Below are 144,179 nucleotides of genomic sequence, written 5' to 3' on the forward strand. Positions count from 1 at the left end.
TTTTTGTTATGTCCTCACATAACAGAAGGAGCTCTCTAACTTCTTCATATAAGACCACCACTACCAATCGTAAGAGCTCAACCCTCATGACCTACTCACTTTCCAAGGTCCTCACTTTCCAATACCATCATACTGGGGATTAGGTTTCAAAATATAAATTTTGGTGAGACATAAACATTCAGTCAATTGCAGATACTCAGAATAGCACAAGGTTTGTTTATCGAAACTGAGCTGTACTATGTTGGTCATAACAAACATGTAAGAAAGTAGTGAAGAAAGTTAATGGAAGAGATGTGAAGTCTGCTCGTAACCTATGAAGACCCTTTAATGACTTTATTTATTAGCATAAACATCTCCCTATTCTGAATAACATGAGTGACCATTACTTTTTTACCCTAGCTCTTCTTCATTTGTCTACTTCTTAATTAAAAAAATTCACATGAATGGCCCATTTTTCTTAAAACATCTAGTCAAAAACAAATTTTCATTTATATTATACCGCTCCAAAATCACCTGGAGCAAGCCCAAATTACATAAAAAGCCTCTCTATCAGTACCCTCCCCACAAAGTTTTTCATGACGCACCTTTCTCATATTACAGCAAGCTAATCAACTTTACTGTTGTTGACTACAGGTATACTGTTGCTGAATTTTGGCTAATGGGCTTTAACAAGATATCAGATCGCTTTCTATACTACTTTTAATTTCAATGGTTTTTGAGATACAGGTAGGTTTTGATGACACAGATACACGTTTTAGTGGTGATTTCTGAGATCACCCATCACCGAAGCATTGTACACTGTAAGCAATATGTACTCTTTATCACTTACAGCCCTCTCACCCTTCTGCCACTGAGTTCTGAAAGTCCATTTAATCTCCAGGATACTGGCTTTTCATTCCTGTTTACGTTTTGAGTGTCAGAAAAATGCTGAGTTTGTTACATACTTCATTCCCTTACTCCTACATGTCAAGCAGAAAGAAAGAATTGAAGACACTATTCTTTTCTTTCCTCTTGAAATTGTCCAAAATGCACCATTGACCATAATAAATCAATCTTAGTTGGAAGGGGAATTGGAAAAAATAGGTAGGAGATACAGGAAAACAGAAATGCTGTATTTTAATTAGACCAACAATGATTTATCCTTCAAGAAAGATAAGTTAATTTTTTGCAACTAGTTTTATTCGGTCAGAATCACTCCATTTAAAAAAAAATAAAACAACCGAACAATATAATTAAGAAATTAAAATACAAAAACTTCAACAGAATATTGCAAATTGAATTCTGTAATATGTGAAAAGATAACATATCATAAACATACACATATAATATACATAATTGCAAGGCTGGCTCAATAGTTGAAAAACAATCAATCTAACTCACAACATCACATGTTTAAAGTAGAAACAACAATGGTCAAACAATGATCAAATCAGTAGGTGAAAATTTGACTAAATGAAATACTCACTTATGATAAAAGAAAACTCCTGATAAAATTAGCTTACATAAAATCTAAAGTTAGCGTCATATATAGTGATAATGATGGAACACTTTTTGTCTTAGATTGGAAACAAGACAAGGATATTCAGTTTCAAAACTCTTAATGAACATTGTACTTTAAGTTCAAACTTGTACAATAAGTGACAAAAAGGTGGTATATAAAGGTATATATATATACACACACACATATATATACATATATACACATATATACATACACACACATATATACATACACACACACACATATAATATATATATAAAGTTGGAGCTAGGTGTAGTGGCTCATGCCTGTAATATCAGCTCTTTGGGAAGCTGAGATTGGTAGATTACTTGAGCCCAGGAATTTGATACTGGCATGCGCAACATGGTGAAACTTCATCTCTACAAAAAAAAAAAAAAAAAAGCAAAAATTAGCTGGGTGTTGTGGGGCACACATGTAGCCCCAGATATTTAGAAGGCTGAGGTGGAAAAATTGCTTGAGCTAAGGAGGCATTTCTCCTTTGTTTCTGTATAAAGACAGTACATTTGTGAATAAGTCCTCCCATTGAACAATGGAATAGAATAGAAAATGCAGAAACAGATTAACACAAATATAGTCATTTTATGTATATCTATAACAAGGAGCTACAGCAATTCAATTGGGAAAGAGGAGTATTTCAACAAACGGTTTGGGAAAAATTGGAGTTTCACATTTAGATAAACAAATTCAACATAAGATCACATTACCTGCATACAAAAATTAACACAAAGTGAATTTCAAATTAAAATGCAAACTGTAAAATTATAAAAATTTATAAAAGAAAACAAAATGTGACTTAAGTTTACACAAATTTCTAGAAATGAGATTACATTTATGATTTATAAAGAAAACATGATTACTAAAAGAATCTTGTGACATACGGAAGACTCCTTTAAAAGAAAGACAAGCTACCAATAATTAGGAGAACACTTGGAAACTTCATATCTGCAAAAAGAACATATATATATATATATATATATATATATATATATATATATATATATAGTATATGCAACGAAATCTTAAACTCCATATTAGAAAATCAGAGTGATGTCAGCAAGATGGCTGACTGGAAGCCTCTAGCACTTGTCACCCTCACAAAGAAAGCCAGAACAATGAAGAAACAACTATATTTTAATGAAAATAACTGAAGGAGAGTCCTGGAGTTTACCAGAAATGTATCAGAAAGCCTAGTAAGCACAGAAACTCTGGATGACCACATAAAGGAATGGGAGAGGGCACTGTCCACTAACCCATTTTGTAACTGGGATCAACTGGGAACCAGGAGGAACTTTTCCCTATGACAAGGAGTTAAGCAATAGGGCCTTTGTCAACTCCTTGGACACCAACAGACCCCACATTCAGGTTCCGTGCTGTCTTCACAGTCACTAAGCCCAGATGAAGGAGCTGCCTAAAGGCTAGAAAGCTGTGTTCCCCTAAGAGAAAAAGCCAACGCTAAGCCCTGACACCTGTAGCCCACAGAATGACTGTGCCATGCCATCTTGGAATGGAAACTATGGCTAGAGCCTGTCTTGCTCTAGGAGTGAGTAGCAATGGCCCTCTACCCCTGAGGCTAAGTTTTTGCCAAACCACAGCAGCCCAGTTTTCTGACATCCCCAAGCCTAGTTGTGAATAGTTGTTATACCTTTCTCTGTGGGACCAAGAGAAAATGGAGCCACTGCGCCCACCCTCTTTGCCTAGATGCTTGACCTACAGCTAAAGTAACACCCTATCTTTTGGGAATATAGTACCTTGGTCACTTAGGAAAGTCTTGTCTCCTCAGCCTAAACTGAAGTAGTGCCCTAAAAACCAGGAAGAGGTGCTTTGGCTACTCAAAGAGGTAACACATCCTAGTACCTAAGCTGAAGCTGTGGCCTACATTCCATGGAAATGGTGGCTGGGCCACCCAAAACAGTCGTCCTCCCGAGGTCTGAGATGAAGGGATACATTTTCCCTTGGTAATTGGTGGCTTGGTCAAACTGAGGAGCTTTATGTTTTAGAACTGAGCTAATGTAGTACCGTCTCCCAAGGCAATAGAGTAGTGGTTGACACAAGATGCCCTGTCTGACAGGCAAACAGACTCTAGTACCTCTCTTCTCTGGAGCTGGACTACAGTTTGAGCTTCAGAGGCATCCATTGCCTAAAAAGTAGAGTCATCACTGTGCTGTTTCCTCCTCCCCACAAGAACCCAAATGACAGCTGTACTCCACTATTCTGAGGTATAAAAGTAGATAGAGCAGACACATAAAAGAGGAAGAGAAAAGAATCAAACTTTAGCACTACAGAAAGCCACCAAACTACAACGATACAAAAAAGAGAGAAAATAATGAACAAAGGATAAACAAAACAAGAAAACAACCAAATGCCAGGAGTTAAGTACTTGTCTATCAATGATAACCTTAAATGTAAATAGATTAAATTCTTCACTTAATATGATATAGACTGGATGAAAAGATATAAAAAGTGACCCAAATATATGATGCCTACAAGAAACTCTTTTCACCTGTAAAGACGCACGTAGGCGACAAGTAAAAGAAAGTAAAAAGATATTTCATATAGATAAAAACCACAAAAGAGCAGAATTACCTATGGTTGTATCAGATAAAGTAGACTTCAAGTCAAAAACTACAAAAAGAGACAATGAAGATAATTATATAATGATAAAGGAATCAATTCAGAAAAAAGATATACTAATTATAAATATATATGCTAGACCAGAGGAAACAGATATATAAAAGAAATTTTAGATTTGAAGGGAGAGATAGATGTTAACCAAACAATAATTGGGGATTTCAATACCCCATTCTCAGCATTGAATAGATCATCTAGATGGAAAATCAACAAAGCAATATTGGATTTAAACTGCACTCTAGACCAAATAGATCTAACTCACATTTATAGGACATCGCATCCTTCAGCTGCAGAATGAAAATTATTTTTATTGTGCGTGAAACAGCTTACAGAATAAGCCACATTTTGGGCCACAAAATAAGTGTCAACAAATTTAAGAGAACTGAAATCATATCAAGTGTCCTTTCTGACCACATGAAATAAAACTAGAAATCAATAACTTGAAGAACCCTCAAAATTGTACAAGTACATGAAAATTAAAAAATATGCTCCTGAATAAGCAATGTGCTTCTTCAAAAAAGAAAGAAACATTAAAATAATATTGAAACAAAGAAACAAGAAAACAAGAACATAACATACCAAAATGAACTACAGCAAAACGAGTGGTAAGAGGTAAGTTTACAGCAATAAATAACTGTATCGAGAAAGTAGAAAGATTTTAAATAAACAACATAATAATGTTCTCAAGGAATTAGAAAATCAAGAACAAACTAAACTCAAAATCGCAAAAAGGAAAGAAATAACATAAATCAGTGCATAAATAAATAAAATTGAGACTAAATGAATAGAAATTATTTAAACAACAAAAAAGTTGGTTTTTTGAGAGAGAAAATCAACTATTCATTATCCAAAATTAATAAAAGAGAGAAGACACAAATAAATAAAATCAGAAATGGTCAAGGAGATGTCAAAACTGATACCACCGAAATACAAAGGATAATGAGAGTCCTTATAGATAACTATACACCAATAAATTCAGAAACCTAGAAAAAATGAGTAAATTCCTCAAAAAAAAAAAATGGCTTACTGAGATTGAACCAGAAAGAAATAAAAAAAAACCAGAACAGACCAATTACAAATTATGAGATTGAATATTTAAAAAACTTTCTACCATCAAAGAAAAGCCCAAGATTCAATGCTTTCATTGCAGAACTACACTAAACATTTAAAAAATATCAATTCTCAAGATCTTCCAAGTATGGAAAAAGAGGAATTTCCTCCAAACTCATTATATGAGGCTGGTTTTACTCTGATTCCCAAACCAGAGATGGACATAACAAAACAAAACAAACAACAAAAAAAAAACAAAAAAAAAAAAAAAAAACAAAACAAAACGAACAAACAAACAAAAAAATCTATAGGTCAATATCCCTGATTAATATAGATTCAGAAGTCCTCAACAGAATACTAGCAAACTGAATCCAGCAGCACATTTAAAAAGACCATTTATCATGATCAAGTGGAAATTATCCCAGTAATGCAAAATGGTTCAATATACCAAATCAATTAACATAATATATCAAACCAGCAGAATAAGTGGCAAAAATCAAAAATACAGGATCATCTCAATGGATACAGAAAAAGCAGTTGATAAAATTCAACATCACTTCATCATAAAAACTCTTAAGAAATTAGGTTTAGAGTGATCTCATTGTTCAGTTCCCACCTATGAGTGAGAACATGCGGTGTTTGGTTTTCTGTTCTTGTGATAGTTTGCTAAGAATGATAGTTTCCAGCTGCATCCATGTCCCTACAAAGGACGCAAACTCATCCTTTTTTATGGCTGCATAGTATTCCATGGTGTATATGTGCCACATTTTCTTAATCCAGTCTGTCACAGATGGACATTTGGGTTGATTCCAAGTCTTTGCTATTGTGAATAGTGCCGCGATAAACATACGTGTACATGTGTCTTTGTAGTAGAATAATTTATAATCCTTTGGGTATATACCCAGTAGTGGGATGGCTGGGTCATATGGTACATCTAGTTCTAGATCCTTGAGGAATTGCCATACTGTTTTCCATAATGGTTGAACTAGTTTACAATCCCACCAACAGTGTAAAAGTGTTCCTATTTCTCCACATCCTCTCCAACACCTGTTGTTTCCTGACTTCTTAATGATTGCCATTCTAACTGGTGTGAGATGGTATCTCATTGTGGTTTTGATTTGCATTTCTCTGATGGCGAGTGATGATGAGCATTTTTTCATGTGTCTGTTGGCTGTATGAATATCTTCTTTTGAGAAATGTCTGTTCATATCCTTTCCCCACTTTTTGATGGGGTTGTTTGTTTTTTTCTCGTATATTTGTTTGAGTTCTTTGTAGATTCTGGATATTAGCCCTTTGTCAGATGAGTAGGTTGCAAAAATTTTCTCCCATTCTGTAGGTTGCCTGTTCACTCTGATGGTAGTTTCTTTTGCTGTGCAAAAGCTCTTTAGTTTAATTAGATCCCATTTGTCAATTTTGGCTTTTGCTGCCGTTGCTTTTGGTGTTTTAGACATGAAGTCCTTGCCCATGCCTATGTCCTGAATGGTACTACCTAGATTTTCTTCTAGGGTTTTTATGGTATTAGGTCTAACATTTAAGTCTCTAATCCATCTTGAATTAATCTTCGTATAAGGGGTAAGGAAAGGATCCAGTTTCAGCTTTCTACTTATGGCTAGCCAATTTTCCCAGCACCATTTATTAAATAGGGAATCCTTTCCCCATTTCTTGTTTTTGTCAGGTTTGTCAAAGATCAGATGGCTGTAGATGTGCGGTATTATTTCTGAGGACTCTGTTCTGTTCCATTGGTCTATAGCTCTGTTTTGGTACCAGTACCATGCTGTTTTGGTTACTGTAGCCTTGTAGTATAGTTTGAAGTCAGGTAGCATGACGCCTCCAGCTTTGTCCTTTTGACTTAGGATTGTCTTGGCAATGCGGGCTCTTTTTTGGTTCCATATGAACTTTAAAGCAGTTTTTTCCAATTCTGTGAAGAAACTCATTGGTAGCTTGATGGGGATGGCATTGAATCTATAAATAACCTTGGGGAGTATGGCCATTTTCACGATATTGATTCTTCCTATCCATGAGCATGGTATGTTCTTCCATTTGTTTGTGTCCTCTTTGATTTCACTGAGCAGTGGTTTGTAGTTCTCCTTGAAGAGGTCCTTTACATCCCTTGTAAGCTGGATTCCTAGGTATTTTATTCTCTTTGAAGCAATTGTGAATGGAAGTTCATTCCTGATTTGGCTCTCTGCTTGTCTGTTGCTGGTGTATAAGAATGCTTGTGATTAATGAGATCACTTGGACTCGGGAAGGGGAACATCACGCACTGGGGCCTATCATGGGAAGGGGGGAGGGGGGAGGAGGGAGGGATTGCATTGGGGAGTTATACATGATATAAATGATGAATTGATGGGTGCTGACGAGTTGATGGGTGCAGCACACCAACATGGCATAAGTATACATATGTAACAAACCTGCACATTATGCACATGTACCCTAGAACTTAAAGCATAATAAAAAAAAAAAAAAAGAAAAAAAAAAAAGAAAATAAAAACAATATGTCATAAGATAAATACAGAAATGCACACCATAAATGAGTGAAGCTGAAGGACCAGTGGAACAGAGTCGTGTCTCTCAGTCATTCTGGTTAGCAAAAGCACTAGATGCTTGGAAATAAAAACTGATGATTGATACAGAATAGTAAAGATGGCATCGCATTGAGAAATACTACTGCAGTTTCTGATAATTATCTTAGCTATAAAACCTTTAGAAACGTGTCAGATTTAAAAATAATCCAAGGGAAGATGGCTTTACACATACTGAGGACAAATTAAATTTTCTTAGCCAACAGAAACTGGTCTGTCCTGGGAAGATCTGTGAAATATGGATTCAGTGAGGATTGCTTTCATGAAGTTGGTATGTCCTTTTAAACTGGAAAATCCTGGTAAATGATGGTGATGTTTCAAAAGCCAGACTGGAACTGAGGGGAGAGAATCCTGTGAATTTGAAAGGTCCTGCCAGTGGTGCTCACAAATAATGCTGTGGAGATGGTGACAGACCTCAGTTTTATAGGTGAGGTGAAAATTCAGTGGCTGAGATTCTAACAGTGTATGTTTCATGTAATAACAATAAAAACTAACTTTACAAACTGTAAAAAAAAAAAAAAAAAAAAAGAAAAGAAATTAGGTTTAGAAGAAATGTATCACAATGCAATAAAGGTCATATAGGACAAACTCACTGCCAATATCATGCTAAATGGGGAACAGTTGAAATCTTTTTCTGTAAAATCTAGAACAAGACAATGATGACTGCTTTTACCACATTTATTCAGTATAGTACTGGAAGTCCTAGCCAGAGCAATTAAGTAAGAAAAAGAAATAAAGGGCATTCAAATTAAAAAGAAGTAGTCAAATTGTTCCTATTTGTAGAAGACATGATCTCATATATAGAAAAATGTAAAAATTCCACACATACACACAAAAAAACTGTTAAGGCTGAAAAACAAATTCAGTAAAGTTGCAGGATACAAAGTAAGTATACAAAAATCAGTAGCATTTCTTACAGTAACAATGAAAAGAAATCAAGAAAACAATCCTATTTACAACATTTACACACATGCACACACACACACACACATGCACATACAACTTAGGAATAAATTTAACTGAGGTGAAAGATTGCTAGAAAAGAAAACAAGGTCATAAAACACTGATGAAAGAGGATGAGTTGAAAAGGACACAAAAAAAGAAAATATGTGTTATGTTCATGTATTGGAACAATTTATAATGTGAAAATAACCATATTACCAAACAGATTTAATGCAAACTCTGTCAAAATACCAATGCAGTTCTTCACAGAAATAGGAAAATCAAGCCTAAAATTTGAATGCAACCACAAAAGATGCTGAAGAGTCAAAGAAATACTGAGAAAAAAAGAACAAAGTTGGAAACATCACACTACTGGACTTCAAAACATACTACAAAGCTAGGTAACCAGAACAGCATCTACTGGCATATAAATAGATACATAGGTTAGAAAATGAATAGATAATCCAGAAATAAATCCATGTACTTATAGCCAAGTAATTTAACAACTGTGCCAAGAACATACATTGGAGAAAGGCAGTTTTTTCAATAAATGGTGCTGGGAACACTGGATATCTACATGTAGAAAAATGAAATTGATATATAAAATGATTTTATATGGGATTTTCCCTATCTCCCACCATATATAAGTCAACTCAAAATGGATTACATACTTAAATGTAAGACCCGAACTATGACACTACTAGAAATAAACACATGGGAAATATTTCAGGATATTGGTCTGTGCAAAGATTTTATGGAGAAGACCCTATAAACACAGGGAACAAAGCAAAAATAGGAAGGATTATATCAAACTTAAAAGTCTCTGCATAGTAAAAGAAACAACAGATTGAAGAGTCAACCTGCAGAAGGGGAGAAAATATTTGCAAACTTTCATTTAACAAGAGATTAACATTCAGAATATATAAGGAACACAAATGACTCAACAGCAAAATAACAAATAATATGATTAAAATATGGCCAAATGAACTAAATAGATACATCTCAAAAGAAAATATACAAATGACCAACAGGTATATAATAAATTCTCAACATCATTAATCATCATGGAAATGCAAATCATAATCACAATGAGATATCATTTTATCCCAGTTACAATGGCTATTATCAAAAAGAGTACAAAGAAACACACCACACACACACACACACACACACACACACACACAGCAGCAGCAGCAACCTACATACTGGCAAGAAAGTATAGAAAGGATAACTCATATGTTTTTGGTGGAAATGTAAATTAATACAGCCATTTTGGAAAACAGTATGGAGTTTCCAAAACACTAAACTAATATTAATACATGATTCAGCAATCCCACTACTGGGACTTCCAAAGGAAAGGAAATCAGTATGTTGAAGATATATCTGCACTCCCATGTTTTTTGCATCACTATCCACAAAAGCCAAGATATGAAATCAACCTATGTGTATGTCAGCAGCTGAATGGATAAAGAAAATGTGGTAAATAACTACAATGGAATACCATTTAACCATATAAAGAACAAAATTCTGTCATTCACAGCAACATGGATGAACTTAAAGAACATTATATTATGTAAAATAAACCAGGCAAAGGAAGATAAATACCACATGCTCTCATTCACATGTGGAAGCTAAAAAAATGGATCTCATACTAATAGAGATTAGAGTAGTGGTTATTAGCTGTGGGGAAAGGGAGAGTGAGGGGATAGCCAGAGGTTTGCTAAAGGATACAGAAGTATAGCTACATGGGAGAAATATGATCTTGTGTTCTATAGTACCATGGGTGACTGTAATAAACAATAATTTATTGTGTATTTTCCAATAACTCAGATAATGGATTCCAAACTTTGCCAACACAAATAAATGAAAAATATTTGAAGTGATGAGCATGCCAATTACTCCAGTTTCAACATTCACCTTCTATACATGCATTGAAATACCCCACAAATATATACAATTATTATGTCAATTTAAAATAATAATAAAAGTAAAAAGCATAACTCTCAAATTTAAGAAAACAATCCAATAAAATGTAGTCAAAATATTCAAATATAAACTTTACCAATAAAGATACATAGATAATAAAAAGCACATGAAAGGATATTCCACATTATAACCATTATAGACATGTAAATCAAAACCGTAATCACAAAGCACTATATGCTTACTACAGTGGCTAACACTGACAATATTAAATTCTATTAAGGATATGGAGCCACTGGAACTCACATATGTTCCTGGAGATTATGCAAAATATTAAATCACCCTGGAAAATTTAGGCAGCTGTTGTAATAAAGTTAGATATGTATCAGAAGTCCCACTTGTACTTGTTTATAGTAGAGAATAAAAACGTAAGTTCACACAAGCATCTCCACATGATGGTTCCTAATAGTTGTATTCATAATCACCAATAGTGGACAGAACTCGAATATCCTTCATCTGGTGAATTTAAAAACACATCTTAATGCATACATATAATTGAATGTTGCTACGTAATTAAAGGTAACAAACTGACACATACAACTTGAGTGAATCTCAAAGTATCATACTGAGTGAAATAAGCCAATCTCAGTTGGTTAAATGTTATATAATCACATGTACATGACATTCTGAAAAATCAATGCTATAGTGATTTAGAATGCATCATGGATCATAAGGAGCAAGAGGAGTTTGTGACTATAAAAAGATAAGAAAAAGAGTTTTGGAGTGATAAAGTTCTTCTATTGCATGATTGTGATCATGGGCATGTGAATCTATATGTGTGTTAAAGTTCATTGAATTTAATACAATAAAGACCACTCCAAACACCACATACACACACTCACCCACATAAACTCATTTGTGTGCCCACACAAGTTAACCTCTGAATGGGTGGAAGAAATTGTCACCAGTATTTCAGAGCTAAGGATCCAAAGACCAATAGTCTCACAGTTGAAATCTTCCGAATATCATATTCAGAAACAGAATGAAAGAAATTAAGTATGAACCGTAACAAAAATATAACTCAGAAATTATCTCAGGAAATGTTTTTCTAAGTGTTTTCAAGTGAACCACACTCCCACTTTACCTTATCTGCCTAACACAGCGTGTTGTGGTCCCTCTATAATGAATGCTAACTGTGTCTAGAACATCTATGGCTCTTTCAAAAAATTCTGGCACAAATCATGCAATCAAGCAAAGATATTCAGCCAATAACTAGGGGACATGCATATAAACAGAACTATTTTACTGATAAGCAGGAAAAATTAAACCATAAAATAGAATCAGATCTTTAGATTATATGTATATTAGAATTAGTGGTCAAAGACATTAAAACTACAATTAATATGTACAAGAACATAGAGAAATATGAGCAAAATTCCTAGCACAGTTGACCAAAAACAAAATAAAACAAAATTTCTCAAATCACAAATTGTCATTTCCAGGGAAAAAAAAAAAAATGCCACCATAGGCTCTGCTTTCTAGTGATATAAAGGAAAAATATTTGTGCAACTTTACTACCATACACTTTTCATTTTAGATATAACAGACAAATTCTTCAAAAATACAATTTATCAAAGATAATATAAGCAATATAAAATTGAGCTATTCTGATATCTATTAAAGAAATATAGTCTGTTATTTAAAAATAAACTGTGAGGCTTAGATGGCTTTACTTGTGAACATTTCTAAATATTTAAATAAGAACTGATTACAAGTCTGTTACTGTCTCCACCAGAGAATAGAAAATGAAGAAACATTTTCCAATCCTTTAGATGAATCTGTCAAAATGTGGGGTCAGATGATGACTTAAAAAGCATGCTGGTGATGGTGATGATGTTTCTGGATGCGAACAGTCTTTACACAGGTATTCTCAGATGGTTAAAAATCAGTGAGCTATGAGCAGTTTGATCCGTGTGTATGTTATTCAGTGAAAATATTAAGAAGGTAATCTGAAAAGCAGTAAGCCTCTCTACCACTTTTCCTGAGACTCGGTAGCATCCATAAACAAGTTAATTAAAGCTAAAGGAGGTAAGAGAAAGCCCGTTTTTTCTGTAGTATGTAGGTGGGCTCAGAGGATAGACTGACAGACAAAGATACAGAATGTCTCACTTTGTAATCATCTCTATAATAATAATAATAATAAAATTATTATGAAATGGAAAATATGAAGGTTGATGACAACATTTTGCAGCAGTGGAATGGAAGTAAGAAGAATGTGAAATCAAGGTATCAATGTATATTGGAAGTCAACATCTGCAGGCATCCCCGCTGTACTCAGACAAAAAATATGAAGTACTGCCAAAACCATTACAGACTATTGTGAAATGAAAAAGTGCATACACTCAGACTTTTCACATATGATTTGTATTGCTTAATAAAATTTGATCACAGGAAGAAATAAGGGGGTGACCACCAGCTAGCAACTATCTGATTCGGACAGCAGGGTTGACAACGTAACAATCTTTATGTTTTCTTTAGATTAGAATAGCCTAACTTACCCTCACACCCAATTCTTCTCTATTGCTTCTTAATCCACAGGTGAGTTAAAACCATTTCAAGAAAACAAACTGTAAAAGTTTATTTGAAATGAAAATTTATGCTTAGAATATATATTTAAAAATCCATTGAACATACATTTTGAAAAAAATGAGAGATAAATATTTAAATAGAGTGGGAGTCAAATACATGTTTGTTTATGTACGATGAATTTACATTTGACACAGTGTTTGTTCTAAACAACAAAAGAGAATATGGCCTTGCTAGACACTGAACATAAAATGAGAATCATGATCAGATCCTGGTCCAAATCTCAAGGAACTCATATTCTGGGAATTCCATTTGCAAATGCACAGTGGAAGAAAAACATATCTGCATAATTTGTACAGTTACTGCATCAAAATTTGTTTTCATTTATTTACATGACAAACTAAAATGTTTCTAATACATAATAGTTTAATTCGAGTGTTCCTAGTTGGTGGGTGACTCTGTTCCATGTAAATTTAAAGATGCAGTCTTCTTTAATTTTATGGCCCTGATTTTATCAAGGAAAAGATAATTTTCTATAGAAGAGGAAGAAAAGCTAATAGTTTTTGTCAGGGAGGAAGCATGACATACTCCCTGGAGCTCAGAAAATAAAAAGATGATACTGAGAAAGGAACATCATAAAAGACACAGAAAGTTTCACACGTGGATCAAATGTGGGAACAGAAGGTCTAAACATGAAACCCCATCTTGACTGTGGCTAATTTTCAGTGAATTCTCAATTCTCAAACAAAATTCAGAAAACGTATTCTACATTACTTCGAACTCATATAACACTCCTATCAAATATTTGTAGAAAAATATTAGAAAATGTAAAACTGTTGATAATATATTTAGTTATTTAAAATGAAACTAAATAATTTAACTAGGTTTTGGTTTGGCATTTCATGTTCAGTTAGCACTTTGGATAATCAAATTAAAATACCATTTAATTTTCATGAAAATACAATTATGCTTAGCTGTACTTTGATACTGAAATGGAACTTCTGTATTTCTAAGTTCATTATATTATGCTGGTCATCATTTGCCTCTTGTACAAACTTTCTTGTATAGGTATAGTGAAAGTGCTTGAGGAAACACCCCATTTAATCCATACAATCTTGTATTAGTCATAGTGAGCTATCTCCCTCCTACACTAGGCAGATGAGGTCTCTAAAATGGAGTAAGCAGGAATCAGAACTACACTTCAGCTAATGATCTCTTTCAGCATCCTAAAATAACAGATGGTCATCTACCACATAATGACATTTCAGTCAACAGTGAATTGTGTACAAATGGTGGTGCCATAAGATTATAATACAGTAATTTTACTCTAACTATTCTATGTTTAGATACACAAATACATTCAATTGTGTTACAATTGCCTGCATTTTTCACTACAGTTAACATTCTGTACAGGTTTGTAGCTTAAGAACAATAGGCCATACCATATGGCCTAGGTCTGTAGTAGGATGTAACATCTAGGTTTGTGCAAGTACACTCTATGACTCTTGTACAATTATGAAATTGCCTAAAACACATTTCTCAGTGATGTATTACTGTATTGCATAATGTACTACAAGGAAAGGGCTCAAGTGATCCCAAAAGTTCCCCTTTAGCATCATAATTAAGACTGGATAAAAGGATGATTTGTTGGACATGTCCTGTGATAATGGTAAGATAGAGCCTTTTATTCTCATTCAACATACATTGACATTATGTCTTCATGTAATGGAGGCAAAACAATAGATGATCTTTCCCATTTTCTATTTTATGTAATAACCATTATCATAGCCTCCAATAATCTTCATACCTTCCACAGTATGCCTTTGGGCTTCGCTATTCTTCATGGAAATCATGGTAGATTGAGGTCTAGGTTGAAGTAGAAAACTGCATTACTTGGTCACTCGCCATGGTTCTTAGTCACATCTATGGTCTTCACTTATAATATCTACTTAGATGTCCAGGAATATATAAACAGTTCCCCATTAACAGAAACAAAAATAAATATATTTTTCTTTATCTTAGATTATTATATTTTCTCTCTTCATAAGTGGCATTTTCAATAAGAATGCTAAAACAGCAAGGAAATAGTAATTTGTGCTTACTTTTGTTTATTTTTAAAATGCTTTTCATTCTGTTTCTTCCCTTGGCCAAATCTTCCTGGTTTGTGTTTGGATCTTGCAAATTGCTTCACAAAGTTATTTAAGAATTGTGCTAATTCATCCCAAGGATGACCAGAAAGAAATCCTTTTATCCTCAGGATAATCCTGATATCCACAATCCTGGTATCTTTCCACTCAGTCTCCTTTTTGGCCAAAAGTGTTCCATGAATCTTAAGAACAATCTTGCTGGTGATTTTTCAACAAGCTGTGCTAAGGTAAAGGGTTGATTTGTCAAAACCAGATATTACAGTAAAACTAGATATTACAGTAAATTTATAAATTATTCAAAGGATAAAGGAAAGAACCATGCGTAGATAAGATATTCCTTCTGGAACTTAAAGTTGTTGGAACACAACATCATGAGAAATAGCTGCTGCCAAGGTGCTTGTTTTTGCTACATCAAGTTATGAGGTTTGAACAATATATTCAGAAACACTATTTAAAATGTGCTTTTTTCCAGATTCGAGTATCCTCCTATTTTTACACTACTATAAAACAATGCAAAAAAGAAATGCATAGCTGTGATTACATTTATCCTCCATTCAACCAGTCCTCACAAATTCTATGCTCACTAAAAATAATCAACATAGGCAGCTTATATATAGCTTATTAATAATGTTCTATGAGGAGACACTTCTGCACATATTTCTGTGAATAAATATAATTATTCTGGACTGTTTTCTTATCAATTTAGTTAAGCTGGGAACTATGCTTTTCAAAATTTCTTCATCTGGTTAACTTAAGAAATGTTTTCATTCTACCTTAAAATAAGTTTTTGTTTCATTTTTATGAAAATTATAAAAGTATAAATTACATAAGAAAATATATAATTCTAAATGTTTACATTATTGAGAGCTTGAGAGGGGTAAAACTGTCATGTGGAAAAATGCCTATATAATAGGAATCTCAGAAAAAGTTATTCTGAGGAGCAAGTAGATATTTGGAACATAAGAGATAGGCTAGATAGATAGATAGATAGATAGATAGATAGATAGATAGATAGGATATATGTCTACCTTTATGCTTGATGGTCTAAGTCAAACTGATTTCAATATATCTTTTAAATTTATAAAACCAAGGTTCAATTTTTTACCACATAATTATATAGTAAGTGCAATAATGTGTAGAATGTTTACTGTAACTGAGGAAAATAATTCTAAATTATATTTGTCTTTATGTAAAATGTCATTAATTTAATTACATTTTCTTGAATTCAATCTAAAAATGAACATCACATCATAAATACAGAGTATAGAATTGAAATGAAAATGTGTAATTGGTATAAAGGATCTATAATCCCAATTATATTTATATTTGAAAGTCCCATAGTTGTGCATCTTAATTAGTAGATGATGTTTTGTGTTTTTTGTCAAATTACTAAATAATTAAGAGTAAAGCTTTTTAATAATAAAATAGTAGCAAAATATATCTAGAAATTGCTCTGAATGTTTTTCAGCATCCTACTAAATGAATTAATAGAGGATTTTCAAACAAATATCTTGGCTTTAGATTTAATTAACTAACACCTGAACTACAGCTGAACTGCAGTGTAGTACACAGTGTGAAGTAGAATTTTTAATGTAAAGGTTAATGACTTAATTAGCAACACTTAAATGTTTAATTCAAATAAATGCTCAACCAGTCGACTGTAAAGTTCAGCCATTTTTTTCCTTTTTACTTATTACTTTAAGAATTGTTTTTCTCATTGAAGTTTGATAAATGAGATAGCGCATAAGATTGGAGAAAGGGAACATAAGAATTTGATTGTGCTATTTGCATATGATGATTTAAAGTGTATGCTAAATTGAAAAATATTATACAATCTGATAATAATAAAAAACTCAAGCTCAAGTCAGCTTTTATAGCCATTGATTTGTTACATTTCATTCGGGCTACTTTTTACATCTGAAGAAATGCAAATCAACTGAATAATAAAAGATTCAGAAACTTTTTAATAAATTTATTTTTAAAATTAAAGTCTTGTAACTTAAAAGTCTATTTCTACTCCAGACTGGTTAATAAAGTATTACACCTCCTCTTAAAAAGGAAACAAGCATGTATACATACCAGGTACTTGCTGTCTTTATCTCTGTTATCTATTCATATTATTTACTTTAGAATTTAATATTCTAGCACTTAATTATTTACTATTAAACAATTTATCTGTCTAAATTTTAATTTTTATTTACTTTTATTATATTTTATTTTCAGCATAAGGATATGGAGAAATTCTATATTTTAAGAGATCATATCTACTTAATGTTTAAAGTAATTCTAGAAATAATATTATATATATTGTATACTAACAATAAGAAAATTATACTTGGAATTTATCTCATTATAATATTTTAAGGATATAAACCTTTCCATTCAAGTGGTAATAATAATAGCCTACATCTATATCTTGAGTATGAAATGGATCCCAATATCAGTTTAAATAAAATGTACATAATAATTTCAACTGGTGATGTAATCCAACATATTCCTGTCTTCCTGGTTGCTGCTTGTTTTATTTTTTTGTTTTTTTTTTTTTTTTTTTTTTTTTTGAGATGGAGTCTCACCCTGTCGCCCAGGCTGGAGTACAGTGGCGCGATCTCGGCTCACTGCAAGCTCCGCCTCCCGGGTTTACGCCATTCTCCTGCCTCAGCCTCCCGAGTAACTGGGACTACAGGCGCCCGCCACATCGCTTGGCTAGTTTTTTTGTATTTTTTTTAGTAGAGACGGAGTTTCACCGTGTTAGCCAGGATGGTCTCGATCTCCTGACCTCGTGATCCGCCCCTCTCGGCCTCCCAAAGTGCTGGGATTACAGGCTTGAGCCACCGCGCCCGGCCTCTGCTTGTTTTGATATCTTGATTTACCTCTGTCATTTCAGTGTTTGACTTATGAACCATACATTTCCCTTCTTAACTGTAAAAATCACACAATTTTCAATTGGAATGGATCCACATTAATTAGTTCTGTCTGCTTCAACTCACTGTATTTCTTTTATCTGCAAACGCTTCTTACATTTCTGGCTTAAACACAATTCGCTCATCAGCATTAAACACGTCGTCCATGATGCTACACTCAAAAAACAAAATTGCAGAATTATTCAGAGAAAACAAGCACTTGACTTCTTTTCAAAAATGTCCTCAATTATTTCTCAATTCAAAAGAGAAAATTGAAGTCACACTTCTGTTACTATAACATGGAAGCAGAATTTCAGAGAAGCCCTGAGACTTGGCTCAACCTTAATTACTTTTCAAATATGACATGAATAAGCTTTAAAGGAAAAGGCTCAACACTTCAAGTACATACTTTAATTAGGAATCGAGGGTTAAATTTACTGTCTGGGCTAACAGAGATTGAATTTAGTAACTTACATATAGCTGAAAGCAAGGTATAAGGTAATTTATTCTGAAGTACTTTAAAACATATTTTAAGTTTTGAAAATTATTCATTACTGTGTAAGTGTGATGATGATCAAAGAACTGTTCCATTTTAGGATTTTCATGTAGCCATAAATGTGAATTTGTTAAGATGGTTAAAGTTTCTAGCTTTTCAACATTAATTGAATTTCCATCCATAATTTGTATTTCTATTGTAACTTCAAATATATATGATAATTAATAAATACACGGCAATTTATTTGTTTCTTTCTTTCTTATATGATTTACTAGTTTTGATCCCTCACATAACAAGTAAGCGAAAAAACCCTTATCTGGTAACTTCCCTTTTAAATTTGCAACTCTCTTTTGAACTCTATAATGATTTTTGCGACTACTAATAATCTCAGAAATATTTTCTTGTGAATGATATTTTTTTTTCTTTTGCTCACTTAAGAGAATTCCGATTTTGCCTCGTTAGTTTGTTTCACATCTTTCTCTTTCAGATGGTTTCTCTTTACCACACAATTTTCTCAGATGCTGAAGCGTCACTATCTGGAGGAAAGGAAAGGGTGGATGTAGAGGTGTTAATCTAGAACAGGGTGGGACAAACTTATAGGAAGTTTGGAGGAGTATCTGGTGTGTCATCTGGGCTGCTCTGCTTCCTGAATGTATTCAGAAACTGACTCAGGTTTTTCCATGTCTTTGCTCCATGAATCTTGTGGATATGAATTGTATCCATGTTGTCAAAAAGGACTCACCATCGTCACATCTGGTTTGAGATGTAGGGCTGGCAGAAAATGGCAGTGGAAGGTGTGTAATCTCACTTTGAAGATATTACGCATAAGTTGCATATCTCACTTCTGCTCACATTTTCTTTGACAGAGTTTAGTCACATAGTTATATAGAGCTTTAAGAGTTTCTATTTGGCCATATGTGTCACTAAAAACTTGAGGAGATCGTTTGCAATGTTAAAAATAAAGAAAAATAGATTTTGGAAACAGTTAATATCTGCTGAAAAATCTATGGCTTCTGAGGTTTTATGCCACTCACCAAGACACAGTATCTTGATGAGTAGCATCTCATTGACCCTAGCTAATGGAGAATAAAAGATTATTGGCCCCCATTAAAATTATGTAGTTAGGGTGAAGCCCTGCTTTTCACTTTTACTTGGTATTCAGCAGTAAAGTATAAGTATGTAAATGGCATCCAGCTCAAAACAACAAATGCCCACTGCAATTACTTAGAGAAAGTTGTGAGGGCCTACATTTATTCCCATCCTAACCCTCCTACTCTCACCAGTAGCAATCATCATTGAAAAATTTGGTTAATATCCTTCCAGATCTTTTACCAAACATCTTATATCACAGTCTTCATTCAATACTTAATATTTCAACACAAATGCCTTCATATAACTGCTTTCCAATTAAAAACACTCATAATTTTGCCTTCTTTTATTTCTCATCTACTAGGTAAAATGAGAAGATGGTGGCTAGCAAGAACAAATGTGCACTGGCTAAAATTTATGCTAATACTGTCACTCCATAGCAATGTATTCCTAGCATTCAGCATGAATAGAAAGTGGAGTAACTGTGTTAAATGATCTCTTTAGCAGAGAGAGCAAAAACAATATTGCTTGTAGTATGAGAAATGCATGTTTTAAATGAATACTGAGGGCTTTTAGATTTTGTTTCCTTCATATCCCAAAGATTAAGTGTTCTAACTTACATGTTACATTGAGGACAAATTATTTCTTAAGAGATACAAAACTGCATGAAGCATTCTATTATAAACAAACTATAAAATATGTTCCTTATGTTTTCTGACTTGATATAATTATTCAGAAAGAGTCCACATTCTTATAGTGTTGTTTATTTTGATCAACAAGAATGTGAACAGATATTTTAGTGTTGAAATACTGGAGAAAAATGAATGTATAGTATTTAGCTTACTTTTGAAATTTAAATTTGACTCTTAATAATTCACAAATATGTTGCTTGAATAGCAATTCCAATTACAAATATATTTTATGTTTCAATCTTTCTCAAGGTAGATTCTTAAATATTTATTTCATTATTAATATTTGGTATAATTTTTTAAATAACCAACTCCAGATAACAAGGAACATTTGTATAAAACAATTATTTTTCCAAATGATCATTTTACACTAGCAATGCGAAAATAAGTTATGAAAGTAGAATGAATAAATAAAATAATAATTATTTAAAATGCAAATTTTTTTACCTTTTATGGTTTGTCCTGAAGAATATTTCCGATTTCAAATAAATGCACTAACATTGTTTTGTATGTTAAATGTTAATCAGTGCCAAATTATGAGCTACATCTTAAACATCGAATATTTTGTTCACCTGGAGGTTACTGGTCATAAAACTGAGAAAATCAGCTCATGTAAGTTACATTAATTATAACTCACAAACATTATTCTTTCTGCCAAGTTTATAATTGAGGCTGTTTATTTTCCAGGAAGTACAAGAGCAGCTGTGGGCTGTAACTGAGAATAGTCATCTCTACATTTTTCATTGTTGCTTGGTAATTGCCTAATTTTTTCTTTGATATTCCCTTATATAAGGATTCCAATTAAAACTGTGATGTTTTCATTCCATCCTTTATATTAATGCTATATTCACTGTTTTTGAATTTTTAACCCATGAACTCTCTGTTTTCTCCTATTTAATTCATAATAATCAAATGCATATTTTTTCTGACACAGCAAAGACATAACATTCTAATTAATATACAATGTGACTTTTTTGGCTTTAGAAGCAGAAATAAATGTAGACTTTAGTGTTGACAGATGATTGTTGTAATTATGACTATATAACAATTCATTTAGTTAAGCTAAAAAGCTATCTCGAGTTCTCTTTATATTTTTTCATTACCTCTAAAAATATTTTTGTAAGCATAGCATACAGGTATATGGAGAAGAAAAGGAGCACATTAAAAAAGTAGACTAACCCTTCCCCTTAAATACAGCAACCTTTCAAAAATAAATAGTTATTTGGAAGCCTTAATTCGTATTTTTAATAAAGAAGAACATCAATTTCATTTTCATTGTGTTATATAATTTCTTCTGTGGGCACTATTAAATCAGAGTTTTAAAGGTTTAAAAACATCCTAAATATCTCATCCAATTTGGCTAGTGTGATAATTGTTTGTTTTTCTGAGATTTGTCCATGAATGAGCTTCAAACTATATGCAGAATCTGTGTAAGACTTTGGTATATCTCTTTTGGAGAGTAGACATGTGAGTAAATTTTAGTCATTGAGAGGAAAACAGATTGCTTGTTGACTACAAATGTAGACTGTAGCAAAGGCAATGCTATTTGTTCACCGAATTTTGTTTTAATTTTCTTCTTTGGAATAAAAATGTGTATTTCCAGTTTTTCTTGCATTTATGTGGGTCCCAGAGCATACCTCTGACAAACAAAAAATGTAAGAAGGAAAGTGAAGTATTTGATTTAAATCCTAAATCCTAAAATCTCCTACATTGTTTTGCATTTTTGCTATGTGTGTGTGTGCTTTCCTTACTCTGTATATGATAAGCTTGTCATATATATGAATTAAAGGCTCGAGAAGAGTTAATTCTGGACTTTTCAATGTGGTAACCACATGCATCTACTGAGAACTTGAAATACACTCATTTCACTAGAGAAATTTAATTTTGAATTTTAATTAATTTAAACTTAAAGATCCACATGTGACTAACACCTACTGTATCAGACAACACCGTTTTAGAAGTTGATGGTGTTGAAGTCTGGCAGAAGTCAGGATCCGGTAATACTACATGGAATGTTACCCACTGAGTGCCATAATCAGACTTTGTTGAGAGAAATACATTTATAATTTGCTAACACAATGAAATGTTAGATTCTTTCTCCCCAGAGTAAACAGACTTAATCAACAAGACTACTAGAAGAGTAATAGTATGTTTATATTGGTTATCTTAGCATTTAGTCTACTGTCCAGCATATTTTCATAAATAAATGAATATTTTATATTTAATATACTGTGTAGATATTGAAGGACAGTTTCTTTAAAAATAATACATGGTCTTTTAGCTATTTAGCTTAATAGCTTAAAGCTATTTTAGCTCTTAGCATACATATGTATATATAATATATATGTGTGTATATATATCTGTATATTTTCCCAAATGTATATATATATAAAACACCTATTACAGTGAGAGTGACCCTTTGTATTTCAAAGATGATATATTAAAAAAATTAGCCTAATTTTCTTTTCATTTTGAATGTAGAGTTTTAGTGGTGAAGCTTAGTGTTAAGAGACATTTGTCACCTTTAGTAAGGAAATTCCATGTAACAAAACCAAACTAAATATTGTTTGGTGAGTTTTTCCTTCCCAATCAAATATTCCTTCCCTGCTGTTTGTCAGTGATTCACATATATGATTTGTTATTTTAGAAAGGTTAGGCAATTTGATTAATAGAATTTAAAGAGTGAAGGATTAAGGCATGTATTCATTTTCTGGGATAACTGACACCCATGAAGATGGGAGTCTGCCAGTTGGATGAGTGTCTTCCATAACACTGGTCCTTTCATATTAACAGTGAATTTAATGAGACAATAAACTACAACTAAGAGAATCTTTTTGTTCTGATGTTAGGTATTCCATGCCTGTGGTGGGCATGCAGACAGTGGAAAGGGCAATAGGTAGTCCTCAGGTAATCCCCAGGAACTTTTTCACCCTAACATTACTATTACTCTGACAATACCCTCTTTGAGGCACTGTGTTCCCATCATTTGATGAATACTTTTGCTTGGTTATTAGAACACAGGGTACACTCACTATGCCATGATCCAGAAATCTGGGTTATTCTAGAAATAGATCTTCAGCACATATACAGAAAAAAGTACAGAAATACAGAGAAGGCCTTTCACTGATAATTGCTCATTATCACTTTTCCAGAGAAATTCAGGCCCTATTCTGGGGGCTTTTCTTGAGGTATAATCTGATAAATAATTTATGAAGCAAAAATACAGTTCACAGTATTTATCTAATTCATTAATATTAGTATTATTCTTATAGTAAATAGGTCAATGCAATGGAATTTTCTATCTTTACAACTCACTCATATAATCCCAAAAGGAAATTAATAATAAAGCTTTATTTTATATACATTTAAAGGATTTTATATGTCTTATTTTTAGTTTTGCCCAAGTTGTTTTTATCTTTTCTTATGTATTTTATTTTTGTTTGCACCTAGTTGCTTTTGATTTTGAACACATATGGATTTTTGCTCCTATGTTTTTTATTCTCTCATTGTAAATTAGTTTACTTGGATGTAAGTGCTTTTATCCATAAAAAAGACAAAATAAGGGGCATTACAAAAGATAGTACCCATTAAAGACAGTTATTATAGAGAGAGAAAGAGAGAAACTATACTACACGCAAGTAAGTAGCTGGTAGGGAAAGGAACACGTTCCACTATAACAGAAGGGAAAAGGAAGATGGATACTAAGCAGGTAGCTCTGTGGGATTGGTGGAGGTTGATATGAAAACTGTGTAATCTGACTTCCATGTGCAAAGTGATCTGCTAAAAAAGGCAAAGCATGCAGACCAAACTAATAAAAAATACTGTACCCAAAACAGCATGGGAATACTTTAGACAACTAACAATATATGCTTAACTATTAATATTTAGTGTGTTGTAAGAGCCATGAAGCAGTCTTTCAAGCTTTGCAATCCTACAAATTTGACTATTTACACCCTCTCCTGCCAGTACCAAGAAGGCTACCCTTTACTGTGTTGGGTGCTAATGTCTAGGAAAAATGCCAAATTGAAGAATAATTAATGCCCCATTACAATGTATTTCTAGCTCAAATTGCACATTTGTATACTTTGAATAGAACAAGAGTTGCAGAATTTGTCTTCGTTCATGACAGACTGTATTATGGTCAAGAGACTTTTCTTTAGAAAAATAAGTAAGGTTTAAGCCTTTTATCACTGAGTTTATCAAAACAAATATAGCATTAGTTGCAGGCAAAAATCTATACAAATCAGTTTGATAAACTTAATTACCACTTTTTATAACACCTTAGAGCCACTTTGAAATAGAGTCCAAACACCATACAGTGAATAGTTGAATTTCCCCAAAAGGCACTGAGCCATTGATTTAATTGAACTTTTTCCAAACAAGAGAAGTTTCCATTTTTCTCAATCTCTTAAAATATAGAGAAGAGTAGAATTAAAACAAGTCCTTAGAGTCCTTCATTTCATCTCTTAAAGCCTAAAATTCTTTATATAACCGTCTACAGTATCATTAGGTAGACGATATAGTGGCTTTACATCATACTTCCTTTTCAGCTTAATCTTATTAAATTGCAAGATATTTTAATACATAAAGTGCCTGGCTTTTGAGAATATTGTCAGTGCTTTCACACTAATGTATTGCTACATAAACTTGTGTGTGGTCTGTTTGACCAGCTCTGCTGATAATTCATTATCTACATTAATTTCAGATTAGTTTGGTAAAACTAAACTGTACATATGTCAGTATTCATATTTTTTTCTGTTCCATTGGTCTATATCTCTGTTTTGGTACCACTACCATGCTGTTTTGGTTACTGTAGCCTTGTAGTACAGTTTGAAGTCAGGTAGTGTGATGCCGACAGCTTTGTTCTTTTGTCTTAGTATTGTCTTGGCAATGAGGGCTCTTTTTTGGTTCCATATGAAATTTAAAGTAGTTTTTTTTTTTTTTTTTTTTTTTCAATTCTGTGAAGAAAGTCATTGGTAGCTTAATGGGGATGGCATTGAATCTATAAATTACCTTGGGCAGTATGGCCATTTTCACGATATTCATTCTTCCTATCCATGAGCATGGACTGTTCTTCCATTTGTTTGTGTCCTCTTTTATTTCATTAAGCAGTGGTTCATATTTCTCCTTGAAGAGGTCCTTCACATCCCTTGTAAGTTGGATCCCTAGGTATTTTATTCTCTTTGAAGCAATTGTGAATGGGAGTTCATTCATGATTTGGCTCTCTGTTTCTCTGTTATTGGTGTGTAAGAATGCTAGTGAGTTTTGCACATTCATTTTGTATTCTGAGACTTTGCTGAAGTTGCTTATCAGCTTAGGGAGATTTTGTGCTGAGACGATGCAGTTTTCTAAACACACAATCATGTCATCTGCAAACAGGTACAATTTGACTTCCTCTTTTCCTAATTGAATACCCTTTCTTTCTTTCTCATGCCCAATCGCCCTGGCCAGAACTTCCAACACTATGTTGAATAGGAGTAATGAGATAGGGCATCCCTGTTTTGTGCCAGTTTTCAAGGGGAATACTTCCAGCTTTTGCCCATTCAGTATGATATTGGCTGTGGGTTTGTCATAAACAGCTCTTACTATTTTGAGATATGTTCCATCAATACCAAATTTATTGAGAGTTTTTATCATGAAGGGCTGTTGAATTTTGTCAAAGGCCTTTTCTGCATCTATTGAGATAATCATTTGGATTTTGTCTTTGGTTCTGTTTATATGTTGGACTACGTTTATTGATTTGCATATGTTGAACCAGCCTTGCATCCCAGGGATGAAGCCCACTTAATCATAGTGGATAATAGTGGATAAGCTTTTTAATGTGCTGCTGGATTCATTTTGCCAGTATGTTATTGAGGATTTTTGCATTGATACTCATCAGGAATATTGGTCTAAAACTCTCTTTTTCTGTTGTGTCTCTGCCCGGCTTTGGTATCAGGATGATGTTGGCCTTATAAAATGAGTTAGGGAGGATTCTCTCTTTTTCTATTGATTGGAATAATTTCAGAAGGAATGGTACCAGCTCCTCCTGTACCTCTGGCAGAATTCAACTGTGAATCTGTCTGGTCATGGACTTTTTTTTTGGTTGGTAGGCTATTAATTATTGCCTCAATTTCAGAGCCTGTTATTGGTCTATTCAGGGATCCAACTTCTTCCTGGTTTAGTCTTGGGAGAGTGAATGTGTCCAGGAATTTATCCATTTCTTCTAGGTTTTCTAGTTTATTTGTGTCGAGGTGTTTATAGTATTCCTTGATGGTAGTTTGTATTTCTGCGGGGTAGGTGGTGACATCCCCTTTATCATTTTTTTATTGCATCTATTTGATTCTTCTCTCTTTTTTTCTTTATTAGTCTTGCTAGCAGTCTATCAATTTTGTTGATCTTTTCAAAAAACCAGCTCCTGGATTCATTGATTTTTTGGAGGGTCTCTGTCTCCTTCAGTTTGGCTCTGATCTTAGTTATTTCTTGCCTTGTGCTAGCTTTTGAATGTGTTTGCTCTTGCTTCTCTCGTTCTTTTAATTGTGATGTTAGAGTGTCAATTTTAGATCTTTCCAGCTTTCTCTTGTGGTCATTGAGTGCTATAAATTTCCTTCTACACACTGCTTTAAATGTGTCCCAAAAATTCTGGTGTGTTGTATCGTTGTTCTCATTGGTTTCAAAGAATGTCTTTATTTCTGCTTTCATTTCGTTATGTACCCAGTAGTCATTCAGGAGCAGGTTGTTCAGTTTCCATGTAGTTGAGCAGTTTTGATTGAGTTTCTTAATCCTGAGTTCTAGTTTGATTGCACTGTGATCTTAGAGACAGTCTGTTATAATTTCTGTTCTTTTGCATTTGCTGAGGAGTGCTTTACTTCCAACTATGTGGTCAATTTTGGAATAAGTGTGGTGTGGTGCTGAGAAGAATGTATATTCTGTTGATTTGGGATGGAGAGTTCTGTAGATGTCTATTAGGTCTGCTTGGTGCAGAGTTGAGTTCAATTCCTGGATATTCTTGTTAACTTTCTGGGTTGTTGATCTGTCTAATGTTGACAGTGGGGTGTTACAGTCTCCCATTATTATTGTGTGGGACTCTAAGTCTCTTTGTAAGTCTCTAAGGACTTGCTTTATGAATCTAGGTCCTCCTGTATTGGGTGCCTATATATTTAGGATAGTTAGCTCTTCTTGTTGAATTGATCCCATTACCATTATGTAATGACCTTCTTTGTCTGTTTTGATCTTTCTTGGTCTAAAGTCTGTTTTATCAGAGACTAGAATTGCAACCCCTGCCTTTTTTTGTTTTCCATTTGCTTGGTAGATATTCCTCCATCCCTTTATTTTGAGCCTATGTGTGTCTCTGCGTGTGAGATGTGTCTCCTGGATACAGCAAATTGATGGGTCTTGACTCTTTATTCAATTTGCCAGCCTGTATCTTTTAATTGGAGCATTTAGCCCATTTACATTTAAGGTTAATATTGTTATGTGTGAAATTGATCCTGTCATTATGATGTTAACTGATTATTTTGCCCATTAATTGATGCAGTTTCTTCCTAGCATCGATGGTCTTTACACTTTGGCGTGTTTTTGCAGTGGCTGGTACCAGTTGTTCCTTTCCATGTTTAGTGCTTCCTTTAGGAGGTCTTGTAGGGCAGGCCTGGTGGTAACAAAATCTCTAAGCCTTTGCTTGTCTGTAAAGGATTTTATTTCTCCTTCACTTATGAAACTTAGTTTGGCAGGATATGAAATTCTGGGTTGAAAATTATTTTCTTTAAGAATGTTGAATGTTGGCCTCCACTCTCTTCTGGCTTCTAGAGTTTCTGCCAAGAGATCTGCTGTTAGTCTGATGGGCTTCCCTTTGTCGGTAACACGACCTTTCTCTCTGGCTGCCCTTAATCTTTTTTCCTTCATTTCAACTTTGGTGAATCTGACAATTAAGTGTCTTAGAGTTGTTCTTCTCGAGGAATATCTTTGTGGCATTCTCTTTATTTCCTGAGTTTGAATGTTGGCCTGCCTTGCTAGGTTGAGGAAGTTCTCCTGGATAATAACCTTCATAGTGTTTTACAGCTTGGTTCCATTCTCCCCATCACTTTCAGGTACACCAACCAGATATAGATTTGGTCTTTTCACATAGTCCCATATTTCTTGGAGGCTTTGTTCATTTCTTTTTACTCTTTTTTCTCTAAACTTTACTTCTTGCTTCATTTCATTCATTTGATCTTCAATCACTGATACCCTTTCTTCCAGTTGATTGAGTCAGTTACTGAAGCTTGTGCATTTGTCATGTGGTTCTCGTGTCATGGTTTTCATCTCTAGCAGTTCATTTATGGACTTCTCTGCATTGGTAATTCTAGACAGCCATTCATCAAATCTTTTTTCAAGGTTTTTAGTTTCTTTGCACTGGGTTCGTAATTCCTCCTTTAGCTCAGAGAAGTTTGATTGTCTGGAGTCTTCTTCTCTCAACTCGTCAAAGTCATTCTCTGTCCGGCATTGTTCCATTTTTGGAGAGGAGCTGCTTTCCTTTGGAGGGGGAGATGCGCTCTGATTTTTAGAATTTCCAGCTTTTCTGTACTGCTTTTTCCACATCTTTGTGGTTTTATCTACCTCTGGTCTTTCATGATGGTGATGTACAAATGGGGTTTTGGTGTGGGTGTCCTTTCTGTTTGTTAGTTTCCCTTCTAACAGTCAGGACCTTCAGCTGCAGGTCTATTGGAATTTGCCTGAGGTCCACTGCAGACCCTGTTTGCCTGGGTATCAGCAGCAGAGACTGCAGAAGAGTGACTATTGCTGAACAGCAAATGTTGCTGTCTGATTGTTCCTCTGGAAGTTTTGGCTCAGAGGTGTACTTGGCCTTGTGAGGTGTGAGTTGGGGATGTCTCCCAGTTGGGCTACTTGGGGGTCAGGGACCCACTTGAGCACACAATCTGTCCATTCTCAGATCTCAAACTCCATGCTGGGAAAACCACTACTGTCTTCAAAGCTGTCAGACAGGGACATTTACATCTGCAGAGGTTTCTGCTGCCTTTTGTTTGGCTATTCCCTGTCCCCAGAGGTGGAGTCTACAGAGGCAGGCAGGCCTCCTTGAGCTTCAGTGGGCTCCACCCAGTTCGAGCTTCCTGGCTGCTTTGTTTTCCTACTTAAGTCTCAGTAATGGTAGGTGCCCCTCCCCTAGCCTCACTGTCACCTTACAGTTAGATCTCAGACTGCTGTGCTAGCAATGAGGGAGGCTCCATGGGCGTGGGACCCTCTGAGCCGGGCGCAAGATATAATCTCCTGGTGTGCTGTTTGCTAAGACCCTTGGTAAAGCATAGTATTAGGGTGGGAGTGACCCGATTTTCCAGGTATTGTGTGTCAAGGTTTCCCTTGGCTAGGAAAGGGAATTCCCTTCCCACTTGGGCTTCCTGGGTGAGGCAATGCCTCACCCTGCTTTGGCTCTCACTCGTTGGGCTGCACCCACTGTCCTGCACCCACTGTCTGACACATCCCAGTGAGATGAACCCAATACCTCAGTTGGAAATACAGGAATCACCCATCTTCTGTGTTGCTCACGCTGGGAGCTGGAGGCTGGAGCTGTTCCTATTTGGCCTTCTTGGCATGGATCTCCCCTGCTGTTCTTATAGGTAGAACTTTAATGTCTGGAGAAGTCTATAGATTTATCTTTCTAGAGTCTCTGAAGCATCTTCCAATTGCAGTGGCAATCTGACAGGTTTGAATTCTCAGATCTTTATTATGGCTTTAAATATAAAATATTTAAAATGCTGTGTTCCAGCTCCAGTTCCATTACTATTCCATTACTAACCTCACTATTAGAATTCCTGAATGTTTTTTAAGGCCTAGTTCAAAAGCTTCTTCTTCCATGATACAGTCCCTGTCACTCTTCTTCCTCTACCTCTGTTCCCTCCATAGGATAATCCTTAATGTGCTAAATAAGCATAACATTTTTGGTACTTCTAATATTGCAGTACTTCAATTCTGCTTATTTTATTTTTTCTTTCTCCTTCCTCTTTTTCCTCCTCCTCCTCCTTCTCTTCTTCTTCTTTTTCTTCTTCTTCTGTAGTGTGTATTATAAATCAGACACTTTTCTAGATTTCTAGACATTAGGAGACAGTGCTCACATAATATGAAGAAAGGTTTAAGCCTGTTATACCTCTTGTTTACATTGCAGTTAATGATTATACAGTGATATTTGTGTTGCATCTTTTTCTACTTACTGGACTCCAGGCACATGATAAAAATGATATCATCATTAAAAGCAAGGAATATTTTATACTACACCAAAGGAATACAAATTATAATATTAGCAGTACCTCAGAAATTGTGAAATTCTATATAAATGAATCTCTATATCTCTATTGAGTTAGCACTGCCTTATGAACTTTCCCCTAGCCATTCTTTCCCTATTATAGGACAAAAAAACTCAGCCCAGATAGCTTGTGTAAACATTTTTATAATGTCATTGATACAAGATGCCCTCCCACCACTTAAAATTCAGTTCAGATATCATGACTGATCACGTTACACACATCAAAAAAAACAAAGATATTTATTAGTCACACAATGAGGCTTTCTGGATGGAGCAAGGCAAGGTCTCAAACAGGTCAGAAAGTAACATGGGAGAGATGAGAAAGGAAACTGGCTGGGGATGGAGGGTGTGGTGATTGTGATTAGGAGACAGGTCTGGAGGGACCATTCTTGCATACTTGCTGGGCTTACATAGTTTGAACTTCCTTTTGCTATTAGTGGAAAATATCTAAATTTTCTTAGCAGCTTGCTCTGATGTGGGGCAGAAGGGCAAATTAAAGTTTTGCAGTCTTGAAATCTCTGAGTAGTCGAACACAAAGTGAGGTCAGACTCTATTTCAGTAAACGTCATGATTTTTTCAAAAGATTTTAAGACCTCATTAACTTTTTTATACAACTACTCTTTCTATTTAATAGCCATAACAGCATAATGGCCATATTGTTTACTGGAAGGATAAGAATAATATTTGGCTCCATGTGTTTGACGACTTAATCCTCTAACAATGTCAGGAATATCAGGCAAAGTATTATAGGGAATATAAATTATTAATTCAGAGAAATGGTGTAAAAGGATTAAGAGAAATATGCTGTTCAAGAACATTTGACATTTAACACCTGTAACTGAGATAGTAGGAGGAGTGCATATGACAGAGAAAGAGACAGAAAAATTATAACATTATCTTGACTTTTGTAATAAAGTGTGATAATTGGAGAATCCAAAAAATAATTCCAAATATAGTTGTTTAAAGAAATAGTGAACAATTAATACATTGAGGCCTTTACTTTCATGAATTAATACAAATCATATTTTGTTCTTTTGGTTAGAGGTGAAGGAACCCAGGCTGGAGTGCAGTGGCGTGATCTTGGCTCACTGCAAGCTCTGCCTCCCAGGTTCACGCCATTCTCCTGCCTCAGCCTCCCAAGTAGTTAGGACTACAGGCTCCCACCACCACGCCAGGCTAATTTTTTTTTCTTTTTTTTTTTTTTTTTTTTTTTTTTTTTGTATTTTTAGTAGAGTCGGGATTTCACCATGTTAGCCAGGATGGTCTTGATCTCCTGACCTTATGATCCGCCCGCCTCGGCCTCCCAGAGTGCTGGGATTACAGGCATGAGCCACCGTACCTGGCTAGAACACAATTTTTCTATTGCTACGTTTTGTTTTGGTTTGGTTTGGTTTGGTTTGGTTTTTGTTTGTTTGTTTTTTTCCCAATGTTCATCAGACCCTGGTGAGAAAGGATGGAAAAACAAAAAAGATAGTGAAAGTTCTAGGCATGTTTTTCCCTTTTCTGGACTTTGTGATATATTCAAATTAGCAGTGTGTCAGGTAAATGTTTAACAAACATACTCCTCTCAAAAAATGCATAAAGGATCCAATTTTTTTGTATTTGCTTATTTCCCTGGTGTTAAGTACTTCCACCATTGTCAACCTCAAACTTCAAGCAACTAACAATATCTTTCTTTTCTTTTTTTTGAGACGGTGTCCCACTCTGTCGCCCCAACTGAAGTGCAATGAGGCACAATCTCAGCTCACTGCAACCTCTGCCTCTTGGGTTCAAGTTATTCTCCCGCCTCAGCCTGCCAAGTAGCTGGGATTACAGGCATGCACCACCATGCCCGGCTAATTTTTGTATCTTTAGTAGAGATGGGATTTCTCTATGTTGGCCAGGCTGGTCTTGAACTCCTGACCCTGTGATCTGCCTACCTCAGTCTCCCAAAGTGCTGGAATTACAGGTGTGAGCCACCTTGACTGGCCCAACAATATCTTTTAAATCATTAGGGATTAATACTTTGAGATGAAGGAGCTGACAGATATTTTCTGATACTCTGTTTTTGCATGGTATTTCTTCTCTGCCTACACACTCAGAGCTGTGAGACAGATAATGCTCTCCCGAGGACTCAGGGAAGGCACCAACAGGCAACAGTTGTGCAGTAATGGACAGTGTTCTCCTTGAGTAGAAGCCATATGAAAAGCCATCACGAGGATGGCGAAGCAGAAAAACACGAGCTGGCTTCCTCCTGATTGCCATAGAGATATAATCCTGTTGATTCACAGAAATATTTGAAGATAATGCAAGCAAACATTTTGATGGCCTGTGAGATCAAACTGAGGCTAAGACGGTATTATTATAATATCAATTTAGAATTCATGTGCTGGTGAGGGGTTGTTTTATAAACAAAAGCTACTGCTATTACTATTGACATTTTTTTTAATGGAATAGTTACTAAAATGCAGACAAAAATCAAACTTTAGATTGATTACAATTAACAATACACGTTCTTCAACCATGCATAATATTCATAGTACATATGGAAATTATTAATTCTTTAAATGTGAAGATTTAATATGATATTTGATTAAAACAGGATAGCATATGTTTATTTTTTATAATTTATTCTATGTAGGTAGTATGCTCATTATTTAAATAAAAGACCGGCAAATGTTATCAGCTGCAGGGAAATTTATCTCTGTTGTGCCATGAACTGTGTCAATTAGGGAGGCATTTTGCTCTGAGAAATAGAAAAAAATAATAAACAGTGGCTGAAATAATTAATGAGTGTGTTTATGTTTTACATGAAAAGATGTCTTTTGAGAGGTCTTTCATGTCCAGTATATGAGCATTTTTCATCTTCCTCTACCACCAACCTTTGGGCTTTAAACTGAACTTTGGGGCTACAATATCGCTTCTATACCATATGATATTGAAATAGTGAAAGAAAAATAGCAACAACAGAAAGTTCCGCTCCAGTTTCGTTTTTTTTTTTTCCTTTATTTTCTCTGTTCTCTCCTCTCCTTTCCTGTTTCTTTTCCTTCCCCTCCCTTCCGCTCCTCTTTCCTCCCTCCCTCGCTTCCTTCCTCCTTCCCTCCCTCCTTTCCTCCCTTTCTCCCTTCCTCCCTCATTCCATTTCTCCTTTCCTCTCTCCCTCCCTTCCTTTCCTGCCTCCCTCTCTTCCTCCTTTCCTTTCCTGCATCCCTCCCTTCTTTTCCCTCGCTTGCTTCCTTCCTTCCTTCCTTCCTTCTTACTTCGTTTCTTACTTCCCTTCTTCACTCTTTTTGTTTTTACTTTCATTTGGGAATGGGAAAGCATCCTCAAGAATTTCTACCATCTCCAAATCTGTCACTATAAAACAATCCTAATTTCAAAGGGAGGCTGGATGCTGAGTGTTTGTTTGCTTTCTAGCTGCTTTTTTTTTTTTTTTTTTTTTTTTTTTTTTTTTTTTTAATGAAATCTCTGTCGCCCACGCTGGATCCTGCCTCAGCCTCCCAAGTAGGTGGGACTACAGGCACATGCCACCACACCCGGCCAATTTTTGTATATATTTTTTAGTAGAGACGGGATTTCACCATATTGGCCAGGCTGGTCTCGAACTCCTGAGCTCGTGATCCGCCCGCCTCGGCCTCCCAAAGTAATGGGATTACAGGAGAGAACCACTGCTCCCAGACTGCTTTCTAGCTTCTATAGCAGAATCAGCAAGGGAGAAGGAGGTTGAAATAGTTGTGGAGGGAGTTAATTTGCAATATTTATTATGTAAATCTCTTATCAGTCATAGTTATATGCCCAGGTACTCGACTTCTATGTTTAATGCACAGAAACAAAGAGAAAGCAAAAATAGTGGAGCTGTAAACTGATTTAGCGAGGGCATTGTTGTCATCACCATCCAGCACTAAATGCTACAGATTGCTGTGCTTACACTTTGAAAGTTAGCTTGGTTGGTAACAGCCAGTGCTGCCACTGATGCCCAAGGATCACTGTCTCAATCTAAGGCATGAACTTTCTGGTAAAATAATTGATACGCAGGAAAAATATTGGGCAGCCAGACAAATTTGGCAAATGCCTACTACAAATTCTTTTGAGAATCTCATGAAATTCTTGTACTCTGTCAACAAAAAAAATGAAAAAATACTCATTCTCAACTTTTTTTGTTGTTGCTGTTGTTAAACATGGACATTTAGAACTTACTCTTGCAATCTCAGAGCAGTAGATCCATAAAAAACACACTCTAAGATACAGTTTTCTTAAACATTTACTGAGTAAATCGTCTGAAGCAACTCTAGTGAAAATATCCCTTGTCCTCCTTTTCTCTGGCACCTTGAAATTCTGGGAAGCATTCCTACTTTCTTTTCTCAAAAGATTTCTCAGATCAATTTGACTTCTTTTCCTGCCATTTTAGCACCTTAATCCCTCTATCCATTACAGATTAAACTCTTTTCTATAAGCTTTCTTGATTCATTGACCCTCCCACAACCCCACTATTTCAGTAATGTTCTTTTAAAAATTGTGGCTTATTCCTTTTATTCTTCACAAGACAAAGAAGTGGAGAGGAGGCAAAGATGAAACACTGCAATGCTCTAGCAAGAGATCAAAGAGATAGCATTCATGGAATTTTAAAAATCTATTGATCAGTGTGTGTACCTAGGTCAAGAGTTACTCAATTATAGGATAAGATAGTATTAAGATTTAAACATATTATATTATGCCATATTTTATGCACGCAAATCAATATATATAGTATGCATGTAAGATGTAAAATATATTAAAATGTACACCCATTAGCATACCACTCCATTTAAACCTGGAATATTAACGATAAATTTGCCAGCACCGGTGTGTTCCTCCATTTCCCATTTTCTTGCCTCTAGTTAAATGTGATTGTTTATCAAAAATTACCTTTCTATTGTAGTTTTATCATAAATTGCGTACGGTTTTATCAATGTATTCTTTATTTTGTTTGATTTTTAGCCTTTTACAAATGGCACCTTACTTTAGTCATCTAGAATTGACCATTCTCACACAGTATTGCATATTTTAGGCTCAATGACGTTGTTTTAGGTAACTGTTGTATATTCATACTTTCTGATGTATGATAATGCATTAAGAATATCTATGCCATTAATACAGTTATTCCTTATCTAATAAAAATTTGTTTATATGTATTCATTATTATAAGTAATACTTCTAAATACACTCTCATATATACCTTCTATATTTGCACAAAAATGTCTTTAAATTTTTGTTTGTTTTTTTTTTTGTTTTTGTTTTTGTTTTTGTTTTTGTTTTTGTTTGAGACAGAGTCTCGCTCTGCTGCCAGGCTGGAGTGCAGTGGCACGATCTCGGCCCACTGCAACCTCCACCTCCTGGGTTCAAGTGATTCTCCTGCCTCAGCTTCCTGAGTAGATGGGACTATAGAGGCATGCCACCACGCCAAGCTAATTTTTGTACTTTTAGTAGAGACGGGGTTTCACCGTGTTGGCCAGGATGATCTCTATCTCTTGACCTCATGATCCGCCTGCCTCAGTCTCCCAAAATGTTGGGATTACAGGTGTGAGCCACCTTGCCCAGTCATGTCTTTAAAATTAATTAATGACTATGGATTATCTTGTGCATAGGGTTTACATGTTTCCAACTTTATAAGATAATACAAAAATATTTTCCAAATTCTTTTATCAATTATACATTCCTGACAACATGCATATGTTTTTATTATTTCTTATCTATACCAACATTTGTTAATAACAAATTTCTTAAATTTGCCAATCTAGAGAGAATAACATTGTATCCAAATGTTTCCAACGTTTGCATATTTCCCAATACTTACAACATTTTAATAACTTGCCATTTCTTTTTCCTCCTCAATGCAGTATCAGTTTCTATCTTGTGACCACATTTTCCTGAGTTGAATTTCTATTACTGAAATATAGTTTTTGTATATTTTCTGTATTAATCTTTCACTAGTATGTTTTTTATATCTTCTTTCAAGTACTGTATTGTCTGTATATTACCAGTAGGAGTTACCTAATGCTAAACATTCAAAATTATTCACTTTTATCTTCTTGATGTATTTATTTGTGTATTTTTGCAGAAGTCCTTTTCATGAAACTGAGATGTAAATATATCCTCCTACAGTTTCTTCATCATATTTTAGCATTAAGCTCTTAGTTTACTGGCAATTGAATTTTTTGTGTCATGTAAACTGAGGATCCAAATTTATTTTTATTTCTTAAGGATATCTAAGCAATTGTTACCAAACAATCATTTTAGCTTTATAATATTATCACTATTACATAGCAATATTCACTGTATCTATTGGCCTCTTTTTTGGATTTCCATAATGACCCATACTTTACTGGGTAAATTCATGAAGTGACACCACAATTATAAATGCAGTAGTTTTATAATATATATTAATGGCTGCTAATGTTAGCCATGTCAACATATTATTCTTCTTCAAACTATTTTGGGGTTTTCATTTTTTCATTAAAATTTTAGAATTGTTTTCAGGAATATTCACACAGAGTTAACATTTTGCTTTGCACTGGATCTGTAAAATAATTTGGGAAATAATTAATGTATTTACAATATTGAGCTATCCCTGGTGAAACATTTGGCTAACTCTTATTGATTGTATCAATGAAGACAGAATACACACCTTGCATACTGTAATGTTAATAGGGTGGTTAAAGTAAGTTTTAAAACTTGGTATGTTTTTGTCGTTTCTTTCTACTTTAAGCAACATTTTTGCAAGAGAAATGTAAACAGTCTAAATCTATGCTGTCTGCAAATTGCAATGGATGCAGACAGAATCTTGCTAAAGCTGCTTATGGCCTGCCAGCTACTTTGATGGAGAATTTGGAGATTTGAAGACTTTTGGCATCATGTCACAAGATACAGCAGTTATAAGCTGTGACCCTAAATTGTGATTTTTATGAAAAAATAAATATTTGTTCCAAACTTGTATATACATCTTCTTTTATGAGTTTTCTGCCCTGTGGTGGGAGTCAGTGTGGAGAAAGTCAGCACAGGAAGGAGCTTAAGGTCCTACCCAGCTACTTGTTTCATATAGGCACAATAAAATGAAGAGACAGAGAGAGATAAATTGAGAACAGAGAAGGATACACGTATAATACAAAGCCCTCAAGCTTAAAAGCTACATATAGACAAGATCTGTAGTAACTTGTATATAGAAGTGACCAGTAGCGAATAGACTATATGTGTATATGTGTGTGTATATATATATATATATATAGTCTCTCTCCATATATAGAGAGAGAGTTGTACAATTGCAATTATACACATACTGTATATATATATAAGAGATTATACATATACCATTACAATTATATATACATACACACACACACACATATGGAATGGTCTCTCTCTATATATGAGATGAACTGTATTGCCAAGAGTTCTGTTGTTCAACTCTAAAATTACACATAAGAAATAGCCTAAAAATGTTGTATATTATCCACTGATGACTTATGTGTAGGATGCACAACTACTAGTAATGGGGAAGTTTACAGGTATTACCTTTTCAAACATTCAAACATTACTTCTTTTCATAATCTTTATTTTCTCTTTTAGGGTCTAGTATTGGCCAATTTTAAATGTTCTCATTCTATCCTCTATCCCCTATATTATTCACTGGCTCTTTTTATATTTAAATCTCTCTGTGCTTCATTTTAATTTGTCACTTAAATCTACCTTCTATTCACTATTAGTTTTTTAGTATGTTTAATGGGCCCTACATTTTTGGTGTCAGGACCTTAAAAATTAGTTTGTGTGTGTGTGTGTGTGTACATATGTATGTGTGTAAAATACTATCTATATAGCTTCCAAATACCATAGGCCACTATATAATCTTTTGTTCCTTGATAATTTTTTTGTGATACATTCTTTCTTGTCATATGTATTAGATAGAGAGTAATTTTGTGTTCTCTGTTTGTAATTACAATATCTTAAATATTTGAGGAACTAAACCTGAGGCTTTTTTGTAAATTTTAGCATCTAGAAAACAGTAATGAGATGATAATTTACTTTCAGTGTTTTCCTATGTTTTGCTTTTGCTCATTGCCTTCACGTTCCTGCTCTTATTTTGCTGCCCTGCTTGCCGTTGCATTTTATTTTTATTTTAGAAGTTGGCTAGAGAAGCTTACAACTCATTTAGCTATGCCTGTTGCAATTTATGTAGTGCACATTTGCATTTTAGTGTGATGACTCTTCAGAGAATCTGGTTCAACATACTTTCACCAATGGTGAATTGTTTCCTGCCTAATCATATTATAAGCCACACAAACTGATTCATCTAAATTATTTCACATGATTTACTATAAAATTCAGATCGTATGTGTACATGGAACACCTACTATGTTGTCATAATCTCTGCTTGATGTTAATTATACAAAACTGATTTAAAAAGCTGTCCCAGAATTTTTTTAATTGGTTATTCATTTAGTTATGCAAGATTCATTAGTTCTGGAGATTGAAAGTACAACAGAGTGACTATAGTTTGCAATTTTTCATTGTATACTTGAAATTTACTAAGAGGGGTAGACCTTCAGTGTTCTCACCTCAAAAAAAAAAAAAAGAAAGAAAGAAAAATAAAATGGTAACTATCTGAGGTGATGAATATATTAATTAGTTTGAATGTGGTCATTTCATAATGTATATGTATATCAATTATCCAATTGTGCACTTTAAATATATACCAGTTTTAATTGTCAAATGTACCTTAATAAAATTTTAAAAATGAAAGGTAACCCAGTATGTCTAAGATTTAAGTTTCACCTGGAATGACAAATATGAAATCAATCAACTAATATAATACAACATGAAATAATAAGATAAAATAAAAGACTGTTCAAATGGTGATTGCTTTAGTATTTTCTGTTGTTTATGACTAAAAATATTGTTATGTGATGTTTAAACAAGACACAATAGAAGTACAAGTAAAAGCGAACTTATATCTCCCCGTAGAAGTAAGGAAAGCTTCACAGAAAGATGTAGTACAGATTAAGGGAAAAATGAGAAAATTAATTAACTTGAAAAATCATTTAGGAATAAGTGGGCATATCAGGTTTCACAGGAAAAAGAAGTCAAGCACTGAAATATTTCTGTTTTATTATGTCATCATTGGGCAATTAGTAAAGAATTTGAATTGCCCATAAATTACCAATAAATAGTGCCATGAATAATGGTAATCTAAAAGAGAGTTAGTGAGGCCCATAAAAGCAGATGAAAGCATCTGAAAGCAGATAATGAATTTGTAAGTAGTGAGATGAGGATGAAAATATGGGAACAGAAAATTAATAATTACATTTTAATTGGGGAAGGCATCTAGAAGGATTTCTAGTTCAGAGTCTGGGCAAGTGAATAAAGAGGGGTATTATTGATCAAGATGAAAAATAAAGGAGAAAGAGAAGCAGATATTTAAAGATTTTTTGTTCAGATTAAGTTAGAAGTGATCAACAACATTCAGGAGATGATATTTGCTGTTTAACTGAATATAGAAAAATACTGTTTCACATAAAGTGAGAGAAAATGTGATGGACATTATTGATTTTTATTTTTTTTTTTTTACATGGACTTTATTTGGAGACTTTTAAAAACACAAAGCAAAAATATACGAGAATCTTAAGCAATCTAGTACTTATGGGCAGGCAAACAGTATAAAACCCTACAGAGAAAAATTACAACGATAGGATGATGTGCTTTCTTAGCCTTTGTGCAGTATTTGTTATACTGTGTATTTTCATACTCTGAAAGTGACTAGATTAATTTTAGATAAATGTTTGTTACCCAAACATGGATCTTTTCTCAAGTTGCCAAATTGTGTACATGTACACCACTGCTGTGTTGAAAAAGATGTTTTATCATGCTATTTTAAGAAATTGTTTCATTGTGCTGAAAATTAACCAAGTAGTCTTTTGAACATTAAAGCAAAGCCTATGCTTTGCCTCCGGATTTTGAAAAAGAGATACAAATTTCTTAATGTTCTCAGTTTTGATTGCCACTCTGTTGATCATTACTTCCCCTCCTCTCCTGCTTCTCCTAATTGTGCTCTTACTGAAATGCCTCATAGTCATGAATACTATTATGTTTGCAATCCTTGTATTTGATAAAAATCTAGTCATATTTTCTCTTTCTCTTCTTTTTAGGACATATGTTATACATAGTAAGCTTCTTGGTTCCCCAATTCTAAAGCCACATAATTTGTTGTCTCTTAGCAACAGACTAGAGAGTCTACAAGATGCATTTATTTATATGCTTGATTTCTGAACAGTAGACAAACTACATATCATTCAAGGAATGTCTTAAAGTATTTTCTATAGTTGACAGGACTATTTAAATGGCAAAATTAAAAGGCTTCATAGATATCACTTAGCTTATTTTTGGAAAATCTCAAAATATTTAATTATTCTTGTTATGAAAATAGGTTAAGGGTTGAAACCACTCATGTCACCAAAATTTTTTAAATAAATGTAAAAAGTACAGATGAATGATTAAGACTTAAGTTAGCAGGAGTGCTGGCTAAATGTTACATGTAAGACAAAGGTGAATAAAGTTTTTTTTTAAAGGAATAGTCCCTGATCATTAAGTTCATCTTTAGAAATCTAAAGATTTCTAAATCTTTAGGTTTAGAAATTCTAAATCTAAATCATCTTTAAAAAATTCTTGCATGTCTAAGAACTTCCCTGATTCATTTTAAATAAAAGATGAACTTTCATTCACTTTCAGTAGAAACTCACTAACTAGAACATCTATACAAACATATAACTCTAAACTCTGGAACTTACTTAACAATAACTATTATTGTTTTCCACAAGATCAAGACTGCTTTAGTTTAGAAGTTTGTAATGGGAAAAGAACAGGGGCTGTGAGGGGTGTATTTTGTCCTGTGTTCACTCTCACAAATCTCCAACAATTTAGCTGCTTAAAACAACACAAATTTATCATCTTAACGTTCTTGAGGCCTAAGTCTAATGGTGCTAAATCAAGTTGTCTGTAGGATGGTTCTTTCTGAAAGCTCTGAGGGGAGAATACATTTCCTCATGTCTTTCTGCTTTTCACTGACCACCTGTACTCCTTGGCTTGTAGCCATTTCCTCCATATTCAAATTGCATCACTTCAGTCTCCACATCAGTTATTACACTGCCCTCTCCTCTGACTTTGACTCCTACTGCATCCCCTTATAAAGCCCATAGAGATTATATCTAGCCTTCTGAGATAACCTGGGATAACCCCTCCTTCTCAAGATCATTAATTTAAACACACTTGTAAAATCTATTTTGCCATTTAAGGTCGTATTTACAGGTTCCAGGGATTAGGACATGGACGTATATGGAGGACAATTACTCAAGCCCATAGCTGATTTGGTCTCTATTTGTCTTCCTTGTATTTATATTCTCTCAAGGGAATTTTTACTTACAAAATCTTCCTTTTTATTTCTGTATATTTGTTTTTATATGTTTGATACCATGTAGGAGTCCTAGATCTGTGAAAATGGCTTTTATAGTCTTTGAAAATACTACATGTAAACATTTTCTGGTGCACTTTCAATTCTCACAAATGGTTTATTTTGGTACCTAGTTTCATACACATTTTATTATTTATTTCAAATAAAAACCTAGAGAAAGAACATTTCAGGCACAGAGAAAGGTATGTTCCAAAACTATGTGGCATGTATAAGCCTGATGGTTTGGGGGAAGAAAAAGAAGTTTGTTGGGACTAGATTAGGGTTGCTGGATAAAAAACAAGACACCTAATTAAATTTGAATTCTAGATTTAAATAATGTTTTAGTCAAGTATACCCCAACTACTGTCTAAGGCATACTTACACTTTTAAAGGTTTTGTTTTGTTTTGTTTTAAAATTAAATCAAGCTGCATGGTTATTGTTTTCCCCTTTTTGATAAATCTGGAAACCCTAGCCTAGCTTATGGTTGATAACCACGTGTACAGTTGGTGATGTTACATAAGAAGTCAAGATTGTTCATTCAGGTCAAAAAAAAAAAATGGTTGTATATTTTCTACATGCAATTCAAAACTATTGGAATATTTTAAGCATTAAAATTATAGATATGATCTTATTTTTTTTTTCCAGGATGGTCACATTGGTGTCTTGGTGGTGGATAGATTATTATAGGATATGCTTGGAAGCAAGAAGTCAGTATAAGTAGCTGCCTGACTATTTTGGTGAGAGATGTTGGTGACTTGGATCTAGGAGGTGACAAAAAAGAGCAAAGGATCATCAATAGGGAGACAAGAGCTCTAACTCAATTGGGAGCAAGGTGGTACTTCAGAAGATAATTGAATAACTTAGGTTCAAATATGATAGATAGAAGATTGGGGAAAGTTTCCCAAACATCAAAGTTGAATATGTTGAGCAGTGAGCAGAAACCTTTTATACTATAAAAAGCAACCCTAGAGAAAGGGTAAGTTTCTTATCTTTAGTAAGGAAGTAGCAATAAGAAGGAAATAAAGTTTTGGTATCTGAAATATTTAATAGTCTACAAAACAGTTATAAGAGTGTTAGCATACTTCTTCAAGAAGATTCTATTTTTCAGTTATTACAAATATGCCAGGGAATATATTGTATTTTCCTAAATCATAAGCAAATTTCTAGAAGCCAACTGTTTAAACTTTAGCACCATTTTACAATAGAAGTATGGGTTTTTGCTTCATTTTTACTAGTTTTTTCTTTCCTTCAACAGATTTTAGCAGCAAATATGCTACTAATTAAAAAAAATTGTAACATATTAGGTAGACTTAATGTAAATGTAAAATATTGATGCCTATGAAGAGTATTATTAGAGAAAACAAACAAACAAAAATGGCCTATCTTGGAGCTCATGCAGCATCTAATGCATGTACCACTTTTCATACTTCTCTGAATGTAATTTCTTGCAATATTGCCTGTTGTCAGTAATTAGAACAGCAAATTCTCTTTTCCAGCAAAGGTAGTCCTGCAACATTTGTAATTTTACAAGTATTGCTGCATTGCTGGTGAATCAAGAATTATTCATCAGTAAGAACAATTTCTTTCATTTTTCTTCTCATCATGGTAATCTCCCTGTAGTTACTTTCTTCCCTCTAAATTACCTGAACATAATGATTTTAGTATAAACTTCAGGAAAGACTTGCATTCAGTAGATGATTTTTATAAATAGAATTACATATATAAAAGATTTCGTAGTATTGGCTACGATTAATATTTTTAGAAAATCATTGGTTAGACACAAAATTCACACACAAGATAGTTTTATTTCCACTCCATAACAGTATGAATGGAATGGAAATAAAAATTAAAAAGTAAAATAAAACAAAGTAAACAAATATTTTATAATCACACGTATCTACTCACTAGATAATGTCACTTTGAAAAAGAGATATAGAAATCAGGTAATAATGTTGGATATGTCATAAAATAAATGATTAATAGCATAAACTGTAGTGCCTAGAACATTCACTTTTTTAAACAAAATCCTAATTTAAAATATTTGTCTTACACGGACACAATGGCTCACACAGGTAATCCCAGCACTTTGGGAGGCCTAGGCAGGAGTATTGCTTGAATCCTAGAGTTCAAGACCAGCCTAGGCAACATAGAGAGACCCTATCTCTACAAAAATAAAAATTTAAAAAAAATTAAGTCAGATATGGTGGCACATGCCTGTGGTCCCAGCTACTCAGGAAGCTGAGATGAGAGGATTGCTTGAGCCCAGTAGGTGGCGGCTGCAGTGAGCTCTGATTGTGCCACTGTATTCCAGCCTGGGTGACAGCAAGACCCTGTCTCTAACAAATAAAAAATAAATAAATAATTTAAAAATGCTCTTATTTTTTCAAAGGGTTAAGGTTACCTGGAGTTAGCAAATATGTTGCTTTATGCTTAATAATGACATTATAATAACATATATCTCACATATTTCATTAGGATAGTAACTCCCTAGAGCAAGTTACTGAGTAAACAAAAAGAATTTCAAACTTCATAATCATTTTTAGTAAGAATTGTCCTATTTTTAACTACTAATAGTACATCAAGTGATTTGTTTTGTCAACATTATCTTTTGTCATTTAAAAAAAACAGCAACATAACTTATCTTTGTGAATTTAATAATAAAATATCTCAATAGGTTTTCAATATACATTTCTTTAAGAATATTTTTGAGAATAATCAATTCTTATATTTAAATATACATATTTTCTTCAAAAATGTATTCTTTTTCTTAGAATATTTTATTATTGTAATATGTTATCAATTATTAATTTTTCTTTAATTTTAAAATGATGTATATCCTTTGATGATTATATAGCATTCATTGAGAATATTTTATCAAGTTTCTTATTTGACCTTTAATTTTGTTTTATTTATTTATATTGGCTTGGGCTTGTTTTGACATACTGTTTATGTTCAAATTGTCTAGTTTTTGTGTGTGTGTGTAAAAACATCTGTTATTTGTGTTTTGAACATTTTTCCTCAGTTAAAAATTTAATTTTTGTTTTCCCAATGACTTAATTTTTAACATTATCTCACTATTATGACTTGAGTGCTTTACATGTTCCTCTTGTATAAAAGAATTATAATGAATGCATATATAATTTTACATTCAAATAATGTGTAACCAAACATTTCAAATGTTCAGATTAATATTAAAAATTAATTTTGTTTTAATACTTGCATTTAGTTATAGTTATTTAATATGGTTAATATGATTATAAAATATAATCATTGAATACATAATATCAGATTGCTATAATACTTATTTAAATCTCATTTATGTTGCCTGATTAATAGACTTATTAAAAGCTGAAGTCAGCAAGTTAGAAAAAAATAATAGCATCCTTAATTTTTAAAAATGAGTTTTATGTTATATAACTTAAAGTCTTTCTGGTATCTAGCTAAGCATTCAACTGAGAAAAAGTGTGTGCTGCCCTCACATTTCTTGCCATCACATTCTTTGTAAAGATCACCCTGGGTCACTGTGACCAAAAGCCACAATTTTTTTCTTCTAACTGATCTTATTTACACATCTGTTATTTATAATGACTGCCCAAATTAATTTCATGTTAAGCTATAATATAAAATGTTACACTGTATTTATTCAGAATCTATTCTTTGTCTTATCAGACTGTATTTAACTCTCACAACAGAGTAACTATTATTCTTATTTTACAGAGGACAAAAGTGACTCTCAGAAAATTTAATGAATTCAGCTGGTAAATAACAGGGTAAAATCTCATTCTAGATCTTTACATCATGTACCTTTTGACTACCAGTTCACTAGATCTTATGAATTTCATTGCATCAAGTGTTTAATATAAAAAAGCCGTCTAGATGTTGACTATCACGTAAACAACGAACTCTGTCCATTCTCACTGAATCTTAACAGTTTCAAAATCTCCCAAAATGATATGATTCTAACATATAATTTCAGCTCTTTAGATAGATTTAATTTCTAAATAATATTATCATAAAAATATCTCCCTCTGTTATGTATTCAACTGACATAAGAGAATTGATGAAGAGGTGAGGCTAGCCTTCTGAGACTTGTTAATTGCATATCAACCAAAAATACACTCATGTCTAGCAATATCAATAAACAGGATGATTTATTAAGATGTAAGGATTCAGGAGGAGAAGAATAATGAATATGTCTTTTTGTGTGGAATCAACATATTTTTATGTTATTGGCTAAAATAAAGTAATAAACACATCAATAGATTTCAATATATATTATTTAAGACTACTCTCTGGGTAATTAATATCACTGCATTTTTAGCATAAAATCTATTGATAAAAAGAAAGTGCAATTTTTCTGTATATACCAAACGTGCAAATGGAAAATGAGGATACTAAAAGTCCACTGACAAGAGATAGGCATATAGAGTTAATGAACTGTGGTCCCTACAATCCATCAGTTATCACATAGCTGCTATCTAGAGATAAAATCAATACAAGTGCTTTCAGATACACAGAACTGCTTCATTGAGAACTCTAACCTCAGTATGTCATCACACAGGTATTTAAACATCATGCAAGATGTAGAAAAGCTTCAAGTAGTTTTGAACTTGTATGACTAAAGATTTATATCTTTTATAGATTTGTTTTCTACTAGCTCTAGAACACAATTTGAAATATATCACTCCATCAGCTATTCTTCTCAGAATACTTGTGAATACACTATAGCCAGAAATTTTGCTATGTTATATCAGCTAGTTAAATGAATTCCCTAACTTAGAGAAGATATGAAAAAATGTGTAACTTCCAGAGTACAGATAAGCTTCCAATCCAGTATCTATTGATAAGTTATATGATTTTCAGATTTCCAATTAAACCATATTAAGATATTTCCTTTTAAATAATGTGATTTTCTGCATCAATACTCCCCAAAAACAACAATCTAAAAGTTACAGATGGTCTTAGAATAAATTTAAATTGAAATTTTAGTTCTAAACTAATCTTTATTTATTTATTTATTTTTGGTTCAATGTGCTTGGAGTAAAGATTATTGTATAAATCTCACACATAATTTCTAGGACAGCAAATGGGACTGCTTTTTGAAGAAACAGACTTCTGAACATTAAATTGGACAGAGAGAGCTTTATTTCAGTGTTCACTGGAATTTAGATATTTCACCAAAATTATATTTCACAAAATTCCACCAAGATTAATAGTAGGAAATAAATATTTTTGTAGTTAATTCAAAATTGGTTTTGTACCAAAAGAAAACAGAGAGGCTCAGAAAGAAAAGAATTACACAACAGATGATAAAGGTAATGTGTCTATAATTTTTTATAACTAAAATTTTCTGTGTTTCCTCATGGTATCTAAATCATGTCATAATATTAATACATTCACTGTGGGTAATGTTAGGAGCTGTATACAAAGGCTGTACCTCACAAACACAATCAGTTCCCCTATTTGGCCAATTTAACCTCAAATATATATTTTATTTAATCCTTATAGCTTAGCAAACTAGGTAACAAGGTAGTATTATCACTGTGTTGTAGCATAAACAGAAGACTATAGAGGCAGTCTCCAAACTTTTGGCTCCAGAGACAAGTTTTGTGGAAGAGAATTTCTCCACGGACGTCAGCGAGCAGAGGTTGGTTTCAGATGAAACTGTTTCACCTCAGATCATCAGGCATTAGATTCTTATAAGGCATGGACAACCTAGATCCCCTGCATGCACAGTTCACAGTAGGGTTCATGCTCCTATGAGAATGTAATGCTACCACTGATTTGACAGGAGGCAGAGCTCAGGCGGTAACGCTTGCTCCAGCCACTCACCTCCTGCTGTCTGGCATGGTTCCTAAAAGAGCAAGGACTTTTAGTGGTCTGTGGCCCAGGGGTTGGGGACCCTTGAACTAGAAAATTAATCTGATCAAATGAACGCAATTAAATATTCAGAAAAACATTATAACAATAATCTCTATTTTTTTATCTTATTCTCATTTTATTTTATTACTATATATATATATATATATATATATATATATTTTTTTTTTTTTTTTTTTTTTTTTTTTTTTTTTTGAGATGGAGTCTCGCTCTGTCGCCCAGGCTAGAGTGCAGTGGCCGGATCTCAGCTCACTGCAAGCTCCGCCTCCCGGGTTTACGCCATTCTCCTGCCTCAGCCTCCCGAGTAGCTGGGACTACAGGCGCCTGCCACCTCGCCCGGCTAGTTTTTCCTTGTATTTTTTAGTAGAGACGGGGTTTCACCGTGTTAGCCAGGATGGTCTCGATCTCCTGACCTCGTGATTCGCCCGTCTCGGCCTCCCAAAGTGCTGGGATTACAGACTTGGGCCACCACGCCCGGCCTTTATTACAGTATCTACAGAGAGAATGCGAATTGGAAAACTTTGACATTTTTTTTTCCAGGAGGCTTTTTTTTTTTGTCCATATATCTAATGTAATGCTGGCAAAATACCTACAAATGAAGCATATCACTGCATACATTTTTGTAAGTTGTATGATAGTAATTAATTTTTACATAAGTTGCAAGATTATGTAATTGGTTTCATGACTGGACATGATGTAGTTTGAAATATAAAAATTTGTAGAAGTAATCAAAATTAAGAGACAAAATGCAGAAATAGAAATGAAATGATTTCATAATATGTATTAGTCTCACAAGTGTATTCAAAAGCATTATGTTAACATAACATGTACCATATAAATATATACACCTACTTATGTACCCATAAAAATTAAAAGTAAAGAAAATTTAAAATAAAATACGTTTAAAAATAAAGGACACATGTGAGAGATGGTATTCAGTAAATACTAAAACTTAGAAAAGCATTATATTTAGAATATTTTCCAAGGGTAATAGAACGAAAACTTTGTTTCAATGTTAAAAGGAAAAGAACTTAGAATCTATAAATCCCAATTTGTTTTCAAAAAACACTGTGTTATGATTACATTCCCCTAGTGTTGGCGTAATTACTTTATAAAAGAAAACAGAAAAAAAAACGAGAAAATTGAAAAGCTTTTAGTTGACACCTAATGCATAATGCCATTTGATAAATACATAGAATAAGCATATAAGAGATCAAAAAGATGTCTTAAGTTTTGAGTATTGTGTAAAAGGTATAATACTTTTTCCTCCTTAGTACATACATTTCTTTGCCTTTAAAAAGTGCATTTTGGCTCTAAAAATTTAAATTTGTAACAGAAACTGGCTTACACATATTTTTAACCACTTTACAAATGTCATGAAAGTATAATTTTAATTATTTCCATGCTTTCTTTTCCAGTGGAATTAAAATACAAAGGCAATTTTAAATGTCTCTTATCTTTAAAAAAATCTAAATAGCATACCATCATGTATGTTTGCTTTGGAATAAAATCTGCTACTTACCAAAATTAGATAATACTTTAATAAACATCACATCTTTTTGGGTATGATATCTTGATTTTATTTCATGTTAGATTTAAATTCTTACGCAATTTTCTGAAAATAATTATAATATAAATGAGGGTGATATTAACATTCTTAAACTTGTCAATTGTGCATTGGCTCTTAAAACATCAGGCCAAAAGTGACACATACACCTTATAGTAACCTTTCTTTGGCCAGACAAGTGAATGTTAGACTTCTAGTTTTCCAGTCCAGATACAAAGAATCTGGAAGTTGTTACTCCCATCCTTATAAGAACAAAGCTGAAAAACTGAAAGCCAACAATGGACTTAATGCATCAGAATTTTATTTTTATTTTTTATTTTTATTTATTTATTTTTTTTGAGACCACATCTCGATCTGCCGCCCAGGCTGGAGTGCAATGGCACGATCTCGGCTCACTGCAAGCTCCGCTTCCTAGGTTCACGCCATTCTCCTGCCTCAGCCTCCCGAGTAGCTGGGACTACAGGCGGCCACCACCACTCCAGGCTAATTTTTTGTATTTTTAGTAGAGACAGGGTTTCACCATGGTCTAGATCTCCTGACCTTGTGATCCGCCTGCCTTGGCTTCCCAAAGTACTGGGATTACAGGCGTAAGCCACAGTGCCCGGCTGTGCATCAGAAATAAGTCTAAAATTGACAGTCTAACATCACAATTAAAAGAACTAGAGAAGAAAGAGCAAACACATTTAAAAGCTAGCAGAAGGCAATAAATAACTAAGATCAGAGCAGAACTGAAGGAGATAGAAACAAAAAAAAAAAAACCCTCCAAAAAATCAATGAATCCAGGAGCTGGTGTTTTGAAAAGACCAAAAAAACTGATAGACCGCTAGCAAGACTAATAAAGGAGAAAAGAGAGAAGAATCAAATAGATGCAATAAAAAATGATAAAGGGGATATCATCACTGACCCCACAGAAATACAAACTACCATCAGAGAATACTATAAACACTTCTACACAAATAAACTAGAAAACCTAGAAGAAATGGATAATTTCCTGGACACTTACACTCTCCCAAGACTAAACCAGGAAGAAGTTGAATCCCTGAATAGACCAATAGCAGGCTCTGAAATTGAGGCAATAATTAATAGCCTACCAATAAAAAAAAAGTCCAGGACCAGACAGATTCACAGCCGAATTCTACCAGAAGTACAAGGAGGAGCTGGTACCATTCCTTCTGAAACTATTCCAATGAATAGAAAAAGAGGGAATCCTCCCTAACTCATTTTGTGAGGCCAACATCTTCCTGATAGCAAAGCCTGACAGAGACACAACAAAAAAAAGAGAACTTTAGACCAATATCCCTGATGAGTATCGATGTAAAAATCGCAATAAAATACTGGCAAACTGAATCCAGCAGCACATCAAAAAGGCTATCCACCATGATTAAGTGGGCTTCATCCCTGGAATACAAGGCTGGTTCAACATATACAAATCAACAAATATAATCCAGCATATAAACAGAACCAAAGACAAAAACCACATGAGTATCTCAATAGATGCAGAAAAGACCTTTGACAAAATTCAACAGCCCTTCATGCTAAAAACTCTCAATAAATTCAGCATTGAAGGAACATATCTCAAAATAATAAGAGCTATTTATGGCAATCCCAAAGCCAATATCATACTGAATGGGCAAAAATTGGAAGCATTCCCTTTGAAAACTGGCACAAGACAGGGATGCCCTCTCCCACCACTCCTATTCAACATAGTGTTGGAAGTTCTGGCTAGGGCAATCAGGCAGGAGAAAGAAATCAAGGGTATTCAGTTAGGAAAAGAAGAAGTCAAATTGTCCCTGTTTGCAGATGACACGATTATATATTTAGAAAACCCCAACGTCTCAGCCCAAAATCTCCTTAGGCTGATAAGCAACTTCAGCAAAGTCTCAGAATACAAAATCAATGTGCAAAAATCACAAGCATTCTTACACACCAGTAACAGACAGAGAGCCAAATCATGAATGAACTCCCATTCACAACAGCTTCAAAGAGAATAAAATACCTAGGAATCCAACTTACAAGGGATGTAAAGGACCTCTTCAAAGAGAACTACAAACCACTGCTCAGTGAAATAAAAGAGGACACAAACAAATGGAAGAACATATATTGCTCATGGATAGGAAGAATCAATATTGTGAAAATGGCCATACTGCCCAAGGTCATTTATAGATTCAATGCCATCCCCATTAAGCTACCAATCACTTTCTACACAGATTGGAAAAAAAACTTCTTTAAAGTTCATATGGAACCAAAAAAGACCCCGCATTGCCAAGAAAATCCTAAGCCAAAAGAACAAAGCTGGAGGCATCACGCTACCTACTTCAAACTACTACAAGGCAAAGTCACCAAAACAGCGTGATACTGGTACCAAAACAGAGATATAGACCAACGGAATAGAACAGACCCCTCAGAAAAAATACCACACATCTACAGCCATCTGATCTTTGATAAACCTGACAAAAACAAGAAATGGCGAAAGGATTCCCTATTTAATAAATGGTGCTGGGAAAATTGGCTAGCCATAAGTAGAAAGCTGAAACTGGATCCTTTCCTTACTTCTTATACGAAAATTAATTCAAGATGGATTAGAGACTTAAATGTTAGACCCAAAACCATAAAAACCCTAGAGGAAAACCTAGGTAATACCATTCAGGACATAGGCATGGTCAAGGACTTCATGTCTAAAACACCAAAAGCAATGGCAACAAAAGCCAAAATTGACAAATGGGATCTCATTAAACTAAAGAGCTTCTGCACAGCAAAAAAAACTACCATCAGAGTGAACAGGCAACCTACACAATGAGAGAAAAATTTTGCAGTCTACTTATCTGACAAAGGGCTAATATCCAGAACCTACAAAGAACTCAAACAAATTTACAAGAAAAAAATAACCCCATCAAAAAGTGGGCAAAGGATATGAACAGACACTTCTCAAAAGAAGACATTCATACAGCCAACAGACACATGAAAAAATGCTCATCATCACTGGCCATCAGAGAAATGCAAATCAAAACCACAATGGGATACCATCTCACACCAGTTAGAATGGCAATCATTAAAAAATCAGGAAACAGCAGGTGCTAGAGAGGATGTGGAGAAATAGGAACACCTTTACACTGTTGGTGGGACTGTAAACTAGTTCAACCATTGTGGAAGACAGTGTGGCGATTCCTCAAGGATCTAGAACTAGAAATACCATTTGACCCAGCCATCCCATTACTGGGGATATACCCAAAGGATTATAAGTCATGCTGCTATAAAGACACATGCACACATATGTTTATTGCGACACTATTCACAATAGCAAAGACTTGGAACCAACCCAAATGTCCATCAATGACAGACTGGATTAAGAAAATGTGGCACATATACACCATGTACTACTATATAGCCATAAAAAAGGATGAGTTCATGTCCTTTGTAGGGACATGGATGCAACTGGAAACCATCATTCTCAGCAAACTATCGCAAGAACAGAAAATCAAACACCGCATGTTCTCACTTATGGGTGGGAACTGAACAATGAGATCACTTGGACACAGGAAGGGGAACATCACACACTGGTGCCTATTGTGGGGCGGGGGGAGGAGGGAGGGATAGCATTAGGAGATATACCTAATGTAAATGACAAGTTAATGAGTGCAGCACACCCACATGGCACATGTATACATATGTAACAAACCTGCATGTTGTGCACATGTACCCTAGAACTTAAAGTATAATAATTAAAAAAAAAAAAAAAAAAGGAAAAGAAATAAGTCAAAGGTCAAACCACTGCCTCAAAAACCCGACACAAACTGATGTAGAGCATCACAGCTTATCTTGAGCAGAAACAGCCACTGCAGCCAGAAATGGATATTTATACAAAGAGTAACTAACTAATTGTTGGAGACTAAGGTGGATTGCTTGAGATATAAAAACTCCTGAAAGACCAGTCTTAGGAGAACTGCCACACTTTTTCCCTCCGTGAACCCCAATAGGTTTAAATGATGAAGATGGTAATAAAAATCTCTCCTGTTTCCAACGCAGAAAGGAGAAAAAGAAACACTTTGAAATATGCTCAGAGAAGTCTGCTCTCCTTCACAAAGGTATGCCCTCAAGGAAAACGATTTCACTAGAGCCTAACCATAGGGGGATTTATTAGAGTCTAACCAACATGGGGAACAGGAAACATCCATCTCTTGCCCTACTAGCCTTCCTGTATTAATTAAGGGGGAAAAAATTCCAGAAGCACTTGTCAAAGTCACAGCCCAGGGTACAGGTTTGCTGAAAGTCTTACACCCAACCTAACGATAGGGCATTTCTTACACCCCCAACTTTTATTGCTACATTAATGATAGGTTTCTGTATTGTGACTTAACTTAGCTGAAAAGAGCTACAGTCTTCATACCTTTAAAAAAAAGTCCCTAGGGAAACCCAAGACAGTGAGGGAGACAAGGACACCACAGAAATTTTAGCCTCTGACACCTACATCTACAGCAAACAGTGAACACAGATGAGCTCCACAAAGCCTCACACTGAAATCCTATTTACCTCAGTTTCTAAAGTTAACATAATTGATTTAAAAAATCAATCATAAGGATGAAGTGCATCCCTAGGAGCTGTCGTGTGTGTACGTGTGTTTGTGATTGTCTCTATTATTTAAACAAATTAATAATCTTATAAATCAATGAAAGGGAATAGACCATTTAAAAAACTATACTATTCTGTTTTCTGTTTTGTTACTTGCTAATAAATATACAACTTCGACTATAGAGACAGTAGCTTGCAAGACTTGTTCGTAACAGTTTCAAGTAATTTACATTTTTCTGAAAATATCCTGGTTGATCATGGATTGCATATGATCTTACTTTGTCTATCTTAAATTATTTTTTTCTTAATCCAAGTAAGTTATTAACCATAGAATATTTACATATTATTACTTATTCCTCCCATCAATTTTCTTGAAAACAACCTGGAATCTCAGCACTTTCTCTTTTTACCAGGATCAAAAGCATAAACCCATGCTATCATTAAAGAGAAATGATAGCATAACAAAAATAAATTAATTGCATATAAAACTTCAAAAGACTACATATAGCCCCTCAAAACATAACCAAATTGAGATTTAACCTTTAATGAACTAAATATATCTCCACTTTCTCCTTCAGAATCCTTGTTATCCCTGTCTCAGTTTTCACTATGTCACCGTTTCTGAATCTCTTTTCTACCTCTTTCACTCTAATTTGCCCGTCTCTTCTTCTATCATTATTCTTTATTTACCTGAACAAAATAGCACAACAAGAAACTATGTACTGTAAACTATGTTGGTTTTATTCTACAAGTCTGCAATAAGCTATTAGTGTTTTTATAGGTAGGTAGCTTTATTTATTTCAGTGTCTGGAAGGAAACATAGTCAAGAGGTAGATATTATGCTGTGAAAGGAGCAACAAGGAATATGTTTCATCTGGAGGAAAACATTATCATCAACTACCCTGACTAGGAAACTTCACAAAATTCAATCATGGATTTATAGTCTCTCAATTCTATTGAGAAAATCTCATTTGGGAGTAATCAAAATTATCTTTTGACCAAAAAAGTTTAAAAAAGTTATAAACCATAAAAGTTGGAATTATTAGATCTTCAAGAAATTACATTAAATCAAGGTTACATATATTAAACATTAGGCATATCCATAATTTATTTACTACAAGCCATATATTTCTATTTGTTCACGTCAGTGAAATATAGATGAGGTGGTGAAATGAATTAGTTATGAATCACTGTATATTGAATGAATGCTAATGTTATAATTATTGATTTTCTCTGATTTTTTCCTTCAAATTCTGGAGAAAATGTCCTTCAATTCAAGTTTAGCCTTGTTATGTTATTTTCTGTGAATATGTATTTGCATTAGTAGATGCTCTAGTCTATTAGACTCTTTGTAAGTATACTCTAAACGCCTATTCTAATCTTTCGATCTGAAAGTCATTTTTTTCTCCTTTTTTAAAGAATACTTCATCCGTTTTCAAATCAAAAGTCCTAATACACAAAAAAGAAAATCTTGTAATCATTAAGAAACCTCTACAAGTTGAGGAAAGATCAAAAGAAAGGTATTCCTAAAAGTGTCATGCTATTCATCTTATCTTTGGTGATATTTTGTTTCTGGCAACGTTTGTCTACTTTCAGACCAATTCTTCCTCTGAGACTGATTTTAAAATCTTGACAAAATGTAAATATCTTATGTATGAAGGAAAGAGAATGGAAATTTCAGGGGCTGTAAACTTGTATTGGAGGAAAGCGCAGAGTGACTATCAGGGACTTTGGGACCTCTTTCCTTTTCAGGTGATTGCTGATTCAAAAACTGAGAGCGGTAGCAATAGACTGAGAAGCTGAGCAAAGAATTCTGCAGTTTCATGAAACTTTGAAAGTCCACTTTAAATGAAGACTTGTACATTTCCCAATCTATTGATTGGGACTCTGAGGGGTCCATACTGGGATGACAGATGAAGCATAATAGATCATAGACTCCCAAGGACCAAAGCCAGGCTTCACATAATCTTGGTCCCCAACAGGGAAAAGGGATATGGTACCCCAACAGTAGCTGCCTGCCCCAAGGAACCATGCATTTTCTCTGAAGAAAGATGACAACCACAACCTCTGATTCTTTCTATTATATTTTTTATAGATAAGATTCATCTGTTTAAAAAAAGCACCATTTTTAAAACACAAAAGTTTAAAAAAATCAAAGTATTTTTAACAGTAATTTTCAGACATGGACTTTAAAATAACTATGAAAAACAAATCCCAGGAGATAAGAATCAACAAAGAAAATATTGGCAGATATTATAAAGGAGAAACAAATGGGAATTCTTAAAAAAAACTAATATTTTTAAAATCTGCAATAGTTTTAACAGCAGAAGATGAAATGGAGATTATAAAATGAAAAATATGTTTAAAATATTCAGACTGAAGAATAGAGTGGCAAATTTATGGGAAGTATATAAGAGATTACATGAGATATATAAAACAAAATGAAGTAACTAACAAAAGTATAATTACTTTTGCAGAAGAAACTACGTAGAATAGAACAGAACCTATCGTTGAAGAGATAACAAGGACAAAATTCCCAAAATAGAGCATATAAATTAGGTCACATATCAAGCAGAATAAACATAATGAATGCCACACCTAATCTCAGAGAAGAATTCAGCTATGTTTAGGTTTAACTCTGCTACAGGTGTTTATATTTGTCCTGTTTTTTCTTTCCTTTGTTTTTTCTTTCTAGCTTTCTTGTGTTTCATTCACCTTTTATATTTTAGTATTCAATTTCTCTCTACTTGCTTTTCAGTATAATTAATTTTAAAAAGATAGTTTAGGTTTTTTTAGGCTTTACAATATGCATTCTTTTTTTAAATCATAAAATTCTAGGTAGCTGTATTTTATACTATTTCACCTATAAAAGTTTTACAAAACTATATTTCCATTTAATTCTTACTTGTTATCTATATTATTGTTGTCATTTATTTCACTTTTTTATATATTATCCATATGATAATACTGTTTTATTGTTTTTGTTTAAAGAAACAAGGAAGAAAAACAGGCTTTTAATTATTTATTCTTTGCTGTTTCTCATGCTCTTTAATCTCACATGTTTATTTCTATACTGAAATCCCCTTTCTGTTTACTCATTTGTATTCACTTTTTCAAGGAGTTAAGTAACAATTGCTTAAAGGGCCACAAAGTGAGTGTTTTAAGGTTGGAGACCATATGGTCTCTATCGCAACTACTATACTCAAGCCCACTGATTTCTGGCAAATGCAGCACTAAACAATTTGCATATGATAGCTGTTTTCCAGTAAAATTTTATAAAAATAATTAGCCAGTGTGTAGGCCATAATTTGTCCATTCTAATATTTTCCATTATGTGTTTCAGCATATTTGTAAATGCTGTTTTCATTTCTGATAATGATGAGTTTCCTGTCAAATCTGAATTTATTTTGTTATATTTTCCTGCTTACGATAGACATATTTCTGCTTATTCACATGTCTAATATATGTATTTATATTTTTTCTTTCCTTAAAATTTTTACATTGGTCATTATAGGTACTGTGCTGTTGAAGATTGTGATTTTGTTTTCTTTCATTAAATAGTGTTAAATTTTGTTTTAAAGGCAGGCAATTTACTGGCAAATGAATTTGATCTTCCAGCTTATATTTAACTTTTGTTAGTAAGATGCGATATAGCCATTATTCTGGGGCTAGGACAGGGCTACTATGAATGAAACTCTTTGGTCGACTTCAAGGAACTGTCTATAATGTTCAGGTTGGTTTCCTCATTCTGGCTTGTGTATTCTTCTGTTTCTCAATACAACGTAACTTGTGGAATCTCTATTGAACTCCCAGATACCTAGTAATTGTTTTGTACTGAGGCTTACAGAATTCACCATATGCATACATAACTCAGTAGTCATCCAAAGAACAAAATTCTCGTATGCAAATTTTAAAGCTATGGCTGTTTTGCCATAAACATTTCCAAAAATAGGTCGCCAGACACCAAACCGTCATTTATGGACCATTTCTCTAGAGCATAAAACTATGTGACTTAATATCCTCATCCTTCCTAAACATGAGTTCGAATTTTGGTATTATTGTGTGTTAAAAACATTTCTTGGGGTAAGAGATTTAAAGTTTTCAAATGCAATTTTTCCAATACATACAGTAGCTTACTTTAGAAGAACTTCATAAAATTGTTGAAAGAATTAAATTAGTCTTGCACTGAAAGATAGCAAAAATAATGTAACCTCTATTATTCCTGTTATTTTAATTTTTTATTATAAATTTACTGCTAAGTTGTCTTTTTTCTCTGACAGAAAAATATAATGCTAATTAACTTACAAATGTCTTAGAACCTATATCAGAGAACACTGTCACTGAGAAAGACTTCCAAATATGCTCTGACATTGAATAGCATGATTTTTTAAATCCATATTTAAATAGGAACATTTCATTTAGTGTCTCAAAATATTGCTTTCCTTGCTGTCTCAGCTTCCTATTGGCTTACTGTATGTTTAACTTTAGAAACTCGGTTTCCTTTATAAATTACAAAGTTAGCTTTCTGCTGTAGTTTAGGATGACTATATTAAAATGATTAATATTAGAATGTCTTATGCAAACATAATTCTCTTTTTTCCACTCACTCTAAATTTTATTGATCTACAATGACCAAAAAGTGAATACCCTTTATCAGTCACTTTGTAATATTTTACACTAAGATGTAAACAATATGAATAACCTTACATACTTATAAGCTTTTCAAGCACTTACCAAGCTTAAATGGCTAATTAATTCTATAAAACATAACAATGTGTTTTACAACCCAAGGAATTTGCCACTGCCAGCTCTAACACTGAATAAAAGTTAATAATGAGAGCAATATAGAACAATTCACATAATCAAGAGGTAACTCAATCAAAACACATGTAAATTAGTATTGTAAATTTGTTCACACTAATAAAAACTTATTTTATTTAGGCAGACAACTTAATTTAAGTCTGTGCCTCTATGTCAAAATGATAGTCTCTCTTAAACATGAGTCCTAAATAATCCAGGAGTCAGGTCCTGAAAATGTTGAGATATTCTATGGTACTCTAATATGAATAAAAATAACATTCACTTAAAATTAAGCAAAAAGCACATGGTGGATTAACAGATCCTCAAAACGTATATAAATTAGCATTGAGTTAAAGTAATTCTCAACCTGGATATATTCTCGCTATGTGAATATTTTAAATTCATATCTTCAGGATAAATTCTGATCAGATAATTTAGATCTGACACATGTGAACTTAGTGTATTAGACAATTATATTTTCATTTGGTTATATACTTTAAGCAAATCATCTAATTATCTGCTTCTATGGCATCAACAAGTTTAATCATTGACACAGAGTCGTTCTCTGTGTCTCTACATATGTGTATACATATAATGTAGACATTTATGTCCATTATATATGTTATATAATTATGCATGTAATATATATTTATGGCTAGCATATATATAAGTATATAATAGATATGATTCACATATCTATATCCATCTTATATATGTGGTCTGCATATCTATATCTATTAGATATATAAAACTATATACCTAATATATATTTGTACCTATCATATTATATATATGGAGAGAGATAATTTAATAGATTTTGTAATATCATATGAAGTAAAGATAGTTTAGGCAAATTTCATGTAGTCCTGAGCAGTTTAGTCTTGGAAGAAAGTGCCAAACTATCTTTTAAAGTGGTTGTACCACATTGTATTCCCAACATAAATCCCAAGAAGCACAATTGCTAGATCCAAGAGCATGGTTAATCTTGGAAGAAACTGCCAAATTGTCTTCCAAAGCAGCTGTACTATTATGCAGTACTATTAGCAATGAATGAGAATTCCTTTTGCCTCGTATCCTCAGCTACAATTGTTATTGTCAGCGTTTTGAATTAGTAATTTTAATAGGAGCATAATAGTATCTCATTATTGTTTTAATTTGTAATTTCCTAGTGATATATTATTCATCATATTTTTAAGAGCCTACCTTGGTGATGGGCACTAATTCAATAGAACTTAACAAGGAATATCCATACTCATTTTGATGAGGAGGAGGAATCACAAAATAATAAAATAAGTAATTAACATAATGTGATATTACATAGTCTAATATAGCATGATATCTAAGACTTTGTTTCATATCATATTTTATAATTTAAATAATGATAATCGCTATGAATTAAATAAGTGTGGGGTAAGAAAATGTATGTTGATGTGTGGGAGATTTGCTAGAGTTCAAAAGTGGTGTGAGCAGGGTGTTAGCTGTACAGTTGGTAAGTAATGGTCTCAATTTGAAAGATTAGCTATGTGTTATGAGAAGCAAATAAGAACTACTCCCAGATTTTTGAACTGAGTAACTCGATGTATTGTGGGGTTATTTGCTGAGGTAGGCAGGACTCAATAAAGAAGTCGGGGAAAAGCTGATATAAAGACTTTATTTTGCAATCTGGCCGGGCACAGTGGCTCACACCTGTAATCTCAGCACTTTGGGAAGCCAAGGCTGGTGGATTATTGAGGTGAGGAGTTCGACTTAGGCTGGCCAACATGGCAAAACCCCGTTTCTCCTAAAAATATAAAAATTAGCTGTGAGTGGTGGCTGGCACCTGTAATCTCAGCTACTCAGAAGGCTGAGGCAGGAGAATTGCTAAAACCCAGGAGGCAGAAGTTGCAGTGAGCTGAGATCGCACCTGGGTGACAGAGCAAGACTCCGACATAAAAAGAAAAAAAAAAAAAAAAGACTTTCCTTTGCAATCTGTTAAAGTTCTTAAAGACTGAAAAATTCAGCATACAAACCACAAAAAATTCATTAATTCAATCATTATTTATCATATTTCTAATATAGGTTAGCGCTATTATGGGAATAACAAGTCTAAAACACAATTTTATTATAGAAGTGTAAATTATTTCAGTGTTTAGGAAGAACAGTGGGATAAAATAATTTTAAAATCTCTTCTTGTCTACTTATTCACATCCCTTGCCAAGAGTGGTTTACTTCCCAGATGCTTGAGAAGGAAAAAAAAAAACATCAAGCCTATCTGAGAACTCAAGATGCAGCAACAAATTTGTATCTTTAGATTCGAAGTATTTATTATAAAGCCTTGCTCATACTGTTCAAACACAGATGTCCCTTCAGTTAAAACTTTCCCTGTGTTGTATGTAATATAGTTATATATTTTCTGCCCAAATTAAATCTCTTTCTGTCTCTCTCTGATTTGCATTTTGACAAGATCATTCTGGCAGTTGCTGCTGAACAACAGATAGGAGTTCCAAGAGTGAATGGAAAAAGTGAACTCACACTGGAGGCTGTTGGAGTGAGTGAGTGGTAGATGGCAGAAATGGTTTAATTCTGTTATGATTCTGCAGATGTGGAAAGATTTAATACAATTTGTAATCATCTGGATGTGGATAGTAAGAACAAATAAAATATAGGAGGACTCCTGATTTTTGTATTTGAGAAAATGGATAGATGAAGGAGGCCATTATAGGAAAATATTCTTCGTGGGTTATATGTTTTTATTTTCATTTATTTCTATATACATCTTTTGTAAATAGAAATGAACATATTTCATAGGTATTATCTGTATTATTTGTTTAACCTTCTGGTTAATTTTCTTAAGAAAATTTCTCTTCTTGAGAGATTTTAAGAAGTATACATACTTTTACTATATTAATAGGTTTGTTTCCAATTTTAAGTATTCATTTAACTTAAATTAACTTGTATATGGTGTGTGAAAGGGTACTGTGATGGTTAACTTTATCTGTCAACTTGGCTAGGTTAAGGGATGCCCAGATAGTTGCTAAACCATTTCTAGATGCACACAGAGGGTCTTTGCAAAGGAAATTCAAATCAGTAGACTGAGTAAAGAAGATCATCCTCAACAATGTGAGTGGACATTAGCCAATCCATTGAATACCTGAATAGAACTAAAAAGTATTGGAAGGGCAAATTTACCTTTTTTCGTTGTTGTTGTTAGATCTGGGACAGAAATCTTCTGCCCACTTGGGCATCCAGCTCCTCCTTTGGACTTGAAATAAATTGCAACTCAAGCTTTGCTGGTTTTCAATCATGCAGAAAGCAGATAGTAGGCCTTCCTATCTACTACAATTGCATGAGCCAATGCCCATAACAAATATCTCCTTCTGAGTATCTATATTTATCCCATTAATCTCATTTCTCTGGATAACCAGGACTGATAAATGTATTAATTAAGTTTTGTCTTCAAAATGGCTTTCACTTACCTGAGTACTGGTTATTAGTTAATGACATCAAGTTTAATGAGTCATTATCTTATAAGTATTGGGATATCTGCAAGTTATGTCAAATATTATCTAGATGATTTTTCTGGAGATTAAATATCATGCGTTTTGGAAATACATGAAGTAGTCAGTTAAAGATTCAAATGTATTCATTTCAGACTAGGCTTTTCTGATGCATGTGTTAGTATATAATTACAAATTGGTAATATTTTGTAAGAAATGTAGGATTTAAATATATATTGAAATTTATTTAGCATAAATGTATGTTGAGAAAGGTACAAGGATTAATTAATGAAAATATCTTATTTCTCATACTTTTGTCTGATTAATAGAAAAATGTGACCTGGAGTATTATTTTCTTCTTTATCATTGAACAAATAATCCAAAAAATAATTTTCTGAGTGCATATTACTTTTAATCAATTTTAATACGAAAAAATGTTATATTTAAGATTTTTAAAATGGAAAATTTGGTATGTACATGTACCGATGTTAGATTATTCCAACTAAACATATTTGTTTTATTTCAAATAAATCTTTTTTTTGGCTTATTTGCAGGGACATTCTGTAAAACACTTGATATACATCATGTTGTTATTAATAATAATTATAATATTCTGTCTTTTCAAATGTACAATACCTATGGGACAACTCTCTGTGTTAAGATTCTTTATTCAAATTACCTTTGTTCTTTTTTCGTGTCTGAAAGATAAGGATCATTCCCACTTTACTAGAATTATTTTTGAGTATCCCTGGGAGGCTTCATATAGCAAATGATCCTGTATTTTCCTTCTAGAACATGGCCCTGACCAAATCGGATTTCTATGTCTATTCTTCTTTCCTTCATCCATTCCTCCCTCCCTCCCTCCCTCCCTCCCTTCCTTCCTTCCTTCCCTCTCTCCCTGCCTCCCTTCCTCCCTCCCTCCCTCTCTCTCTTTCTTTCTCCCTTTTCTCTTTTTTAAGGTTTTCACCTTGGTATCCCAGTATCCCAGACATAAGTCGTGTCACTTAGGTGGCTATTGTGTGTGATTACATGCATGCTGCTTTTTTTCCTTATTCTGAAAATGTTGATGGAATAGTTCTGCTTGTATGTGAACAAAACTCAGCCTCAGAGGTATAACTATATCAGGTCTATAAGCCACTGTTAAAAATACCTCAATGCTTCCTTATAATCTATGCAGTAAATCATCAAAATGTGTACACATTTAATAGTTAAAACTTTTTTATGGCAGTAATATTTATGGGAGAGAAAGTTAGAAACAACTATCTTAGAAATTTTTAACTTAATTTTCATATAACTATGACTTTATTGTTATCATGTAAATTACCAAGGCATAATAAGTAGTCCAACACATTTTAATTTTGTTTTCTTCATAAGAAATAAACTTAGTAGCTTTATTTTCCATCAATTACATTAAATATAATTAGTCTTAAATAATATAATTACGAAGTTTTCTTTTCAATTAGACCTTATATACTTGTAACAAAAATTGCTGGTTATTCTGTGTACTATATCTAAACAAGGGTCATTATGACCTAAAAGCTTTATGCCTTTTATGTACTTTAGTCTGAAACGTTTACTGCTACTATTACATTTTGCAATTACAGTGAAGTGAGGCAGAAAATAGCAGTTCAAAAATGTATTCATATAATGAAGTCGGAACCATTAGTTTCAAGGCTCTTGTTATTTTGGTAAATATTTAATCTTTCTAGCAGCATGGGTTCCTAATTGATCTTTAAGTATTATTGTTCTTGGACATTTCTAATTGACTTATAATTGCTACATTAAGGCAGTTAGGAAATAAAATGTAATGGATGGTGGAGACTATTACAGTACACTAAATCAGCAGAATATAGTAAAACTTATAACTCATTTCTATTAGTTGATGGGTGCAGCACACCAACATGGCACAAGTATACATATGTAACAAACCTGCACGTTATGCACATGTACCCTAGAACTTGAAGTGTAATAAAAATAAACAAATAAATAAATAAATAAATAAATAAATAAATAAATAAAATATTCAGGGGAATAAAAAAGTTTTCAGTTCAAAGCCATTTGTATTTATGCAAAAATGTACCACTAAAATGTAAAACAACTTGTATCTTTAATTACCAATAAAATAAGTTATTTATATGAGAAAAAAAGAAATTTAAATCAAAATACACTAAAGTCTACCTTCATATCCATCTTCTTATTTTGAAGAGCTCTACCAATCTAAAGAAAGCCATAAATAATGTATTCCATTTAGGCTAAGATAGATATGTGCAATAAATTATTAAGATATGATTTGAAATCTCTTTTAATAATAGTTATTGTTGGTAATTCCCAGGTTCATATGTATTTCACTTTAATTTTATTCAGATCACCTTTAATTTTCATGTATATCTATCTTTCTATCTTCCTAACTTGTAGAAAGTGAACCAGTTCTTTCCTTTATGAGAAATGTATTGAACATTTAATTTATAAGCAAGTTAATATAAACAAGAAATATAAAATAAAGTCATTCACTTATTATTAATAATAGCTGCATAGACACTAGAAGATAACTCTTACATTCCATACCATATCCGGATAGAACAAGACCTGAGAGACACAACTAGAGAAACTGTTCTGCTGATTCTATTTGAGCTCCTTTAGCTGCTTAAAAATTACAAACCACTCAATTTTTCAGTTGGTAGTGAATCTATGAACTCACTTTATTCTTCTCCTCTCTTTTTTTTAATGTTAACAGGAATTTGGAAGAATGTTTTTTATAATATATTTTAGTTAGATTTTTTTCATATAAAACAGGAAGAATAATAAAATAAGTGAATTGGTAATGAGGTCATTGAATCTCTTAATTTGATTATATCTTACTATTTTTCTTCTCTGAAATTATGAATAGTGGTTAATTACTAATTCTCACTTCATTTTAGATTCATGTTTTGTCATTCAAAAATAAAATGTTTCTGGAAACCTGACAGGATATTATTTGAATTAAAAATTACTCAGCTTTGAATATATTAACTAAGTAGAGAGATTTCACTAAACTTCAATTGAGACTCAAATTTGTAGGTTAAAAATTCATTATTGTATTACAGTCGAAGTAGCTTATATTCAATTTAGGGAAGCAATGAATGCTATAAATCTGAAATGGTGAGCTGGTCATACCCATTGACTATTGGAGTCACGATAAATCTCATCTTCATTGAATTTACTTATTAAATTTGGTTAATTTCTAAAAGGTAATTTATTTCCTCATTATACTTGTGATGAGAATGGTAGCTACAGAACTGGTTAATTATGAAAAAAAATTTCTGAAAAACTGGCTAATTAAAGTCACTAAACTTCTTGATGTTCTTCCTAATTAAGCCTAAGGGAAATGTAAAGAGTATTTTCAATTAACATAAACTATATAAATATACTGATTGCTGCAATTTGAAGTTTGTTCCTTACATCTAAAGATTTATAAGTCATAGTGCATCCAAAGAAAAATCAATCTTAAAACTTATTTAATAAAAACTAAGCAAATAAATTCATCCTTAAAATGTTATGTAATTTCAAAAGGAAAAAAAAATAAAGGGAGAAGGAAAACATGGCTTCATATTATAAAACTCTTGATGTCAGAGCCAATATATTGTGATTTTTTTAAATTAACAATATTAATGCAGAGTATGGGAAGATTTTTTTCAGTATTAATAAGGGAAGAAATATAGATTTAATTCCTTAAAATAATCAGAATGGGGAAAATATTCAAAGAGGGAAGAAAACAATCAGTGAGAATATACATTAATTATTAATTATAATTAATTAAAAAGTGGCAGTTAAATCATTCAGTTGGAAAGTTTTAACATGATTTATTAGAGAAAATGATTAAAAGTGTGAACTTTTTTATTTTTCAGTAGAAATTTTAAGTAGAAAAGCATGAGATTATTTTTTGTATTTTAATCAATTGATTAAATGATTCATAATTACTTGTATGGTACTCTCGATTTCCCAAAATAACACCTGAGAAACTGTTAATTGAATGAAACTAAATTCACTACAATAATGGAGAAAACCATCTGTCTCATTCTTAGCATCCTCTCAGAAGGGAAAGTCAAAGGAGGGATAAGATTAGGACTTTGCAGTCTGGATAAAGTAATTTAAGGTGGATTTTTCAAGATGGGAAGTTGCTTTAGATTTGACATTTGATGATTTGATTTGGCATTAGTCATACTATTAGGACTGGACAGAGTGAAGCAAGGATCTTGAAGTGAATGTTGATGAGTAGACTGCTGTTTGATAAATGAGCCACTGTTATCATCTGATAAATTGATCTCTTATAATTCCAGTAAACAACAAAGCTATTTATTAGTTCATGGTTTTGTATGTCTTTGGCATAAATTTCCTCAAAGAAACAACTAAGTTATATTAATGTGAGTAGACTATCATTCTATTAGTCGTGTTGACAAAGACAGCTTTGATGATTACATTTAACTATATGCCTGATGTTGTTTATGTGCTTTTTAATTAACTAATTTAATTCTCATTAAAAATTTGTGGATTTTTCATGTTCTATTCTTGTCCTTATTTTACAGATGAATAAATTGAGTATCAGAAATGTTAAGAAGCTTGTCCAGGATCAAACCAGTATGTAAACATTTCTGTATGAATCTGTTCATAGTGTTTATGTTTGAAGTAGAGAGGTTGTAGAGAGATGGGGAGGTTGAAGAAAGGTTGAATAAAGAGTTATTACTTTCTATTGTTTGTTATTGTTAGTATTAAATAAATGTATAAATACTGAAAATAAAAAAAATTGAGAGCTGGCATTGAGGTATTTCCTTTTTCAAGTTTTTCACCTCAGATATTTCGAAAATTTACAGCAATCAAATTGTTTCTTTTTATTTAAAATACTAGTATTTTCAGAGACAACTAAAAATGAGATTTAGAAAATAATGTTGCCAATATAGTGCCCATAATGTTTTTGTATATCTATATAATATACATATATATACACATTTATGTAAATATAAGATGCTGTCAAAATAATATACAGAAGTGTAACATACCATTATACTGGCAAAATTCTTTTCTTTTCTTTTTTTTTTTTTTTTTTTTTGTATTTTTAGTAGAGAGGGGATTTCACCGTGTTAGCCAGGGTGGTCTCTATCTCCTGACCTCGTGATCCGCCCACCTCGGCCTCCCAAAGTGCTGGGATTACAGGCGTGAGCCACCGAGCCCGGTCGGCAAAATTCTTTTCTAAACCATATTTTTAGTTGATTCTGTAAACAGAAGTTTTTCAAATAAAAAGTATTTAATACTAACAATAACATATATGCATGTCTTTAATGTTTTTGTATACAATATCTATATTTTTAGGTACTTTCAAAGTAACATATGGAAATATAACAGGCCACTATGTTGGCAAAGTTCTCTTCAAATTGTATTTTCAGGTGATTTAGGAAATATTAGTATCTGAAATAAAAGTATTTAATAATGATAATATATATGCATGCCTTTAAGGATTTGCTTATCAAATAGTGAAAACACCTTATTTCTGCATGTTGAAAAATGTAACAGGTGTTTATTAGGGCTATGTTTAAGAGCATATTTTTGCAAATACCATTGCAAATGTGTGAATTTCTAGAACCAAAATTATGGTCTGCTATTGAAGAATTTAAAACAAGAATAAATAGTAGAATGAATGTATGTTCATCTGAGATGCTAAAGGAATAATAGGTTGTATGATGTCATATGTCACGAATGTGCTGTATCTCATGTAAATAAAAAAATAAAATAATTGTTTTCTAATCACTATGTATATATTTTTGGAAAGGTCTCTGATGCATAATTTTATGTAACATGTCTACAATTTATGATAGAAGTATTATAGTGTTACAACTCATTGGTAAGACTAGATTAAAATAGAATTTTCTGACAGATGGGGCTTTTATTCTATAGAGAGGAGAAAGGTGACTTCAGGAAATACAAAGAAAATGATCAGAAGCAGTTTTAAAAGGCCCTTCATGTTTTCAAGAAATTACAAGAAGTCCAGAATGACTATAGATTTCAAGTAAGAGAAAAAAAAATGTAACTATCTAAAGATAGATCAAAATGAATTTTGGAATATGGAGTTTGGTCTTATACTTCTTTTAAAGAATTGTCTGTGATATTCAAGTAAGGAAGTAAAATTATATTTGCCTTTTAGAAAGATTAAAATGTTAGCAAAATATGATACTGTGGAAAATTGATTTTAGTATGGGACGTATCAAGGACCTCAATTAGGAAATACTTGAATCATTTTCATCAAGGGAGTTAAGTCTGACCAATATTTGAAATCAAACTGAATAAAGTTCTAATTATACCTTTGCCACTTAGTACCTACAGGGGACTTACTCACACTAGAAATTATGAGTGATTGATAATTATGTGAAATAATGTTTGAAAATCCTTTAGTATCGATTTTAGCACCTAGTGAGCAGCAAGATATGATACTATGTTGTCTGTGTGTGTGTGTCTGCATGTGTGTGTGTGCATTTCTACGTCTTTGAAATACGAGTGATTTGCAAAGCATAACCAATAAGCAGTGTTTAACAAATAAAGTTTCACAAATGTTGTGCGCCGACATGCATGATCAAAATGCAATCTAGAAGATTTGAGAGTCAATTCACACTTATAATCACCAATAATGGCTGTGAGTAAAGGACAGGTGAATTAGTAGGTGGGAGATTGTGGGTTCTTCAAGATAGAGAAGATAGAAAATCTAGGTTTAAGGGAAAGAACACAACGTAACTTTGTATATGTTGGATTAGATATGATAGTAGGAAAACATAAAATTGACTTGCGGTGGTATTTGATGAGGGGTCAAGAGACCCATGATGGAACAAGAGTAAATAATGTGAAGGCTAAACAGGACAAAAGAAGGATTTAGATACTGCATGATGAACTATCAGAAAGCAGTGTTACTTATATGAGTGCAATGTTTCCACTTTTGGAAGAAAGAAAGGAGATAAAACCACTTTATTGTCACTTTTGAAAACACGTATGAAAATATATTGGTTTTAATTGGGAAAATGTATCAAGCAGAAAATTTGCCACTCACATCAATTTGGTATACCTAAATACAAAAATAGAAGACTGGGTTTATAACATATTATTTTCACTAATGGAAAGCAAACAATCGCTAAAATGTGAACAAGTCTGGTATCCTAGAATGTAGCTTATTTTAAAATGTTTTGATAATGCAATTTTTTTCTCTTAGATGATACAATAAATCAAATCAAATCTAGAACAGGTTCATAACAAATTGTGAGGTTTTGCCCAACCACATTGGTATAGGAGAATAAATGTTTCCACTACTAAATTTCATTTTATCTTTTATGTGTTTATTCCTCATTTTCATAAAATGCTTCTTGACGTAAAGATTGATAAATATTTAATAAACAGAAAACAATGGGGTAAGCAAAATTAAATTAAAATAATTTTATTGATGTGATATTTAATTCAGTTAATCTATTTCAGAAAAATTATCATGATTTTTATTTATTTAAAAATATCTTTCAGGTACTAGATATTGTAATAAAACTTAGATTATGATTAAAAATGATGATCAATCAAACAAATAACAGAAAAGCACTGCTCTGTCAGCAAAAGAGTCCCCCATTAAGACAGGGAAAGTAAACCAACTCTGTTGAAGCAGAAGCACTCATTGAGTGTTCAATTAATTCTAATCATGAACATAGGTACTATCTCAACTATAAAAGATTTGTTCTCTACTTTAGCATTTTAAGATTAAAACAAATTGGATTAAGGGTTAAGACGCTAACATTTATGATCTTTTTTGCTGCCTAAATGTTTAAACAGGAAGAGACCTTGGTAAATTCTACATCTTTGAAATATAAGTGATTTTTGAAGCATAACCAGTAAGCAGTGTTTAACAAATACAGATTAACAAATAGAGTCTGGGATACTGTTGTGGTCTTGCAGTTTATAAAGAAATCCTGAGGCAACCTTTAACTACCAAAGTAAAAAGAAAATAAGAACTCAAACATTGATTTCACATTTAATAAATCTAAAATATATGGTTAATGTTTCCACTCATTAAATTACATTTGTAGAAATCATTAGTGCTCTAGAGATTGTATATATTCCACAAGGACTATGAGGACTCTTGTCTTGGTTAGCATATATTAACACAATGCACTTAGTCTCAGTTTATCTTTTTATCATAGTATTCATGTGATATTATTCATATTTTTAAAAATGTTTACTTGTTGATATTGAACTCTCACATCAAAGCTTCAATTTATAAAAATAGATCAATGGCTCAAAAGTGGTTTGTTGATGCATCATAGCAGTGTTGAAACAAAAACATAACTATAATAATGTAGAATCCAATTTTAAATATAAGAAATAAAGAGAACTTAGGGAGAAATTTACTTTATTCCTATCTTAGTCCTCTGAAAGCTTTGAAAGACCACCCTGCTGCCTTTGCCATTTGGATAGCTCTTCAATCTCTTGACAATTCCCACATTTAGAACATGCTCGTTCATATTCTTACTCGCTTTGGGCTATGAGAACTAGAGATACATGGCTTATTTAGAAAGCAAAGTCCTTAAAGGTGGATATAGAGCCTACTATGTCCCTCTCTGAACTATCCCAGTATCCTTTAAGGCCTGAGGTTATTATTATTATTATTTTTATTACTACTAACCTATTATTTAAGGACTCCTTGGCAAGGTCTCCTTGATTCCAACTTTTGCCCATGCAAAACATTCATTTTACCTGGGGATGACGATGGGAGTGAGTAAACTAATGGAAGTGTTAGCAATTAGTCAAATATTTACCAGTCATAAATGAAATTGTAAAACCCAGATTCCTTTGGGTCCCAAACTCCAATACTACTGTCACTTTCATACCCTCCAATGTCACTCATTTGCCACTGTTGACTTATACTCTTATTTCTTTAGCATACCTCTTCACCCTGACTCTCAATAGCTAACCTCCTTTACATAGGACAAGCAACAGTATACTTGGACAGTCATGTACCAGAGACTTACAAAAGACCCCAGTTATTTTCCCTGGACACTCAATGCAAATCTAAATGGATTTCATATTTCTTTCCAATTTAATGCTCATCCAATATGTAGATGGCTTCCTTCTTTATTCTATAACATATTATAATTCTTTGCAAACCACATACTACTTATTAAAAACCTTGGCTCTAAAGGGACATAAGATATCAAAAAATGAAACCATCTCCATTCACCTGGGATAATAGAGCTAATGGAAAAATAAAATAAAAAATTGCTAAAATGAGGAAAGGACTTAATCTCCTATGATATAGGAGATTCTTAGGTCCCAGTATAAAATAATACCTGGCTGACACAAAGATTCTCTGTTTTTCCTGCCTCTTGAATATTTGAACCTGGTCAATTCATATGGTCTAAAACACTTCAAGAGATTTATTAATTATATGCACTTACCATCAACAGGTTGAAGCTGCTTTTCTCTAGTTCTATGCAAACCACTCTCCAACCTAGAAATTGGAGACTGAATTCTCTGGAAGGGGCATCATCAGAAAACTAATCTTTTACCTTGTACACAGGGCCCTATGTCATAGTCCTCGCCACTAAGATTGCTGCAAAATTCCAAGAGGTCCAATCTAGATGCATGTCGTTCAACTATAAACATCCAAAAGCTCCTCAAATAGCAGTCCGTCTAAATTGGACACTGGAAACTGTGGCTCTCTCAAGATTCCTTCATAAACAAATGGCATCAAAAAGTAGATAACTTTCGTAAGAATTTTGGACCAACCAGATGAAAATAAGAGTTAGTTACCTTTCCCTTAAAATGTTGAAAGCAAAATCCCCTAGGATTTCCTTGTTTATTTCCTAACCTCAGTATTTTTGTTATGTTTCTTGACTGTATTCTTCTTCTCTGTCTCCTTCAAGTTGGTATTTACATAAATTTTCACCCCCACTACACTTCAGCTTTCCAATAACAGACCTTGCTTTGCACTCTCTCTCCCCTGCTTCACCCAAGCTGTTCCTTCATTAATAATTCCATGAGTCTAACCAAGATCTCTGAGTCCATAGTATTCATTCACTCAGTTCATAGCAAAATCTCACAACCCTATTGTTGATTGCTGGTTATATCCTCTCTTGCTTTTAGAAGCTTCTAGATTATCCTAAATGTTTATGCTATTTCAGGTTCAAGGACATTTATGTTATCATTCAGAAGCCCTTTAGGTTTTCTCTCTAAACTTCAACAATAACTTTCTTCAACTACAATATGTTTTCAAAAGAGCTGTATCTGCTTCCACCCTAACACAACCAAGGACAGTTTCATGGGCCTAAGTGTCTGTAATTATAAATACTCTGCAACCACTAAAAATACCATGTTTGTATGATGAAAGGCAAGAGTTCATATTCCTTGCCTTGTTATGTGCTTTAATACACCTAGAAAATCGTAAATATAATTTTATCTGATATGCTTGAGATAATTCTCTTCATTAAAGAAACTTTCCTCTTCCCAATTGGACAAGATGGTATCTTCATCCAAAGGGGTCCTATAGACTCCAAAATGCAAAATCATGGGACAATTATTTACACAAAATCTGGATAACCACTAATAAGACATATTTGATTTGTGGCAACCGGGCCTATAGGTATCTGCCCACTAATTAAATCCTGTTATTCAGCTAACTTTATTAGTTCTTAACAAACCTTTAACCACATTGTCTTCTTTTCTCACCTTAACCACTCTATTACATAAGGTTTAAGTTTTCTAGGTACCAGATGATCCAAAAGTCTACAAAAATGTATTACAGTTACAGACTTTGGAGCAAAATTCCAGCCCCAGAAGGAGGTTGTAACCTTACTTTCTCACAAGATTCTTAATTAGTCTTAGAATGAAAGGTTAAAAGAGTGAGAGTAAACTTAGAGGACTTGATTATTACAGCAGATCGTGTATTCTTTCCTGGATCAGCTGCCACATGGTCAGTCAAAGTCACAAGAATGCCAATATTTTCAGTGTTCTGCCTTAAGAAATAATCAGGACTGTCATTTTTACCAAAACCACCAACATCATCACTAGAGAACTACAGTAACTCCAATGAGTGGTCCTCTACAATCATCTGCCATTAGGCATCTCTGGAGGAAGCTCTTGCACAGTGATCATAAGTGATGGTTATGTATATCTTCCATGGGACTTCTCTGGTGTCTATGTCAATAGCCAAAAATATTTAGATGGGAAACTGGGAAATTAGCTAGATTACCTCTCTTGTCCCCATTCTACAATCTAATACACTTTGAATCCAATGTCTTGAAATCCTTTAACATGACTCCCTTCAGACTTTAGATCCTGTTTCACTCCCTGCAAACATTACAATTGTTATTTCTATTATATTACTATTCATACCTCTCACTAAGTGCCTACTCTCTCACTCTCTCCAACAACTGTCATTCAGGCAACATACTTAACAGTTGATATGGCTTGTCGTTCAAGGTCAGCTATAACATAAAGTCCAGCCCACTTCTGAAAATTGCATTGGTTAGCCTCAGCCCCACAGTGACTCTTATTTTATCCCTTATTGTGTTTAAGTACAGTCTTTGTCTTCTGTGACAGAGGGAACTTAGCCAAATGCTCACAATTTTCCATTACTGACCCTCTAACTTGGCTTGACCACACTTTAGTCAGGCTTTTATTGTCTTTACAACACCCTTAACTTTGGTTCGCTTTTAGGTTTATCCAAGCAGACATCTTTTAATAGTTCATTCCAATCACAGAAATGCATGTTTCCTGGTAAACCATCTTAGTCATGGTGTCACCTCCAACTCTTGCCATGATTCTCCTAAAAGTTCTTATTCATGATGTTTTATTCACCCCATAAAACAAAGCCTTTTACTGTTTGATATTGAGCTGCCTACACATTCTGAGGTAGAAACATTATCGATATCGCAGTAATCTTTTCTATTAAAGTCTCTCCTTACTTAGGTCTTATTTTTTTTTTTTAAATTTGATGATGTCTATGCTTCAGTTTTGTAATAATTAACTGAAAAAATTTACTCTCTGAGTGCCTGCAGTTCCTGATTTACCATAGAATTAATATTTGTGCAAATGCTCTCGGAGTCTACAGACAAAATGACCTCTCATTCAGGGCTCGTGCTTCCCCCAGGAAGAGCACCTGCCTCCTCTTTCCCAGGACTGTAACCTATATTTTCATTGTGATTACTTCTGCTGTTATTGCCCTTATCACTGTCATAACTTTTAATCCCTAGGACATCACCTCTGAGCCCCATGGCTCCAATTACTAAGGCATGTATGTGTGTGCTGGCGAGCCTTGTCCACTACTTAATGCACACATTGCTTACTGTATCGCCTAGATAATTCTTAACCCCCTCCTCCCACCTACCATGACTATGGCCTGAGCCTGTATGTGCTTGCTGCTACCCAGCATATCTCCTCTGCTCACAGGCATATTTTACTGTCCAGTGAAACTTCACCTACAAAACACAAGTTCAAAGATGAAATGATTAAGAATTTCAAGATAATTGACAGCAGAGCATTTAATCAAGAGCAGAAAAATTCCTGAAAGTAGGACTCTGTGTGTCTACACTTGTCTCATACTCATAAAACCAGTTCTACTGGGGAGCTTTCTACAGGATTGGAATCAGGGCCTAATCAAGGCATAGTTTCTGTCCCATTGTAGAAGGTCACCACAAATTCTGTCTAGTGAGACTTAGCAAAAGCTACCAACAAGTGGCTATTGACTGAACTTTGTACATGTTTATTATAGGGGTGTTTGCTATAGTTATTCCATCTCTGTTCAATTATTAAATATGAGGTAACAAAATAGTCTTTTTCTTTTTATTTGAGAAGGAGTCTCGCTCTATCGTCCAGGCTGGAGTGCAGTGGCGCGATCTCGGCTCACTGCAAGCTCCACCTCCCGGGTTCACGCCGTTCTCCTGCCTCATCCTCCTGAGTAGCTGTGACAGCAGGTGCCCACCACCACACCTGGCTAATTTTTTGTACTTTTGGTAGAGACGGGGTTTCACCATGTTAGCCAGGATGATCTCAATCTCCTGACCTTGTGATCCACCCGCCTCGGCCTCTCAAAGTGCTGGGATTACAGGCATGAGCCACCAAGCCTGGCCACAAAAGAGTCTTTTAAATTAGAATTTTTCTGGACCAAGACATACCATACTGGGGCTTTGAGTTTGAGACTGCTATTAGGTTAGGCTTTGTAGTTTTCTCTGTTGAGAAAGAGGATACTTATAATAGTAACATTTAGTGTTAGAAAGAAGTATGAGCCTAATATTAATATTTTTGACCTGAGGTATGGTTTATTTATTCAGGTTATTCATGAATGTCCTATTGTCTTGTGCTAGAGATAATCTGAGATCACTCTTTTTGTTTACTGGGACTCAGGAATTATTTTGGCTAATTAATTGCAAAAATGTGTATGTGTAGTATTAGGGCAGGAGTTCTAAAGCCAGTAACCACCTTGTTTTATCCCTGCCCTTGATATAGTAACAGTGGGTGTCACATCGGCCCCTCTATCAGCCAGTGTCCCTGAGAGACAAATATGATCAATCTCTTGTGCCAAACCATGATAGGCATACTTATTGGGGGAACTCTCCCCCAGTATTTCAACGTAGGTTCTTTCTATTTTCCCTAAGTGTTGGCAGGTCTGAGAAATAAAGAGAAAGAGTACAAAGAGAGAAATTTTACCACTGGGCCACTGGGGATGACATCACATATCTCTGGGTCCGTGATGTCCACCTGAGCAGCATAACCAGCAGGTTTTTATTAAGGACTTTAAAAGGGGAGGGGTTGTATGAACAGGGAGTAGGTCACAAAGATCACATGCTTCTGAGGCCAATAAAGATCACAAGGCAAAGGGCAAAGCAAAGATCACAAGGCAAAGGGTGAAATCAAAAATTCCTGATAAGGGTCTATGTTCAGCTGTGCACATATTGTCTTGATAAACATCTTAAACAACAGAAAACAGGGTTTGAGAGCAGAGAACTGATCTGACCTCAGATTCACCAGGGTGGGGCTTTTTCCCCTCCCTAATAAGCCTGAGGCTACTGCAGGAGAACAGGGCGTATTTCAGTCCTGATCTCAACTGCATAAGACAGACACTCCCAGAGCGGCCGTTTTTAGACCTCCCCCAAGGAATGCATTCCTTTCCCAGGGTCTTAATTATTAATATTTCTTGCTAGGAAAATAATTCAGTGATATCTTCCCTAATTGCACGTCTGTTTATAGGCTCTCTGCAAGAAGAAAAACATGTCTCTATTCTGCCTGACCCCGCAGGCAGTCAGACCTTACGGTTGTCTTCCCTTGTTCCCTGAAAATCGCTGTGATTCTGCTCTTTTTCAAGGTGCACTGATTTCATATTGTTCAAACACACATTTTACAATCAATTTGTACAATAGTGGTCCTGAAGTGATGTACATTCTCAGTTTATAAAGATAACAGGATTAGGAGATTAAAGTAAAGACAGGCATAAGAAATTATAAGAGCATTATTTGGGAACTGATAAATGTCCATGAAATCTTCACAATTTATGTTCAAGATTGCAGTAAAGACAGGCATAAGAAATTATAGAGGCCGGGTGCGGTGGCTCAAGCCTGTAATCCCAGCACTTTGGGAGGCCGAGACGGGCGGATCATGAGGTCAGGAGATCGAGACCATCCTGGCTAATATGGTGAAACCCCGTCTCTACTAAAAAATACAAAAAACTAGCCGGGCGACGAGGCGGGCGCCTATAGTCCCAGCTACTTGGGAGGCTGAGACAGGAGAATGGCGTGAACCCGGGAGGCGGAGCTTGCAGTGAGCTGAGAGCCGGCCACTGCACTCCAGCCTGGGCAGCAGAGCAAGACTCCGTCTCAAAAAAAAAAAAAAAAAAAAAAGAAATTATAGAAATATTAATTTTGGGGACTGATAAATGTCCATGAAATCTTCACAATTTATGTTCCTCTGCCACTGCTCCAACTGGTCCCTCCATTTGGGGTCCCTGACTTACCACAACACATACTCATTGAACAAAAAAAAATGTTATTTAAGATAACTAAAAGTTTAGTTTTATACCCTATAGGTAACTCAGAATAATACCAGTAATAAATTATGCAGCACAATGAAAAGATAGCAACTATGGGAAAAATTGACTAAAGGCCAGGTCGCATTCTAAATTGGAACTATGTCACAGTATAACTTGCTGCAAAGGTTTTTGTCTATCTTTGAATAAAAACCAGTTTTCTCCTGAATAAGCCAGTTGCAACTTTGAAAAAACAGGAAATAATGTTTAGTGGAGCTAACTTAGTAACTGTTGTCACTGAGAACAATGAAGGGATGAAAACTTGCTATATAACATTTAAAACTGAAGCTCATTCATAAAAATAAAAGTGAGTACATTATGTAGTTAAGTAACTTGCAAAATAATATTTGAAGTTAGTAGAAAATATACTCTAACGAAAAAGTAGATAATTGGCAAATTACTTTTCTTACATTACACTTCTGGTACAGGTGTATCAACTATAATATATTAGAACAATTAAAAGCTAACACTTTTTTTTAACAAATGATTGGTTGCAAATGGGATGAAACCACTAGTAGACACATATATGAAGGAGGAGAGCTTAATGACTTTTTAATGTGTTTATTGTTAAAAATTCATGATATAGAAAAAAATTCCTTAGTTAATGAGAACTTTTAAGACACTGTCTGGAATGGAAAATAAGTGTAAGTACCAATGGAATATCAACTATGTCATAACAAGGATGGATATCCTTCAAAATTAATAATAATAACTAGGCTCAGTGGCTCGTGCCTGTAACCCCAACACTTTGGGAGAATAAGGTTGGAGGAGATTCAACACACAGGAGACTGAGACCAGCCAAGGCAACATAAGGAGACCCTGTCTCTACAAAAAATAAAATTAAAAAATTGGCTAGGCATGGCAGCTCACATTTGTGGTCCCAGCTACTCAAAGACTGAGGCAGGAGGATCAGTTGAGCTCGGGAGGTCAAGGCTGCAGTGAGCCATGATTGTGCCACTGCACTCCAGCCTAGGCAACATATGAAGACCCTTTCTAAAATAAATACATTAAATAAAATGAAAAACCCTCAAAGCAATTAAGAAACTGCATCTGAATTCTAAGCCTTTTTTTTTACCGTTCAAACAGAAAAACTGAAAGCTAAAATATTTTTCTAGGTAATTATTCCATGTCGAAGAACATCCTAAACTTTTGTCATTATTAATGAATCCATGAGCGTATATCTATTCAAATATATGATGCTTATAACCAGAGAGTTAGCACAGAAGTATAACAAAATTAGAAGAAAAACATTTAGATTGTTTAAACATTTTTAAAAGATGTAAAAATTGTTTGTAGAATCGCTTTCAGTAAAACTAGATTGGTGCGAATGTAACTGTGGTTTCGGACCTTAAATTTTAAATCATTATAAATAGGCTCAAACACATCTTTATTAATCAAAATAGGAACCATTATCATCAACACACTTTTGCCAACAAGAAATGAATTTGTTTATTCCTATAGCGTAAAAATTCATGCTTTGGGATTCAGCGAATTATTGGAAAGCAGTTTTCTGCATCCTGCTGGTTGTGGAAGCATTTTCCCTGCAAAAAGTTGTTGAGATGCTTGAAGAAGTGCTAGTCAGTTGAAAAGAGGTCAGGTGAATATGGTGGATGAGACAAGATTGTAGTCCAATCACCTTTTGAAGCATTGGTTGTGCGACATGCAGTTGGGCATTGTCATGGAGAAGAATTGGACTCTTTCTGTTAACCAATGCCAGCTGCAGGCATTACAGTTTTTGATGCATCTCATCTATTTGTTGAGCATACTTCTCAGATGTAATGGTTTCACTGGGATTTAGAAAGCTGTACTTGATCAGATCCACAGCGGACCACTAAATAGTGACCATAACCTTTTTTTTTTTTTTTGGTGCAAATGTGGCTTTGAGAAGTACTTTGGAGCTTTTTCTCGGTCCAATCAATGAGGTGGTTATCTCTGGTTGTCCTATAAAATCTACTTTTCATGGCACATCATGCTCCGATTGACAAATGGTTTGTTATTTAGTAGAATAAGAGAAGACTACATGTCAAAATGATGATTTTTTTAAATTTATTTTCACTCAGCTCCTGTGGCACCCACTTATCGAACTTTTTCACTTTTCCAATTTGTTTCCAATGCAAATGACCATAGAATGGCTGATGTTGAGTTCTTTGACAACTTCTTTTGTAGTTGTAGGATGATCAGTTACGATGATTGCTCTCAGTCCGTCATTGTCAACTTCTGATGGCCAGCCACCATGCTCCTCATCTTCAAGGTTTTTGTTTTCTTTGCAAAGCTTCTTGAACTATCACTGCACTGTATGTTCATTAGCAGTTTCCAGGCCAAATGCGCTGTTGATGTTGTAAGTTTCTGTTGCTTTACGACCCATTTTGAACTCAAATAAGAAAATTGCTCAAATTTGCTTTTTGTCTAACATCTTTTTCATACTCTAAAATAGACATTAAAAAAATCAAGTAGCAAGTCATTAACAAGAAAACATAAAGCAAGAAATGCCCATTAAAATAATATGTGACATAACCACATTTGTTAATATTTAAGAATGTTTCCAATATCAAACGGCAAATTCCAACAATGCAAAAACCACAATTACTTTTGCACTTACCGAATTTCTACTGTGTAAAGTAAGTTCCTTTAGTTTGTATCTCAGTGATATATTCCATATGTTAAAGAAGCTAAACTGATTGACTCAGAACCATTTGGCATTCTGAAGTTTTCATTTAGGAAAAAAAAAATATTTTATTTGCAGTCATCTAAACTGTAATATGTAAATTCAGGATTGACATATCATTCCTTTTAATTATGCATTTCTGACCTTTACATCCACTTGATTCCTAATAAATTTTAATCAGAGACATATTACTTACCCAAGCTTTATTTATTTGAACTATTTAGCTGTATAAAATTAGCATAAGAAAAGATAAGTTTGAGTATATTAAAAATAGCATACTAGGGATGAGGATAACTAACATTTGAGCATTGTGCCAAGGACTTTGCTAAGAGGATCACACAAATTATTTTATGTAGCCTTAAAAGCCACTGTTATCTCCTTTTTAAAGACCTGTAGACTTAGGTTTGGTGAGGTCAGGTATTAATATTTCCAGAGCTATGCAGCTAATTAGACCAATGTCAACATTGTGTCTCTAGATTAATATTCTTAATGTCATTCTCTTCTTGTGTTTTACTGAATCACCCTATGTTGCACATCTCTGTCTTTCATTTAACATCCATTGATAACACTTATTCCAAAAGCTATTACAATTAGGTGGGCCAGTATAATACAACTATTATAGCTTTCCTTGCCTTCATGCTACCCCCACACTGGAGTTGCATAGTATTACATCATCCCTTACACAAAAATCTTAAATAATTTCTCATTGTTTATCTGTCTAAATATTTTAGTGTTTGAGATCTTCCACAATATAGTAATAATTTAGGTTTTCAAAACTTAACTGTTTTTCTCATGTAAAGTCAATGTACATTTTTCATACACTTAATATGAAAGTACTATGGAAGGCAGAGGCAGTTCCATTCAAATACTTGTATGCCACACCCATTTGCCAAACCTATATATGCCACACCAAGCATCAGCAGCTTTAAAAACCTATTCTTTCTCTAAAATTTTACTCTGAATAAAGTAGTCATATTTAATTAGATATAACTTATTACTTAAATTAGTAATGGTGAAACTTCCTATATTCTGCTTTTTCTAGACAGTGAGTAGATGAATTTTAAGGAAGTTCAGTCCTACACATGTTCATGTTTATATCTAAGGCTATATTACTGATAGTTGAAGTATAACATGACTTCTTGTGAAAGTGTAACACAAATTATCAGTAGACATCGATTTTCATTCTCTTAGAGTGTATAGAAAACATAATTTGCATGTATTCCATGTGGCTCTGAAATTTTTAGAATAGTATCATATAAATGATCCATAAAATATTAGGCCCAAATATATATTTAACATGTGCTTTTTAAAAATAGATTCATTTTTAAATTCATTACTTTAGGCAAATAAGTCTGGGAATTTCCAGCTTAAGCAACATCAAATACATTTCCTTATTGCAGGCATTCTCAGAGCTTTTAATACACTAAATTATTTTGTAGAGGAGAACATAATTGGTAGTATTTACAAAATTGATTTGCCCTTGGAAAACATTTCTCATTAAGTGTTTGTTAGATCTGTATTCTGTAAGACACATTTTAATAAATATTGCTCTATTAAATAGCCACACTGTAAAAATAATTTTTCTCTTCCCAACAGGATCCAAGCTGTGGATCTCTGCCAGTGGGTATTGGATCAGGATTAAATAACTATTTAAAATCATTTCATATAATGAAGCTAGTTATTAGGAGCAGTATATTACTTTCAAATGTTAGATAAGTAACAGCTTCCAAAAGGGTATGACCTAGCGAATTCACTTGCAAAGTAGGTAGCTAATAATTATATCACGTGGGTGCTACTTGGCTTAAGTTACCAGTGTGAGAAAATAATCAGCTGAAGGGAATGATAATTCTCTTACAGAAATCAGGCATTTTGACTGAGCTTGAGGTTGACTTTTCAGCCATATTTAAAAAGCTGATATCTGAATAAAGCTATTTAGGAAATGGGGGTTTTAAGCATTCAAACATCGTGTTTAATCCAATTTAATTTGTAATATGAAAAAGATAAAAATTTGAGCACTTTAAGGAGAATTATGATATAAATAGAGGAGAAATAGGAAATGAAATTAGCTATACAAAGTAAAAATCTTAGGTTTTAACAGCAGTATGTCTCTGATTGAAGGCTAATGAAGGTATTTGTTTTAAGATTAGGGAGTTTTAGCAGAATGGAAAGTGCAAGAGGTCAGGATTTGGGAGGCCAGGTACTCCATTAAACTATTGACTAGATAGCTTTGCTGACCTTCCTGATTAGAAGACGAAAGCAAGAACCTTTAGAAATTAGTTGGAGACTAGTTTCTTCCTGAATTTTTTTCATTCTTATAAAAAATAAAGATAAAGAATAATGAATGTAAGCAAAAAACTTAGAGTTCTTAAATAAATCTAAAGATAAGAGATAAACAGCACCTTATAGTGAGGCAAAAGAACTCCATATCAAAGAGTAAAATGGTTTGGTTAAAATTCTCAATGGATTATTGTTCTGTGGACAAAAAATGACAAGGAACTCTAATCTTAATAAATAGAAAAATCGTATAAAGCTGCACAACAGCCTTATTACAGCCAGTTGATTTTTATGTCAACACATAATATAAGAAGCAACCACCAAGGTTTCTCACCATTGAAATAAAATTTACTCATTAAACTTTTTATTTGCACCTGAGAGAATATCAAAGACTTAATTCACAAAATGCTCTAACTGCCACCTGACCTTATTTGATTTATCGTTTCCCAGGCTACCTACCAGCAGTCACCTTACCATGTATCATGAACTGAAAAGTGATATAAAATCCTCCTACTGCTTATTATTATCATCTAGGAATCACATATTTCAATATCCAGTAAGTAATGTAAAGTACACAATTATAAGACAATAGGGATTGTCTGAGAGCGGTGGGGAACATTGCAAAGTTGTACAGCATATGTTTTGACTCAGCATACTCTGATTCTCTTTCATTTTATTAACATTTTTTGTAAACTTAACACACACATGAGCACACATACATATATCTTGGTCACAAGTCATTTTGTCTTAATGATGATGCTGTCACTTATAATGTGGAGCAGCTTGATGTTGTAATCTATTAACAGACCCATGTTCAGGGGACAGCTTTGAAGATTGGTGTGCTTCATATTTAGATGAATTTTGAATTCTGTGGCTCTTTTAGAAATTAATAAATTTCTGAAAGTCACATTCATCTCTATTCTTTAGGGAAGTGAATTTCTGTTTCTTATCTAACAAGCAGACATGGGTTTGTGGGCAGCCTGTGTGTAAAATACATGAGGAGGACAGCTGGATCTCCCGTTCTGTACAGAAACATTGGCTCAAATTTACTCCCACTATCTCCTGCAAATATGGTATTGCAGTTCTATAATTCTCCTGGTTTGGGGAGAAGCAATTGGTTGCACTTCTATCTATATCCTTCTCAGTGAGATCTAGAAACTGCAGCTACAAAAAATTTCTCCCTGAACTATCCAATTGTTGACCTACGAATTTTGTTGTAATTGAGTCTCTGTTAGTAACCCATTTCCCAAGGTAGTGTTGTTATTAATAGTTGTATTTTACTTCATTTTTAGTAAGATAAAGAACTAAATGTTTATTTTTAATACACTAGCTTTAGCCATTAATACTGCATCTTAATGATTTATGAGTATAGATTTACTTAATCTTTTCAAAGGTTCTCATTGAGTTGGACAGTTAGAGTTCTGAAAAAGTGTAATGTGAATAAAACTATACTTTACTTGTTAGATATATTGTTTACAGTTCTGTGTAGCTTAATGATGATGATAAATTCTGAGAAACGTGTTATTAGGCAATTTTGTTGCTGTGTGAGTATCACAGAGTGTACTTACACAAACCTAGAAAGTATAGCCTACTTCACTAAGCAATATGTACAGCCCATTGCTCCTAGACTATAAAACTGTTACTGTACTGAATACTGTAAGTAATTGCAGCAAAATGGTAAGTATTCTTGTATTGTTCAGTAAAGATACACTATAAAAGATGAAAAATGTTGCACATGTTTTTGGCACTTACCATGAATAAGGCTTGCAGGACTGGAAGTTGCTCTGGGTGTCAGTAAGTGATTGGTTAGTGAATGTGAAGGCCTTGAACATTACTATACACTGCTCTAAATGTTACAGACACTGTATAGTTAGACTACACTAAATTCATAAAAAATGTTTTCTTCCCTCAATAATAAACTAACCTTAGCTTACTGTAACTTTTTTGTTTTGTAATCTTTTAAATGTTATTAAACTTTTGGATTCTTTTGTAATTTTACACATCATAAAACACAAACACATTGTACAGTTGTACAAAGTATTTTTTTTCTACATAGCCGTATCTTATAAGTCCCTTTCCATTTTTAAAATTTCCAATTTTCAATTGTTTATGTTTTAAACTTTCTTTTGTGAAACATGAAGACACAAACACACAGGTTAGTCTAGGCCAACACAAGGTCAGGATCATCATCACTGTCTTTCACCTCCACACCTTATCCCACTGGGAGGTCTTCAGGGGCAATAAAATGCATGGAGCTCTTATCTTCTATGTTAACAATACTTTCTGGAATACCTCCTGAAAGACCTGTCACACGCTGTTTCACCCTTAATTTTTTTAATACGTAGAAACAGAATACTTTAAAATAATGACGAAATTTATGGTATGGTAGATAGACAAACCAGTAACATAGTCATTTATTATCAAGTATTATGTACAGTGCATAATTGTATGGGCTAAACTATTAGATGACTAGAAGCACAGTGGGTTTAATAATGCCAGCATAATCATAAATACATGAGCAATGCATTTATTATGTCACTAGGTGATAGAATTTTTTCAGTTCCAATAAAATCTTATAGAACCACAGTCATATATGCAGTTTGTCATTGACCGATACGGTGTTAGGAGGTGCCTTTGTGTATAGATACCACCCACACCCCCACTTTACTTTTGGGGGCAGGAATATTGGCATTTCCTAAGAGTGTATCAAAGTAAAGCACTCAAAACCTCACATGTCTAAATGAGAACATGTCTAGTCACTGTATATAAACATTCTTTTCTCCTATTAGATGTCGAGTACATAGTTCTTTGCTAATATGTAATCATCTATTTATGTTTGTTTTAATCCTGTCACTCTGGATCCATATTCTGATGCGTTACATTGAAACTAGAGTACTTTGTAGCTGATAGAAGAGATTGAACTTAAGAATGTATAACCATGGTGTTAATGCCAAGTCAGAGGTACAGGCAACGGAAAGTGTCAGTATGCTCTTAAACCTGCAGTTTCCCCTCTGGTGTGTTGCTGTATACTAGTGTGCCTCAAATAGCTTACAGTTGTGAGATGCTGATTGCCTCTTCCTATATGTGCTACAGACAAAGATTGAAATACATTGCTTTACCAAAAAAATTTATCTAAACATATTTTCATTTATTTATAAGAATTATTTCTATGTTTTGGATGTCAACTTATTATTTATTATAACTGAGGCAAATATTTTATCCCCGTATTGCTGATGACCCCTCAGGTTTGTTGCTTTTTACATTTTCTCCAAAATGTGTTTGTTTTGTTTTGTTTTGTTGGTCACCATGATTTTACAATTATGGAACACAAAACTCTTGGGTTCTGCAAATCTGGCAGAAGTCTTCAAAGTAGGCGTTTGGACTTTTCAAATTCACTTTAATCATTGGTTTGCTGCTGATAAGAATTTCACATATTTCTCTTCTAAGAAATATTTTATTTGAAGAAAACTCTAGGTTTTTCATTTAATGAGTTGTATGTATTAAAAATATATTAAATAAGTCAAATTTAAGCCTATGATGTTTTCATTAAAAAGATAATTTTCTATCAAGGATTGTCTTGTCTCATAGCATTATTATGACACTGATCATTATTATAGTCTTAAATTATATTTTAATATCTAGTAGAATAAATTAGATATCACTGTCTTATTAAAGCGATATAACTATTTCATCTATTGATTCTTTTAAATAAATTTAATTTGTTTGCAAGTCATGTTAAACTAATAAAACAAAATTTTCATATGACTCAAATAATTAACTGATAATTCTTATAATCTCATCATATTGGGTTTGGTATCTCATATTTTGTATTGTGCAAGTGATACATACTTACATTTGAACAATTCCACGATATTTTATTAGAGGTACCTACTGAATGCTACTTGAATAACCAACACAACAATATTACCTTGTGCTACGTTCTGAATGTCTATGTTCTCCCAAAAGGTATATATTAAAATCTTATCACCAATGTGATGGTATTATTAATAGAAAATGGGGACTTTGGGAGGTGAGTAGGTCATGAGGCAGAACTCTCATGGCTATTAGGGCTCTTATAAAAGAGGCCCCAGAAAGCTGCCTTGACCATTCCACCATATGAGGACACAGCAAGGAGGCACCAGCTATTAACCAAAAACAGGTCCTCACCAGACACTGAATCTGCATCAACTTCAATTGACTCCCCAGCCTAGAGAACTATGAGAAATAAATTTCAGATGTTTATATGCTACTTAGTTTATGGTATTCTGTTGTAGCCACCCAAATAGACAGAGAAACCTTGTAAACTTGTGATGCAGCATAATAGATATCTTAGTACTGAACTCATTGTCATGATAAAAGTAAATCATTTTAGGTTTAATGTCTAAAAATAAACAAGACTGGTTAAAAAAAAAAAAACCTTGATGGTGTGGTGTATTTTTGGTTCTCAAAATACTCATATGTCTTTAGGATTTTGAATTAGTAAATATTCCTGGTATATGAAACAGCATGATACATACTTCATAAAATGAGATGTTATGACTATACACACACAGGACTTAGAAGGACACATCGAACTGTAAACTGCTTATGACTGTGGATGCATTGGTTATTTGCCTTTTGTGATTTTTAGTTTCCTATAATGCAGATATCCCAGCTACTCAGGAGGCTGCGGCAGGAAAATCCCTTGAACCCGGGGGACAGAGGTTGCAGTGAGCCGAGATTGCGCCGTTGCACTCCAGCCTGGGCAACAAGAGCAAAATTCCATCTCAAAACAATAACAAAAACAAACAAACTAACTATTATTTTAAAAACCTTTAAATAACAAGGTAAAATGACTTAACTTACCATATATTTAAGACGACGTAGGATATTGGATCAAAGACAGGCAAATGTTACCTACTTTGCTTCCAGAACGAATCCACTCATTAATACACTACAAAAATTTTGATGTGGGAGACTTTACCAATCAATATAAAGTGCTGATATTTTAAATAAATAAGGCTGGGTCAATTCAATATCCACAAGCAAAAACTAAAACTTGATCCCTATCCATATTCTACTTCAAAATCAAATTTCAAATTGATTACGTAATTTGTAAATGTGAATAAAAACTAATAAAAATGCTAAAATATAGAATATAAGAAAAATACCTTCATCAGCTTGAGAGATGAGCATATTTTGTAAAAACAGCATCAAAACTACTAAACACAAAGAAAAATATTACTAATTGTAACAAGTTGGAATTACAAACTCTGGTAATTAAAGAGCACCCATGAAGTGAGTATAAAGCAAGGCTATTAACAGAAGAACATGGAACACATATTCAAAAATAACCTTATAATCACATTATTTCAGGGACTCATAAATCTATAAGCAAAAGATAAATCATTCAATAAAAAACAAGCAAAAGTCTTGAATACAAACTTCATACGGAAGACAATTCAGATGTCAAAGCATATAATAATACACACTTCTTAAAAATCTAGAAAATATAAATTAAAGCTATACTGCGATACAAATATTTACTGTAATGGTGAAAAATTAAAAATATCAGTAATACAGAGTATGAATTCATAAAAATTCTTTGGAAAATTGTCTACTATAGTTTCTATAAACATGTGTGTGTATAATGCATATATGTAATATATGTATGTGTACACATATATGTGTGTTCATGTACATACACATATATATGCATACACATACATATATTCTGAGTCAGCAACATCATTACTACGCATAGACCTAACAAAAATGCATTCTGTTATGTAAAAAATACACATACAGTTACAAAACCTAGAATATCTATTACCTACCAATGTCATTACTTAATATACAATGGATAAATAAATTTTGTACACAAAGCTAAAAATATGTTTTGAAGAATGCTCATAAAAGCATTATCTTAATAACAGTAAAAGGGAAAAATATGCATTAACAATAAAATAGTATTGCCAATTGAATATCCCCAAATTAGCTCTACCAATGCATCCCATCCCACGTACTGTTCCTACAATGTGACATTGATAACACCTCTACTCTATCAAGACATGGAATGTATTTTACAACATATGTGGGGCCAGACTTAATCTCTGTCTGTTTACTGTGGATGTCAGTAACCACAAAGTGTGAATGCCAGGTCACATGGTATGGTTATGTTTAAATATTACATCCAAAATCTCTGCTATGGGCTTAGCTAACAGCCAGAATCAATTGATGCCAGACATATAACTAAGTTTTGACATGATTACCGCCTCTGACCTTCAGCTGTCCTGCTGAGGCCGTAGATACCATGGACAATAGCCATTCTAACCATTCCTCATCTAAATTTTCTGCCATTGAAACTGTGATCATAATAAATTGTTGGTTTGCTAAATTTTGGAGCTATTTCTTTAATAGCCTTAGTGACTGGAAATACTTATTGTAACAGAACGGTGTGGTACTGTGAAAAATACCTAAAACAATGTGGGAATGGTGTGCACGAGCTGGATGGACCTTGTAGACACTGTTGGTTAAAGCCTACCGGAGAGCACAAATCTGATGGCCAACTGAGGAGTCTGATACTAAAGGCTTAAATTAAACTGAATTTTATTGAAAGTTGGAAGAAAGATGTTGGAAAGTTTAGAAACATCTTTCCTAGGTAGATAGGTATAATAGAAAATGTATCTAACAAAATGAGGGGATTTGTAAGCAGGAGGTTGAAGGTGCTGTCTGGCTTCTTCTAGCTGCCTGTAAAAGGATCAAGAGAGAATTCCTTACTGTGATGTATTAGTCCTTTAACTTCTGTATCTAATTTAACAGTTTGATTTCACATTCCAATATTCATTACAAATTCCTCTGTGCTTTATCCACACTAGCATGTGACCACTCCTGTAGCATTAAATTTTCTCATATTTTATTACAAGATTTAAAAAGATTATAAGACTAGATATAACAAAACAAATAAATCAAAAATATGGATTAAAACAAAAATAAGAATGATAAAATTGAATAAATCTAAGAGTAAAGCTAATGTGTAACCATACATATCTTACAGTATTGTTACTTGGATAGAGATTGGAACTACATTTGTCTGAGCAAGTTCTGATCAAGAGAAATATATATAACATGCTCACAAGACAATAAGTTTTTCTGGACATTGAAATCTGAGGCAAATTTCTCTAGGATTCATAGAAAATATAAAGTAGTACACAAAGTCTTCATAAACATAGTTTAACGTGACAATTTTATATATGTTAAGAGCATTTTATTGTACAGAATCTTCTCATTTTGCAGAAATATTTGTTTGAATTACTAGTGTGTGTGTAACATTACCAAGTGGTGAATCTGATTCATGGAACTAAATGGCCTAGGTCATAAGTGGGTCTCATTAGGGAACCTACATTTTATTTCCCTGCATTACATTCTCTACATTTCATATGGATACATTTATTGTGAAAATAAAAAAAAAATCAAATATCCCCAATTTCTCATAATGTAGCTATCATGAATATTATAGCACATTCTCTACAATTGGCTTAATAATGCTTTTCTTTGAAAGTGTATTTCAGGTCGGGTGCGGTGGCTCACGCCTGTAGTCCCAGAACTTTGGGAGACCGAGGCAGACGGGTCACGATGTCAGGAGATCGAGATCATCCTGGTCAACATGGCGAAACCCCGTCTCTACTGAAAATACAAAAATTAGCTGGGCACGGTGGTGCTTGCCTATGTAATCACAACTACTCGGGAGGCTGAGGCAGGAGAGAATCTCTTGAACCAGGGTATCAGAGGTTGCAATGAGCCGAGGTCGCGCCACTGCACTCCAGACTTGGTGACAGAGCAAGACTCGGTCTAAAAAAAAAAAAGAAAAGAAAAAGAAAAAAAGGAAAAAGAAAGTGTATTTCAAAGAGAAATTGCAATAAAAAATTATATGAGTCCCAAACAAATCAACTTGCTTTGATCAACCATATGAACTATATAATGTGATCAGCGTATAATCAGACAGAATGCTCAATATGAAAATACATTATATCTTCAGTTCACCTTCAACAAATATCAATAGAATTGTTACTGATTGATTGATTGATTGCTGTTCTGTTCATTTATACTGAAAGCCTCGTTGGCGATTTACTGTTCAACCCAGGTTACGAAATTACAAGAAATAAAACTTGGATGGAATAAAAATTAACATGAGGGCAAATAATTAGTAACTCCAAACCTGGCAAATTACATAATAAGAAATCAATAGATGTTAATTATGTTTATCATCAACATCATCATCAATATCTTTATTTGGTGCCAAACACGACAATTTATTTTTAAGCACTCTTTATAAGGGGACATTTAGAGTAACAAATCCTCTAGTTATAATATCTCCTCTCCCCTGGGTTCGGTGGCTCATGCCTGTAATCCCAGCACTTTGGGATGCTGAGGCGAGTAAATCACGAGGTTAGGAGTTCAAGACCAGACTGGTCAACATGGTGAAACACTGTCTCTACTAAAAAAAAAAAAAAAAAAAATGGCCGGGAGCAGTGGTGGGTGCCTGTAATTCCAGCTATTTGGGAGGCTGAGACAAGAGAATTGCTTGAACCCAGGAGGCAGAGGTTACAGTGGGCCGAGATGGTGGCCACTGCACTCTAGCCTGGGCAACAGAGCAAGACTCTGTCTCAAAAAAAAAAAAAAACTCCTCTCCAGTATTAATCATTTCTTGTTTCTGGCTCTGAGAGAAGCACCATATAACACGCCTTTTAAAATTTATAAGACATCTGGAGGTAGGTATTAATCTTTTACCAACTGTAAATGTGGATACTTAGCTTACTTGCTTTTAGGTCTAGTAACAGTGAAAACCATCAGGTACATCTATGGTAATTACTATGGGCTGGACACTCTTCCAAATGCTTTGTGTGTATTAACTAATCTTCACAGCACAACAGGTATGTTTTTTTATTACCTTTATTTTGCATGTGAGCACATTGAGACTTAAACAATCCTGTCTCAAAGTCACACAATGGTACAATTAACTATTTAATAAGCATAACATGAGAAAAATATTGTTTAATTTTTATGTCTTATAAAACAAAACTCTCAAAATTATGTTGAAAATAGTGGTTACAGCTTATAACCTTGGCTTTTTCCCAGTATAAAATGTATTTTGGCATTCCATTAGTCTATATGATATTGATTTTTTTGTTGAGAAAAGTATGCTGTGAGCATTTTATTTACATTTAACAGATACACTTAATGAATGAGTGCTAATTTTTTTATCAAGTGCCTATAAAAGTCTTTTTTTTTTTTACTTTGTATAGAATTACATTAATTGGTTCTTTGGTACATTGTTTTATCCTTGAAAGACTAAAACTTATTTAATTACGTTACAGTATTCTTTGTTTCAGTTGCTGAACTCAAGTTATTAAAATTTTGTCTGTATTTTTAGTTTTTACTGATTTTTATTTTAGGTTCACGGGGCACATGTGCATTTTTTTTATACTGGTAAATTATGTGTTGCTGAGGTTTGGTATACAAATGATCCTGGTACCCAGAGGATGAATATAGTACCCAACAGGTAGTTTTTCAGTCTGCAATTCCCTCCCTCTCTCCCTTCTCTAATAGTCCTCAATGTCTATTGTTCTTATATTTATATTCGTGTTTACCCAATGTATAGCTCCCACTTATAAGTGTAAACATGCAATATTTGGTTTTCTATTTCTGTATTAATTCACTTAGAATAATGTCCTCAACTACATTCATGTTACTGAAGAGGACATGATTTCCTTCCTTTTTATGGCTGAGTAGTATTCCACAGTGTATGTCTATTACATATTTTTTATCCAATCCACTGTTGATGGAAATCTAGGTTGATTCTACATCTTTGTTATTTTGAATAGAGCTGCAATTAACATATGAGTGCATTTATCTTTTTTGTAGAATGACTTGCTTTCATTTGGATATGTACCCAGTAGTGGGATTACTAGGTTGAAGAATAGCTCTGTTTTAAGTTCTTTGAGAAATCTCTACACTGCTTTCTATAGTGGCTGAACTAAATTACGTTTCTACCAACAGTGTATACGAGTTCCCTTTTCTCTGAAATCTGGCCAACATCTGTTATTTTTTGACTTTCTAGTAAGAGTCATTTTGACTGGTGTAAGATAGTATCTCATTGTCGCTTTGATTTGCATTTCTCTCATGATTAGTGAATCTGAGCATTTATTCATATATTTGTTGACAGAATATATGTCTTATTTTGAGACATGTCTGTTCACGTCTTTTGCCTGTTTTTAATGGGATTGTTTGTTGTTGTCTATTAAATTGTTTAAGTCATGTGGTGTGATGCCTACAACTTTGTTCTTCCTGCTTAGGATTCCTTTGGATATTTGGGTTCTTCTTTGTTTTCACATGAATTTTAGAATAATGGTTCCTAATTCATTGAAAAATAATGTTTGTAGCTGACAGGAATAACATGGAATCTGTAAATTGCTTTTGGCAGGGTGGCCATTTAAATAATATTGATTCCTGCTATCCATGAGCATAGAATATTTTTCCATTTGTTTGTGTTGTCCCTTATTTTTTTTCAGTAGTGTTTTGTAATTCTCATTGTGGAGATCCTTCACCTTGGTTATCTGTATTTTTAGGTATTTTATTCTTTTTGTGGCTACTGTAAATAAAATTCCATTCTTCATTTGGCTCTCAGCTCGGACATTATAGATGTATGGAAATGCAATAAATTTTTGTACATTGATTAGATATCCTAAAACTTTTCTGAAGCCATTTATCAGTTCTAGGAGGCGTTTGGCAGAGTTCATAGGGTTTTCTAAGTCTAGAATAATATCTTCTGTGACAGGGATTGCTTAACTTCCTCCCTTATTATTTGGATGCCTTTTATTTCTTTCTCTTGCCTGGTTGCCCTGGCTAAGACTTCCAGTACTGTGATGAATAGGAGTGGTGGAATTGGGCCTTCTTCTTGTCTTGTTCCAGTTCTCAAGTGGAAATGCTTTGAACTTTTTCCCGTTCAGTATGATACTGGTTTAGTGTTTCTCATAGATGTCTCTTATTATTTTGAGGTATGTTCCTTAGATGCTTATATTTCTTGAGGGTTTTTAACATGAAGGGATGTTGAATTTTATGAAAAGCCTTTCTGTGTCTATTGAGATAATCATGTAGATTTTGTTGTTAATTCTGGTTCTGTGGAGGATCACATTTATTGACTTGTTTATGTTGAACCAACTTTCATCCCAAAAATAAAGCCTACTTCATCATGTTGAATTAATTTTTGATGTACTACTGGATTCAATTTGCAACTACTTTGTTGATGAGTGTATTCATCAGGGTTACTGACTTGAAGATTCCATTTATTGTTGCGTCTCTGCCAGGTTTTGGTATCAGAATGATGCTGACCTCTGAGAATGAGTTAGGCAGGAGGCCCTTCTTGATTTTTTGGAATAATTTTAGTAGGGCTGCTACTAGCTCTTCTTTGTACATCTGGTAGAAGTCAGATGTGAGTTCGTCTGGTCCAGGGCTTCACTGGTTGGTAGGTCTTTTGGAACTCATTATTGGTGTCTTCAGGATAAAACTTCTTCCTGGTTCAATCTTGAAGGGCTGTGTGTTTCCAGGAATGTATTCATCTTTTCTAGATTTTCTTGTTTGTGTGCATAAAGGTGTTTGTAATCATCCCTGGGGATTTTTTGTATTTTGAGGAGGTGAGTTGTAATGTCACTTTTGTCATTTCTGATTATGCTTATTTAGATCTCTCATTTTCTCTATTAATCTAGCTAGTGTTTTATCAATCTCGTTTATTCTTTCAAAGAACAAGTTTTGGGTATGGTTGATCTTTTGAATTTATTTTCACTTGTCAGTTTCATTCAGTTTGGTTCAGATTATGGTGATTTCTTTTCTGCTGCTAGCTTTGTGGTTGGTTTACTTTTGCTTTACTAGTTCTTGGTGCAATGTTATATTTTCATTTGAGATATTTTTAATCTTTTGTTGTAGGTGTTTAGCACTATAACTTTTTGTCTTAACACTACATTAGCTGTGTCTCAAAGATTTGGGTGTGTTGTGTCTTGATTTTCATTTGTCTGAAATAATTTTTTGGCTTCTGCCTTAATTTTGTCCTTTATTCAAAAATCAGTCATGAGCAAGTTTTTAAGAGATCTTCGGGAAGCTTGAGAGATCTTCTTGGTATTGATTGCTATTTTTATTACACTGTGGCCTGAGAGTGTAGTTGGTATAATTTCAGTTTTTTAAATTTTTTTGAGACTTACTTTGTAGCCAAGTATGTCATCTCTTACAGTATATTCCATGTGTAGGTGAGAAGAATGAATATTCTATTGTTGTTGAGTAGAGTATTCTGGAGATGTCTATTAGGTCCAATTGTTCAAGTGTCAAGTTTAAGTCCAGTATATCTTTGTTTGCTTTGTGCCTCAATTATCTCTCTAATACTGTCAGTGGGGTGTTGAAGTCTCCCAATTGTATTGCATAGTTATCTAAGTCTCTTTGTAGGTCTCTAAGAAGTTGTTTTATAAATCTGGGTGCTCAATGTCAGGTACCCATAAATTTATAATAGTGGAGTCTTCTTGAACACTTTATTATTCTACAATGTCCTTCTTTGTCTTTTTTGATCATTGTTGGTTTAACATCTGTTTTATATGATAGAAAAATAACAACCACTACCCCTTTTTTGTTGCTTGACTAATAGATCTTACTCTGTCCCTTTACTTTGAACTTTTAGGTGTCATTTTATTTGAGATGAATCTCTTGAAGACAGCAAAAAGTTGGGTCTTACCTCTTTATCCAACGTGCCACTCTATACTTTTCTAGTGGGAGCATTTACCTTGTTTACAATTAAAGTCATTATTGATCCTGTCATCTTATTGTTAGCTGTTTGTTGTGTAGACCTGATTGTACAGTTGCTTTATAGTATCAGTCAGTGATGTACTCAAGTGTGTTTTTGTGGTATCACGTGTTTTTTTTTTTTTTTTTTCATTTTCATGTTTATAATTCCCTGATGAACTCTTCTTGTAAGGCAAGTCTGTTGGTAATAAATTATCTTAGTGTTTGCTTTCTGAAAAGGATTTTATTTCTCTTTGCTTATGAAGCTTAGTTTGTTGGGATATTAAATTCTTGGTTAGAACTTCTTCTCTCAAGGATGCTAAAAAGAGGCCCTCAATCTCTTCTCACTTGTACAGTTTCTGCTGAAAGGTCTGCTTTTGACCTGGTGGGTTTCCCTCTGTAAGTCACCTTCTCCTTCTCCTTAGCTGCTTTTAATGTGTGTGTGTGTGTGTGTGTATGTGTGTTGCCATTGGAGAATCTGATGACTGTGTGTTTGGTGGATGGCTGTGTTATATAGTATCTCACAGGGGTTTTTTGAATTTCTTTAACTTGCATGTTGACCTCTCCACTGAGACCAGCAAAATTTTTATGGAATTTAAGTATATTTTTAAGTCTTTAATTTTAATTTAATTATATGAAAATATAATTTTAAACTTATATTTAATTTTAAATATAATATGTGCTATTATACATATTTTGGCATATGTTCTGTTTGGAATTTTCTGGTTTTGTTTTCTATAATTAGTTTTGGAAAATTCTGATCTATTATTACTTCAAATATTTCTTCTTCTCTTCCTGTCTTCTCCTTTTGTTATTTTCATTGTCCAGATGTTATACTTCCTGTCATAGTGCTGCAATTCATGGATATTTTGTTTCATGTTTAAATTATTTTTTTATCTTCACTTTTCTCTATGAACACATTTTTAAAGTCTCTATGAACACATTTTTAAACTTACTGATTGTTTGCTCAGCCATTTCCATTGTAGTGATTATCAGATCAAAGGAATTCTTCATTTCTGTCAGTGTTTTGATTTTTAGCTCTTCCATTTGATTTTACCTACATTGTTCATTGCCCATCTATTCTTGCATATTGTTCATTTTTTCCATAAGAGTCTCCAATATATTACCCAAAATGATTTTAAATTTTCAGTCTGGTAATTCTAAAATTTCTGCTATGTATAAGTTTGGCTATAATGCTGCTTTGTCTCTTCAGACTGTTATTTTTGTATTTTGTTTTTGTTTTTGCTGTTTATCATAACTTTTAGTCTTTTGTTGAAAGCTGAATATAATGTTTGGTAAAAAAAAAAAAAAAAACTGAAATAAACAGATCTCTCATGTAAAGACTTCTGTTTATCTAAGTCATTGTTTGCTGTTTTTGTAGGAGTAAGAAGTTAAAATTTTCTCTAATGCCGTGGTTGTTGGCTCTTATGTCATCTTCAGATTCCTACAGACGACTTCCTAAATAAGGTCTGAGCTGCACCGTTCTTTTCACCTATAATTCTCTTTCTTTATATAGGACTCCTATTTATGTGATGGTATGGTATTGAGGGAGGGGAAGCATTCTTTATTCCTGTGATTAGTTATCATTCTTCTACTGGGCCTTTACTCTCACTGTGACCTTCACAAGTGCATCTCAGCTTCCTCACTTCCTTGTTAGCAGGACAGAAAGCTGGCATTGGGAATTTCCCTTTCCCCATGTCAAAGATTAGAGGGGCTCAAGTTGGGTATTTATTCAATTAGGATCAGGTAAAATAATATCCCTTCAGGGAAACCCTTTATTAATGACAAAAGAATGCTCTGGGTGTATTTCAAAGTGGTTACTCTCTCCTCATCCCCTGTTGCAAGCATTAGGACATATTTTCTTTTATCATCACCCTGATAAACAGGTCTAGCTCCTGGAGATAGAACTCATGAATGTTTGTAGGTACCTGCTAAGGTGTGGCATCCATGAATTATGTCTTAAGCTAGATTACTGTCCATATCCAGCAATTAATCAATTACCCTGTAAGTGCTTCTCCCAGTCTCTGGTCTGGTATCTCCCAGATGCACCTTCTCCTCTCTGTGCATTTTGATTCTCTGTAGTCACCTGTCTCTAAATTCTAGGACTGAAGCTATAAAGAGTTATTGATTTTCAATGTGTTAGCTTTTCTCTTGTGAAAATGAGTGAAGACTTCCAAGCTCTTTTTATGTCAGATAAGAATAAATGTATCTATTTTCAATATATGTGATTTTTTCTCAGCATTTTATTCATTTGCTTATGTACTGAGAACTTATCTTTTTCTATATAATTTTCTTGGCACTTGGTCATAGCAATGACTCACCTTGGACATTTTACTTTTCCTCTAATTGCTGTCATCTAAACTCCATGAGTTTGGTGTATTTAGTGGGACCTGTAACCTTCCTCACGTTTGGAAGAAAATATTCTGTCTCCTACTTTATTTTAAAGACAAGTTGAAACATAATTTGTGACTTTAAGTCATGGAGCTCCCTTCAAGCCTATCACTTAAACTGCAGGTACAGATGTATTTTTTAAATTATAATTCAATCATTGCACTGCTCAATTTACCAGACTAAATGTTTACAAAGACATCTCCCACACACACAAAAAAGTATATACCTAAGGAACAATAGATAATCTCTACTCAATTTCAATATTATAGAACTGGAAATACATATCTAAAGTAACAAGTGAATTTCATTGGAAAATATACAGGTCTACTTGCAATAAAATGGAAAGATGAAATGACTGCTAGAAAAGGAATAACTTGAGAAAGTTAACAGACATAAATACAAATAAAATAAAAAAGAAAGAAATTAGGAACATTTTCATTAACTTTAACTAAATAGTATACCTTAAAAAGTATTCTTTTCTGTCTACCTAGGAAATCAGTTATAATGTATTCAACTGAAATTTGATTTTTTGAGGGTGAATGATATTTCAAAGTTCAGAGTATTGCCTCAAAGTTGATACTGGTTCAGAGTAGAGCATGTACATGGAAGTTACCCCTACCAATACAACACAAGTATTTTACTCAGAATATTCCTAGTTTTCTAAACGATCAGAAGTTTCAAAAACTGTCTTTGTGAATGTATCTATCAGTGGTATATTACAAATGATCATGACCAATGCTAGATAGACATTAGAAAGTTTGCAATCCAATTAAGTAAATTGTTCTTAGAGTTATAAATAAAATCTACCACCAGAAAGGCTAAATAAAATGAGAAGAAATGAGATGTGATAATTAAATAATATTAATTTAATTTTTTCTCACTAGGTACTACAGTTTGAACATTTCACAAGCTTTATTTAACACTGTTAGGTCTGGACAATATTTACTCCGTTGTTTTGTACGTACTTTTTTTTTAAATGAGAGTAACCATGGCACTTATGTGAATGATGTGAAAAGAGTCAAGTGTCATAAATATGTTAAGCTCTCAGTGCAGTATCTTGCTTAGAAGCCACCAGACCTCACAATTTTTGATACCTGCAGTGTAATAGTAAATAAGCATTCTTATTGGATATCAATTTTTTAAATTGTAACTGTTATTTGAATAATTATTATGTTGATGTTAATAATTCCATAAGACAATTTTATTCACAGAATATTTGGTTTCAATTTTTATTTTCCTTGCACATACTGAAAAAGTCTAAAGCTATTTGGTGTGAACACATATAAAAATTAATCCATTTAAAATCTAAATTCCTGCTGTGCAACATACTCTTTATTATCTGAGATATAGAAATTATTGGAAGGTTTTATATATTTGATAGTTAGCAGACCTTTTCTGATCACGTAGCTCACTGTGAAAATAGAGACCTCGGAAAATTATGTGATCCTTATAATTAATATACCAGGAATGGTTTCTGTGCATACTTGGAAACAAGTAACGGTTTTTTTATGTTCTTGCCTCCCTGCCCATTGTCACTGAGTAAAGGTTTTGTAATTACCTGACCACAGTTTAAATAGATCGTATCAGGAATTTAATATCTCTCATGTGCAGGGATAAATAGCCTTCAATATAATTACTGACACCTACTCTAATACAAAGTGTGAGAAGTGATCATGCCCCTTGATGAGATACACCTTCAAATTATATTCTCCCTCACCATGGGCAGGAGAATATGATTGTGGGCAGGAAAGAGATAGGGACAAAATAATGCAAACATTGTACTTATCTCATTCTGCTTCCTACAAAACAAATAGAAATAAAACAATGATGCATAAATAAACAAACAGGTATAATGCAAATATCTTGACATTTCACATTTATCAGCATTTTTTACTGGCACTTCTTTCAGTAGGTGTATGTTTAACCTCTATGAACAAGATGGGAACTATGATCTAATACTATAAGTGAAATTATTTTAAATATAAGGATATCATATATAAATTTTGTCTACTATTAAGTCATGCTTATATTGCTGATGCATTTGGTTTCAGTAACAAAATATTCTGCAAACTTCATCCTATATGGTTCCTTATCCTTGAAGTAATTATAATGTACAGAGAGATATATTATTTCTGGCAAAATAAATGATGGAATGCTTTCAATACATACAGAAGGAAACTTCAGAATTCACAAAAGAGTACTTTATGAGTGATGGTATTTCTAATATAGCTACATATCTCTAAATTTGTGTAGGAGTAAGACATGCATATCTTTTCAATTGCTGCTGAAACAAATTACCACAAACTTCATGGCTTAAAACACAAATTTACGATCTTACAGTTCTATAAGTTAGAAGTTCAACACCAGTCTTATTGGGCTAAAATAAAAGTGTTAGTAGGTTATTATTATTTTTCTGGAATCCCTATAGGAAAATTTGTTGTCTTGACTTTTCTTGCTTCTGGAAGTTACTTGCATTCCTTGAGTTTTAGTCTCCTCATTCCATCTCCAAAGACAACAAGGGCAGGTTGAATTTGTTTCACATTGCAACATGATGGTATCTTCCATAGTCACATCTCCCTTCAATTGAGACTTTCTTCCACTTTCAAGAACTCTTGTAATCACATTTGACACACCTAGACAATTTAGGAGACTCTCACATAGATGAAGCTGGAAACCGTCATTCTCAGCAAACTAACACAGGAACAGAAAACCAAACCCCACATGTTCTCACTCATAAGTGGGAGTTGAACAAAGAGAACACATGAACACAGGGAGTGGAACATCACACACTGGGTCCTATTAGGGGGTGGTGGGCAAGGGGAGGGATAGCATTAGGAGAAAAACTTAATGTAGATGATGGGTTGATGGGTGCAGCAAACCACCATGGCTCATGTATACCTATGTAACAAACCTGCTTCCTCTGTACATGTATCCCAGAACTTAAGGTATAATTTTAAAAAGCTAGCGATTAGTGTATTAGTTATGGCTCTCCAGAGAAACGTAGCAAATAAGATATGTGTATCTACACAGATGCAGATTTAATTTTAGGAACTGGCACGTGCAACGTGGAGACTGGAAAATTTGATATCTAAAGGATAGACCAAGAAACCGAAGGAGACCCAGGAAAGAGTTAATGTTGCAGCTCCAGCTTTCAAGTAAGAAACCCCTCTTCCTCAGAAGATGTCAGTCTTTTTCTTAAGGCCTTCAACTGATTGGTGGAGGTCTGCCCATATTATGGAAAGGTATAAACTTACCTGAAAGTCCGCAGATTTAAATATTATCCTCATCTAAAAATTACTTTCACATAACATCTAGACTAGTATTTGACCAAATATTTGGATACTGTAGCCTAGGCAAGCAGACTTATAAAATAAGCCATCAGAAGTAGCAAGCCTAATTTTTCTCTTCCATGCAATCTAACATGTCTGCAGGTTTCATGGTTTTTAGGAGATTGACATTTATTGTTGATCATTACTCTGCACATCACAGACAATGCACGTGTGTGCACACATATATAGGTGCATGCTCCTGTGTATTTGCCCTTCTCATTTGCCCAAAACTCTTTGTTCAATGCCTATGCACAGAAACTTAGGACATAAATGTGTTAAGTATGTTGTTTCCCCCGGCCTTCCCCTAATTTCTTCCTTCTTAACCCGCTGGAACAGTATAAATTTAATATTTGATAATATGTCACTTTCATTTGCTGTTTTTAACACTTCTCTTTTTGTCGCTATTTTTGAGTATTTTTTTCTTATGATTTGGAGTGTTCATCAGCTTATAAACATTGTGGTCTTGGGAGAATTACTTTGACCTTTCTAAAAATTGGTATCTTTATCAGTAAAATACACTTAATAATTATTGAGATTTTAGTGTAAATAAGTAACACAATACATGTACACTCGACCCTTGAGCAACATGGATTTGAGCTGTGTGGGTCTAATTATGTGTGTATTTTTCCCAATAAATATATTATAAAAACTTTTGCATATTTGTGAAAATGTGAAAAACTAGCAGGTATACGTCATAGTCTATAAATTTTTTTAAAGCTTAAAAATTATATATGTCATGAATGCATAAAATATGTGTAAGTAGTCATCTATTTTATCATTCACTACTAGTCTATTTAATCTAATGAATGATACTATTTTACCATTGTGGAACTATAGATACTATAGACTAGATCTATAGATCTATATACTATAATACTACAGCTACTACAGATACTATTCTATTTTATCATTCACTTTCTCATAAAACATTAAAATTTATCAAAATATACATACACAAACACAGAGTGTAAATGGCATCACTTGCAGTAGAAACATAAACAAACATAAAGATGCAGTACTAAATCATAACTACATAAAATTAACTGCAGTGCATACTCTACTACTGTCATAATGTTGTAGCCACCTTCTGTTCCTATTGCTGTGAGCTCAAGTGTTACAAGTATCCACTTAAAATGCCATGTGATGCTAATCATCTCCATGGAAGCAGTTCTTTCCAACTGCATATCAGAGTAAAACTGGTATCTTACAACTCTCACTTACTGTTAATCATGCTTAGTACACTACAATAAACCTTGAGTAACACCATGGGACTCATAGTAAGTGCCACTAGTGATACTGGAAATGCTCCTGAGAAGCAGAGAAAAATCATGACTTTAAAAGAAAAAGTTGAATTGCTTGATATGTACCATATATTGAAATCTGTGAAGAGAATTGGTAATCTAGAGAAATATTTTTAGAGAAATGGAAGAGCAAAAACTTGGAAAAAAATCACGATGTGTTTCTGTAAAATCACACAAAGTATGCCCATCTCTTCTGCCTCTTTTTCACCTCCTCTGCCTTTCCTGCCTCTGCCCACCCTTGAGATAAAACCAAACCAACCATTTATTCTTACTCCTCAGGCTACTCAACATGAAGACAATGAAAGTTAAGTTCTTTATGATGATTCACTTCCAATTAATGAATATTAAATATAATTACTTTTACTTATGATTTTTTAACAACATTTTCTTTTCTCTATCTTTCTTTATTGTAAGAGTGATTTATGTAATGCATATAAACATACAAAATATGGTTGACTGCTTATGTTATCTATAAGACTTCCAGTAAACAGTAGGCTATTTGTAAAGCTTTTAGGGAGTAAAACCTTCTGTGTATATTTTTGACTGTATGGAAAGTCTGTATTCCTAACCCCTGTGTTGTTCAAGAGTCAACTGTACAACCATTATGAAAATGCCTGACACTTTAAGAAAGGTTAATGTTAATCTTAAATTTTTGAGAACATTTCCAAGAAGTAGATATTAATCATTTTTCATATTTACTAGAAATGTTTTCATAAGTAATTTTTCCATGAAAATATATTGTTAATTATGTTGTTCTATATAATTTTAAACTTTAATTTAGTAAAGAATACTGGCTTATTTCTTTGTGATTTCATGTACTTCATTGAAAATTGAGAGGTTATTCCCCATCTTAAAGTCTATTAAATATTCACCTATTTTGTGCTGTTCTGTGTGTGTGTGTGTGTGTGTGTGTGTGTGTGTGTGTGTTTTATTTTACATGTATTGTTTTTGAAGCATAGGCTCTGTATTTGTTCTATATTTCTCTTAATATGACTTCCAGAGACTCCTGGGGAGATGATCTCTGGCAGTAACATGTAATATAGTCACAAAATCACATTTTTCTTTAAGAGAAATCAGATAGCCTCTGTTTTCTAGACTCCTGAAGTTAGGTGGCACTGTGTGACTGAGTTCAGGCCAAAGGCATGGGGGTTGGTGGGTGGAGAGTGAGGGATGGCACTTTCAGGATGCCCCTAGTAAAACTGCCTGCATACTTCCTCTATGCTCCCTCCCTGGAGGCTTTTGACAATTGGCCAGATTATATGACCCCAGGGGGTAATAGAGCCCCTAGGTAGAAGCAGTCTGAATTCCTGAATGGTTGTACAGAACACAAAGCTTTGGAGGGCATTATACTGTGAAGTGAGTGAGAGTGAAGAAAACAAACACAAATAAAAAACAATTATTTTCAATTAGGCCACTAAAGCGGTTGTTATAGTAGTTAACTTACATTGACTGATAAATGACCCTTGTTCTATTTCCACTGTTCTAAATACCAGAAAGCACTTATACAAGGCTGGCTTTGCCTGGGAAGGCTAACGGTAAAAAATGATGACTGGGCAATTCCCTGGTTGTAATATACACTTCCTTAATTAGATAGTACATGCATAACTTTTATGAAAGTACTGTCACATAAAAAGAGGTTAATGTCAGTCTTAATCTTTTGAAAGTTTTTATTAACAGCATAGATTAAGAATTTGCCAAATTTGGTGGTAATATATTTCCACATTATATCTATTTGTATGTTCTATACATTGTATACTGTGTTCACATTGAATAGTATCTAAACTAATTTTTAATATGATGACTCCCAGCATATAGGTGACATAACCTGTTCACAGAGCTGTTTTATCCTTATTTCTTTGAAACTGCACTTGAATGAAGCACAAATGTGACACTGATTCACTCAGGTGTTGTCATCTGTAGCTCATCTCCCCTTGGTGAAGATGTTTGAGACCTGAAACCTCGAAATATTGTACATCCTAAAAAATTATATTCATTATTCAGCTGTTTAATCTTGATTCCTTTATCCACTAACTTCTTTCTTTCTATCCATTAGCTAAATAAATCTTGGTTGATTTATGCAAATAGCATACAGGTCATCCCTGTCATTGTCTGCTGTCATTTTTCCATCAGTCTGAATGTACTATTTACCTATATCAAGACAGGTTGTGCACTGACTTAATTTAACCAGATTTTATTTTGGTGCTCGGTGAAAACCAATGATTTAAATCGATATAGGACCATTGAATTTTCCACACAATTTGTTAAAAATTAGATTTATTTCCATAAAAATTTGACAATTGCATTAGATTAAGTTTTTTCTCAGTTGAGTATGCTTGCAGGTTGTTTCTTTCTAGTTTCTAAACTAGATATTTTTTAAATATTTCAAATTATAAAAGCCAAACATGTTTTCAATTACATGCATTCTACTTGACACTGTCATTTCCAGTCACCAACAAAACCACTGTTAACATTGGTGAGTTCCTTTTCTGTGTGCTATGGAAAGATACATAAGATTAGATAGAGTAGATAAATAGCAAAACAGATAATGTTCAATAGAATTTTTTTACTTTTTACAAAAATATGAACATACTTTGGATGTTTTTATGAATCTTGCTATGTTAACAATTTATTATTTGTTTAATATGTATCAATTTATCAAAGCATAAAAGTAAATATTTAGTTTTGTAAACAGCTTGAAAGCACTGATATAATCGTGTGCCATATAGATATAATTATTTTGTTGTCAATGAATTTTTAATGGTTAAGGTTTTCTTTTAAAATTATGGACCAAATTGTTACATATAATTGAACACAAATTTTAATAATGGTGTTTTTCCCTGATTCCTTGCATTGAACTGTTTATAATAGCATGAATGGGATTATTAAATTACTTTTTATTATTTCTACCTTGTGACAGGTTTATTTTAAGTTATATATTAACATATAGGCAGCATCACTATACACAATTTCTATATGCACAAATTTCTGTTACCATGGCTTAATTAAGTGACACCAGTACCCACAACACACAGTACAAATTTCAGTTACCATGATATATCAACTGTGAATAATCGCATATAGCATTAAGTTAGTGGTTAGCTCTCTATTCTACAAATCACTACATATGTAACAAATGTATATCATGATTAATAACTAATCACATCACATCAATCAAGGTTGGACAGTAATAGGTCACTATTCATCTGTTATTCTGCTCACACACAGTCAGCAAAGTGTGTGATATTATTTTACTGTATCATGTGATAAACCCACATGTCAAGTTACAAAAAATGAATACATAAATAAAAGAGATGGGCCAGAAAAGGTGAAATGCAACAAACAATAAATGTAATAACAGTGAAAGTAAAATTTAAATTGAATGTATATGGCACAATAAAAGACATAGCTGACCATGATTCTAATGTGCAGCCAAGGAGACTTAGTTAAGGCAATCTTATCAATATAATTGAGAAAAGTGATTATAATACAAATAGTGATGTCCAGAGGAACTGACATGGGCAAAAACCTTCTCATTAATGGAATTCAGAGATATTTCAATACACTGACATTGCAAAAGGTAACATGTTGAAATCTTATCCAAATTTAGCAAAAAGTTCTGATATTTTGCCTAAGCGTGGAAAGATGCTCATTTTATCATAAATCACATGGTGAGAAATGCAGAAGAGCATTCTTCAAACTTAATAAGACTTTAAATAGGAACAGGGAAAAATAACACTGTAATTTACCATTTAAAATTACAGTGTAACGAATATCTATTAGCTACACTAGTTTATTTTTCACTTCCATATAGAAATATGATCAACAGTTAGAAAGTTTTGAATGTTTTAACAAAATAAATAATGGTTACAGAACAATAATAACTTTTCCTATATATTTATAAAATCAATTTCTGTCATAATTTTTATACTCCAAGTGTTAGTTTTCTATATCACATCATTCTATATACAAATAGTTTAATTTTTGTTCATGTTTGGCATTTCTGTCTAAAACCTGTTAAAACATGGAATCAACCTAAATGCCCATCAGTGGTAGACTGGATAAATAAAATGTGGTTCATATACATCATGGAATATTATAAGCCATAAAAAAAATGAGATCATTTCCTTTGCAGGAACATGGATAAAGCTGGAGGCCATTATCCTTAGCAAACTAATGCAGAAACAGAACACCAAATACCACACGCTCTCGCTTATAAGTAGAAGCTAAATGATGAGAACACATGGACACATAGAGGTGAATAACAGACACAGGAGCCTATCAGAGGGTGGAGGGTGGAAGCAAGGAGTGGATCAGAAAAAATAACTAATGAGTACTGGGTTTAATACTGGGGTGATGAAATAATCTGTAAAACAAACTCCCATGACATAAGTTTACCTATACAATAAACCTACATATGTACCCCTGAACTTACAATAAAAATTAAAGCAAAACAAAACCAAAAAACTACTCGCTCTAAAATAATAATAATAATAATAATAATAATAATAATAATAATCTTAATATGGTTTTAGCCATTACAATTGAATGAAAAAAACAAGCAGATGTACAGGTGTACAATGTAAATTCTAGAATTTTCTATAAGGAAATTCTGTATTTCAAAAAATAGTAAGGGTTTAAAATGATTGAGTTGACACCAACATGTTGACATATCTTTTTGAATCTCAATTAGATAAATATTTACAATTGAATCAATACTCTTTACTTTCTCAAGATAATGCAAAGATTTTATAAATAAAATGCCTGGGACAAATTAAGAACTTTTTGTCATTGCCATTAATATTTTAGGCGACCTGTCTCAAATATCTACAATTAGACACACAAAAGTAATTACTTTATCAACTATAATTTTTCTTTATATAATCAGGAAAAAAAACAAAAATATTTCAAATCTAAGAATAAAGAAGAGATAAAAAGCCAGTGCAGATGTAAGGGTATCACTTGTAAACAATGATGGCAGGGATTTAATAAAACCTTACACCCAATTGAGCAATAAATTGGCCTAAATTTTAAATCCAATCTATTCATTTAAATTCAATCCTCTATCAAATATAGATTCAAAATCGTAAATCACCTAATTTCCCTATAGCACCCAATTTATTCATATAGCACAGACTGAATATCTGCTATTTGAAATGCTTGGGACCAGAAGTATTCCAAATTTTGTATTTTAGGGATTGTGAAATACATGCAGTATACTTAAATGCTGATCATGTCAAATTTGAAAATCTGAAATCCCAAATGCTCTAATTTCATGTCCTTTTAGTGTCACATTGGCATCCAAAATGTTTCAGATTTTGGAGCATTCTGGATTTCAGATTTTTAGACTTGAGATGCTCAACCTCTAATATCTAAATAAATTTAAATTATTGTATATGCATATTTATATATTATGTATACTTATATACATAGGAATTTATATGAATATATGCCATGTTTACCTATGTTTCATATGCCCATCTTAGCAGTAAGGATACATTGACAATCTCTATTGGCTTTATGTTTCCAATAATGCTGATAAAACAAATATACTTGATTAAAATGAAATCATTCGTAAATAATAATCATCAATACTTTCATTATTTTCTTTATTCGTCCTTTATTTTGTCAGATTTGAGAAATTCATAAAACAGAGTAGTGTTTTGTAATTCTTGTGACTAAAGAAAATTGTGTTAGTATAAAAATGTATTTTCTTTAAACTCCTTTAATGAATACAAGGTGATATTTTGTATTTCGTGTTATTTTGAAAGATCAAGTTTTGATTTTGAAAAATATAAAAATACCAAATAAACGTATTTATTCATGCATTTTGGTCCAATAAAAACATGCTCTCACGCCTGTAATCCCAGCACTTTGGGAGGCCAAGGCTGGTGGATCACGAGGTCAGTAGTTTGAGACCAGTTTGCCCAACATCGTGAAACCCCGTCTCTACTAAAAATACAAATATGAGCTGGGCGTGATGGCACGCCTGTAATCCCAGTTACTCAGGAGACTGAGGCAGGAGAGTCACTTGAACCCGGGAAGCGGAGGTTGCTGTGAGTCGAGATCACAACACTGCACTCCAGCCTGGGCAAAAGAGCGAGACTCCATCTCAAAAATATAAAAATAAGGTAAAATAATAAATAAATAAATAAATAAATAAATAAATAAATAAATAAATGTGTTTGTGGGTACATATACCATATGTGTTACAAGAAACAAAATTGTATTTGTTGATTTCCTACTTGCAATTGACTGACAGAGTTATATCAACTGGAATTACCTGAAGTGCAGATTTCTCTTGACTACATAGGATGTTAACCTTGAACTACCATATAGAAACTTAGAAATTTTTGAAGCATTGCAGCATCCACAAACTCATTTAAACTATTTAAGTCATTTTATAGTATTATATCAGCAACAATTATATTTGCTTTGGCGCTTGGTTTTACTAACGTCCCTTCTATTATTTTGAAAAATCTCAAAGTGTGTTAACTTGGGACTGTGTGAGCTTTCTATAGTATGAACATTTATTTAGGTAACATAGTGGTTTTATTTTAGATAACACTTTCAGATTACTGTCTAAAACCTTGCAGGCAAAACAATTAAATACACAGTGATCTTATCAAATGATTTCTAAGCCATTGGTCGAATAAGTTGTACAGTATTCTGGCAACTCTGCTTGGATATGTGATTTTTGCTTTTAACAGAAATATATGAGTGAAGCAAAACAAGTATTTGACCACACTTTAGTAGATCCTGTAAGACTATCAAATTTCCACTGACATATGACTTATGGCATTAATATTTTAACCCTGCAAATAATTTTAAAAAATAGATATAATTTTAGTTGAACAAACTATGCAATTATCTGCTTGTCAACAGTTGATAAATCATTTATTTTTCTGTTCCACTGTAATACTCAATAAAAAATAAAAAAATCCTGATGCCATAATCAAAGTGCATTGCTGCATATCATTCAATGACAATCTAGAGCAAATTTCAATTACTCTAAGGACAGATTTGTTTCTTGAATTGACTTGACAGAAGGAGCAAGAAAGATTTAAGAAATATCTTAGCTGAAAACTTCTTGCTAAATATCATCAATCTATATTCTACTGAGATCAAATTTAACAGATAGTTACATTGAACATAAGTTTTTCTGCTGCAAATTTTGATGATGGATGGTAAAAATTCTTATATTTCTCAAATTTTTGGTATTGTAAATGGTTTCAAATTTTGAGAATGCCTTCATTAACCACCTGCTTTCTTGATTAAATTACAATACTGGAACGCAGTACTACTTTTATATCTTGAAGGCGAAATATGTCTATTTGGTAATGAGTAACATTAGAATTCCTTAATGTGTAAATCTTAATACAACAAAAAATATAAAAAAGAATTAAAACACATATAATGGAGTAATGGTTGGTCATTAAGGGATAGTTTTCTATTTAACATTTCCTTATTTGTTTTACTGTGCTAGAAATGGTCAGGCAGTTAGTTCTGCGATTGCGTTATAGTTTTATTCACAGTTAACAAAAGATGTGTAGAATAGGATGAACATTTTCTTATATTTGCACCTATGTAAAAAGTAACAAAATTACATGCATTTTATTTGGAGAGATAAAAATGTGGATAATAAACAATCCATATTTTTATCTCTCCAAATAAAATGCACGTAATTTATATAGAACAAAAAAGTATACATAAATGTTGGTTTCTGTTTTTTTTTTAATGCCTGAAATATATGCTACGCATTTATTTAAATATAAAATGTAAATCGATACTAATCTTTTTAATTGCCAAGGTTGTTATTGCCTTAATATCAGGTTACATAATACATTTTTTTCTTGACATCATCTGGACCTTACGAGTCCTATTACGTGGTTAGTCTTCTTTCTAAATTCTGAAGTTTGAAGAATAATTTTGCATGTATCATGTCACAACATGCTTTTATAAAAGACAAAACTGCATAGAAGAATGAATACTTATGCAGAGGTGGTAATACACCTACTTATCTTGATACAACCAAGGCCACAGGGCTGGGGCTGCAAATTGATGCTCATTACTTCACAATCACAGCTCACTAATTTTTTAAAAAGCATGTTGCTGGTTGAAATCAGACTCAAAATAGATTCTGACTTGCTGAAGTTTGAGTTAAATTCTGTGCTGAAAATAGGCCACCTAATAAATCCTTAGGTTCTTGTCTTGAGCCTGGAGCACTAGCTGAACAGTCCCATTCCATACGGTAATGTTCCCTTTGGGGAGCATATGTTCCTTCCTTGTATGTGCACTTTGTTCAGAGCCTCTGTGACCTATTCTGACAGTTGTCTTAACTTTCAAAAGCAAGAAGAATAGTCAAGTTAGATTTTTTTGAGATTCTTTTTTTTTTCAAGGGAGGCATTTACCACTATAAACTACCCTCTAAGTTCTGTGTTTGCTGCTTCCTGTGAGTTTTAGCAGGTGCTGTTTTGTTTTCACATGTTTTGAGATATTTTCTAATTTTCCTTTTGATTTCTTTTTTAATCCATTGGTTGTTCAAGAGTGTTTTGCTCAATTTCCACATATTTGTTATTTTTAATCTATTTTTCGTCTGTTACTGATTTCCCATTCATTTTATTTTGGTTAGAAAAGATACTTGGTATGATTTAAATCTTAATTTTTTTGACTTGTTTTGTGATCTAACTTGTGATCTGTAGTGGAGAATGTTACATGTGTGTTGAGAAGAAGATAAATTCTATTTTTCTTGGGTTAAATGTCCTGTGTGTGTCTGTTAGACCAATTAGGTCTATTGTGCTGTTCAAATCTGTCATCTCTGTTGATTATCTGTCAGGCGTTTTTTCCATAATTGAAAGTAGTATATTGAAGACTCCTACTATTTTTTGTATTACTGTCTATTTCTCTCTTCAGTTCTGCCAATGTTTGTTTTACATATTCAGCTTGTTTTATATACCTGATGTTGTGTGTCTATATATTAAAATTTGTTAAATTAATATCTTGCAATAAATTGACACTTTCATTATATGTTTCCTTGTCTCTTATGACAGTCTTTTCCCCCAACAACTATTTTGCTTGTATGGGTATATTCATCTTTGCTGTCTTGTGGTTACTATTTCCAAGAGATATCTTTTTCTATGTTTTTACTTTCAGCCTATGCATGTCCTTAAAGCTGAAGTTTATTTCTTATAGATAACATCTAGTTGGGTCTTATTTTCCTTAATCCATTCAGTCACTCCATGTCTTTGATCAGGAACCCTAAGCCATTTATATTTAAAGTTGTTGTTGATAGGTAATTATTTACTGTTGCATTTTGCTTATGTTTTCCATTTGTCTTATAATTTTTTTGTTTTCTCTCTTGCTATTTCTTTGTGTTTTCTTAACTTTCCATATTAACATGATTTGATTTCTTTATCTTTGTGTGTAACTTCTACAGGTATTTTATTTGTGTTTACATTAGGGTTTAAAGAAAATATCCTATAGTTTATACGTTAATTTTGTTTTTGTTTTTGCTTGTTTTGGAGTACTTTCTAATTTCCCTTTTGATTTCTTTTGTGTCTCATGGGTTGTTTAAGAGTGTTTTGTTAATTTTGTTTAATTTCAAGTGCATTATTTTTTTTCTTCACCTTGATTTAGTCTTCTATTAATCTCCAGTAGAATTTTCTAATTCAATTTGGTATGGTATAGATGTGTGCCCTCAGAAAATCTCGTGTTGAATTACTATACCCAATATTGGATATGGGCCTGGTGGGAGGTGGCTGGATTATGAGAGTAAATTTCTCGTGAATGGTTTAGCACCACCTTTTTTGGTACTGTTCTCATGATAATGAGTGAGTTCTCTTAAGACCTGGTTGTTTAAAACTTTGCAGCACCTCTCCCCTCACTGTCTCTTGCTCCTTTATAGCAATTCAAGAACTGACTAATACAGAAAATTGGTACTGAGGAGTAGGGTTTTGCTCTAAAGATACCCAAAAGTGTGGAAGCAGCTTTGGAACTGGATAATGGGCAGAGGTTGGAAGAATTTGCCATGCTCAGAAGAAGACTGGAAGATGCGGGATAGTTTGGAACTTCCTAGAGACTGGTTGAATGGTTATCAACAAAACACTGGCAGTTATGAAGATAGTGAAGGCCAGGCTGATGAGGTCTCAGATGGAAATGAGTTACTTATAGGGAACTGAAGTAAAGGTCACTTTTGTTATGCCTTAGCAGAGAACTTGCCTGCATTGTGCCACTGCCCTAGGGGTCTGTGGAACTTTGAACTTGAGAGTGTTGATTTAGGGTATCTGGTGGAAGAAATGTCTAAGCAGCAAAGCATTGATGATGTGGCCTGGCTTCTTACTAACAACTTATTTGTGTGAGCAAAGAAAACTAAAGTTTAAACTTATATATAAAAGGGAAGCAGACTATAAATGTTTGGGAAATTTGCATGTTGTCCATATGGTAGAAAGCCCATTTTCAGGGAAAGAATTTAAGTGAGCTGTAGGAATTTGCATAAATAAAAAGGAGCCAAGTGCTAACAGTCAAGAAAAGAGTACAGAATAGCTTCATGGTCCAGACCCAGGACCCCACTGCCATGGACAGCCACAGGACATTGCTCTGCATATCCCAGTGGCTCCATCTCTAGCCATGGGCCAAAGAGGTCCAGGCATGATTCAGACCACTGCTTCAGAGGGTGTGAGCCATAAACCTTGGCAGCTACCATATAATGCTAAGCCTCCAGGTGCACAGGCTACAATAATTGAGTCTTGGTAGCCTCTTCCTGAATTTCAGATTGTATATGAAAAAGCCTGGATGTCCAGGCAGAAGCCTGCTGTAGAAGTGGAGCCCTTATGGAGAACTTTGTCTAGGGCAGTGTAGAAGGACAATGTGGGGTTGGAGCCCCTACAAAGAGCCCCCACTGGGGTGCTGTCCAGTGGATCTGTGAGAAGAGGGCCATTGTTTCTGCCTCAGAATGGCAGATCCACCAACAGCTTGCATCCTCAGCTTGGAAAAGCCAGACACTCAATGCCAACTCTGCAAGCAGCCTTGGGGACAGAACCATGCAAAGCCACAGGGGTGGAGCTTTCCAAGGTCTCAGAAGCCTACCCCTTGCATCAATGTTCCTTGGATGTGGAACAAGCAATCAAAGAAGATTATTATGGAGCCTTAAGATTTAATGACAATCTTGCTTGTTTTAGACTGACACAGGGCTGATAGCCCCTTACTTTTGGTTGATTTCTCTCTTTTGTAATGGGAGTATTTACTCAATGCCTATACCCCTAATTTTGTCTTGGGAGTAATTAACATGGTTTTTATTTTACTGACTCATAGGCAAAATATACTAGCCTTGTCTCAGATGAGACTTTGGACTTTTGACTTAATGCTAAAATGAATTAAGACATTTGAGGACTGTTGAGAAGAGATGATTGCATTTAGAATGTGAGAAAGAAGGACATGAGATTTGGGGGGCCAGAGGCAGAGTGATATGGTTTGGATCTGCATCCTCATCAAACCTCTCATGTTGAATTAATCATAGTTCCCAGTGTTGGAGGTGAAGCCTGGTGATAGGTGGGTGGATCATGGAGATGGATTTCTTTTTTTTTTTTTTTTTTTTTTATTATACTTTAAGTTCTAGGGTACATGTGCATAACGTGCAGGTTTGTTACATATGTATACTTATGCCATGTTGGTGTGCTGCACCCATCAACTCGTCAGCACCCATCAATTCATCATTTATATCTTGTATAACTCCCCAATGCAAGCCCTCCCTCCTCCCCCCTCCCCCCTCCCCATGATAGGCCCCAGTGCGTGATGTTCCCCTTCCCGAGTCCAAGTGATCTCATTGTTCAGTTCCCACCTATGAGTGAGAACATGCGGTGTTTGGTTTTCTGTTCTTGTGATAGTTTGCTAAGAATGATGGTTTCCAGCTGCATCCATGTCCCTACAAAGGACGCAAACTCATCCTTTTTTATGGCTGCATAGTATTCCATGGTGTATATGTGCCACATTTTCTTAATCCAGTCTGTCACAGATGGACATTTGGGTTGATTCCAAGTCTTTGCTATTGTGAATAGTGCTGCAATAAACATACGTGTACATGTGTCTTTGTAGTAGAATAATTTATAATCCTTTGGGTATATACCCAGTAGTGGGATGGCTGGGTCATATGGTACATCTAGTTCTAGATCCTTGAGGAATTGCCATACTGTTTTCCATAATGGTTGAACTAGTTTACAATCCCACCAACAGTGTAAAAGTGTTCCTATTTCTCCACATCCTCTCCAACACCTGTTGTTTCCTGACTTCTTAATGATTGCCATTCTAACTGGTGTGAGATGGTATCTCATTGTGGTTTTGATTTGCATTTCTCTGATGGCGAGTGATGATGAGCATTTTTTCATGTGTCTGTTGGCTGTATGAATATCTTCTTTTGAGAAATGTCTGTTCATATCCTTTCCCCACTTTTTGATGGGGTTGTTTGTTTTTTTCTCGTATATTTGTTTGAGTTCTTTGTAGATTCTGGATATTAGCCCTTTGTCAGATGAGTAGGTTGCAAAAATTTGCTCCCATTCTGTAGGTTGCCTGTTCACTCTGATGGTAGTTTCTTTTGCTGTGCAAAAGCTCTTTAGTTTAATTAGATCCCATTTGTCAATTTTTGCTTTTGCTGCCATTGCTTTTGGTGTTTTAGACATGAATTCCTTACCCATGCCTATGTCCTGAATGGTACTACCTAGATTTTCTTCTAGGGTTTTTATGGTATTAGGTCTAACATTTAAGTCTCTAATCCATCTTGAATTAATCTTCGTATAAGGGGTAAGGAAAGGATCCAGTTTCAGCTTTCTACTTATGGCTAGCCAATTTTCCCAGCACCATTTATTAAATAGGGAATCCTTTCCCCATTTCTTGTTTCTCTCAGGTTTGTCAAAGATCAGATGGCTGTAGATGTGTGGTATTATTTCTGAGGACTCTGTTCTGTTCCATTGATCTATATCTCTGTTTTGGTACCAGTACCATGCTGTTTTGGTGACTGTAGCCTTGTAGTATAGTTTGAAGTCAGGTAGCGTGACGCCTCCAGCTTTGTCCTTTTGACTTAGGATTGTCTTGGCAATGCGGGCTCTTTTTTGGTTCCATATGAACTTTAAAGCAGTTTTTTCCAATTCTGTGAAGAAACTCATTGGTAGCTTGATGGGGATTGCATTGAATCTATAAATAACCTTGGGGAGTATGGCCATTTTCACGATATTGATTCTTCCTATCCATGAGCATGGTATGTTCTTCCATTTGTTTGTGTCCTCTTTGATTTCACTGAGCATTGGTTTGTAGTTCTCCTTGAAGAGGTCCTTTACATCCCTTGTAAGCTGGATTCCTAGGCATTTTATTCTCTTTGAAACAATTGTGAATGGAAGTTCATTCCTGATTTGGCTCTCTGCTTGTCTGTTACTGGTGTATAAGAATGCTTGTGATTTTTGCACATTAATTTTGTATCCTGAGACTTTGCTGAAGTTGCTTATCAGCTTAAGGAGATTTTGGGCTGAGACGATGGGGTTTTCTAAATATACAATCATGTCATCTGCAAACAGGGACAATTTGACTTCTTCTTTTCCTAACTGGATACCCTTGATTTCTTTCTCTTGCCTGATTGCCCTAGCCAGAACTTCCAACACTATGTTGAATAGGAGTGGTGAGAGAGGGCATCCCTGTCTTGTGCCAGTTTTCAAAGGGAATTTTTCCAGTTTTTGCCCATTCAGTATGATATTAGCTGTGGGTTTGTCATAAATAGCTCTTATTATTTTGAGGTACGTTCCATCAATACCGAATTTATTGAGCGTTTTTAGCATGAAGGGCTGTTGAATTTTGTCAAAAGCCTTTTCTGCATCTATTGAGACAATCATGTGGTTCTTGTCTTTGGTTCTGTTTATATGCTGGATTACGTTTATTGATTTGCGAATGTTGAACCAGCCTTGCATCCCAGGGATGAAGCCCACTTGATCATGGTGGATAAGCTTTTTGATGTGCTGCTGAATCCGGTTTGCCAGTATTTTATTGAGAATTTTTGCATCAATGTTCATCAGGGATATTTGTCTAAAATTCTCTTTTTTTGATGTGTCTCTGCCAGGCTTTGTTATCAGGATGATGTTGGCCTCATAAAATGAGTTAGGGAGGATTCCCTCTTTTTCTATTGATTGGAATAGTTTCAGAAGGAATGGTACCAGCTCCTCCTTGTACCTCTGGTAGAATTCAGCTGTGAATCCATCTGGTCCTGGACTTTTTTTGGTGGGTAGGCTATTAATTGTTGCCTCAATTTCAGAGCCTACTATTGGTCTATTCAGGGATTCAACTTCTTCCTGGTTTAGCCTTGGGAGAGTGTAAGTGTCCAGGAATTTATCCATTTCTTCTAGATTTTCTAGTTGATTTGTGTAGAGGTGTTTATAGTATTCTCTGATGGTAGTTTGTATTTCTGTGGGGTCAGTGGTGATATCCCCTTTATCATTTTTTATTGCATCTATTTGATTCCTCTCTCTTTTCTTCTTTATTAGCCTTGCTAGCGGTCTGTCAATTTTGTTGATCTTTTCAAAAAACCAACTCCTGGATTCATTGATTTTTTGGAGGGTTTTTTTGTGTCTCTATCTCCTTCAGTTCGGCTCTGATCTTAGTTATTTCTTGCCTTCTGCTAGCTTTTGAATGTGTTTGCTCTTGCCTCTCTAGTTCTTTTAATTGTGATGTTAGAGTGTCAATTTTAGATCTTTCCTGCTTTCTCTTGTGGGCATTTAGTGCTATAAATTTCCCTCTACACACTGCTTTAAATGTGTCCCAGAGATTCTGGTATGTTGTATCTTTGTTCTCATTGGTTTCAAAGAACATCTTTATTTCCGCTTTCATTTCGTTATGTACCCAGTAGTCATTCAGGAGCAGGTTGTTCAGTTTCCATGTAGTTGAGCGGTTTTGATTGAGTTTCTTAGTCCTGAGTTCTAGTTTGATTGCACTGTGGTCTGAGAGACAGTTTGTTATAATTTCTGTTCTTTTACATTTGCTGAGGAGTGCTTTACTTCCAATTATGTGGTCAATTTTGGAATAAGTGCGATGTGGTGCTGAGAAGAATGTATATTCTGTTGATTTGGGGTGGAGAGTTCTATAGATGTCTATTAGGTCCGCTTGGTGCAGAGATGAGTTCAATTCCTGGATATCCTTGTTAACTTTCTGTCTCGTTGATCTGTCTAATGTTGACAGCGGAGTGTTGAAGTCTCCCATTATTATTGTATGGGAGTCTAAGTCTCTTTGTAAGTCTCTAAGGACTTGCTTTATGAATCTGGGTGCTCCTGTATTGGGTGCATATATATTTAGGAGAGTTAGCTCTTCCTGTTGAATTGATCCCTTTACCATTATGTAATGGCCTTCTTTGTCTCTTTTGATCTTTGATGGTTTAAAGTCTGTTTTATCAGAGACTAGGATTGCAACCCCTGCTTTTTTTTGTTCTCCATTTGCTTGGTAGATCTTTCTCCATCCCTTTATTTTGAGCCTATGTATGTCTCTGCATGTGAGATGGGTCTCCTGAATACAGCAGACTGATGGGTCTTGACTCTTTATCCAGTTTGCCAGTCTGTGTCTTTTAATTGGAGCATTTAGTCCATTAACATTTAAGGTTAATATTGTTATGTGTGAACTTGATCCTGCCATTATGATATTAACTGGTTATTTTGCTCGTTAGTCAATGCAGTTTCTTCCTAGCCTCGATGGTCTTTACATTTTGGCATGTTTTTGTGATGGCTGGTACCGGTTGTTCCTTTCCATGTTTAGGGCTTCCTTCAGGGTCTCTTGTAAGGCAGGCCTGGTGGTGACAAAATCTCTAAGCATTTGCTTATCTGTAAAGGATTTTATTTCTCCTTCACTTATGAAACTTAGTTTGGCTGGATATGAAATTCTAGGTTTAAAATTCTTTTCTTTAAGAACGCTGAATATTGGCCCCCACTCTCTTCTGGCTTGTAGAGTTTCTGCCGAGAGATCTGCTGTTATTCTGATGGGCTTCCCTTTGTGGGTTACCCGACCTTTCTCTCTGGCTGCCCTTAAGATTTTTTCCTTCATTTCAACTTTGGTGAATCTGGCAATGATGTGTCTTGGAGTTGCTCTTCTGGAGGAGTATCTTTGTGGCGTTCTCTGTATTTCCTGAATTTGAATGTTGTCCTGCCCTACTAGGTTGGGGAAGTTCTCCTGGATGATATCCTGAAGAGTGTTTTCCAACTTGGTTCCATTTTCCCCCTCACTTTCAGGCACCCCAATCAGACGTAGATTTGGTCTTTTTACGTAATCCCATACTTCTTGCAGGCTTTGCTCATTTCTTTTTCTTCTTTTTTCTTTTGGTTTCTCTTCTCCCTTCATTTCATTCATTTGATCTTCAATCGCTGATACTCTTTCTTCCAGTTGATCGAGTCGGTTACTGAAGCTTGTGCATTTGTCACGTATTTCTCGTGTCATGGTTTTCATCTCTGTCATTTCGTTTATGATCTTCTCTGCATTAATGAGTCTAGCTGTCAATTCTTCCACTCTTTTTTCAAGATTTTCAGTTTCTTTGCGCTGGGTACGTAATTCCTCCTTTAGCTCTGATAAGTTTGATGGACTGAAGCCTTCTTCTCTCCTCTCGTCCAAGTCATTCTCTGACCAGCTTTGATCCGTTGCTGGCGATGGGCTGCTGCTCCTTCGCAGGGGGAGATGCGCTCTTATTTTTTGAATTTCCAGCTTTTTTGCCCTGCTTCTTCCCCATCTTTGTGGTTTTATCTGTCTCTGGTCTTTGATGGTGGTGACGTACTGATGGGGTTTTGGTATAGGTGTCCTTCCTGTTTGATAGTTTTCCTTCTGACAGTCAGAAGGACTGTCTGTTGGTCTGTTGGAGATTGCTTGAGGTCCACTCCAGACCCTGTTTGCCTGGGTAACAGCAGCAGAGGTTGCCGAAGATAGAATATTGCTGAACAGCGAGTGTACCTGTCTGATTCTTCCTTTGGAAGTTTCCTCTCAGGGGTGTACTCCACCCTCTGAAGTGTGGGGTGTCAGACTGCCCCTAGTGGGGGATTTCTCCCAGCTAGGCTACTCAGGGGTCAGAGACACACCTGAGCAGGCAGTCTGTCCGTTCTCAGATCTCAACCTCCGCGTTGGGAGATCCACGGCTCTCCCCAAAGCTGTCAGACAGAGTCGTTCGCGTCTGCACCGGCTCCTGCTACTTCCCCTGTTGGTCTTCAGCTGTGCGCTGTCCCCAGAGGTGGAGACTACAGAGACAGGCAGGCTTCCTTGAGCTGCTGTGAGCTCCACCCAGTTCGAGCTTCCCAGCGGCTTTGTTTACCTACTTAAGCCTCAGCAATGGCGGGCGCCCCTCCCCCAGCCTCGCTGCTGCCTTGCGGATAGATCGCGGCAGACTGCTGTGTTAGCAGTGAGGGAGGCTTCGTGGGCGTGGGACCCTCCCGGCCAGGATTGGGATATATTCTCCTGGTGTGCCTGTATGCTTACAGCGCAGTATTGGGGTGGGAGTTACCCGATTTTCCAGGTGTTGTGTGTCTCAGTTCCCCTGGCTAGGAAAACGGATCCCCTTCCCCCTTGCGCTTCCAGGTGAGGCGATGCCTCGCCCTGCTTCAGCTCTCGCTGGTCAGGCTGCAGCAGCTGACCAGCACCGATTGTCCGGCACTCCCTAGTGAGATGACCCCAGTACCTCAGTTAAAAATGCAGAAATCACCGGTCTTCTGTGTCGCTCGCGCTGGGAGTTGGAGACTGGAACTGTTCCTATTCGGCCATCTTGCTCCGCCCCCTCGGAGATGGATTTCTTATGAATGATTTAACACCATCCCCTTGGTGCTGTTCTCACGATAGTGAGTGAGTTCTTACAAGTTCTGGTTGTTTAAAAGTGTGCGGCATCTCCCCCAAACTCTCTCTTGCTCCTACTTCCTCTATGTGAGACACCTCAATCCCCCTTGTTTTTCATTATGACTGGAAGTTTCCTCAGGGTTCCCCAGAAGCAAAAACCACTATGCTTTATCCACGGCCTGCAGAACTGTGAGCCAAGTAAGCCTTTTTTTATGTTACCAAGTTTCAGGTCTTTCTTTATAGCAATGTGAGAATAGACAAATGCAAGTTATTATCTTCTTAGCTCCATGATTTCTGTTTGGTAACTTTTAATATTTTCCTATCCTTTGAAATTCTAACTTTGTTAGGCATTGTTCTCCTTAATCCAATGAGCATCTTTAGGATGGTTATTTTTTAGTTAATTTTTGTTTAGAATACTTTACCTGTTTCTTCATATTTTTTAACTCTCTATGTTGGAATAATCACATTAGCTAAAACAACTAGCTCTATCAGTCTTCACAAACTTGCTTTGAACATGAGAAGAAACTCATTAATTAGACTAGACAGGAATTCTGGCTTTTTCTCCAACACTCCTGCTACTCCAGACTGTTTTCTCTTTTTTTAGTTTCCCCTAGTCATCTATTTAGATTATGACAGGTCCTGTCACTTCTCTGAGCTGAACAAGGCTGAATCTAGTTCTTCAAGTAGTTCTCAGAAAAGTTGAATTCTTGGATGCTCAGTCCAACTCTTTATCTCTCAAGGAATAAACTGGCATTTGAGGTTTTTCATTCACTTTCTCTGTGCTTAACAAGGCAAAGGGATTACTGTGCTATGGCTATTGCTAGACCAAATTGTCATCTGAGTTATTCTTGGCTGCAGTCAGCTTAATTATGCCTGGTTCCATCAGCACTCTGAGATAGGCAAAAGAGAAACTAGTTCTATGTATAGCCCTATGAAAATTTGGGCCATTTGGCATGTAGTCTACATCTATTACGTCTCAGAGACAGGCTAGAAGCTTGAGTGGGGAGATTCTTTACAATCCATGGCACTGTGCTAGGTGTAGAATTATGTCAAAGATAGTACCTTGTCTCAAACCCCTCTGTTGGCTTCAATGTAGGTAGTTTTTCTACTCACCTTAGGTGCAGGAGCCTCTATATTCATTTCTGGATTTCCAACAAAGGGAGTTTGCTTATGAATTGTTGAATTGGTGTATTCACAACAGGAAGGAGGGTGCAGAACTTTCTAGTCTGTCAGCTTGTCAATACACTTCAAATTAAGGGCAGTTTAAAAGAATTGAGAGATAATGGCAGGTAGAAACTTTCTGCTCATAAACACTGTATTCTTTATTTCCTGATTTACCAATTCATTTCATAAACAATTTCAAAATGTAAACTTGGTCAACAATAAAAGGTGAGGCCTATAGTATTTGCCAAAGAAGTTCCTTTTTAAAATAGCTATTCTGTGAATGTCCAATTTAATAAATCATAGAAAACAAGTCATCAAATGTTACCAAATATGTTACCATTGATATTAGCTTTGCTGCAAGGATTCTGAGCCCATCTAAGAACTGAATTTAGAATGAAAACGTTGTTTATTCATTCAGTAGCAACTATATTTAATTTAAAGTATGAATATACAGGGAATAAAGCTATAAAAGTATAATTCAACCTAAACCAGGACTAAGCATTTCAAAAATAAATGTTATTTCTTTGTTGGCTATGCCTTACAATTCTTTATCAAAAATGAGGTAAACCTAAACACATTAAATGTGTATCTGTAATTCATGAAATTGTCTTTTTACCATGGAACTCAAGTGATTTGTTGAGCTTACCTAAAATTATGTGCAGATTCCAACATAGGAGAGTCAAGAAACACCAAAAAAATGGAAAATTGTGATATAAACAATGTAAAACAGGACATGGTATAGTCGAGAGCCCCCAAGAAGATTTTTTTCTCCAGGAGTCTCGTCATCTCAAAGAAAACTGCCTTGGAAACTAAGTTTAAAATGTGAAGGAATTAAAAAGTCTTGTCTTTGCCAAGGATACTTTAATATAGATGAGAATTAAAGGGAGGCTTTCCATTCTAGTATTTTTACTTACTGCAGGAGAAGGTTATATTTTACCTATCTGTATGACTTTTAGAGAAAGAGAAAATCTGAGGAATATTATGTCATGTACTATAAAATCTTAAGCAGGAAACAAGACTATAGTCTTTTTTGAAACTTTTATCACTGACTTTACATTAGAAAACCAGTGACTAAATTCTGGTTGAATAACTTATAATGTTATGGCTTTAAAGTCAGGTTTCTTATAATCAAAATATCTATATAATAAAGCTTACTTAAAAGGGAGTGGTTTTTTTTTTATTTATATATTAAAATAGTGTAGGCCTGGTGTGGTGGCTCATGACTGTAATCCCAGCACTTTGGGAGGCCAAGGTGGGTGGATCAACTGAGGTCAGGAGTTTGAGATCAGCCTCGCCAACATGGCGAAACTCCCTCTCTACTAAAAATACAAAAATTAGCTGGGTGTGGTGACAGGCACCTGTAATCCCTGCTACTAGGGAGGCTGATGCAGGAGAATTGCTTGAGCCTGGGAGGCGTAGGTTGCAGTGAGCTAACGTGGTGCCACTGCACTCCAGTCTGGGTGACAGGGTGAGACTCCATCAAAATAAAATAATAATAAAATAAAATAAAATAGTGTAATCTTGTAATTTAGGGAGGGTCTGCAAATCTACTATCTCTTTGGCAATGCCGCTAACCATATACTTAGTTTATTCATGTGAACTGTATTAGGTCGAATATTCATTTACACATTCAATATTTCATAGGTTTAAGACTCATGAAGTGTGTGAGCAATTTTCATGATTAATATTAGTATGCAACATTTGTTTCCAATTGATCAATAAATAAAAGACTAAGGTTATCATATACTTTGGGTGAAAAAGCATATAGTTTTTCTTGAAATAAGCAATGCTTAACAAGTATCAGTTTTGTTTAAATTAGAAGCATACTAACACACCCACGGAAACACAAAACAAAAAAATGAAGAAAGCTCCAAAGAAGTATGCCAAATTTTTATATTGAGAGTGCCTTAATGCCAGAAAGAAATGAAGAAAAGTATAATCATGTGCCATGTAATGATGTTTCAGTCAATAACTGACCGCATATATGACTATGTTTCCTTAAGATTATAACTGACCACATATACGACTATGGTTCACTAAGATTATAATGGAGCTGAAAAATTCCTGTTGTTTAGTGATATTGTAGCCTTCGTGATGTGACAGTAAAATGCATTACTCACATGTCTGTGGTGATGTTGGTATAAATAAACCTACTGTGCTGCCAGTTGTGTAAAAGTATAGCACGTCTAAGTTTGTACAAGATACAATATTTGATAATGATAACAAATTAGTATGTTACGGGTTTATATGTTCACTAGTTTATGCTTTTCATTGTTATTTTAACCTGTGCTTCTCCTATTTAGAAAAAAAAAAAAAAGAGAGAGAAAAGGAAATTACCTGCAAAACAGCCTTAAGCAGAACCTTCAGGAGGTATTCCAGAAAAAGGCATTGCTATCATAGAAGATGACAGTTCCATTTGTGTTTGTGCCCCTTAATACCTTCTTGTGGAACTAGATGTGGAAGACAGAGATCATCCTGACTCTGTGTGGACCTGGATGAATGTGTGTGTTTGTGTCTGTTTTTTAACAAAAATTTAAAAGTTTAAAAAATTAAGAGTTTACAGAATAAAAATATAACGAAAATATGTTCGCACAGCTGTACAAATGTTTGTGTGTTAAGCTGTGTTATTACAAGAGTCAAAAAGTTAAAAACAGCCAAAGTTTATACAGTAAAAATGTTAGTTAGCAAAGGCTAATTTAGTAGTGAAGAAAGACAAATATTTTATATTAATTTAATATAGCATAACTCTACAGTATTTATAGTCTACAATACTGTTCAGTAATATCTGGGGTCTTCACATTCACTCACCACTCACTGATTCACCCAAAGCAGCTACTGGTGCTATAAGCTCCATTCAGGGTAAGGGACCTATACAAGTGTATGATTTTTGACCGTTTATATTACATTTTTACTGTATTCTTTTTATGTATAGATATGTTTATATACAGAAGTATTTACCATTATTTTACAATTGCCTACAATATTCAATACAGTAAAATGTTGCACAGATTTGTAGCCTAGGAGAAACAGTCTGTAGCCTATAGCCTAGATTTACAATAGGCTATACCTTCCAGGTTTGTGTTAATATGTTCTATGATGTCCACACAAAAATAAAATATCCTAAAGACACATTTCTTAGAATGTATCCCCATTATTAAGTGACACATGTCTGTATTTATGAGTATTTGAAAAGAAAACAATTGTAATACTATTTTCTGAATCTTTTAAAATAAATAATTTTCATCAAGCCATTTACTATGGATTTCCACATAGATATATTATTTTGTAATAGGGAAGTCCCATACATGTAGAAATAAAAGAATACTTTTAAAAATATTAGTAGACTTTCTTTTTAGAGCTGAGGTATACAGAAAAATTGAGCAGAAAGTTCCCATAGACTTCGACCTCCTCCCCATAGTTTCTCCTACAACTAACATCTCTTATGAGTGTGTACAATTAATGAATGAATATGACACATTGTTATTAGCTAAATACCATAGTTTACATTGTTTCAGCCCTTGTGTTGTACATTTCTGTGGGTTTTGATGAATGCATATTATCTTGTACCCCATCTTACAATACCATGCAGACAGTTTCACTGCCTAAAATCTCTCAAGTCCCACCTATCCATTCCTCCCTCTCCCCAACATTTGGCTATGATTTATCTTTTTACTCTCCATAGTTTTGCCTTTTAAAGAATGTCATATAGTTGGAATCGTACAGTATGCAGTCTTTTCAGACTGGCATTTTTTTCTTATCAATATTCATTTAAGGTCCCTTCACATATTTTTATAAATTGGCAGCTTAGTTCTTTATATCACTTAATAATGTTTAATTATATGAATATACCACAGAATCTTTATCCATTCACTTTCTGAAGAGCATCTTGATGGTTTCCAGGTTTTGATGGTTATGGATAAAGTTCCTATAAAGATTAGTGTGTAGGGTTTTGTGTGAACATAATTTTTAACTCATTTAGGTGAATACCTAGACACACAGTTCCTATACTTATATGGTAAGGTTATGTTTAGCTTTAAAAAACTGCCAAAATATGTTTCAAAGTTGCTGTACTCTTGCATTTCTACCAGTAATAGATAAGAATTCTTGTTGCTGCACATTCTGGCCAGCATTTGGGTTTGTCAAGTGTTTTGGGTTTTAAACATTCTAATAGGTCTGTAGTAATAGCCTATTGTTTTAATCTGTAATTCAATAATGACATACAATGTTTAGCATTTTTTGATATGCTTATTCACTAACTGTATATCTTTGGTGAGGTGTCTGTTTAGATATTTTGCTCACTTTTTTTTAAATATGTATTGTCCATTCTTGGTATATATATATATGTATGTGTGGGTGTATATATATATGTATGTATGTATGTATGTGTGTGTATATATATATATATGTATGTATGTATGTGGTGTGTATATATATATATGGTATGTATGTATGTGTGTGTGTATATATATGTATGTATGTGTGTGTGTGTGTTATATATATAGTATGTATGTAGTGTTGTGTGTGTATATAGTCTAGATGTATGTATGTATTATGTGGTGTGTCTTCATATATGTATGTAGTATGTTTGTTTGTGCTATAGTATATATGTATGTATGATGTGTGGTACTTCTGTATGTGTATTTCTCTGTCTGTCTGTTATCTTCTGTCTGTATGTCTGTGTGTGTATATATTCTCTGTATGTATGTCTGTGTGTGTCTTCTCTCTGTCTGTCTGTCTGTGTGTGTGTCTCTATTCTCTGTTGTATGTATGTGTGTGTTCTCTCTCTATGTCTGTTTTGTGTTGTGATCTTCTCTTGTAGTCTGTATGTGTGTGTATCTATCTCTATGTCTGTTGTTGTGTTTGGTGTCTGGTGTGTGTGTCTCTCTTATCTATATTGTCTGTGTGTGTGTCTCTCTCTTCTGTGTGTTAGTATGTTATCTTTTTTGTTGTTGCTGTGTGTGTGTTTTTATGTGTGTTCTCTCTCTCTTTTTTTTTTTTTTTTTTTTTTTTTTTTTTTTTTTTTGAGACAGAGTCTCGCTCTGTCGCCCAGGCTGGAGTGCAGTGGCCGGATCTCAGCTCACTGCAAGCTCCGCCTCCCCGGGTTTATGCCATTCTCCTGTCCTCAGCCTCCCGAGTAGCTGGGACTACAGGCGCCCGCCACCTCGACTGGCTAGTTTTTTGTATTTTTAGTAGAGACGGGGTTTCACCGTGTTAGCCAGGATGGTCTCGATCTCCCGACCTCGTGATCCACCCGTCTCGGCCTCCCAAAGTGCTGGGATTACAGGCTTGAGCCAAAGTGCTGGGATTACAGGCTTGAGCCACCGCGCCCGGCCCATTCTTGGTATATTTTAGATACAAGTCTTTTATCAGAAATAGATTTTGTGAATATATTCTTCTAGTTTGTGACTTGTTCTTTCATTCTCTGAATGAAATCTTTTACAGAACAGAAATTGTCAACTTTAAAATATTGATCATTTTTTCTTATATTTTGCTTCTGGTGTGGTATCTAAAATGTCATCACTAACCTCAAGGTAACCTAGATTGTCCTATGTAACCTCCTCAAATTTCGATAGTTTTGTGCTTTACATTTAGGTCGGTGATCCATTTTGAATTTTTGATATATAAAGTTTGTGTCTATATTTTTTTGCACATACATATTCAGCTGTTCATCATTTGTTTAAAAATATTATCCTTCCACCATTGTCTTTGCTCCTTTGTCAAAGATCTGTTGACTATATTTGCATAGGTCTGTTTCTGAACTCCCATATCAGTTCAATTGATCTATTTCTCTTTTGTGTTGCCAATATCACTTTGTCTCAATATCTATAGCTTCATAGTGTCTTAAAGTCAGATAGTGTTAAATCTCCTACTTTTTTCTTTTTTAGTATCATGTTAGCTATTAAAATATTTTTGTCTTTCCACAATAACTTTAGTGAATTGTTATGAAACTTTCTTGGACCATTGGTATATTGAAAATAGAAAAGAATGGTCTGAAAGAGAATTTGGTAAGGACTGTTAATATGTATAATGTGTTTTTGTCTTTTAAACAGAAAATTTATTTCTATTGATTTGACTAAAAAAATTATTAGTGGTGTGCACAAGAGTTTAGCATAAGGCTGTTTATAACACATTTTAGTAAAAGAAAACTAAAGAAAGAAAGCAATTAAAATGTTAATTATCCATTAGTTATATGATAAATAGATATAATACTATTTGCCAGGCATTTCCCAAAGAGTGTAGATGTTTTTTTAAAAATGATGGCATACAAAAATATGGACTATTATTCGGTTATTAAAATGTATACTGCACAATAATTATCAGTGATATGGAAAAAGTTTAAAATCTGTAGATTAGTTAGAAAAGGGCAGCAAATCATTTGAGCAATACATTCCCAAGTTTGAGGTAAAAATTGCATACAAATATTTCTAATATATAAATACCTCTGGTATCTACTAGTATACACTAGTGTTTTCTAGTATGGAAAAAGAAAAAAACAATATGTGTTAGCATGCTAATTATAGTTTTTCCTGTATTTTATATATTTTGTAAATTTGTCACTAAATTGTCAGTTTGTATGCAAAATTATTATAATCATATTTAAAGAAAAAGTTTTATTTCGGATTTGGTTTTGATTGTTCTTTTAAGGATGCCAAAGCTTAAAGTTATTTTTCTATATGTGGAGACTACAAAGTTTTATGCAAGTTGAAGCATAAATAAATGTTTAGAGGGGGAAAATTGTTGAAGGGTTTGCCTATACCTTCCTTATATTTCTAATTAACTCTTTATAAAATGGATTCACTTTTAGTGAAATCAACCAAATTCTCTACAGAAAATTATTAGAGGGATTTTTATGAGATAGTTAATGTGTATTAACTGCTTAGGATGACATTGTTTCTAATCAAAATTAGAAGGAAATATCTTGTTCTCATGTGCAAAGGGGAATATACCATGAAATACATCTTTACTCTTTATATCACTTATGAGAGTTAATACCTGTAAAAAAATAACTCAAAATAATATTTTTATTGAATAAATAATATCTTTTTAAAAAATAAGGTTTTTTAAATGTCAGTAAAATTGTTTTGTAATATTTACCCAAACATACTAATAGAGGTTAATTCCATCACAATGTTACTGTCTTGGATTTTAGTAGCTACAGACAACTATAAAGCATTATCATTGCATGAATCAACACAATTTAAAGAACCTATACATAATGAACTAACAGAAGAGAGCAAAGTTTATTTATTCAAAATAATGCATGCATATAGTTTTTTTTATCATGGCATATTCCTAAGAGTCATATAAAAAAAAAAAAAAATTAGTCTTCTTCCTCAACTTTCTGAAACTTTTATTCTGGAGGCCCCAAAATAATCCATCTCTACTTTGTGATACATTTATCTTGCCTTTGCATTCATATTGGCATTGCTTGATTTTTCAATGCTATATATGTTGTGTTGATTTACTATCATAATAGTCAAGGATTAGGCGCTTCTCTATCACCCTTACTATTCACCTAGCTATCTTCATATAGTATATTTTATAATGTTTTTCAATTTTGATACATAGTAGAATTTCTCCTTTATTCTTGAAATTCTAAAATGTCAAAATAAAGCTTTCTAAAATGTGCTAATTTTTGCAATTAACCATCCTTCCTTGGTCAAGCTTTTAATTGAAGATACATGCTATTCTGAGATTTCTTGCCTCATTTCTTTGATTACTTCTTCTCTTCAGATTTTTCTTGTTGTCTCTTCCTGGTGTAGTTAACAATTACCTAGATTCAGTCCAGTTTTCTTATGTTAAGTCTCTTATGTTCTGTATCTTTAAGGTTTTTTTTTTTTTTCCTCTTTATTTCACCTGGTATTCCTTTAACTCTATCTTTTAATCCTTCTAATTATTGTTTTTATTTATGTATTGTATATACAATTTCTAACAACTTTTCTTCTCATATGTTTCTTTTTATTTTTTAATATTATGATCTTTTAATTTCTCTGAAAGCATATTATATTTTCTTATATGGTTTCTTCTTGTTTTTATGTTTGAGAGAATGCCGATTCCTTACTCTTGATCATTTCTTTGGTATAGAAGAAAATATATAACATAACCCACATGAATTTTTTCACTGCCTCTCTAACATTGTAAGACAGAGCAAGTGGAGTAACTCATCCACTGGTGAGTTTTAGAGGAGAAAATAAGCATGTATATCTCTGTGCCTTTGTATATGTGTGTGTGTCTTGGAATCAAGTGACTTCTCTAGGTCATACATGTTGCTGTATTCCATGTACAAGGCTTGTCCCTTAGAGACAGGAATGAAGAGGACTATCTGTAGCACTGGTCTGCATTGCCATATCTGGGTATTTCCTAGATCACATACTAGGAAACACATTTATCTAATATCTAAGTTGAATTTTGCAGAAATACCTTTATCAGTTATTAAGAGAGGTAAAAAAATAATTGTCTATATGTCAACTCTCAGAGTTATTTCTTAAGTTTTATCAGCAGGGAAGGGAGTACTACTAATCACTCCCACTCTTACTTAGACATTAAGACTTGGTGTTATTATTTTCCCTCTGGATTAAAAATTTTTTTATTCATCCCAGTTATATAACATGCCGTGTCTTCAAGCACTAAATTCACATTTAATAATGAGGCACTAACAGCTGATTTAAAGTTTGTGTAAAATGGTAAGATTTATCTAACATAGGATTTCCCAGCAGCAGCAATATTGGCATTTAGAATCAGTTAATACTTTGTTGTGGTAGGCTGTCCTGTGTATTGTAGATATTTAGCACCATCCCTAGCTTCTACCCAGTAGATCCCTGTAGTAATTTCCTCAGTTGTGAGCATATTAAAAAAATTAGACTTTGTCAAATATCTCCTAGGGGCAACATTTTCCCTACGTGAGAACTACTGATCTAGTATGACTTGGGATCGTATTGTCAAGATTGGCAGCATTTTATTGGCAGCATTTTGTTAAGATACAGAAATATCACACCCAGTAGAGTTTTCATTGAAATATTTAGTTTCTCTAGGGGAGAAAAATGACCCTGGCACATTCCCTCTCTTTTCTGAAATCCAAATATAAAGTTGGAATATCTTTTATAGATGTATAACATCCTGTAATCTTTGTCTTTTTAAGCATTGCCATTCTGTCATTTCAAAGGGATCTTGAAGCAGAGGAGGAAACAAGGGTGTAATTGATTGTGGATTAATTGCCATGCATAAATAAAATCCAGGCAGAATTTGTAGACCTAAAGTGCACAGCTTTTTTATTCACTTGTTCACTTAATAAATATGTATTTAATATATATATATTGTTCATAATTCAGTTATCTATAAGACTCCAGGGAAGTTTTTCAAATATAGACCATTCAGATTTAGATTTCAGGGCTAAAAATTACTACAAATGTCTTAGTTCATAAGAATCATAGATATATTTAGATTCAATGACAAATGCAATTTAACAAATTTTTAAGAAAACCTCTGGATGTTTATACTCAATCAGTGTGAAACAACCTGTTCATTTTTTAATTTACTTATAGTTGGCAGTATACAATATGTAAAATGCCTAACAGTGCCCTTAATAGACACAGCTACCTTCAAATACTTCCTGTGATGGGATGAATTATGTCCCCTTGATATCCATATGCTGAAGTCCTAACTTCTATTATGTCAGAATGTGATTATACTTGGATACAGAGTCTTTAAAGAAGTAATCAAGTTAGGATAAGGTCACTAGTAGGCCTTAATTCAATGCGACTGATGTACTTGTAAGAAGAGATTAGTATAAACACACACACACACACACACACACACACACACACACACACAGAGGGAAGACCTTGTCAAGATAGAGGGAGAAGATGACCCTGTGTAAGCCAAGTAAAGAGGTCTCAGAAGAAAGCAACCCTGCTTTTACTTTTCTCTTAGACTTCTAACTTCCAGAATTGTGAGAAAATAAATTTCTGTTGTTTAAGCCATGTAGTCCGTGGTATTTTGTTACTGGCAGCTCTAGCAAACAAACTTACTTTTTAAAATCTCACTTAAATGACAGTAAAGAGAGAAAAGAGCATAAACCTACAAGAAAGCAAAGGGGACAGAAGCAACAAAAGTTATAACAGGTCAGTGAAAACAATGAAGGGCCCTGAGAACACATCAGTTCACATCACAGAAGTCAGAAAGATTTCAAGAATTGGTATGGAAGGGGAAAGATATGTGAAGCTGAAAATAGAAGGACAGCTCTAAAGCCTGTGAAAAGAGCTATAACATGTCAATCAAAAGTAATATTAATGATATACATACATATGTAAAAAGCTGTGACATTTTTTGACTCTCACCCTCACCTGCACTTACACAATATGATGACATTTTATCCTGTCAGAAGACTTGGAGGCATTAAATCAGAAGTTTGTAGCATAAACCAAAAATAAAATCTAAACTTCAAAACTGACTGACTAAAGGGACCCCTTCTGATGGCCAAGAAGTTTCCAAAGAAACCTGAAAAACTGGTTCAGCTCATGATGGGAAGTTGGGAATTGGATATGCCCCATTATATTATCCTCCTTTTAAATGCCCTGATAAGAAACATTTGCCATATTGTCTCTAAGGGCTGTCACCTACGAGACTTCATCTACACAACAAAAACTTCAGCCTCCACAACCCCTTATCTTAACTCAGACCCTCTTCTATTGATTCCAGGTTTTTAAATAATAACTCTTTCAACGAACTGGCAATCAGAAAATATTTGAATACATCTATAACCTATAAACTCTCACTTCCAGTTGTCCCACCTTTCTAGACTGAACCAATGTATACCTCGTATGTATTGATTATTAATATTATTTTTAAGATGGAGCCTTGCTCTTGTCACCCTGGCTGGAGTGCAGTAGTGCTATCTTGGCTCACTGCAACCTCCATCCCCCGGGTTCAAGCGATTTTCCTGCCTCATCCTCCCAAGTAGCTGGGATTACAGGCATCTGCCACCACTCCTGTCTAGTTTTGTACTTTCAGTAGAGATAGGGTTTTGCTATGTTGGCCAGGCTTCATCTCAAACTCCTGACTTCAGGTGATCCACCCGACCTAGGTCTCTGAAAGTACTAGGATTACAGGCATGAGCCACGGTGCCCAGCCTGACTGATTTCTTATGTCTCCCTAAAATATACAAAATGAAACTGTAACCCAACTACCTTGGGCACATGTTCTTAGGAGGTTGTGCAACAGGTCATGGTCCTCTCATTTGACCCAGAATACATCTCTTCAAATATCTAAAAGGGTTAGGCTTATTTTTGTCAACATGACTTAGAAGCGAAGGCATTAGGAAAGTTAGCTACTAAAGACAGGAAAGATGACATTCATTCTAAGTGAGACTCCTCCCCTCTGCCCCAAAACCCTGCTCAGGACTTTCTATCACTACCTCACAGAATGATGGCAGCCAAACATCTGCTTAAATATGATATTGAATATTCATCCTTGAGCAAGTAATAAAGCAAATTACAAAATAACAATATATATTTACACTGTGTGCTACACATATACATATTTATTTTACTATGTATATGTCTATATTACAACTACTATATATATTATTATGTGCTATACATATATATCTTTTTTAACTTTAATATATAATAATCAGCTTTAATAACAATTCTATGGATTAAGTACTCTTACTACTATTTTATTTTCTATTTGCCCTCAATATAATGAATGTTCCAAGAGGGTCAACAATTGGAGATTTAGTCTTTTTTCTTTTTTCACGAATCTATTTTCAATCTAAAAATAGTATGCCTCAAAATAATAAGCACTTAATGAATATTTAATGAATGAAGGAATACTTGAATTATTATCTCATAGATGAGGAAACTAAAGTCTATAGAGGTTAAACTATTAGCTTAAGCTGTAAAAAAGGAATAGCATACTTAAAATTAATTCCCAAATGCCTATAGATATTAATAGTTGGGGGTCTTACCCCAAAAAGCACATCTTCATTATCCATAACTCTGCAAGGCATGCCCGTGGGTTTTCGTTTCTTATTGAGTCATTATTTGGATGCCATAAATTTTACCTCTTCATGTGTACAACTCTATGAACTTTGACGAGTGTATCCAATCATGCAGCCTCCATCTAAAATGAAGATAGTCTCAACATAAATAAATAAATAAATAAATAGCCATGTGCCCCTGTATAATCAATCCTCTTTTACCATCCCAGCCCTTGGGAACCATTGTTTTGATGTCAGTTCTTATGCGTTTGCCTTTACCAGAATATCATATAAATGAAATCACAGAATATGTTGCCTTGTATGCCTAGTTTGTTAACTTAACATGATGTGTTTTAGTTCCCACCTGTTTATAATGTATCAATATTTCATTCTTTCTCATTGCTCAGTAGTATTTTATTATAAGAGTTACCACATGTAGCCGGTAGCGGTGGCTCACACCTGTAATCCCAGCACTTTGAGAGACCAAGGCGGGCAGATCGCCTGAGGTCAGGAGTTCAAGACCAACCCGACCAACATGGTGAAACCTCATCTCTACTAAAAATACAAAAATTAGTCAGGTGTGGTGGCAGGTGCCTGTAATCTCAGTTACTCAGGTGGTTGAGGCAGGAGAATCGCTTGAAGCTGGGAGGCAGAAGTTGCAGTGAGCCAATATTTGCACTATTGCACTCTAGCCTTGGCAACAAGAGCAAAATTCCATCCTCAAACACCTCCAAGATCCACCCCCTACATCCCCCGCCAAAAAAAAAGAATTACCACAGTGCATTGGTTTTTAGTTTTTGGCAATTATGAATAATCTTTCAATAATAATTGACTTACAAGTTTTTATGTAGGCATATTTTTCTTGGGCTAACACCAGGAGTATTGGATTGCTGGATCACATGCTAAGAGCACATTTAATTTCACAAGAAACCACTAATCCCTTTTTCAAAGGGGCTGTTCTATTTTGCATTGCCACCAGCATTGCATGAGAGTTCAAAATGCTTCAAAATTTCCCCAGCAATTAGCATTCACAGCGTTTTTCTTTTTATTTATCCCCCTCCCTCCTGTCTTCTCACGTTTTGGGTCATTCTCATGAGTACATAGTGGTATCACATTGTGGTTTTATTTATATTTCCCTAATTAAGCATCTTTACTTATGTTTATTTGCCATCCCTATCCATGAATATTTTATTCACATAAATCTAGGTCTGAATCTCTACACTATCTCTTTAAGAACATTTTTATTTCTGTTATTTTTTTTTACTCATGCTTAAAATGCAATAAAACGTTTGTATGGGGATTAAGTAGGTTCTTATGAAAAACCGATCCTAGACCAACATTTTTTCCTTTAAACTTATTTGATATGTCACTGCTCTGTTGAAAAACTATCAATATTTCCTTATTGTCAACAGAACAAACCAGGATTTAAGCTTGTTTTTAACTTATTTGACGGACTGTGTTCTCTCAAATCTTTTTTTCTGATCAATCACATTATGTCCAATTTAGGAAGTGCACCATAACTTTATATTATTGTTATTATGCTCTAAATAATGTATTTCCTCCCCATATGTGTACTTTTCCTTGTTCTCCCTTCTCTAATCTATATTCTTGTTTCTCATGTCATTGAGTCTCAACAACTTTTACGTCTAACAACTGCAGAGACTATGTCTGTCTTTTTAACTATTAGGTACTTTCCCAGAGCCTTGAATAGAGTGTGGAGTATGTTACATATTCAATTAAATGTTTGTTGAATAGACGAAGGCATATACTCCACTGGCATCTATTGTTTGCTTCCTGTTCTACTTTAAAGATTTAATTTCCTCTGATGTTGAATGTCATGTTTTTGTACCTTTAACTCACATTTGGTATAACACATTTAAATTTTCTTTAAAATAACATCAGATTTTTAAAAATAACATAGATTAAACATAGTATCTTCCAGTTACATGTGTTCACGCTCTATCTCCCCAACTAGTTGAAAGTTGAGAACTAGTTGAAAGTTGAGAACAGGAATAATTTATTCCAAAAACTTGAAATTTGAAAACCCCGAGTAAAAGTTGTATGATAAAAATCTTCATCTTCTACTTAAGAGCAAATTTTCATATTCTACTTAAGAGAATATAATAATAAGCTTAAGAAAGTGGTTTACAGATCACAGGACTATATATAAAACAAATGGTTATAAAATATTTTAAAATATTATTGATATGTTGGCAAAAAACTAGAAGAGAAAGGAATGTGAGAGAGAGAGAGAGAGAGTGAGACAGAGAGACAGAGATTACCAGTAAAGAAAAAAGAGTAACTTTTCCTAATGGAAAAAGGAGATATGGGGGAAAAAGCCTTGAAAAAAACCCACTAAACATGCTTTTTATTGAGAATTTATAAGGTATAAGAACAGATTGTTTTCGTATTTTTCCAAATGTTTGTGGGTCCTTTTCCATTAAAAAATAAATGAAAAATGGTACTGATATTTAGACAGAATTACAAATACAACTGAAAATAGATTTCCAGTAGTTATTTAATAAATGACATACTTCAATTTCCCTCCCTTTACATTCAGTGTACATTCTGGCTTCCTACCCCTTATAAAGTTAATGTATGAGAGATATTTTTAAAATTAGCTAACCACAGGAATAACTTTTTAAAAACTCTTTATTCAACAGCCTATTCAAATAGTAGTAGTTGATCTGGAATATGAGCAGCCCAGGGATTACACTCAACATATTTCTGCTTGATTTGGCTTTGAAAATGACCACCCACTGTGGATACCCTGCCAAACCTAGCACTGGATATACCTATTCCAGGAATCCTTCAGATGGGTGTCCTTTGTGTCCCCAGGGGCCTCTCATTGTTATGCTAAAAGCACATCACCAGTAAGTTAACTTTTATTGAGATTGTCACAATGTATATGATCCTTCAATGATTTTGAAATTATGAAAAGTATTTTTATATAATTGTGAGCATTATGCCTGACCCCATGATTATAGAAAATTTTAGATGTATATTTAAACCATTACAGGTTTCACATTAGTTCAACCATTTTTCATCTATCAAGCCCACAGCAGGATTTCAAGAACAAATCTTAGACAAATTCATGTTGAATTTGTTTCATTATATGCCTTTCTCATGTTTATGTAGCTGAAATATGCCACAAAAGGCCATGTTCAAATAATTTAACCTACTTTTAAATGAATTAAGTTTATAAAGTTCCCCAACCTTATAAAATGAGAAGTGAGTACAATTTGCATCAGGATCTATACTATCTGGCTTGACACACACACTGCCCTCATTCTGACCTGGGAAACACTGGTGCAAAGCAACTTGTGGAGTAAGAGTCCCTGGGATGGTATAACAGCTCTTCGACTTACTAGCTGTGTAATCCTAATCAAATTGGGTAGATGTGGTGATTAAATTAAATTAGATTATCCATTTAAAGTGCTTGCACATAGCAAACACTTACTTAACATTTGTTATTAGTTATATTAATTGTAGCATTCTACCAGCTGTATGCAGCCTCGTATCAAGGGAAATTCAAGTGGATTGAAAATACCATGCAATAAACCAAATATGTAGTCCTTCCATTAGCATTAACTCCTTTAGAGACTCTGAGGAAGCAACTGGAGTTTTTCGGGCTGCTTCTGTAAATTGTTAGATATATGAACAAGCCATTGTCATTTGGGTTAAGCCTAAATTTGTACTTCATATTTCTCACTTTCTTCAAATGACCATTAATCTTTAATAATGTGGTATCTCATTTTTTCCCCTTATACTCACAAACCAGAGACTTGGATTGCTTTTCATGATAGGGAAGTAGTGTATTTTTTATAAATATTTTTCATTTCTCTTTTGACCATTTCATTGTTTTTTGTTTGTTTGTTTGTTTTTTTTTTTTTTTTTTTTTTTTTTTTTTTGGTGATTGAATAGTAGGAAAAACTAATTTTATTGGTAAACTATTAAAAATACAATTAACCTTTCATTTTCAAAGATATTTGAGATTATTTAGGAAAGAGAGTGTACACTCATCTTAAACTCTTGGATTTGCCTATTATCAGGAATAATGAGTCTGTGCTTTCAGTTTTAACAAATGAAGACTCTAATATTTAGAGTACAAGTGTTGAATGGTAGTATTCAGGTGCTACACCCAAACTTCGGTCTCTATTACTGTCTCCACTGTTCAGAAAACATCTGTGTTTTGTGTTTTCTGTGGTGATTTCTTTCATTAGTTTCCTTCAAAACACTGACGTTTTCATTAGAGTCATGTTCTAACAAATATATAATTCTCTAATTAACTTTGTATTGCACATGGTCAAGATAAAGAGGAAGAGGAGGGGATGAAAAGGAGAAGGAGGAGAAACAAAAACTCTAGGTAAATAATGATTCCTGGTACCATTTTCTTCTAGATCTATGACATACTTTTTAAATTTTAACTTTTTGTGAAAGTGTGCTAGGCAAAATGCTGATTCTCTCTGTTAGTGAGCATCAACACTATTAAATACACAACCAAAGCTTTAAAAGAGTTCAAACTGCTAATATGTTATTACCAGTAAGTAAAATTAATATCCAGGATCAATAGAAAAGGAAAAGTATAGGAAATACTATATCTATGAAACTGTATGTGGCATGTCTGCCCTTTCTGTCTCGATGCATCGGCAGGAGTGAAGAGCACACAAAGCTCATGATGATCCAAGGAATATTTTTTTTTCGTCTATTAGACATCATCAGCTCAAGTGAGAATGAGATTACTGAACTCTGTGTGTCCCTTGCCATATGGCTTCTCCTGAGGAGAGGGGAAAAGAGCACTCACTATGTGTATCGCTCTACTTGCAAATAGGCAAACACTCTCTGTCACAAACACCCCAGTCTGCCTAAGAAACAGTCAAGACATCCTGTCATCACTTCCATCCTTGTTCTATCAACTACCACAAGAAATACAAAACTACCAAGATATCACTCACTGCCCATCACTCCCCTTCCTAGGTAGCTCTGCACATTCTTAATCTACTACATGCACCCTGTTTCAAGTTCAATATACTCATTGCCAATATGGTTAAAATTTGCTATATCCTTAACCTCTTTTCTCACTGTTTCTTTCAACTACTGCCTCTAACTGAAATCCAAATCTCCCTTGAAAATATTATTTTTGGTGAAGACCTCCCTAGCTGCTATATTTTGTTTTGTTTTCCCCTTCCCCACTACTCTTACATGTGAATGAGCTTGCAATCAGACAGCTACATTCCTTTACTCTTATTGCTAATCCCAGACTATTGTCTTAGCCACATGGGTCCTTCAAAAAGCTTAGCATATCATTAGACCATGCCAATTGTGTTCAGTGAGTTAGACAAGAAAGGATGTGATATCTACAACATTGCAAATATGATCAACTGTCTAACTATATTTTTTAAATAGTATTTTCTTCTTTTGGTGGAAAAGATGATTCCTAGTTCAGTTGTCACTAAATTAGTGCTACTAAAATTGTCTTCAGTAACTAACATCAGCCAATAAATTGTTTATAATTTGTCTGTGATACAATCATTATAAACTTTGAGAAAATATTTTACAAATGTTATTATGATTCAATAGAGTAAATTCCTGTCCTTTGAATCTTATATTTTTAAAAGACTTGCAGTTTTTATATATTTATTTTATTTTCTACTCATTTATTGTAGTTTAGAGTGGTATCAGTATGTAACAGTTTAGGAAAGTATTAATCACAATAAAAATAAGAAGCATATAATAGTAGGGACTTTCAACCACAATACAGCAAAGGAATAACTTAGATTCCAGTGCACAGCTTTATCCACTTAAGTGCTGAACTACCCAAAGCCCAAATACCCAGAGGTACTAGCTTTAAGCAAACATATAATATTTATTTCTAAGCAACTACCTATACTCAGGGGAATAAACTTAAGCAGTGTACCTTGATCTAACAAAAGTTTACTGTGATTAAACTGAAACTAAATATACATGTTATACTCCTTGGTGATAATCTACCAAACAGGTGGCAGTATAGAGAAGGGACGCCTGCTCTCAGCCTATCACCACCACAAAATGTTGGTCTGGAAATACTGAGAATTATTCACATTGGAAATAAAACAGACATAAAGGAAAATAACAGTGTTTTCTTTAAAACCCTTACTTAAAGCACTATTTACCTATTATATAAATACTGGTGCTATGTTTCAATAATATATTTTCAAAAGAAATTTATTTGATGAATACAAACTAAATACATGAGTCAAAGCATAGTGTACAAATTGAACATACAACTTTAAAAATTTGTCATATAGTGCAATACTTTACATGTTTGTCTATAATTTATCATAAGCTAAAAAGTAACAAACATAAATTTTTTTCTTAAGTAAAATTTATTTTGTTTTCAAATCCGGTTTTAGGGACACAAAACAAATCCACTTTATTTAATGACCCCATTTTTACTATTCCACTGAAGTATAGGATTTGAGAATTGATTTCCAGAGAGCTAATTTCATACAGAAAATTAAAGCATTTACCTTTCCAGTTTATTATTTCATGAATGTGAAGTCACTACATGACCATATTATTGTGTATAAGAGTCCGTCTTTCGGGAGCTAACATGCCAAATTACTAATTATGATGAAGATGTCTGGGGCTTTCTAGATTAAGTTATTTGCATAGAGATAATTTCACTCATTTATTGACTCACTCATGAATATATATTGAGTGCTTACTATGTGCAACAATGTTCTAGAAGCTAGAACCAGGGCTAAAAATAAAATAAAACCTTGTGAAAGTAGAAGAAATTAAGGAAATAAATAAGAATTTATGTGCTGATAAATTTCCAAAGACTGACCAAGTGAAATATCTTTGAGAAATAACTTCAAGTAGAAATCTGAAGAGAATGGCATAGACAAGCATGTGCATAGGAGGATAAAGAATACTTTTTTTAAAAAAAGTGAGTACAGGTGCCCAGAGGTGGAAATGTCCAAGGCATTTCGTAGAAGCAGCACGGAGGACAGTGTGCCTGCAATGGAGAGGATGAGAAATAAATAACAGAATATGAGGTCACAGAGCGGGTAGCAGGTCTTTCTTTCTTTCTCTCTCTTTCTTTCTTTCTTCTTTCTTTCTTTCTTTCTTTCTTTCTTTCTTTCTTTCTTTCTTTCTTTCTTTCTTTCTCTTTCTTTCTTTTCTTTCCTTCCTTCCTTCCTTCCTTCCTTCCTTCCTTCCTGCCTTCCTTTCTTTCTTCTTCTCTTTCTTTCTCTTTTTTCTTCTTTCTTTCTTTCTTTCTTTCTTTCTTTCTTTCTTTCTTTCTTTCTTTCTTTTTTTTTCTTTCTTTCTTTCTTTTTCCTTTCTTTTTCTGTCTTTCTTCTTTTTTTCTGTCTTTGTTTCTGTCTAGTTTGGAATGAGATAGCTTCAATTTCTGCTTTCAGTTCATCTGCAGATGTAGTTCATAAGAAAGTAGGTAAAGGTAAAACAGTTCTACCTTTAGAAATGAGCTGTTGAAATACACCAACAGACTTGCCACTATCTTAGGGGAAAGGCCACATTTAATGTATTGGTGCACTGGATTAGTACTTCTAACAGATTTAAACTCAATAAATAGGAAATATAAACTTTACTTAGAAAGTTAACAAGATGGAAAAATATATTTTTTATTGATTGTACAGAACTCCCACATAAACATATAGCTTGTAAGAGAATGATAAAAACAAATTAAAATATTCGAAGTAAATGACTAAAACCAAATGAAAAATAGAATGAAGCTAAAATTTAATTTAGATTTGCAGTAAGCAAAAGGTAAAAAACAATTTAAAAACTTAGAAAGTAGGATACAAAAACTAGACTACATGCCAAATTTTTTAAAATATTATAGAATTTACTAAAAACAAAAGTTTAAAATATACATAAATTGAGCTAAAATATACATTAAATGACCAATAAATGTCCCAACTCGCTCTCCCTTACGCGCAGAAACAATCTGGCATTGACTTAAGATGACAGAAATGTAAAATTTCTTTACAGTAACTTCCATGGGCTGCAATGTATTGTTGTTTTGTGTGTGCCCAGTAATTTTTCAAAATTTTAATTGTATACTTTCAAAGAGTGCAATAATTTCAATATTCAAACTGCATCAATAATAGTATATGTAACAATAAAATTTTAATTGTTCTTTTCTTTTACACTAGATTAAAGCAAATAAGGAAATACACTTTTAATAGCTTTTTTTTTCCCAAGTCTCTATTGGCTATTCAGGGTCTTCACTGGTTCTACACAGATTTTTGAAGGTATTTATCTATTTCTATGAAAATTAACACTGGAATTTTGTAGATTGCTTGAGTAGTATAAGCATTTTAGCAATATTAATTCTTCCAGTCCATGAACACAGTGTATCTTTCCATTTATTTTTATCAACTTCAATTTCTTTTCATCAATATTTTATAGTTTTCAGTATATAGGCCATTCACCTCATTGGTTAAGTTTATTCCTAAGTATTTTTTTATTATTTTTGTAGCTATGGTATGAGGTTTTATTCTTGATTTTTGGGGACAGTTTGTTTTTGGTATAAAAAATGCTACTTATTTTCTTATTTCTGTTTATTTATTTTATATGAAAAAGCTTTACTGAATTCACTTATTCTAACAGTTCATTGTTAGGGTCTAAAGTTTTCTACATGAAAAATCTTGTCACCTGTAATCAGAAACAATGTTGCATCTTTGCATAAAGGAACAAAATTGAAGGCATAATTCCACCTGATCTTAAATCTACTATAAATTTGTACTAATCAAGAGCCTGGTGCTGCACAAAAACAGACATAGGTAAATTAAACAAAATAGAAAGCCCGGGAATAAGCCCACAAATTTATGGTTAACCAATATTTGACAAAGATGACAAGAACACACAATGGGAAAGAGAGTGTTTTCAATAAATGGTTTTGGCAAAATTGGATATCTACATGCAAAAGAATGAAAGTGGACCCTTACTTCACACCGTATGCAAAAATCAACTCAAAATGGATTCAAGATTTAAACATAAGACCTGAACTCTAAAATTATTAAATAAAAAAAAAAGAAAAGAAAAGAAAAGGAAAACAAAGAAAAAGCTTGACATTGGTCTTTACCAAGATTTCCTTGGATATAACCCAAAAGTACAGGCAATAAAATCAAAATATACAAGTAGTATTACATCAAACTAAGATGCTTCTGCCCAGCAAAAGAAACAGTCAGTAGAAAGGCAACTGAAGCAATGGGAGAAAACATTTCCAATATTGAATAAGGGAATTTTTAACTTTTCCAATTTTCCAATATTGAATAAGGGAGTTATTATCCAAAATACATAACAAATGTGAACAATTCAGTAGAAAGAAAATAAATCACCTGATTAAAAAGGGGAAAAGAATTGAGTAGACATATCTCCAAAGAAGACATATGAATTGCCAACATGTATATTAAAAAAAAAAATGCTCAACATCAGTAATCATTAGGAAATGCAAGTTAAAATCATAAGAAGATATTGCTTCACACTTGTTAGGAGAGCTATTATAAAAGAGAAAAATAACAGATACCGCTGAAGATCTGGAGAAGACGGAATTCTTTTATATTGCTGGTGGGAATGTAAATTGGTACAGTCAGTATGGAAAACAGAAGAGTAGCTCCTCAAAAGATTAAAAATACAACTACCATACTATCTAGCAATTCCTACTTCTAGGTTTATATTAAAATGAATAAAAATCAATATTTTGCAGATATTTCTACACTTGGATGTTTATTGTAACATTATATACAATAACAATAGCCAAGAGATAAAATCAATCCTAAGTGTCTATCGATGGAGAAAGCGGTATATATACACAATGGAATATTATTCAGTCTTATAAAAGCAGGGAATTTTGTCATTTATGACAACATGGATGAACCTGGAGTAGATTATATTAAGTGAAAAGTATCAGACACAGGAAGATAAATGCTGCATATTTATATATTAAATGTAAAAAGTCTAACTCATAGAAGCAGAGACTGGAATGATGGCTACCAGGGATTTGGGGATGATGGAGATATGTTGTCTGAAGGATACAAAGTTTTAGTTAGGTAGAAGGAATAAGTTCTGGAGACAATTGTACAGCAGGGTGACTATAGTTAGTATATGACTATAGTTAGTATATGACTATGTATTGTATAGTTGTAAATTGCTGAGAGTAGATTTCAAATGTTCACATCACATACAGTCAATATGTTGAGTGATAGATATGTTAATTAGTTTGATTTTATCATTCAACAATGGATACATATATTAAAGCAGCATGTTGTGCATTGTAAATATATACAATTTTACTTTTCAATTTACCTCGTTTTAAAAAATAAAAATAAAAAATGAAACCCTATTAACAGATGGTTTCTCAGGTCAAAATGTCTTTCTCTAGGAATGTGCAGTATTGGTAAATGTACTTGAAAATAAGATGCTTGAGTGTCTTATAATTGGTAGTTCTATAACTACAAGTGTGCCAGCAAGTTTATTCAAATTTAAAATTATTTTTATAAGTCTTACTATAGGTGAAAAACGTATACTATATTTCAAATCTGTTTAAAGGAAGGATTTTAGCTGCTTAAGCCTTTTACAGATATCTCCTTTTACCATGATGATCACACTAAAACTGCACTTCACTTACTCTTCTGATTAACTGAACTTCCCAAAACTTCAGATTTTAAGCATTTTATCCAAAGGAAAATTTTACAAGATTAAAAAATTTCACATAACTGCTTTTTAATTAATAAAAGAGGTCTACAATGTGTGCATCTTATATCTAAATAGAAGTTCAACTCACACAATTGTAAGTTCACTTAC

Source organism: Rhinopithecus roxellana, chromosome 8, assembly GCF_007565055.1.
Source record: "Rhinopithecus roxellana isolate Shanxi Qingling chromosome 8, ASM756505v1, whole genome shotgun sequence".
Taxonomy (NCBI): domain Eukaryota; kingdom Metazoa; phylum Chordata; class Mammalia; order Primates; family Cercopithecidae; genus Rhinopithecus; species Rhinopithecus roxellana.